Source organism: Malaya genurostris, chromosome 3 (genome assembly GCF_030247185.1).
Source record: "Malaya genurostris strain Urasoe2022 chromosome 3, Malgen_1.1, whole genome shotgun sequence".
NCBI lineage: Eukaryota > Metazoa > Arthropoda > Insecta > Diptera > Culicidae > Malaya > Malaya genurostris.
Window position 1 is genome coordinate 268575226 of NC_080572.1, and position 144179 is coordinate 268719404.

Consider the following 144179-nt stretch of genomic DNA (forward strand, 5'->3'; position numbering starts at 1 on the left):
TACACCCTCGAATTTTGCGAAACTCGTAGATTGATTCAAAAAATTTGTAGCTGACGATTGGTCATGAAAATTTGATTTTCACCGTTCGTTCGTAAATATCTCAAAATTCAATGCGATGACTTATATATTTTTACATATCATTCGAATACTATACCTGATACCAGCTACAATTTTTACCCAACTACCTTTTTCGCACTATCAAAAGAAAACCTTGAAAAAAGATGAATAATTTTTTCGTCTTTTTACATGTTTGCAAGGAGAGCTTTTATCGTATCAAATAACGCTCACTAGCAACTCTTCACACGATTGAATCAGTGCCGTCAAAGAGAGACGGATATCATCGCAACAACAAAAACCCGGCATGGCTCATTTAACATAGAATCGACACCAGTGCGAGAGCGATTTTCTCTCGATGACATTTCTGAGAATCAAAGGTTAGCACGCTGCTGGGGGGATCCTCTCTGAAGCAACAAACGGTCGCTTATTCTCGTTTCGCGATCCGATTCTGCATGGGCAGTTGATAATTACGATAGAATCATATTACTATTGCCGTTTATTCTAACTATGTGCGTATAACCTTTGTATAAGTTGTGTCTATGAAAATGACTGTGAATGTTCCACACAAGTTGAATCATCGATTCGATTTTCTGCGATAATTGTCAACTTGCGATTCGCTCTTGGGAAATTCCACACAGCAACGATCATTATCAGACTGTAATTTTTTTTAAGGACGTGAAATACTCAGAGTATGAAGTGGAGTGAAGAAATGTAGCAAAATTCTCTCACGGTTCATGCATTGAGAGATTCGAGTTCTTGTAGCATCTTCTACCGGATTGAAAGTGTTGTATACAATATAGCAGCTTCTGTCAAATTTTCGTCAATCACCAACACTGCATATTAGTATATAAATCAAAAAGTGGAACGAAGAAATGTACATTTTTCTGCTCCAAAATATATCAATCATTACCAGAAACAATATATTAATATCCGTTCAAAGAATCTCAAGAAATTTGGAACAAATACAGAGAATTTTTATTATTGGCAAAATTTTGCCAAACAAAACCAAGTCAAAACATTCAAATTTAAATTTAAATTTATGACATACTATTTTATTATTTTAGTTAGAAATCGAATTCAACCACAGTTTACAAAACAAAACTGTTACTTCGGTTTCACTGAAAATCTCAAGAAGTTTTGTAAATTAACAGAAAGAAATAATGAAACTTTTAAGACAAGTAAATCAATAGTAACAAGGAATTGACATGGCAGTGGCGTGTTTAAGGGGGCATTCGCCCTGGGCGCAACGCTTTTAGGAGGGCTGCAAACCATCTTTTCGAAGACAGAAATCAGCTTCAAAAAATCGTTCTGAAGATAGAAAAGTTTTAAAATTTCAGAAAAATACTACGTTCCAACGTTTCGAAGAATCAAAGTGAAAATATGTTGATTTAATTTATTTCAAAGAAACTTAGAATTTCAATTTTACTAATAAAATTGTAGTTTTGTGACAAAACGAACATTTTAAATAATTTCAATGGCTTACAATTGTACAATAAGAAATAGGAAGTAAAAATATAAGAACTTTATATACTAACTCATGACAAAAGAATCCAACAAGATTTTAGAAAAATATATTTCATGATTCTGTTTCAGAAAGATCTCAAGAAATTAAATGAAAATTCATAGATTTTCCTATTTCTTAGATATTTATTTTTTGTTTTACAAGCAATTAAGAGTAAAAACATATATCTTACATTTTCCGCTATCGTAAACGACATCAATTATAGTCGATAGAATACTAAAATTAAAATTTCACAAACTTAGAATTATTTCCGAACGTTAAAAAATCGAAAATTATTTGAATTATTAATTAGTGAATTCCACTCGGAAATCTATCATATACTTATACTCACTATAAACTTATTTTACAATTCAGGAAAAGTAGAATTCCGAATTAGGCAAAAAAAATCACGAGATTCAGTAAAAACTGGTTTAATCCACCTAGTGGTGCTATGATGCCTTTCTCATATCTCTCACATTCTCATATATAAATGTATGGTATTCTTTAAACAATACTCTTTGTTTGGCCATTTTCCACATTGAAGTGAGTTACACTATTGCAGGTACTTCTAAATCCGAAATCCGGGAACCGGTAACATGAAGTTTCCGAAATCGAAAATTTTTTTTCAATGCCAAAATGCCAATGCCTGAAACATCGAGATCTAGTGCCGTCTTAAAAACATTTTTTTTAATACGATTACGCACGGAAAAGCCAGTGATCGCAAAACAAATAAAATATAATTTGTTTGGTTAAAATTCGGTACAACTAATCGTTAATTGTTTTAACTAAACTGTCATTTTTAATTTATCGTGCTGGAAGTTTAGAAATGACACCCAGCAAAAACCTGCACTACAAACGAGTAATGAAACGTTACAGCTAAGCAATGACATACACCCTAAGCGGAAAACGAAACATTTCAATGAGGTGTGCAACTGAGCAATGCACAATCCCAGCAGAGTTTTTTGCATAAAAACAAAAAATGTCTGTTTTTTTAACCAATTATTCAGTAATTTGAACTTATGACGCCTATTGCAATAAATATTTTTGGTCTTACTCTTCACTATACGTGACCGGGAGTCAATTACAAATTAGAAAACTAGCCGCGACAGATTTTTTGTCATAATTTTGAACTCTAATAACTCAGTGATCTGTGGACGGATTTATATAATTTAACAACCAATCGATTCGAAAACATTTAACTTAAACATGTATGGCAACGTCGTTTTTATATATCAATAGCATACTATCGAAAAGTTGGTTAGAATCGACCTATGTTTTCACTAACCAATCACAGCGGGGCAAATGATTTTTCGAGCACGGCAGACGATTTTGATCGGCTTGTCGCTCGTTGGATGCTTGCTTTTTGTGGTGTGTGCATGTCACACTGTGTTCGCTTGAGTATATTGAATATTTTGATTCTATGGGAACTAGCAGGACAATTCAGAACTTTCGGTGATTGATTTTTTGGGCCTAATTAGAAGTACTTGTATCACAGTAATTTGTTTATGGATTTGCCACATTTAACATGTGTGCCAAATATGTGCTCGTTTGTGTGGGTGTTCAATGCATTGCAATTCGCTATTAACTTTGATTCACCGGTGTGCAGTTCTGTTGCTGGGGTTACCACCATGTTTATCACTAAATTCACAGATGATATAGAAACGCAACAAAAAAATAAAATACCCAGGTAATTCACCAGCAAAATGTTCACAGGGCATTTAAAAAAATTATGCAAGTACTGGCTCTCTTAAAGAGCTCTTATGATTCCGAATTTTGGTGATAAGCGTGATGCTATCCCAAATAGCAAATGTAACTTATTGAACTTTCAAGATGTTTCACAATTAATTTAGAAATGTTATTTATGTTAGATATGTTTAGAAATATATATATATATATATATATATATATATATATATATATATATATATATATATATATATATATATATATATATATATATATATATATATATATATATATATATATATATATATATATATATATATATTTATATATGAAAATTGGTTGTGCAACTTATCACTGTTAAGTTTCACAATACTACCGAAAAAATCACTGTAGAACAACTTTAAGTACATCTAAAACAACTGTGCAGTAAATCACCAACTTTTTTATGTTCCACTAGAAGCTCTACAAAAAATTTTACATCGTCATGTAAAACGGGAGTAACTATAACAATTGTGCAACTTATCAAAAACTTTCCAAACGGCTGTTATAATTGTACCGGACACAATATACGTCGAAATTGCTATAAATCTCTTGTGGAAGAGCAAATTAGTGAAATGATTGATGCTCTCCGCAAGACAAAAAAGGCTTAGCCGAATTGATAACGTTGCTGTAAAAAATATATTTCCGCATTGTTTTTGCTGCCTCATGAATTTTTAGAACAGTGTGTGCAGTTTTCTTCAGTTTTAGAAAAACATTGATACAAAATTCAAAACTTGCAAAATAGTTGTGCAAAATTTATCTGTTTGAATTGAACGCAAAACTTACAGCCATGAGATTATTATCATAAAAGTTGCAGGAATACAGCGTTATATGCGCAATGAAAACAAAAATCAATCAGATAATTTGTATTCGGTTTTGATCTCGCGAAAAAACAAGCAGACCTGACATCACTTTTTAAAGATATTGAACGAAAAGTTAATTTCATCATAGTTACTCCCATAGTTATATATTACCGCTTGTGCAACTTGTTTTTGCAACTCCAGCACACGGACTTACCAAAATAATACCTACAGTGCGTATCACAAAAGTCGGGTCCGCTAAGATTAATGACTGTACTGTACTAGAAGATTGAAACTAATAAAATGAAACAAAACGTGGATCATTTCTTTTCGAAATATTAACATGTTAATGTTTCCTGTTATTTAGATAATATATGTCATTACGTTGGGTGAACCATTTTCTATTCAACTAACTGTTACCATCGATGCCATATTGGAAAATATTCAAGAAAAAATCATTACGAGATTTTTCAGGTTTAATTACACATTAGTTTGATCAAAATCGTCTGAGAATTTTCAAGAATGTTTGAATACACGTGTTTTAAATACCATTCCGATGATTCTCATTGAAAATAATAGACTATTATTTTCACAGAAATTGGTTTTGAATCATCAAAACACGTCAATTCGAAGGCGCTTGAAAATTTCGGGCGTACGAATACATGTTTCACCATAAAAATACAGTTCGTTGTCGATTTTTCATTAACAAAAACACAAAAGATTAATTCTAAAATATATTGCATTATCATTTTTCATGAACAGATTATTTAACAAGATCCATGTTTGTGTTAAGAGCCGTTGTATTGAAAGTCAAATGTGAAACTTATTCATTAGGAATTAGATTTGCATGTTTTTGTAAACGTCATTCCATTTCTTGTTTACATTACGTAGTAGTTCTTACGAGTTTCACAATTGTTTTTTCACTGATTTTATTACTGCCTTTGTGATGGGATCGACGCATGAGTTTTTGTATCAGTTGAACAATCGTTGTGAATAAATGTTCGTAGTAACGGATGGACTTAAAAATATGTTGCACAACACAGAAAAATTGCGCTTTTTCCATAACACAACAGTTACTAGAGTAGTGATATAAACTAACTTGATAAATTGCACAATCAGTAGAAAAATACAGCACAGCAACTTAACATGCTGCTTGGGTACAGATGCACTTTCAATCAAATACAAATAGTACTACTTCACTTTAGCAACAAATTTGTAAGCGTTAAGCGTTTTTATTTACATTTACATAAACTGTCCGACATAATACAACTTCTATTGTAGGAATATTTATCTAATACATGGAAAACTTGTATATATATTCTTCTGCATACATTCACCTAAGTGAAACAGCTGACATAAATGACGTTCATTTGTCATTGAAAATTTTCAATATGAAACGTTTCTGGTGGGATGAAGAGAAGATTTTCTGCGTTTTGCTGTTTTCGTTTTCCGCCAAGTGACAGTATTTGAATACAGCAATTTTGTTTTCCTGAAAAATTACAAAAATGGCATATGACAAAATCGACAAATATGTTAATGAAATCAACAACATTTTAGTGTAGACAACCAGGGCGAGAAACAACAATTGCAATATTGTAATTGATCTGCGATCTGCGATCTGATGATCTGCGAGTTCTCCGTGACAAAAATTGAAATATTTATGTATATTTATAAGTTATTATTTATTAAGGTTTTCTTTTGATCGTGCAAAAATGATAGTTGGGCAGAAATTGTAGCTGGTATCACTAGGAATTGAATGATGTGTAACAATTAATTGGTCATCGCATTGAATTTCAAGATATTTACGATCATTATGAAAAGTCTCATATTTTCTGAGGTCATCTATCTACAGTTTTCATTATAACTTTTAATAGACAACCTTATTTTTCGATTGTTTCAGTGCATTTTATTTCTGGACGTAATACCATTCCAATGGTAAACAAATTTCGAAAATCGGTTATGACTCGATAAAGTTGAAGTTTTCAATATTCTATTCACAATGCTGGCGCCGCATGAGTATAAATAGGGCATATATAGATAGAGCTTGAAGAAAAAAACTTGCAACGGTGTTTGGAATTGGTGTTTCCAAAACGATCGTTACTAGTGATATACATAAAATAATCTACAAACTTTACAAAATCCGAGAGTGTGAAATTTATCGAAAATGGTCAAGCAGTACCTATATGCTATGACAGCACAAAGTCACCGTTCCAACTTATTTTAGGCTTGGTATTAGGAGTGTTAAAAGCTCCCAAAGGGTACTTACTTAGATTTATAGGAAACGATTCGACCGATTCTAACAAACTTCGATTCAAATAGAAGCTCTTCGGGTTCCACAGATTGCTGTGAAATTTGATCAGAATCCGGTATCTGGTTATGAAATTATAAGGTGAACAAAATAAACCTATAAGACGATTCATAGAATGTACAAGCTCTGCAAAAAAGAGAAAACAAAGAACGTATAAGCACTGTAAAACTTTGCAAAAACTGGTTCCAAAATGTCGATCTTGTTAACTTGATGGTTGAACGAATCGACCTTGGACATACCGTTCAAATATGTTGCAATTGAACTCTATTAGGATTCGACCTCCGGATCCGGCATTACATGTCATTCAGTTAGTTAGGCATCATTACACCAATAGATATATAAAAATAGGGGTTTCGTTTTCTTATTCAAAAATTACCAAATTACATTTTTTATTTGGACTGATCTGAGCATTCAATAATTTCATGTATGATAGTATGACTAGGGTTACTATTCCATTGACGACCAACCTCTCAAACCGGGGCACGAAATTTCGTTAACCAGTTTTGTTCTCTCAATCATCGATCGAATCATGAGCATCTGAAATACAGAAATAAACTCATCGTTAGCAGCTCAATCAACGTTAACACCTAATAATAAAATCTCCATCAGCTCCCGTTCCAAACAAACGACCGAAAAATCATAATCAACCATTAGTGTGACAATCTCGAACCTCATATCAATAAGTCATTAGTGCAAAGGCTGCCGAAAAGTGTCACATTTAATCTCTAACAGCTCAAGCCGCTTCTCAAACGGAACGGTTACGGTGGACCACGCGAAACCACCCACATTTCCACCGGACTGAGTTACTGCAGGCATTGTCATCGACGCCGTCATCATCGGCTCTCCATCACTAAGCTGCCTGAGTAACTGCGATATGCCTAGTATGTATGATACAATGCGAAGAGGGAATCAAAACAAAACGTGAAACCACACTCCGGCAGCCGGCCGATCTGCTAGTCATCACTCGCCCTCCCCCCCCTGACGGAACCGGCAAAAAAAACAACCACAGTAACTGCTCGGTTTTCAACCCCTTCACTGGTGAGTGGGCTGAAACCCGCTCTGATTTGCCATTTGTTTTCTTGGATCTCTCGCGGAACTTGCGCCTGAGTTGGCTGAGCGCGCGCGTTTTGCACTGAAATGAAAATTTGCGCCAGTCGGTTCAGTGGCACTTTGGCCAGCATTCGATTCGGGTGCATTTTCCTCTCGGAGTTGAAAGTCGGGAACGGCAAGTGAAGTCCTAGCAGTTGATCCGTGTGTTACCACGAAATGCATAACTATCGGAAATAAGTGGAATCCAATCAATCACTGATCGTAGTTTTGTGCAGGGAAACGGCTGGAAAATTCAACAGAGATCGTGGAGTGGTGGCTTAGAAAAAAAATCTGTCTCACTAGAAGTGCTCCAATTATTTGCTCGCTCGAGTACTAATTAATCGATAGCAAATGATGTAACCGGCGACGGTAGGCCATTAGTTTCAAGCCAGACGCAGTGCGGCGAATTATGCGCCTATGAATAATTATTCGAAACAAAAAAAAAGTGATCGTGAGTGTAACGAACCCCTTGTGCTTGGATCAAGCCGACTGTGAACCAATTCCGTCAGTTTTTGTCCGACGTTCCTTCGAGTGCAAATTGCCACAATCGCCAGTCGACTGCTAGCCAATTTCGTTTGGTCTTCCTGCCTGCCAAAACGGACTGCAGCGAGTAGAAGAAACACTTTTCCGACTTTTCTTCGCACCTAAACTGCCCAACGGTAGCTCCACGATATCATTTGTGATATCAAATCGACACACCGAAAATGGGAAACATTTTCCTGCTGCTCTGTGGGCTCTATCTGGTGAGTATAGACAACCGCCGAGCTGGAACACAAGTACATCTGCGGCCGTATGGCGTCCCCACCGCAGGATTAATGTAGTGTAAAATTGCTGATTACTGGGCGGTGGAAAATAAAATTTATATGGCATACTGATGCGGATTTTTTCGCCTACCGGACAGGCGATACGGATCGTTTCTGGGACGACGAACTTGATTGATGGGTGCCCTTGATTGTCAATTTTGGATTTCATTCATCAGTCCACTGGTTTTTAATTGATTGATTAACAAAGATTAACCTAAAAGTGTAACTTCAAATTTTAATTTATGGAACAATATTTTATTTTTTTTATCGCAATAGAATCGTGTCTTTTTTTAGTGTGCAATTTCCGTATACTTTGCTGTTGTTGTTGTTGCTGTTATCTTTGTTTATATTATCTTTTATGGATATATGTTTTAATTGCTCAAATTGAGATCTTGATTGGGATTTTATTAATAACTATTCGGCTTGTTGTGTTTTGGAAGTTCTGCTAAAACGTAGACGTGAACAACTAAATGCAAGGTTTAATAAAAATTAATCAATTTAAAACATGTGTGCAATCATCGTAAAAAAATGTTAATGTCGAAGCAATACTTTCAATGTTTATTAAATTTTCAACCAAAATTTCCTAAGCGCAAGTTTTAATTTGTTCATCCAATTGTGATATTCAAATTGGAATTGTTTTAATACAGTAGAACGGCACTCCATTTACGATAACTCATTTTAGTTTCTGGTCTTGAATGCTAGCATGAAATAAATATTTACGCATTCCTAGTGACCTGAATCTCACATGCAGTTTTACTATCTTCTTTTTAAACGTGACATTTTGCGTAAAAATCAAGAAAATACAGTGCATCGATGTTGAAAAAACGATATATTTTGCAGCACGCATTTTGTCTAACAATTGTGAATAAAAAATAAAGGCAAATGATTATCTCAGTACTTTTCATTTCACTTTTTAAGGTATTTTTTGTGCAATAACACTACAAAAAATTCATGAACGAATAATGAAAAAAACAAGATGAAATGGAAAGAACGAGTCCACTCTATTTATTGTTTGCATGTATTTATATTCGTTACGATTTATCACTGTTTTTCTGACTCTTTTATTCGTCAAATCGAAATTCTATGAATTTATACTATGTATTTATTTTTTAATAGTACAAATACAGCCCATTTCAATGGGAAAATACAGTACAAATTGAAATACAGTAAATTTTAGGGTAAAAAACAGTACGCATTATTTGGGTCGAAATTACAGTACCATACTATAATATACAATACGGATGCTAGCGTTACTTATACAAAATGCATCCTGTTTAGGTCGTTTAGGTGCTGGTGTTGACTGTCGTGAAGTAAGTTTATAGCAATCTCTTTTACTAGATGGATACTGTATCTTTTCAAGCAGAGATTTTCACGATTTTGTTTGGTATCTAACGAACTTTTCAGCATAGAATCGGTGATAAACGATTTTTGTTGTTTCGACAGCCGAGATACTTTAAGGCGGGGGCGGGGGTTTTAGTTGGGGTTTAGGCTAACGGATGAAAACACACACCATTTTTGTGATTTTTGCCTTTCTCTATAGAAAGGTATTAGAATTGCTGGAAAAACCGACTTTCGAACGGAGCCTCGGAGACCCATAGTGTTATATACCATTCGACTCAGTTCGACGAGATCGGAAAATGTCTGTGTGTGTGTATGTGTGTGTGTGCACTTCTCGAAGATATTTGAACGCGCTCAATTTTCTCAGAGATGGCTGAACCGATTTTAACAAACTTGGGCTCGTTTGAAGGCTACTGTCGAGCCATTGATCAAGATCGAAGATCAAATGGCTGACACTTTTGGTTCCGGAGATATGATTGTATAAGTGACGCAACCGACAAAACACGTTGATTTTTACCGCTCTTATATATATATGTATATATATATATATATATATATATATATATATATATATATATATATATATATATATATATATATATATATATATATATATATATATATATATATATATATATATATATATATATATATATATATATATATATATATATATATATATATATATATATATATATATACATATATATATATATATATATATATATATATATATATATATATATATATATATATATATATATATATAGAAGTGCCAAAATTTTGGGATCACTCTATTTCCGTTAAGCTCTAGTGCTCAAAAGTTTGAGCACCTCGAAAAAAGCCTTCATGCTAAATTTGAGCTAAATCGGACATGCGTAAGGGGTGCTGCCCGGTGGTAAAGGTTTGACAATTTTCGATCTTGAAAAAGCACCATGAAATTTCCAAAATCAAAAATTTTTTTTGATGAGAAAACTCTTAAAACTGCATAAAACATCAAAATTTAGTGCCATCTCAAAAAAAAATTTTTTTGAAAAAATCAACTTTCCGGAACTGGGAATTTTGATATTTATTGAAGTCCACAAAAAGTCGATTTCAAAAAAAAAAAATTTCGAGATGACACTAAATCTCGACGTTTCATGCAATTCTAAGCCTTTTGGCATTAAAATTTTTTTTTCGATTTCGAAAATTTCATGTACTCGTTGGGTATTTTAAATGTAGAAAACGCGTGCAAAATTTTAAATTCAAAACAACGATGGACACGGACTTTTAAAACATGCTTTCGAAAAAAACGTGTTTTAAGTGTATTACCTATAAAATCGAAGGAAACAATTTATTTCTCTAGGGGGAACGTAGAGTCCAACACTTTCGAAAAATCATATTTTTACTTTGTATTTAGTTATAATAAAACATTTTAAGAATGTTTGTCCCTTTTGCAAACGAAAGTTTGTCTAACGAAGCAAAACTCTTGGGTCTGTGTGCCGAGTTTTTGCCGCTTCACAGTATGATATAAAAAGAGATTAAAATCCATATGTAAGCTTCCAGAGTTTTATTCCGATAGGCTTGAAAATTTGACAATATATTATTGAAATGTCTTACTATAAGAAAGTACAAACAAAAAGTAAACGATTTATCAAAAATGCTAGACCCTATCCGCTTCTTAACGGTGCCATGATTGTATGTCGTTTTGAGCAACATTTGTTCCGATTTCTCCGGTCAGCTCATCAGTTGAACTTTATTTAGAACAAATTTACTTCATTTAATATATTCCAATTGCAATTTGCAATCGATATAAAGATAGCTCGCCCAAGAAGATCATTGGCACCGTGGTGAGGTCGCTGATTTTACAGACCAAAAATTACACTTCGGATTGGATTGAAGCGTTAAAAATATCCCTAGAATAATTGTATTAAGCGGAAATAGAGTCCTTCGTCAAACATAAACTTTCGACTTTCGTCAAACATAAATTTGTTCCCTTCCAAGGGGGATATTTTTATCGCAATTAGTATTTCATAGAAATCGTATTTGATCTACTAGTAAGTAAGTCGACAGTTTGAGTAACCAAATCCGGCCATATAACACAAATTGTGGAACTTAAATATCCATGTCTGACCTTATCTGCGTAAAAACTATGGATCGAAAATTTGAAGAAACAACAGGAACAGGAACGATGTTTCTGCTACTTATAGGTTCGAAGATTCAAACGTTCTTTAGCACGAAGAACATTTGACTTCGAAGTGCCCACTTTTTTGCCACTTCCCGAACTGAAACCTCCTTCTTTTGCTCGAACTGAAGGTTAGCAGGACCTTTTTTCGACCCGTTTTCGGTTTATCCTCAAAGGTGTCATCCTCACCGAGCTTCCTGATTGCATTTCGCACGGCTCTTTCACTTACTCCTTCCATTTTTGCTATCTTTCTCAGTGACAGTCCGCGTTCTGTGCACCATTTGTACACACTTTTTCGACGTTGTTCTGCTGAAAGTCTACGCATTTCAGAACAAACTAATGAAAACGAATGATAGGGGACGGGTATAGCGTGATGGGTAAGTCGATGCCTTTCACGCAGCCCGCCTGGGTTCGGTTCCCAACCCCGCACATAGGGTCAGAAAGTTTTTCTGTCCCGAAGAGGTGAATGACATTAATGTTAAAGCCTCTATAATAGAAACAAAAAAAAACGAATGATCCAGTTTTGGGAACAACTGCAAATCCGAGGGAGCTAAATCAGGCGAATAAGCTGAATGGGAAAGCAAACGGATTCCTCAATCCGACCTTAATGGTTCCGTTACTCTTGTGCGCCCGTCTTGTACCCATACATTTATTATCGTTTCATGTAACCCGTTCAGAATTCGATTACGCTTTTCATTCCCTATAAAAATGCGCAGCAACACTCGTTCCTGAAAACTGAGGACATCACCTTTCGGACCCATTGAACCTCCAAAAACAGCATTGCCTAACACAATGTATGCATTGTATGTGTGTATGTGTGTATGTGTGTATGTGTGTATGTGTGTATGTGTATGTGTGTATGTTTGTCCTCAAAACAAATAACTTTATCGAGCTGAAATTTAGCATATCTGTTTAAATATGAATGGACCCTACACTTTTTAACATTTGCAACGCCTTTTCACTGTCTTTTTGCTTTGAAAACTGATATATTTTCGGAAGTTATACTCTACCTGAGTAAACCATATACTTCAGCCTCCGTGAATAGCTTTTCAATGTCAAGATATATGCTCAACAATTGCAGAAATTGAGAACAGAATAGGTCAAACATGGCTCTATATACGCAGGATTAGTTATTCAAAAAGAGATAATTAATTATCAATTAAATGATTATCTGTGGAATCTTATTAGAATATTTCAATGACTATTTTCGTCAAATTGTTTAAGCAAATATCAAATATAAATCTTATATGTAGATTTCTTTGAATCAATTCATAGTTCGCTTCCAAAACATAAACTCTGAACCAATTAATGTAACATCTGGTGTACCTCAGGGCTCTCACCTAGGGCCTCTTCTTTTCATTTTAAATATAAACGACATTTCCTACATACTCAAAAATCTAAAAGTGCTTATACAATCAGACAACATGAAACCATTCCATGAAAATTTAAAAAATATCATCGACGCTGTAATATTCCAGAACGAAATCAATCTATTTCACATTTGGTATTGCAAAAGTCTACTTCAACTCAATATAAAAAAAATGCAACTCAATAACTTTCAGTAGGAAAAACGAAACCCATTCTGTAGACATATTTTTAGGAAATCTAATAGTAGAAAAAAGTAAAATTGTACGAGATTTAGGTGTAATCTTGGATTCCAAACTAACATTTGTGGAACATTACAACACAATAATCAATAAAACAAACAGTATGCTGGGCTTTATCAAACGCTGCAGTCATAATTTCACAGACCCATATACTATAAAATTGCTATATAGTACATATGTCAGACCCATTTTGGAATATTGCAGCCTAGTATGGAATCCATATAACATTATTCACAAAGAACGTATTGAATCGATACAAAAACAATTTTTTTATATGCACTTCGTAAATTAAACTGGACAGCCTTTCCTCTACCATCATATGAAGCACGCTGCATGTTCATCAATACACAAACACTTAAAGAACGCCCCGACTTTGCAATGCTCTATTTTATCAGCGACATTATTTCTCAACGCATTCAATCAGCTCCATTACTATCGCAATTAAATTTTTATATACCTAGCCGTCAACTACGTTTCAGGAAATTATTTTTAGAAAAACAAAATACAGTCCAGTCAATCGAATAATGCGCAATTACAATCAATACAGCGTACATCTTGACCTTACTATGTCAAAAAATCGAATAAAATCTCAGCTTTGCCGAAGAAATAATGCGTAGTATATAAGTGAACATTGTAATCAATTTATATGTAGTCTACATTTGCTTGACGAAGTAAATAAATAAATAAATTGATCACAGCTATGACTGAATGCAGTCTCAAAAACCTTCACTAAATTTCATTTTCAGTTCAATTAATGCTTACTGTTGTGGAAAGTGCCAAAACGATTCATTTTCATTTTTTCTATGCATGTAGACATCTTAGAAATGCGTTAAGCATCGAGGTCAGGTGTCATACCGAAAAAATTAGATTAAACCACTCTCCAGGCTCATTTAGGAGCTTGTGCATCACTTGGTTACAGGTTTGTGCTAAGTATATGTGACTGTTTTCTTATTTTAACGCTTCGTCTTCAACGCACCAGTGCAACTGCAGGTTATGTTGCACTGCAGACGAAAAGTTAAGTGATGCAGAATGAAGTGACCGTAGGCCTGAACACTCATATTTCAAACTTGTTTCCCGTCAATTTTTGTGAATGGCACTGTTTAGTGTGCATGAACCCAGAAATGTTAGATGGCTATTTTTTCTAACAATTCAATCATATTTATCTGCGTACCGAAAATGAATTTATAAATCTTTAAAAAAAATTCGTTTCGGTGGATTTCATGGCAATCAGAGCTGTTCAACAAATCTATTGAAAATGAATTGTAATCGTTGGGCTCAATAAACGGTACCCAAACAATGAACTCACTGATCCAGGGTACAAATCACATTCACGTCGTTGTTTTTGCTCACGCCGTCAATCCAAATCTAAATTTATCTAACGCAAACCACCTTGTCTTGATTTCACATAGCTTCACCACCCCAATGGAAAATAGTTTATGTTGCGAAACTCCCAGTAATCGCTATTGAAGGAAACATGATCGCAGCCATCATATTCAGGTCAGTGCGCTGAACTGAGCTGTCCATATAAGAAAAAGACCCCAGCAGCAGCAACAGCACCACTGTTCTGTGCACAGCCCGTGATAGACAGGTCTTCGATCGCACGTGATCAATTCAGCGAGCCAGCAAATTAACGGCATACAATCTGGGCAGAACCCGCACTCAGTCACGAGACTTCGGAACATGGCGGTACATATCTTTTGATTGATCTCAATTTATTGGAATGTGTCGCTTCGATTAGCGCGAATATCGACTACAATAGTCGATATACTTGTGTGTTTCAAATGTTCTAATGATTTCTTTATGTTTCAACCACCAAGGTTCCCCCGCTTCATACGGTTCAGCATTGCGTAAGCGATTTTGACCTTATTTTAGCAACATAATATCTGTTTTCAGAGCTCCGGCACAACAATGTGTTCGTTCCCTTGACGACGATAGACAATGACAATCTACGGGTCCACGGGATTTGAATGGCATTCAGCAAATGAAATGCAATTTTACGGAACAGCTTGTGCACTGTTATTAAACAAAACGTTTTATTTTGTATCACTTGAGTATGTGGCTTCGAACAAAATCTTTGCCTTGATAACTGCTGTTAAGTGTCCAGCTTTGAATATTGTTTCCCACACATTACCTTTTTATTCTTCGGATTGAAGACTCTGTACTAAGTACCAGGGCTTGTTGATCTCCGTCAACAGATATGATTCGTTTGTGCAGCAATTTGAATAGCTTGTCAGATGACAAATCTTTTCTCTATGTGACCCGTTTGACCCAGCACATATTAGTTTATATAATTGTACTAATTTAAAATTGTTTAAAACTCTAAATATCGTCGATTTGCAGAAGTCGAATCTGGATAAATTTCAACCTAATTTCGTGAAAACCAGTCCGATCTCTGAAAAAAGTGAATGAGTATACACCAATAAAATTTGAATAATACAGGTGACTTAATTCCTTACACGATTTAATTCATAAAGACCTAATTCTTTAAATGACGGAAAATTTCATTTGTATTGACTTAATGTTAGATTAGCTTGAATTTTACTGGTTTCGACTGTAACTTGCATTATGCCAGCAGGTGCGACTGTATGAATTTAAATGCACCTTTTACCAACCATGCAGATGTATGATTCTGTGGTTCAGTCGATTAACAGACGTACATGCGTTCCAATGATTCTCGGTTCATGTTGCGGCGGTTGCTATCAGTATTCTTTTTTTATTTCAACGAATTTCGTGTCATGGAGTTTTAGACACAATATTAAATGTTCTTCTACTTGAATTTGCGTGAACTGCGATGCTCCATTTATGTGCATCTAATAAGATGTAAAATCACAGGGATTTTTTGTCGTGAATACGACTTACTTTACTATGGGGTGCCTTTTCAAAATTTACCCTCTGAGAGAGTGATAAGTTTTTGATCGTGAATATCTCTTGTTGTATCTAACGAATCAACATAATTTATCCTACATGCCATTGGAAATATGATCACAATTTTATGATAAAATATTCAGTTGTGTGATATAATCTCAAATAATTCAAAATTAAACTTTTCATAAATGTTTGGTATAAACGAGTATCAAAGAGGATAATTCATGAGACGCGTTTGCCTTTCTCGTATTTTTAAAGCTCATAGCTCAGTGATCTGTGGAATAATTCATATAATTTAACTACCAATAGAATCGAAATTTTTCAACTTAAGCGTGTATAAAAACCTGTCTCATTTGACCCATGTCAACACCAGCCAATCAGAACGCGTTCTAGAGGAAGAGAACAAAATATCTGCTGCTGTACAACAAATCGTTCGAGAAAAATGTTCCGAACAGTGCTTAATATCGTAGTTCCACAATTTCGTCCTTCTGAAAGGCAGGAATGAATACCGTACAGCATCCTGATAGTTTCTTTCAATGAATTATGCAAATCCGAAAGTAAATAATCGACATTAAAATTCTGTATGCGGATATTTTTATAGTAGTTAGGACCGCCCATTAGTGAAAAAGCTACAAACGAAATCACGTAAAAAGAAACCTCTCAACAAAAATTGGATCAGTTTGGATTCTATCGCCACTGCAAGCAGATGTATTGTGTGTCGTTTGCAAAGCTAGTTTCGTTTTCGGCAAGAGCGATTACGTCACAGTTGCCAGTCATTTGCATTGGTGAAAAAAACAACGGTAGAGAGCGTTACACAAAATCAGCCATTCTAATGGCTCTAAAAGTTTTCTAAAGAACTATTAGGATTTGTTGTTCGCAAATCGAAGGTAAATATCCTCAGTTTAGTGCAAATCTAGAACAGTTTGGTTAGATTTGTGCACTTTTCGCTGTGTGAAAAATTGACAGTAATCGAGATGAAGTGATGCCTTCTTTTTTTTGCGAAAAATGTGGAAAAGGGGAATGCTTGCATAATTCATACAATTGATCAACTAATTGATATTCGGAAGTGTTAAGGAACATATCAGTTGTTTTTGTATTCACGACATCCAGTTATGTCTCTGACATTACCCACCCGCCTTTTTTAAGTGTGTACCATATATTTGTTTTCGCTATAAACCGAGATTTGACTTATCAATCCGTAAGTCGGATCCGAAAAAAATTTCAATTCAAATCAATTTAAAGAGTATGGTTTAAAAAGTAATAACTCGATTATTATTCGATTCAACGATTTGTGTTTGAGTCTTTGTTAACACGTAGAGCCATTTTGAGCTAGTTTTTAATATGATCAGTATCTAACGGAGAAAACAGATTGGAAAATTGACATGCGAACGCAATTATGTAATGAAAACCGCGAAAATGTCACCGCAGAGACGGGACTCGAAGCCAGTTCAACTACCCTGCATATGAAAACACGTGAAGAGATAGCCCTTTTGATTAGAATATTCGATTGTCTATAAGTCGAATATTTTATATTAGTAAATGTTTCGAATATTTTATAGCGAGTTGTAAATAATAAGATTATTCGATTATTCTGTATCGATTATTCAATTATTTTATCTCGATTATTTCTTTCATATCATATAATCATTACATCGAATATTCGATTATTTTTTTTTGATTAATTGATTACTTCACATCGAACGATTGAACATTTTATTTCGAGCTATCAGTTAATTTATAACGATTATTTCGTTTCAATTATATCAAATGTTTGATAATTTAATTTTTGTTAATCGACCGATTAAATAACAAACAATTGTTTAACAATCATTAATCAGTTAAATTGAATCGGTCAATCGATTATTTTATTTAGATTGATCGATAGTACTACATCAAGTAGGATCAGAATTCGTAAAATCGTCCAAAAATAATAATTATTTTTATTTTTTGTTCAAGTGTTGATAATTCATTTCTATTTGAACATTAAAATGATTTTCTGAAAAAAATAAAGCTTTTTTTTCTAAAAGTTATAGTAAAATGAAATTTTTTTGTCGAATTTTTCATGAAAACATGCCATTCTTTAACAAATAAACATATTAAAATGAAACTTTCACAGATCGTAGATAATAAAGTAAACTAAGACTTATTGTATAAAAATCACAAAAAAAAATTTTCTTCTTATTTTTTATACAATTTTTGAAAACAATTGATTTTCTATTTCGTATGAAAATATCATACTTTCCGTCACAAGTTTTGAATTAATTGCTGGCCTAAAAATTTTGCAACGGATTTGAATTCTACGAGGTTCTATAGCATTATGATAAATTTTTCTCGATTTTTGAAAAGTCCAGAACCTTGAAACAAATTGTTTTCAAATATTGTATATGAAAAAAAAATTTTTTTTGTAATTTATTTACAATAAATTTAACTTTACTGTTTTAACTACATTCCGCGAAAGTCTCATTCAAATATGTTTATTTGTTGAAGAGTTCCATGATTTTATAATAAAATTAACGAAAATTTTATTTTACTATAACTTTCTGAAATTTTGTTTTCAGAATCATTTTAATGATCAAATGGAACCAAATTGTCAACACTTGAACAAAAAATCATAATTCTTTTTGGGCATTTCTACGAACTCTGACTCTATTCAATGTGATTTTCTCGATCAATCGAAATGAAATAATCGATTAACCGATTCAATATCAATATCACTGATTAATGGTTGTAAAATAATCGTTTGTTAAAGAAAGAGTAGAAGAACGACATGACTATAGCAAAATTAACGAAACTTTTCATTTTACTATAACTTTTTTTTTTCAGAGTCATTTTCGGGCGATTCCACGAATTCTGACTCTAAAAATCTGTGAAAATTTCATTCAAATATGTTTATTTGTTAAAAAATGACTTTATTAAAATTTTGACGAAAAGTTTCATTTCATATTTTATATTCAGAAAAAAAATTTTATTTTCAGAAAGTCATTTTGATAATCAAAAAGAACTAAATTATCAAACAAAGCAAAGTCTTGGTATTACATTCCTTTTGTGGAATTTGGCCTTTCTGTTTCAACAGACTTCGCAGCCGATTCTTAGTGTACAGAATCAGTGCATGGCTAGTACTATGGATCCTACTGAAACTAAGAATCCTTCCAGGTAGGGGCTCGAACACACGACAACTCGTTTTGTAAGACCAGCGTCCTATGCATTGAACCGCCAACCCGGGACATTATAAAACACTTGAACAATGAATACAAATACTAATTTTTTTGGGCGATTTTTCAAATTCTGACCCAATATCCAATTATTTGGTATCTGTTATTGAATTATTTCATATCGATTGATGGATAATTTTACAACAATTGAATGGTTTTACTTCCATGAATGGATTTTTTTATGTTAAACAATCGAACATTTTGAGTCAAATGTTTTATATTCTCTTATCGATTATTTATATCGATTTATATATTTTTATTTAGATCGATCAGAAAACCAAAGCGAAAAAAAATGGCGATTATTCAACTTCGTAAATTTGACCATTTTCTCGCAACTATTCGCTAACTTCGAATCAATAATAAAGTCAAGCTAATCGAATAACCAATCTATAGGTTATTTTGTATCGAATAATTGATTATCCTGAACCTATTATTTAATATCAATAAATTAAATGTTGTCTTAGGAATCACCGATTCTTTCATTTGGATAAATTGATTCTATAGCCATAAATTGGTTATTTTTATCTAATCGTCCATACTTTATTTCTTATGAATATACAATTATTAAAAACAGAATTATTGAAAAATCAGTATCAATAATTTTGTATTATATGAATAAAAGTGATGAACTGATACAAACAAACCTAAATAGAACCTAAGATCATGTACAAAATAAATGTATTTTATTTAATGTAATTATAACAGCAAATCGCTTGATAGAAAAAGTGTTTATATTAACTAATGAATACCAACATACTAATTTCATATTCGAAGTGTATTAGGTTTAAAGTAGTATGTATTGTGGATGCCACGGCGAAGTAAAACTTATGTATATTTCCTATAAAATAAACGCATTTATGGAAAAAAGTATCAATAATTTTTATCAGGGCTAATAAAAGTCATTTTCATTCAATTAAAATAGGCGAAAATGATGAGAATTAAATGTCACTCTCAACTGCGATTGCAAAGCTTTGAGAATTGAAAATGACAGAAAAAGGTTTGACAATGACTTTTACCTGTTAGTGCTCGAATTTGTAGTAGATTTGGTTTTCAAAGAGCTTCTGGGATGTAATTATTTTAATTTATCATATTTTAGTCACTTTTTATAGCCACAGATTTTCATTATATCGATGAAAGAATGAGAACAGTAAAAAACGAATATGAGGCTGTTGGATTGGACTACTTCATTGATAATGCGTGACAATTTTAAGCTTTGATCTTTGTTCCATTGAGCATCTAGAGGTTTTAGATTACAAAGTAATCGGTTTGTGCGAAAAGTTCATATTCAATTTCCTTTTCCTTGTGTTTAGCCTATGGCTCATCAGTGCTTAAAGAAGTTCATACATTTTAGATAGATTATACAATTTGCTTTGCATGAATAATACGATTATCTTGTATCGATCAATTGAACTCGCTGATCACAAAACTAAAATTACTGATTTTAGAATCCAATCGATTGAAATAAAAAATCCGGAAAACGATGCTTACTCACTATGACCTCCCCATTGTTCAAACATGTATCGATTAATAGCTGACTCAATCTTTACTAAATAATCGAATCATCTTTTATTAAGAATCCATTATTGAATATCAAATTGACAATTTTCCAAATAGATAAGTCAAGTTTGCTATATCGGTCATTCGATTAGTTCATTTCGATAAATCGACTATGTGAAATCGACTAAACGATCGTTTAAGATTAATTAATCGATTAACGTTATGCAGGTTATCGGATGTAGATTATTTGATTGACTATAATCGATAAATCGTTTAGTCTGTTGTATGAAATCGATGATTCAATTTTACCGATAATTGTTCATCGAATATTTCATATCGATGCATCTATTAATTAATATCGACTCATCAATTATATAAAATCTATGAAACGATGTTTTCTTTTATCAATCGATTATTTTGTAACGATAAATAGATACCAACTTATCCTACAATCATTAGAAGACAAACACTAGAAAAGGTCCCATGTGCAAATGACAGCTTCTCTTTGTTTACTCTCTCTTTCCATTATTACGGCTCGAACGGCAATCCCTCTCTCTCTCTCTAACATTTTACTTAGAATAATGACTGAAACCACCAACTTTTGATCTGCCTACCTATCTTGAATATTCCGTAATATTTAAAAGAGAAGTCATTTGCACTTGGGACCTTTTCTTTTTTTTTCTTTTATCGAGAATTATTTGATATCGATTGAACAATTTATTATTTCATATCGATCAATCGATTGTTTTATAACGATTATTGATCACCGCTTGCTATATCTTTCCACCGAGAGTACTCTCAGAACCTCTTGTGAGAAAAGAGTATTTGATCGAAATACATAATAAAAAATTTCACATTCGATTAAAATATTGCAATTCGATCGAAATACCGAATAGTGGTGTATATTTGTACTCGCCAAGAATTATCAGTTCATACCTTAAGGGATCTTAATGACGAAAGTTATAGATTCTAACCTATTCCAACATATTACACCTAAGATTTCCCCGTCAGGAACACTTCATACGTCTAATGGGAATTGCATCAATTTGAGACAAAGAACCGGTCGGGATTGATATCGATTAAGTGAGATAGGATAAAAATTTCATTAATACACAGTCTACCTGCAAGTATTTCTAAAACTGTGTTCTGTGAAAAAGTGTATTCGATACCTTTACGTCGTTGAAGAGTTGAATGCATCTCTAATGGCACAAGTTAGTAGCTCGTAACTTGCTTCATGTTACTATTCATTTCATTACTCACTGTTTACCGAGAGCTACTTAGTCTCAGTTGATCCCTCAAGGGAATCGATAAAGATGAATCAAAACAAAACAGCCAACGGAACACTGGATTGGTCTCATTGAACTTTCGTTTTCTTTTACCATCGGTCCCTCCGTCGTTGAATGCACCACTCGCAGAGTCGCGCCAGTTGCTGTTAGCTTCGTGAAACCGGTTCTGTGCGATTTTTTATTACGAAATAAACAACTTGATACGTACACTGGGCCGGATGAAATCAAATTCTTATCTTTGAGCAACAGCAATCCGAAAGAGGCGCACTTCCCAAACGTCCAATCATTCGGGGTGCACTTTTTTCCGGTAACTCTATCTGCTGGCATATTTATTGCCCTCAACTTCGAACCATTCATTATTATGAAGCGGTACCGGAGTTCCAACTGGTCTTCTGTCCTTACCGGAAATTGCAGCTATACTTTCCATATGTTAGCTATTGCCGATGTTGATGGCAAGGCAATGGTCACAGATTGATATTGCATGTCGCCTTCGTGCAACTGATTTTGCATTCCGCATTCCGGTTTTACAAAAGTCACGTAACTTTCAACTATGATTGGGAAGAATATTAATCGAACATTATGCTTTAGATGAAATACGTTGGTGCCTTTGTGTGACCTTATTCTTGGTCATATGAAAACATATTTCAGTTGCCGGATAATTGATTCTCATTGAATCCCTTGTTCATTCGAAAATTATTTAAAATATTTCTTTGAAAGAAATTCGCATTGACCGAATAAAAATACTACTGATTTCATTTAACTCGTAATCAAAGCATCACGAGCAAAATGAAATACTTTTTATTCTGTTATGTAGTAGTTTTCTGTCCTGAAACTCAATGGTTTATTATAGAAAAACTGGTGACACATTTTAAATGTATTGTCAACAACAAATAAAGCATTTTTCCTGTGTTTGTGTTTCTTCCTAACTGACACTGTGAAAAGAAGCGTATTCCTAAGATTTATCCAATTTGCAGATAGTTGATGATAAAAAACTCTCTTCTATCGAATTCAGAGAATTTTCTTCTGTCAATTTCTGGAATTGCTCTCATTCTAACAATTCCAAGAGAAATTTTGCATTGAACTTGTTTTGTCGTGATCTTCTAATAATCACACAGTAAACACCCAACTGTTTTACGATTCATTTGAGGAGTCGCCGGTCGTCGAAATTTCTGTTTGAACTGTACTAAGATATCTGAATCAGAAAGAATTCCTAAAGCAAAGCCTTAGCATTACATTTCTTTCGTGGAATTTGGCTTTTTTGTCTCAACAGACTTTGCAGCCGATTCTTAGCGTACATAAGCGGCTAGTACTACGATCCTACTGACACTAAGAATCCCTCCAGGTCGGGGCTCGAACATACGACAACTGACTTGGAAAACCAGCGTCCTATGCATTGAACCGCTAACCCGGAACAAAGCATTCCAAGTAATGTTTATTATTTGTGTCATGAATTCGACTTGATTTACTATGGGGCACCTTTTCACAATCTACCTATTCTATTTTTTCCATAGCATCGGAAATATGGTCAACAATTTATGATAAAATTTTCAGTAGTATGAGATAATAACCACAAATAACTCAAAATTTAAGTTTTTTTAAATGTTTGGTATGAACAAGCATCAAGGGGAAATTCAGCACCAAAGTAAGGCGCACAAAATTACAACCGCATGCATTGAACGAATCATCGCACAAAGCATATCATGCAAAAGCAACACATAGAAATACGGAATATTTTCGGTGGTTGAGTGCAGCTTTCTTACGATATGCTTCGTTCAGTAGTAAAACAGATACTAACTATGATCGATTTATAACCAAATTGCACTAATAACATAATTGACATCACTAATTGCTAAATTGTTCGTTGTTTGTTACAGACAACACTTCATCTAACCGATTCCAACTGACTTGTAAGATGTTCCCTAAAAATGTCTAGTTTGTGAAGTACATATCATATCGCTATATAAGTGAATAATATTTTACCATTTTTCATGAGTTTTTGAAAGAATTATAGATACTTTTTGATAACGATTGATGAGTTAGTATCAAAAATGTATATCTTAGAATTCTTAAATTCGGTTTTCGATATTCTTTCAAATCACTATACAATCTGTATTTTCTAGACGGGTTTGACAAGTAAGTGATTGGAATTGATGTCATATTAATTTCAACTTAAATATAGACATGTTAGATGGCTAAACACGATTTGTTGTGAATTTTTCAATCTATGAATGAATTTGATCATTGCAGTTTTGATTTAATCGGCCTTGTCCTCCACACGATCCCGCAATTTTTAAGTGTTGAATTCAACATTCAATCAACTAGTACGTGTGATTATCGATATTCGGAAGTGTGGAAAAAAATGTGTCAGTTTTATTCGTATTCTCGTCATCTAGTTATGTCTCTGACATTACCTCCCACCTTTTTTGGCATTAAAAATGCCTTACTCTTCACTCGGGTCGGGTGTCAAATAAAGGTTTCAAAAAGAGATTGATATAATTTAACAACGTGGCAACGTCGTTTCAGTATTTCAATAGCGTACTAATGAAAAATGGGTAGAATCGACTTATGTTTTCATCCATCAATACCAGTTGTCCAAAATGTTGTCATTTTCTTGTTCGGCATAGGAGGCTTTGCGTCATGCATAAAAACACCGCATCGTTCTGCGTAGAATGAAGAGGAATCTATAAATATATGCTGCATAATATTTCTTTGCCTAGTTGATGCTTGCCTGTGAATGAAACAAGTATCTCGTCCAGTGCATTGTGTGTTGGTGCAATTTCCTGCTAGAATCGCCCTATGTTTTCGTTAACCATTCACAGAAGAGCATATGATGTCATCTTGTTGATTTTTCGGGCACGATCGACGGTATCGATCGTTGGTCTGCATCGTTCTTTTCTGCATCGCATGAACGTTCACATAAAAAGGAAATCTATAAATAAATGTCATATTACATTTTTAACTTCAATCGGCAGCCAGTGGCTAACGGAGCAGCTAGCTTGTTGCTCGCTGGATGGTTGGTTTTTGTGGCGCGTCGTCGTGTTCGCTTGAGTATATTGAATGTACTATTAGCTGTTGATTCTACGGGAACTAGCAGGGTAAGTCTGAACTTTCGGCAATTGACTTTTTGGACCTAATTTAGAATCCAAACTGATCCAATTTTTGTTAAGACGTTTCTTTTTACGTGATTTCGTTTGTAGCTTTTTCACTGATGGGCGGTCCTAACGGCTATAAAAATAGCCGCATACAGAATTTTAATGTCAATAATTTCATTTCGGATTTGCATAATTCATTGAAAGAAACTATCAAAATGCTGTAGGGATTCGTTTCTAGCTTTAGGAAGGGTCAAATTGCGTAATTTTCTGCGACATTAAACTCTGGAACATTTTTCGCAAAAACAAAGAAGGCTTCACTTGATTTCGATCACTGTGAATTATACACAGTGAAAAGAGCACAAATCTAATCAAACTGTTCTAGATTTGCACTAGAGATGGGCAATTCGCTACTGAGCTTTTCCAATGAATCGAATCATAAAAGTGAGCTGACAGCACGGCTACCCTGTTCGCCGCATTGTGAAAAGGGGAAATGATACGAGCTGAACGGATCTTCGACTCTTGAAGAATGAGAGAAAATGTTTGCACCAAGTTTCGTTATTTCTAACATGCCTGCATCTATCCTTTAACGGATTGAATGAGACATTAAGAAATCTTACCTCTCATGGCGCAAGAAAAACGGGCAACAAAATTAATTATCAGTTCAATCTAAATGAGGTGGTGAGCTGATACATCGAATCGATTCATTTTGGTGAGCTGATCGGCTTGGAGCTGCTCACCAATATGAGCTGTTTCGCACACCTCTAATTTGCACTAAACTGAAGATATTTACCTCCGATTTGCGAGCAAGAAATCCTAATAATTCTTTAGAAAACTTTTAGAGCCATTAGAACGGCTGATTTTGTGTTATACTCCCCACCGTTGTCCTCTTTTCGTTGTTTTTTCACCAATGCAAACAACTGGCAGCTGTGACGTAATCGCTATTGTCGGAAGCGAAACTAGCTTTGCAAACGACTCACAATACCTCTGCTCGCAGTGGCGATAGAATCCAAACTGATCCAAATTTTGTTAAGAGGTTTTCTTTACGTGATTTCGTTTGTAGCTCTTTCACTAATGGGCGGTCCTAACGGCCTAAAAATAGCAGCATATAGAATTTTAATGTCGATTCTTTCATTTTGGATTTGCATTTCATTGAAAGAAACTATCAGGATGCTGTACGGGATTCATTCCTGCCTTTCAGAAGGACCAAATTGTGGAGCTCACTACGACATTAAGCACTGTTCGGAACATTTTTCTCGAACGATTTGTTGTACAGCAGCAACTATTTCATTCTATTCCTCAGAACGCGTTCTGATTGGCTGGTGTTGACATGGGTCAAATTGGACAGGTTTTTCAAATACTTCAATGATGTTGCTATACACGTTTAAGTTGAAAAATTTTGATTCTATTTGTAGTTAGATTATATAAATCCTTTCACAGATCACTGATCTATGAGCTTTCAAAACATATCAGAAAAGTTTAATTTTGAATTGTTTGAGATAATGTCACACAACTGAAAATTTTATCATAAAATTTTGATCATATTTCCGATGGCATGTAGCAAAAATTATGTTGATTCGTTAGATACAACAAGAGATATTCACGATCAAAAACTTATCACCTTCTCAGAGGGTAAATTTTGAAATGGCGCCCCATATTAAAATAAGTCGTAATCACAACAAAACAATTTGCACGTGAGCGGGGAAATTGTTGGATGAGTTGAGGAAAACTGAAACTGAACACCAATGAAACTGTTGACGATTAGAACATCTGAATGCTCAACACGGAAATTCGAATTGTGCTTGAATTACTTAATACATTTTGGATTGTCACTTGTCATTGCATGTTTAATGTCATTATGTTCGGTCGCGTCTCGCACAAAACCCTGTTATTTTTTATCATTGATTTACATATCATGTAAATTCAGTTAACTTTATTCTGTACATGACTATTAAAATCTATGTACGTTATTCTCAATATAATTCAATCTTCTTTCTCTAATGGAATACTGCATTTTGCAAACCTTTCGATCGGCAGTGTGGTACCTCATAGGCAAACCCGATAACCCACTGAATGGCAAACAAACCACCAACCACAGTGACCACACGTCGTCACATGCAAACCAAACCGATTTATTGTGACGCAACTGTTAAAACATCTGAATCTGGTCATTATCTGTTCGTTTTGTTTTTTTTTTTTTCATTTTTGACCGTCTGTTTGGCTTGGACCGGGCGAACACGTCAATTTTGATGTGAGCTCATCTACGAGTGCAGCACAATCGGCTAGCTACCGAAAACCAAGCCTCCGATAATCGGAGCAAATGCATGTCTGAGACAACGTCATTACCATGATGGGCAGCCATCGGAAGAGTTCAACGAATCATTAGCGACGAACCGAAAGCAAATTCTCCCGCGAATGCATCTCTTCGTGCCGGTTGAATTATGTAACTACAATGTGCAGAAATTCCGAACCTTCATGCTTTACCCGTTAGCGCTGTGCAGCACGCTACCGTAAAAATATGGAACTCAGTATATGCTAACTAGCACATACACCATTGGCATTGGCTGCTAGTGTATGATCATCGGAAACACGTGCATCTGGTGGAGCCGGTATACAAAACAATGCCCAATCAGACGCTGTGAAATCTTGGGTGGTTTGATCATTTCATCGGATAAAATTGCGGTGAACTCACTAATAAATTATGCTGACTTGGAAGACCTTTTTCCGTATGGTGTGAGAAAAATCGAAAGTAAATAAATCAAGTATGTCACAGCATTAGGATCTGGGGCGTCTTCGTGACAGCGTAAGAAAGCAAGATCAAATCTTGCATCCTTGAACATTGCTCTGCTTGGTGCTCACACCGTTTTTCTAGTAACAGTGAATTTATGATGTTTCCACAAAAATCGTGTCGACAATTGGTCTTTGTCCCTCCGGCATATGGTACAGTTTCAAATTGGACAGTTCTGGCTTACCGAAACGACATGAAAGTCTGCAACTAAGGTTGATTATGACTTTTATCCTTTCAAAAAGAAACCTAAACTTTACTATAAAATGTAATCAAAATCAGTTCCAAAGGTTTCACTAGTTTCTAGTTGAGAAACTTGCACACCAAAGCCATTGTCACGAATTGAGTACCATATGAACGAGCCCCCTTGTAAGACTCCCTACCGGGAAAGTGATTGGCATTGACAAAGGCGGGCTGTGTTGGAGTTTTCTAGAGCAGTAACGAGCAACGTATCATATGTCCCCTCGTTGGTGTTAATGAAATTCCACGGTCCTTATCGTTTATGGGGTCTCAAAGAAAAGATAAATTATGCAAGCGTGAAACTTATGGCTTAACCTTAGTTGAAAATCCATACTGACTGTTAATACCAGAATAATAAAAGGCGATTATCATTCGTAGCTTTGTAATTGAAAACCTCGAAACGATTAACCAACCATGCCAGGCAATCGAGTTATTAAGTTTTATTATTATTCTGCTCAAGGCAGAGAGCAAACCAAAGATTTCCAGTTCATCCTTACGAAAAATGAAAAATTTCATTCATCTACGAATTCCATTTCGCAACAAAAATAAAAATGCTATATAAGAATTTATTCACACTTCACAGTTCCGTACTCCAGTCTTATTTGCGAAATACCGAAACCCTCAATCGCTTTGTCCACGAAAACCACGGCTGCTGACTTACATGTCAAAAACTTACGTGTTTACCACTTCTGGGCAGTGCTACTTACAGGTTCGCCAGTGATCACTTTAACACCCATGATGACCACGTAGGTGAAATTCAATGCAAAGACTGTCATGGAAATGCCGTGCAGCTTGTAACGGAAAAAAAGTTAAAAAGAGCAGTTATGCAGCAGCGGGCTATTGGCGACTGACTATGCAACTGCAGTTGCAGTGCCTTCGGACGGCGCCTTCGATAGTTTCGATAGCAAACCGCGATGGTTCGTGTGAAAAGAACTGTCGTTACGCAACGAATAATCGATGGCCGAGTTCACGCGACCATTCTCCGGGCATCAATCTAAAAATTACGCGAAGGCGGCCAGGATCGGTGGTGAAAATTATGGTTTAAGAAATTGATCGATTTACTTGTAAATGATCTCAGTTTCGTGAGAATAACATTAGAGTCTAACGAGTATTATCACACAACAAACCAAACTAGTCAAAGTCAAAGTTTTGGCATTACATTCCATTTTGTGCAATTTTGACCTTCCTGTTTCGACAGACTTTGCAGCCGATTCTTAGCGTACAGATTCATTGGTTATGATCCTATAGAAACTAAGAATCCTTGGAGGTCGGGACTCGAACATGCAACAAATGGATTGTAAGACCAGCCACCAAACTAAGCATTGAACCGCCAACTTAGGGACAAATTTAGAAAAACTAATTAACTGTCAAATTTCGGCCTACACTACAAAAGTGAAAGATTACCGAATACTAGTTAGTTATAAATATCTTTCTCATTAATATACTTCCATTGTGCTGTGGATAATAGTGAAAATAAAATATTTATTTTCAATTACTCTTACGCTTTGACTACAGCAAATGCAACTCAAAATATATTGCAGGATATGTTTGTTCAGGATTTAAAGAACATCCTGTCAATTTGCTATCGTGTGTTGAAACACATCAGAACTACCGATACGATTCGTGGCAAATGACCACAACACATAGAAATTCCATTATAAATAGTTAGTCGAACTTTGACAGTTTTTACCTTTTTTTTATAAATATAAAATATAGGTATAGAATTCGCTCAAACTTTAGAAAAATTTTCCGAGGCCCGGAGGGCCGAATGTTATATACCAATCGATTCAGCTCAACGAACTGAGCAAATGTCCGTGTGTGTGTGTGTGTGTGTGTGTGTGTGTGTGTGTGTGTGTGTGTGTGTGTGTGTGTGTGTGTGTGTGTGTGTGTGTGTGTGTGTGTGTGTGTGTGTGTGTGTGTGTGTGTGTGTGTGGGTGTGTGTGTGGGTGTGGGTGTGGGTGTGTGTGTGTGTGTGTGTGTGTGTGTGTGTGTGTGTGTGTGTGTGTGTGTGTGTGTGTGTGTGTGTGTGTGTCTTATGTGTGTTGTCAACAAAGAGGTCGAGATCTCAGAGATGGCTGGACCGATTTTGATCAAACTAGTCGCAAATGAAAGGTCTCCTCGTCACCCTGAACGCTATTGAATGGTTTTGAGATCGGATGTTTACTTTTTGAGTTCTTCGAAGTTTTATGTTAAAATTTTCAGTTTTTTGACAGTATCTGTCACAGTTGACCTTGAAAACTGAATATATTTTTAGACTTAGATTCCGCACGGTAATACCTATCTAACAAGTCATTGATTGTTAAAATCCGTCCAATTTTAACGGAGATATCGAAATTTTTGTGTAAACGACTTTTTCCCCTAGTCCAGCAGTAGAAGATTTGAGCGCTGTCTGGCAAAGAAATGCTTGGGAGCAACATAGAACACGATTTTTTATACTGTCACATACATTTGTTTCTAATTACCCAAAAGACTGTGTACAGCATGATATTTTGCCTCGGACCGATTTTAGCACGGTTCGTTTTTGGCAACATAATTGTTCGAATATGACATAAATAAACTAGATGATGGCAGCATTTTCGAGTTGATAACAATTCCATAATTAAATTGATTTAAACTACTTACAGCAATAAATGCTGGAAGAACATAACAGCCATATACCATTCGAATCAGTTCGTCGAGATCAGCAAATGCGTGTGTGACAAATAATTTCACTCAATTTTTTTCGGAGATGACTCAACCGTTTTCTACAAACTCAGATTCATATGAAAAGTCGTATACTCCCAAACAAGGTTCCTGAATTATGTTTGGTTCCGACCTCTGGTTCCGGTACTACAGGATGATATGGGAAACGAAATTAAAACTGTGTAACTCATTTTTTTCGTAGATGGCTGAAGAATCATCTAAGATTCAAATGAAAAGTTTTAAGATTCTATAAAACATCTTGTTTTTCAGTGAGATCCAACTTCCTGTTTCGGAGATCCAGGGTGATTAGAATAAAAATGTTTATTTCACATGAATTAATCAGGTTTATCGGGTTAGCAGATTTAAATAGTCGTAAATCAAATAAACTTATTTCATTTTTGGTTGTATTCAGTTTTCGTTTCGGAAGGCACCCAAAAATTCAATTCCAACTACGATTCCTCAAAGATGTCTACATTGATTTTCAAACATTTTGAAACGAATGAAAAAAATACAGCTACTCAGGTGAATTTATCTGACTTCGGCTACACCGAATTTCGAATTTCGGTTCCAGTATCGAATTGTTTCTCTAAGCTTAATCGTTTTCTCAAAAAAAAAGGCCAAATCGAATTTCAGCGATATAGAAGACGACAATCTCGAAAAGCGTTAAAGTTGGACTCAAAAATATTGCAATTTATTCGTCATATGGTCATACAAATCGGTTTCGGTTGCTGGTTCCTGAATACAGGCTCTGGAAGTACCTAAAATTACCCTAAACTCTAAAGTGGAAATTACTTCGACATATCATGGAATGTTTAATCGATTGTTACACTTTTAGATTCAAATTCGGTCCGATTTGCAGTTTCGACATTACAGAGTAATGAGGGATTAAAATCTCAAATTGCCACTTAAAACGACAGACATTAGAATAATGTCATGAAAACTGATACACCGAAGAATATTTATGCAAAAAACACATGCGGATTGATAAAAAAGGTATCATCTCACTGCTAGGTGGATTGAGCACGTTTTCTAGACTATTTTTTATTGCTCTATTTGATTAGATTTGATACTTAGGGTTATCGTAATCAGACAAAAAGCGTAAACCTAAAAGTTACAGAACAATATTTTAAATTTTATTTTTCTATTAGATAATAACACATGTGCTAAAAAGTCCCGGGCCTAACAAAGAGAACACATTTTTTTTGGTTCTCCATCAATAGCAATGCAATCATTCCAGCGCCGCTCTAACATTTCAATACCACTTTTGTAGAACGATTCATCTTTTGCCTCAAAATAGGTTTCAACAATAATATCATCATTTGTGCGAAATTTCTTACCGGCGAGCATTTTTTTCAGGTCTGCGAATAGTCAGTAGTCGGGAGCCAAATCCGATGAATACGGTGGATGTGGGAGCAATTCGAAGTTCTATTCATGTAGCTTTGCCATTGTTTTGATTGACTTGTTACGCGGTACGTTGTCTTGATGAAACAAAATGTTTTTCTTTGCCATATGTGGTCGTTTCTTTGCAGTTTCAGCCTTCAAACGCTCCAATAACGCGCGTTTTGTATAATATTAACAGTTAATGATATTTCTGTGGTTGTCCAGTTATTGTCCATTTAGATGACGATCGGTTTGATTCCGGAGTGAAGTGATGAATCCATGTTTCATCCATTGTCACATATAGACTTAAAAATTCCAGTTTGTAACGTTTAAACATGGCCAAACAGTGCTCAAAATCATCAACACGTTCTGGTTTTTGGTCAGAGCTTTCTCATAGTCAAATGCTCATGTCTGATATAAGTCACGCAACTTCACTTTTGGGGATATTTTTTTATGTTTTATGGTATTACCGCCTCATTAGGACACCCACTGCGTTTTTGATTTTGATAAATTTTAGTTCCAAGATAGGTGGTTATGTTCCATACGTACCTTTCATACATTGCAAGATGGGCAATTTAGAGGAAAAAAAAGTTTTTCTAACAAAAAAGAATTTTTTGAACAAACTGAATTTTTTATCCAGTGCCTGTTTATCGAAAACTAAATTAAACTGAAAGTCATCATCATCCAAGATTCCAATGTGTGAGATACCCTATTGCTAGTTGCCCGATATTACCCGAAAGTATCAGTGTAAAATAAGAAAACGTTTTCGTTTGATAATCTTTTTCCCTTTGAAAGTGCCCCTCCCGCAAAAATTTTGATTTCGAAAATGATATTTTTTTGTAAATCGACTTTAAATTTGGAAAGGGTTTTTTTTTCAGTGTGGGATTCGAATAGACAAATTTCGTTCCAAATCTCATTCAGATTTGGAAGCGACTTCCGGTAGAGCTCTCAACGTGTAAGCTCGTTGATATGCGGATAGTGCGGTAGAAATTCGAGTAATTCGCGAGAAGGAAAGAAAGTTTTTTCGTGCTGAAGTGGCTCGGCAGTGCGACACCGCAAGATACCAAAAACAGTGAAGTCCATGTGACTATACACGGAACCGCTAGATGTATGATCTATGTAACCTTACCAATTAAACAAAGAAATAAGAAGATAATTTTGAAGCACCCTCTAAGATTTAAATAAAACTTTCTGGACATACAAACTTTATCACAATAAGCCACTTTGCATACTATTTTTCGAAAAATTAATCTAGACTGTCTTTTGAAAAGGGCTAAACTTCTTTTTTATTTATTTAGTCGAAATGTGACAAATCCTAAACAAAATTATTGTGCTAGTGATATTCATAAAATTAGTCTAATTTTCGAACGGAAAATCCAAAAAACATCGAACCCTACACTGAAAAAATCGATCTCAAAAATTTCAAGTCAAATTACAAAAAACACCATTCTTTATTTGAATGAAATTGGCCCGACATGGATCAATAGGTGATACTGGTCCCTACCAACCGTTTGTACACTTCAAGATGGGCATTTTTAAGGCAGAAAGTTTTTCTAACGAAAAAACTTGTTCTTATCCGGAACTGATACTTTTTACTACCATCGGGCAACCAGCAACAGGGTATTCGGTGTAATTTTTCCACAAATTGAGTTTCATTCGAATCTTGGATGATAATGTCTATCAGTTAGGTTTAGTTTTCGGTAAAAAAAACCTGGATTAAAGTTTGGACAAGAAATAGTTTTTGTTAGAAAAACTTTTATTTTCTTCAAAATGTCTATCTTGCAGTGTAAGGAGTGTATCGAAAATAAGCTATCCACCAATTTTTCTTTCAAATTATGATAAAAAATGATATTTTATTCAAACTAAAAATTGATCCTTTATTGTACGAGGTTAAACTTGAGCATAAAGAAAACCGGATGAAATTTAAGTTATTCCTTCACGAGTTTTCGAACTTTTGATCGAACACTCTTCATCAAGTTCCGGACAAGTGTTGCATCGCATTTTTTTGACGCTTGAGCCCAAATTTTTGTGAACTCCTGCATGCTCCCAACTGCCTAACCAGTCTTCTTGAAGATTCTCTTCACGATTGCCCAGTAATGTTCGATGGGTTGAAGCTGAGGCCAATTTGGTGGATTGATATTTTTCTCAACGAAATGTATACCCTATTCCGCAAGCCAATTGAGAGTGGTTTTGGCATAGTGAGCCGACGCTAAATCCAGCCAAAACAGTGGAGATGTACTATGCTTCTTATATAAAGGCAGCAATCTCTTCTGGAAACATTCAGATCGATAGATTTCTGCATTTATAATTCCGGTAGTGTAAAAAATGGTTAACTTCAAACCACAGGAACATATTGCTTGCCATACCAGTACCTTTCGACCGAGTTTCTCCACTTGAATCGACCTGCCCGCATCGCTCACATCCTCCCCAACGACGACAGTAAAGTATTGTGTGCCTGGAAAGGTTTTTGAGTCCTCATTCACATAAGTCCATCAAAACGCATGCATCCGGACCCTGCAAAAGACGCGAATACAATTTCCGGGGCTTTGTTGCTGCTTGCTTCTTCTGTTTTACACTTTGTTCCGGGTTTTTCTGCTTCTTGTAAGTCTTTAGGTGATTTCGCCCTTGATACGCTGGACCGTTCCGACACTCGTTTCTGCTGTTTCGGCAAAATCATGTATTGACATTGATTTGTTCTTCATGATTAGAGATACAACTTTCTGGTCCAGTTTCGGGTTGGAAGAACCCGGTTTTCTGTCTCTTCCTGGTAGCTCATCCTAAGAATAATGTTCCCCAAACTTATTAATTATGTTTTTAACACTGGCATGATGAATTCCAAACCGCTTCGTCAATTTTCGCATAGTGATACCCTTCTCACTTAGCCATGTGTCCAGAATCTTAATTTTCACTTCTTTTTCAATACGCGACATTTTGAAAACGCAGAATTTCAACCGCACAAACAAGTAAAGAATCGAAAGCTGACAGCCAAACGCACAGCATGCTGCGATCTGAGCATAAAAAACCATCACAAATACGTGCGTGCAACACAAATGTATGTGGATAGCTTATTTTCGATACACTCCTTATGAACGGTTGGTAAGGAACATAATCACCTATCTTGAAACAAAGTTTTTTCAAAACAATAAAAAGGGCTTCTTTTGTGAATCGATTTTAAATTTTTAATGTCAACAACAAGGATTTTTACAGTATTTTGACTGGAAAATTTGACTGATTTTGTGAAAATCTTTAGTACAACAATTGTTTGTAGTATTTGTCGTTTTTCAAAGTGTTTCTTGTGACAAATTCTACTTGTCCAGAAAGTTTCATTTAAATCCAAGAGGGTGCTTCCAACGTTTGTACGAGTTAAGCGAAGTTCGTCTATTGGAAAAACAAACGGTATCTTATCTCGGTTACAGCATTCATCTCACATATTCAAATCATGAGTTGTGACGTCTGTTTTTTTAGTTCAGTGCATTGGTTCAAATGATAAAACGAAGGCTGGTGCGTTCGTTTAGCATATTCGCCAATCTTTCATATGCTGTGTTATTAGTAGAATAATATGGTAACTCTACTAATGGAATTATATTGTGTGATATTTCAATATTTGCGTTTGGCGAAAATTTCTTTTTGGCCACCCAAAATGAACGGAGAATCATGTGAATTATTGAATGTTCAACATTCCATTAGTTAACAAAATTGGCGGTACGAAGTTCGACGGATCAGCTGTAATGGCGCCAATGTCATAAACTCGTGACTACGTAGTGGCAAGTACAGAATAAAAGTATATTTAAAAATTTTCCACAAAACAAATTACCTTGTTGAAATGCTTTCACCATACTGTTTCTCTTTAGAGTGGAACAACGTTACCTGTGCCTACAATTTCCTTGAATTTTGCACCAGCAAGTGTCTACTACAGTAACAATAGCACTAAATTTCAACAAAAAATGCGACAATGTTTTGACGGATATGCGCCTAATTAAAGGGCGATGAAATGTGCTTAAAGCACATATTTCAAATTCCCTTTCGCACCTTTCCAATGCGTAAGACCGTTTTGTATGGCAAACCCTTCTCCCAGACTATCGCTCTCGCGGGCTTCCTAACTCTTGTAGTAACAATTGGCTCAGCAGCACGCTACATGTGCTGTACACCGTTGTGTAACGAGTAGTTTACGTCGCGGACCAGATTGCCCGGTACAGCATTATTGTTACGAGCTAGAAACACTATGTCCTACGGTATAGTTACAAATAAACGTTCGACCCTAATGCTTGCAATGAACCAATGCAATTTGTGTACGCGTGGCCAAATCCGCCAACACACTTTTGTTTTTTTTTCGCAAACGATGATTGATTACATGTATTACACGGAGAAACAATTGTGTTGAGTGCAGTAATCACCGGTGTAGTGACGACGGCGTTTGCAACATTTGCACTAATTGAAAATTTCGATCAAAAGGTTGAAAATAGTGAACCTTTTATTAATTGCATTTTCTGTTTTTTTTTTCTCGACAAGGTCGCGTCAGTGATAGAGCAATAAATCTGAGCGGCCTTGATATTGATATCGCCGGTTCAGTGCTGAAGCTGTCAACGGACCAGCGGACCATGAAACAAAACGAATACTGTAGATCTCACCGGACGATGATTTGTGACGATGGGTGGATTCAGCTTGACTACTGTATTTCATTACACGGGAGGGGCAGTCTATATCATGTTTGTTTTGTACGGTTGTTAGACAGCTTTATTTGGATTAGTTTATAGGTTTCCTAGATAATTGCACGATTTAGTCATTTGTTACTGTCCATAAGTGTTTCTTTATCTTGCGCGTTCTGCCACCGTAAACATTCCCACGATTATTACGCAATTCGTTTTGATTTTTTCATTACTGTTTGAGTTGAATAATCCTAGAAACTTAGTGGTTATAATTTAATCATCGATTATTGAGAACATTTTTTCAGAATACTGCTGGTTAAAAGTTCAAAGCGAGTTAAAATAACCAAACTAGATGTCATTTGAATGATTTGTTAAGGTATAGCTCTTACAGAAACTCTCATTATTCATTTAAGTCTAGTTCCTCCGAATAATTAAAAAAAATTAAAAACGGTTTATCGATATTAACTTTTCTTGTATTTTTTTTTTCTTTATGTTTTCTAAAATTTCTTCTGATAAGGTTAAAAAACAGCCGGCTTGGTCATAATAACCCTGCACGCTATACGAAATTGAACAAAGCACGTTGTGCGCTTCGCACGTACCGATGCGTACCGGTTTTGCATCGTCATTTTGTATGACGGTTTGAAAGTTTTGACACTCATTGCCATATAATTACGGAGCCGGATGTTGGATCTGGATGAATTTGCGCAACGTCTTTTAAGACAATGAAAGCTTTCATTGTAATCATGAATTGTGAAAATCAGTTTGACCGTCGCTGAGAAACTGAAGTGAGTATTGTTTTTTTTTAGAATTTTTCTTCACTATTATCGGTGCTTTCGGAAGCGAAAACCGGAGACTAGTAGTCCCAGAGTAGGTGGATGCACAGAAAGAAAATGTGAATTTTACAAGTGACATAATTCTACAAACGATACAATTCATAACTACTTAACTTCTCAAAGGACGCAATATTCCATTCGTACAGAAATTTACTGGTTCCGAGAGTAATTAGCACTCGGCTAGCAAGTGAGACTGTATAAATTTATATGCACGATTTATCAGCCAAGCAGATATGTGCTTCTGTGGCTCAGTCGACTAACTGTGTGCTTTGTGATCTAATGTTTTTCGGTTCAAGTAGCGTTGTTACTGTCGATCTTTTGATTTTTGTTCCATTCGTTTTAAAGCCGTGTAATTTTCAAATCACACAATTTTTCATGTTCTTGAATATAAATTTGTGTAAAATATGTGGCTCCTTTTATGTGCATCTGATAAGATGTAAAATCACAAGAATTTTCGAACTGTGTATATAATCCACTAAATAACAAGATCTGCCAACTTGATGAATTTACCAGTAGGTTTTATAAAAATTTGCCCTCGTTTTACAATCGCTTAGGAAAAAATACTCATCGGTCCACCTATCGCGCTGTCTATCTAGAACCCGAAGTCAGATCTGGATAAACTTTTAAGGGAATTTTCAAAAAGTTTCAAGACCTTTTATTTGCGTCTTAGTTCCCGAAAATCGTTTGAGAAATTTCCGAGAAAATTGAATACGCATTTTCTCACAGATTTGCACATTATGCCTTGTAATTCCGGAACAAGAAGTCGGATAATGATGAAATAGCTAGCTATGAGACCAAAACACTTTTCGTTTGAATTTAAATTTGTGCATTTTGGTTCAGCCATTTTTGAGAAAAGGTAGTGACAATTTCTTTTCCATTTTTTGCTGCATATCACCCTGTAATTCGGGAAGTCGGAGCCAGAAATCGGGTCAAGATAAAATTTAAAAACAATATATGAGAAAATATGACCTTTCATTTGAATTTGAGTTCATCCAGATCCGACTTCCCGATCCGGAAATATAGGGTAAAGTGTGTTAAAAATTCTATACCATCACAGAAAAGGGCGAAAAACCGTAAAAAGTTCTATATGATAGTATAATTGATATGAAAAAGGCATCATTACACCACTAGGTGGATTAAAACAGGTTTTTTTCTTATAGTGAAACATTTCAGGAACGTTTTGTCAGTTTTTCAAGCATATCGGATCAAAACCTTGAATGATACATGCCTTTACCTCAGTTCGTGCTCGCATCTCACTCAACACAGTCGAAAATCGTTTGTGGTCGAAGCAGAAGAAACAAAGACAATACAGTGCAGTGAACAATAGAGTGTACGGAATGGTCAAATACGATTTAACAAAGCCTGAAACTTGACCAACAAGACCAAATTCAATTTGTATAGATTTCAAGCGTTGCAAAGTTAGACCAGCAGCAAATGAAATTGAAATCTTACTTAAAGAACGAATGCATCTAGATGCTAATAATGTAACTGAGATTCAATTCAACAAGGCGTCTAACTGTGTGTACATTATGTTTAAACGTGAAAGCGATGCAATTGCATTCGCTTCGGTTAACAACGAGGTGCACAGCGTTGAGTGTGACAACATTAAATAAGAAATTCCTGTGTACATGGTGGACAATGCCATAGAAGTACGCGTGCATGACCTTCCTCCGCAGACCAGCGATCAGTCCGTTCGGGAAATCATGTCGCAGTACGGTGAAGTTCTTTCCATCGAAAGAGAAGTATGGCGGAATTTTTTCCCCGGCATCCGGAATGGCGTGCGAGTGGTACATATGCAACTACGTAAGGCAATTCCATCTTACATCATTTGTGGTCAAGGTGGGACACATCCGTGTAAAACGCTGATTACCTATGAAAATCAGCTGGTTACATGTCGGTTTTGTGAACAACCTGCACACTACGGTAAACCTTGCACTGAAATTACGAAAAGAACATCTTCAACCAAAGACAAGGTCAACCGTTCAACAACGAAAACTAGTGAGCGTAGTACTCCTGTTTTACCATCAAACCAACCAACAACAGCAACCAATGTACAACAAGGCGCTTCTACAGCAACTAGCAACGAGCTCAAGACTGCGAACAACAAGGAAAACAAAACGAAGACGGAAATCAACAACAAAACCACCGATGCAGCAATGGAGGACGAGACGAGCCACGAACAAAGTGTCCCTCGACCCTCGCAGGAGGGAAATGGAAGCTCTTCTCCTCCTAGAAAAAGAGTGACAACGAGATCCACTTCAAATAATTCTTTATTTAAAAAATCGGCCAATTCGGCCACGTAAAGCTTGTACGCAAAAAGGGCTGAATAAAGATATCTTTTAAATAAAAAAAAGGCCTTTACCTTTGTAAACTGCGAAGAGACAAAAACTCGGCTCATAGGCCCAAGAGTTCTGCTTCGATTGACATGAAAATTTGACCAAACATTCTTGAAATGTTTTATAACAACAAAGTAAAATTTAAAAAATATGATTTTTCAGAAGTGCTAGACCCAACCCGACCCCTAAAAAATGAATTGTTTACTTCGATTTTTCTAGACAATGAAATTGTAATGCATTTTTCTCGAAAGCACGTTTTAAAAGTCCGTGTCCATCGTCGTTTAAAAACTACTTCATCAAATATTTTCAAATTTTGCATACACCTTGTACATATAAAATACCTGACCCCCCGTTTTTTTGTTACTCTGGGGAGGTTTTATAGCTACAAAATGGCGTATGGCAAATTTCTCTTTAAACAACCACCAAAAATTCCAAAAATCAAACAAAAACGTAGAGATCTAGAAAAACATCTACTAAAATTAAGTTATTTTGATTTTACGACTTCTGCTAATTCTGCGCTGCGATACATTGGATACGATACAAATCTGGATTTCTAAAACACGTCTTCGAAAATTCTACGCCCTTGCGAGCGGTCTTTCGGCAGCTAACCGGAACATTCGCCATGGCGCACGAAAACATGCGTTTGGGCATGTTTTTGAGTAATTACTTCGTTTTATTTATCAATTCCTCTTCAGTTTTCACGACAGAATTGTTGCAGTAGATCTTACGCTTCAGATTGACCCAGAAATTCTCGATGAGGCGCACTTGAGCATCACACCGATATTCAGCTATCCCATCTTCTCCAACGATCGCTTCGAGTAGTGGGCAAACGCCAGATCCGGCCAGAATACCGCGTCTTCGCTCTTATGGTATTTCTTGATGAACGACTAAACTATCATTTTACAGTCTGAACATTGTAAATTTTATCCTAGAAACAGCCATTCTCGATACTGTTAACGGCCCCCAATATTATTCTAATGGATGAAGCTCTGACCTATTGAACAAGTTCATGTACTTTGGCACCACTTAGGTTTTGTTGGTGGCACATCACAACAAAACCTTTCTCCGTAATAACAAGATGCCAAATCCGACTATAACAGTGCACATAAATTTACTGGTTGATTATCCCTGTCGCGATAAACTCGCGATCACTTTACAAGCCACAGAAACAGGCTTATAGACATTGAAAATCTTTGGTACCTTTACTCTTCCAGCAGCCATCACGCAATCAAACTTCGTCCGCATCTTCAAACACAACTGACCTTGGTGACTTGTTTTACTTATCGTCACAATTTAAAGCCATCACCTTTACGTCGACTGTCCGGTTTGTTTTTAATTCGATACACAGTTCTAGAGGACACTACCAATTTACATGCAACATCTCGAAAAAAGCTGACAACTCATTTTAATGTTTTCGCGACCCCCGGTTTTCGATTTTCTTGGCTTTCAACAATCGCTATGAACACTGGTGATAATAATTGATTTGGTTCCACTCAACAGTATCATCAGTTTGGCGTGCGAGTTTTTCGGATTTTCGTGATTCGCAAGCGAAATTTTGGCCTTTAGTTTCTCTCGCATTGATGTTATTTTCACAATTCGAAATTCAACAGTAAATATAACATTTTTTTAATGCGTCAAATTTAATTTAAATGCATCAAGTTGAAATTGAACGTACTTCACCTTGCATGAAACTATCGAAAATAATAAATATGATGATTTTAATTTAAGGATTTTTGTTATATCAGTATTGAAATCCTTTTACCTTTCTCATATAGAATGAAATCACTGTGAAAATCGAATTTTGAACCGAGACCAGGAGGGCCGAGCATGTATCATTCGACTCAGATCGTCAAGTACGCAAAATGTGTCTGTGTGTGTATGTGCGTATATATGTATGTAAAGTTTTTCTGGCACTAACTTTTCTCGGAGATGGCAAGACCGATTTTCACAAACTTAGATTCAAAAGAAGGGTCTTGTGGCCCCATGCAAAACTCCTGTATATTATTTGCACCTCCGGTTCCGGAAATGTGTGGTAAGATGTGCAAAAAAATCAAAATATGTGTACTAACATTTCTCAGAAATGGCGTGACCTATTTTTACAAACTTAGATTCAAATGAATAGTTCTATGGTCCTCTACCAGAGCTTAAAATTGTCACGCATTCTCAATGAAAGAATCCAATCCAACAGCCTCGTTTTCAATATTTTACTGTCTCATTCGTAAATGACCGACACCAGAACAAATGAAGAGACGGAGCATTCTCGTTTCTCATTGGAAAAATGAGAGAGAATAATTGCGAACGTCACTCTTTCCTCTATGACAAGACGAAACCAAACTAACGTCTTCAGGGAGCATCAGCAGAATTTCAATTCTCATTCTTTCATCGATGTATTGAAAATCTATGACGCTTGGCTATAAAACATGACTAAAATATGATCAATAGAAGTAATTACATCCCAGAACCTTTTTGGAAACCAAAACTACTACAAATTCGAGCACCAACAGGTAAAAGTTATTGTGAAACCTTTTTCTGTCGTTTTCGATTCTCACCGCTTCGGTTGAATATCGACACTGCATACTATGAGATTTTCACTGAAAACTGCAAATGACTGAAAGGGTAATTGAAAGAAAAAACACAATTTTGAAATTACTCTCCCGCTTATGTCGTTGACTGGACATGGATTTCGTTCTCATAGTTTGCAAGCGAAGCTGAGAGTGACAGAAATTTCTCGTCATTTTCGTCTATTTTGAATCAATGAAAATGACTTTTATTAGCTCTGCCCTCTACAATACTTTTGAATCTCATTTGGATTCGACTTCCGGTTCCGGAATTATAGACCGATTAGTGGAAAAATTCCCATTTCAAATTACTTATTCGCTTTTGTCAGAAATGGCGTGACAGATTTTCTCAAATTTAGATTCGGATTAGTGGTTTTATGGTCCTGTACAACACTTCTGAATTTCTTCTGGAGCTGACTTCCGGTTCTGGAATTATAGGGAAAAGTGTGTTGAAAATTTGTACACCACCACTTAGAGGGGCGAAATAAAATACGTAAAAAACTTCTAAGCTGACCTCAGAACAACTTCATTCCATAGTCATTATCAGTAGAGGGCCACACAAATTGATTTCGGCCTTCCTATTTTCTCAAATGGATCTCACTCACTTTTCTCAGTGATGGTTTGATCGATTTTCACAAATTTAGGCACAAATAGAAGGTCCTATAGTCTCATAGGTTACTGTTGAATTTAATACGGGTTCAGCTTCCGGAACTTTTTAATCTCAAAACTACAGAAGCGATTCAACAAAATAGTAGAAACTATACCTGAAATCTATAGCGGATTTCTCAATCACTTTGAAATTTCACTAAATCGTCTAAACTGTCGATAATAAATCATATTTTGAAACAAAAAATGATTTAGGAAAAAATATCGTGACACAAATAACATATATTAAATATTAAGGCCGAAACTATCTTCCCTTTTGTTTTCGTACTCTTCGCATAAGATATGCAACTTGAACTTTACGTGCATTAAGTAAACTCTTCATTTTAAAGATGTATGCTTAGCATCCTGCCTACTGTTTGTTTTTAACATTTGCTCATCAGTTGAGAGAATTTACATTGAGGCGATGCATGAAAATTTTGCTCTCGCATCACAAAAATCCGAGCTTCTTGCCCACCAAACTAACGAAATTGTAGAATGCGGCCAAACTGTGAAATTTGCGAATCTTCATATGATACAATTCATAAGAGCGTAATTCGCAAAGCAGGCGTGTGAACTTACAATGCGATTTGGGTTGAAGGTACTTAAAAATTTTCGTCTTCCTTACCGTTTGTCTTCGATTTATCAGTGCAAAGCAGCTCAAGTTAAGCTGTTACAAGTTCGTAGGTAAGTATTTTTTGTCATACTTGGTCATACATAAATTTAGTGTTATTTAAAAAAAATTATCACTTCCTCGAACATTGATTCAAACATGACTCGAACTCCATATCAATTCTAACGCGTCTTTTTTGAAACAAGAAAAAATAAGAATATATTATGACTAATTTATACGGTACGGCGCCAGCATTTAGGTTCCGCATTTAGTCTCTGTAGTGGACGTACCGTCGTACTTTGCTTATTAAGCTATAAAACATTTAGAACGGTTGCCAAACCAATCTGCAAACTGCATAATTTATGCCAAACGGTAATTCCACGCACTGCACTCGCACTGCAACAACTCTTTCACATACGCTATCCCGTTGAATATTCATAGATTATTCGTTTTGTTCTAGCAGTTTGAAAAGCTTTAGAAACTTTGATCATCTAGCAGTCTCGTCAGGTTGTGTTACTATAGCTCAAAAATTAGATGTCAATTAAAAATCAGTCAAAAAGTTTTCCAAATTTGAACAAACTTAAACGGCAGTGATTATCCAAGTATTCTGTGGAAATACTTTTAAAAGTTTAATACCTCATCTTCATCGAACCCAATCGGTGATTCTCGTTCGCGTTCGCACGCGCCCAAAAGCGGCAAAATAAGTACATGTTAATTTTACGCTGCATGCATCGTCGTCTTGGGGCGCTTGTAGTACATTGGCTATTTAGGTTCTGCTGGAAGCCGGGTGGCAAAAGGCAAAAGAGTCGTCAGTACTTCCCACCCATCATCCCGTAGATTACCGTTGCTAAATAAATGGTAGAACATCGGTAACCATTCCATTCACCGTTTGGTTTTACGGAGATCCGCGAGGGTGGCTTAAATAATTTGCCTATGCGCTAATGGTAGTTAGGTAGGTGGTAGATGGTAACTATCCGGTGTGTTCCATTCCGACCTTGCTGCGCTTGCCACCGGGTTTGTAAAATGAAGTTCAACCATTGTGACTAGTTATGGCAACGGGTATTGAAGTTCGCTGGTGGGTCGTTTCTATGGAGGAACGCAGTTCGGTGTCATGGTTACGTGGGTTGCTTGACGGCGGTATTTGTTTTGATCGATGCGAGCGCACAAAACAGTGCTGAGTTTCGCAGTTTCGGAAGGTAGAAAGTGTGAAAATGACTACGCCACCCGGAAAAGGTCCCAAGAAAAAACCGCTACCGTACTACATGCAGCGGTCAGAGGACACGGCACTTCCCTCGTTTCAAAATCGTCGCACGCTGGCTGACCACGTGAAGGACAATATGCTGTGTGCCGGTCGTAAATCGTATTTTCAGCGAATTGTTTATATCGGACGACATCCGAAGGTTTCGGCCATGACAATCCGCGATCAGTTCTTGAAGGTAATTAAGGAGATGCAGGAGAAAACAACCAACGAAGTCAAACTGTTTGGGCTAATGATCAATTTCGATGGGTACTCAATGCACATGATTGAAAGCGCAGAGGAAACCATTGGAGAGTACATGAAATATCTGGCTTCTAGTGATCTATTTGACAGCAGCCGAGTAGTGCTGGTGTATAACAACATCAATCAGGTTCGTGTTTCATTGGTTTTGGTCAGACGAATGATCTGAAGAACTACTTTCAATTTTTAGAGATTCTTTCGTAAGTTGGTATGGAGATTTGCCGACTATTTGAATGCTCTGGTGCCTACGGTTATTGATGACAAAGATCCGGATGTGATACAAAATACTATCAATGATTTCATGAGAAAAGTTTACACACTCTGCAAGATGGTTCGGACAGAAGAACTGGATGAAAGTACAGTATATAAATACCATCTTTTTTGTTACGAAACTAACAAAGCTTAATCGCAGGAACTGCTTTCAAATCTCTCTACTTGGATGAAAACTATGAGGAACACACTCCGGATGTTGTCCTGCTGGAATATTTGCTCAGTTTGAATTGTCTATTCACTATACAGGAGTACGGGCAGTTCTACGGAGTGCTTCCGGATGTTACTACTTTTCGAGATAAAGTTTGGCCCATTCCACAGGATTTCACACCCTATGATGTGTTTGATTCTGGAAAATATCAAATCAATCTTACTTTCGGCGATTCATAGCAGAAGCATGGTGAATTTTAGAATGTGTGCAAATAAAAGTTTAAGATTTTAATCGATTATATGTTGTTTTATTTTGTTAAGACCTTAGTACCTCCTTGGAAGCCAGTTAAGAAAAAAGATCACCTCGTACCAGCCAGTAATGACTGTCGTAATTACAATAAATTACGGAACAATTTCTATGATAAGCATGCGTTTCTGTACAAAGACTTCAATAATCGCCATCAAGAGCAACGCAATGATTCCAGCACTGCTCTAACATTGCAATACCACTCTTGTAGAACGATTTATCTTTTACCTCTTCATTCGTGCAAAATTTCTTACCCGCGAGCATTTTTTCCAGGTCTGCGAACAGCCAATAGTCGCTGTGTGCCAAATCTGGCGAAGCAATTTGAAGTTCAATTCATGTAATTTTACCATTGTTTTGATTGACTTGTGACACGGTGCGTTGTCTTGATGAAACAATTTTTTTTTGTTTTCCATTGTTTCTATACAATTTCAGTCTTAAAACGCTCCAATAACACTATGAAATATTCACTGGGTACGGTATTTCCTTTCATAAAAATAGTCGTTAAATATTACACCACGCTCATCGCAAAATATCGAGGCTATAACCTTTCCAGCCGATTGTTGTGCTTTCGGGCGCTTTCGACGAGGTTCACCAGTTGCTGTCCACTGAGATGACGATCGTTTTGATTCCGGAGTGAAGTGATGAATCCATGTTTCATCCATTGTCACATATCGACGAAAAAATTCCGGTTTGTTACGTTTAAACATGGCCAAACACTGCTCAGAATCATCAAAACGTTCTCGTTTTTGGTCAACAGTGAGCAAACGCGGTACCCACTTTGAACAGAGCTTTCTCATAGTCAAATGCTGATGCAATATAAAACAGACACGTCCTTTTGATATCTTTACGATGTCAGCTAATTTACGCAACTTCACTTTTCGATCATTCGAAATGATTTTGTGGATTTTTTTATGTTTCCTAATGTTACCGCCTCGTTTGGACGTCCACTGAGCGCTGCGTCATCGGTGTCTCTACGACCTTGTTTCAAGTCAGAAAACCAAGGTTTTATTTTTGTTTCTAATGGAGCGGAGTTTCTATTACACTGTTCAAGCCATTGCTTTGCTTGAACGGTATTTTTTCCTTCAAGAAGCAGCGTAAAATTAAAACCACGAAATTGTTTTTGATGCATTGTTTTGAAAATAACAAAAGTAGCGTCACTCTTAGCACAATAACTCACAAACTAATGAATTGAATATCATGAGATTTTATCAACGGTCTTCCAAAAGTTAGTATTAACTGAAAAACCTGTTATAATCCACCTAGTGGTGTAATCATGCCTTACTCATATTACATCAAAAATATTACTGTGGAATTCGCAAAAACAACTGTTCATTGAACTCTACAAATCCTGTTTACTCTGGAGTTCCGGAACCGGAAGTAATATTTACAACATATTTAGGAATTCCGTATGAAACTGTAAGATTTTTCCTTTGAACCTATAAGTTTGTGAAAATCGATTTGACCATCTTGAAGGAAAGCGAGTGAGATCCTTTTTGCAGTTTTTAATCACCATTTCCAATTCTTTCAAAACCGGATTCAGATGACCGGAATAGCCGAGGTTGGTTCGTTTTCCAGCAACAAGTATGACCTACAAATTGGAACAGTTTTGAACGTAGTTAAACATATACTTACTATCTCATGCTCTATTTCGATTAAACCAATTGAACGAAATCTAACAAACGAAGCGAACCTGCGTTTCTGTTACCTCTGTATATGTAAGTCAAGCTAAATAGCATGAATCAGCAGCATAAAACATGTAGCAGGATTATTATTATTATTGCTATTATTATTATTATTATTATTATTATTATTATTATTTTTTTTTTTTTTTTGTTCGATTATAGATTATATATTTTTAGGGACACTGCTTAAGCTCTTAGATGCCAAGGGTATTTTCTAATCTTAATTAACGACTAACTTAAAACTAGAATAATATCATTAGATTATGTCGTATCGGATTTTCGAAAATCGAGCTTTCAGCTGGCGATCGGCAGTGGTTGGTGAATTGAATGTTGCATGAGTCTTCCAGATGGCGTTGTTAAACATCTATGGCGGCTTCCTTCGGTTCGTGTGGGTCCGCGGGAAACACCCCCAGGCTACGAAGGTCCGGCGGGTGGCCCGCATGCTGGTCATCGACTGGAGCGGTCTTCCGTGGGCGGTGATGGGATGTTACGGAAGAGAATGAAAAAAAGTAAATATTGTGGAAAGCGAGGTAAAAAGGGGGTATGGAAACAAAATGTCTGAAAATTACAGAGATCTAATTAGTAGCCATCGAGATAATGAAGATACGGGGAAAGGGGGAAGTTTGTGACAGAAAAAAAACTTGTTAGTTCCAATGAAGATGGTGGACAGGGATTTTATTATTATTATTGTTATTATTATTATTATTATTATTATTATTATTATTATTATTATTATTATTATTATTATTATTATTATTATTATTATTATTATTATTATTATTATTATTATTATTATTATTGATATCACTACACAACTGGAACGCTATTACTGCACTACTGGCTGTGAAAATTGCATATTTTTTCAAATAAATTTTTCATTATAGTGTGTACGAAATATTACAAAGCACGCATCGTTTGTTTTGTGTTTTCTTCTTCTTTCGGTGTGGTACATATTGTCAATCTTAATGGCAATTTGAAAACTTTGACACTCATCGCTAAGTAACTGCGGAACCGAAAGTCGTATCCGGGTGAAATTTCCCAGTAGCTTTGAAGATAATATGAGCTTTAATTCAAATCAAGATATGTGAAAATCGGTTCAAGCATAGCAGATAAATCGAAGTGAGTTATATTTTTTAAGTTTTTCTGTGCCACTTTCGGTGCTTCCGGAACAGGAAAAGGGGGACCAGTAGTGCCAAATTTATGCCCATAAACTAACAAGCTCTGCAAACTAGAAGAGTTTATCAGACAGTTTTATGGTATTTGTACCTGTTTTTGACCATCGTTTGTGAAAAAATACTAATGAAATTGGTAATTTTTCATTTATGACGCTTTAGTTCTGGAACCGGAAGTCGGATCTAGATAAAATGTTCTAGAATTCTAGAATTCCAAATGAAATTCAATAGCAGGCTATGGGACTATAAGACATTTTATTTGAATCTTATGTCGTTTTCGTTTTTAAATTGCACTACACCGGTGTAGCGAAAGCTGCACCTAAACCGTTCGTTTTTACCAATTGCACTACACCAGTGCTACACTTTTTCTGCACCGATACCACTGGTGTAGCACTCATCAAAAGTTTGGTGTAGCTCTGTGCAATGGAATCGTTAATTGTAGTCAATGGTTACTGTTTATGTTTTCGTCATTTTTGTTCGTTTATTCATGCCTCAGTGTAGCACTGCACCGGTGTAGTGCAAATTAAAAACGAAAACGCCATTAGTTTGTGAAAATCGGTTCAGACATCTCCGAGAAAAGTGAGTGCATATTTTTGTTACATACATACACACATACACACACAGACATTTGCTCAGTTCGTCGAGCTGAGTCGAATGGTATATGAGATTTGGTCCTCCGGGCCTCGGTTAAAAAGTCGGTGTTCACAGTGATTGCATAGCCTTTCTATATGAGAAAGGCAAAAGGTGACTGCAATAAAACTAGCGCCATCTATGTGTTAGGCCCGGGACTGTGTTACAAACCTGTGACCGCCTCATTGATCCGATCTTCTAAAAACAGGGCTTCAATAAGGTCCAAACCAATGGTAGCGAGCGCAGCCAGCACACAAATTAAAGCGATAGAGTAAAGTCACAATAGCAAACGCTTGCTTCGAGTTAACGGAAAAGTGCTACAAACCACTGCACAGTGGGAAAAAATGGACCAAAAATGTGACGATTTCTTTTGAAAGCATGATTCAGCTTACCACTAAGCACTTTTTTGTTGTAAAATGGTCAAAATGGTAAATTGGTAAATCAATTCCACGTATTTAGAAGGACCGCACGAAACGCTATCATATTCAAAGTTCCCTTCTTGTACTTAATTGTTTTCAAGCTTAACTACCGAATAACTTGTAGAAGAACGGTAGTTAAGCTTGAATACAATACAGAGCTTAAAACCGAATTACTTGTAGAAGACCGAATAGAGTGTTTGTGATATAGAAAAATAATATAAAATGTCAGCAACAAAATCGTTGCACCGTTTTACCCCATTTCTTTTCTAATTATAATATTTAGTTGAAATATGATTTACAATCCAAAAGCAGGTCCACTACGATCTATCAATATTGGTTCGTATTACCTACAAAACTTCTGTGATCCAATTGATTACAATGGGAATTACAATACTAGCTAATTTAATCCGTTTTACCAAAATTTATTTCATAAATCGTATCATTGGTTGAATTTTCTTTGCATTCCGAAAGGAGGCTGATTGCGGTTGATGAAAATCGATTGATATTACGAAGACAGGGCTAAAAACAAGATGTCGAATAGATTCAATGACCGCACGAATCTTGTTATACCGCTTTACCGACGACACGACCTGCCACTCGCTATTCAAAACTGTATCGCAAATTTAACTACCCCTTAGTAACTCGAAATGTCAAAGTGAAATTGTTCAAAAAATGTTTGAAACTGGCAACGCACGCAGATAAATTGTTGTTTTAGAATGACAGTTACCGTAACCTTAGTTTCATATTTACTATTTTCGTAGAACAACAATGGTGCAAATATCCACAAAATGGAATATCTTCGTAGTGAAGTAGCACTCTCTAAAGAATCACGAGGATCATTTCGCTTGAGGATTTAGTGAAACACTATGTTAATGTAAAGGATTGTTATCGCGATATTCTCGACAACTTTTAGTTTTATTTATAATGATGTATTGCTCTTCCACCAGTACAAGCATGCGCCAAAGTTCTCCAGTATTTCAGTTACGAATCAACTGGATTTGAATGGCCCACCATCTCTTGAAAATCCGAACGACAACAATGCATCTTTGATTGGGGACTTTGAAAATCTGCCAAACTATAACTAGATTGTAGCAAAAGTAACTGAATATTCAATTCTTTCAGACTCAAAAATTTTGAAAAAGATTTTCCAGAGCACCTAACTTTACCATTTCTACGAAGTATCGAAAAATATCTCTTGAATAGATTCTCAAAATGGAGGCATGATACAACAATCGAACGAGTGCACAAACGAGTAGAAAAAATAATTCGTTCATGGATTACTTCGAAGTACATCTACATAGATATTACTAAATACGACAGTGAATACATTTTTAAAAGTTTTCATATAACCTAAATGTTTTCAAAAAATGGTCAAAGCGGATATAAACGTTGTGTGAGACACTTTCATATATCATTTTGACAAACCAATTTTTATGTCCAATTACTATTGCTAACCCTAGAGCAGACATCTGTCTCTATTTCAACACTATCGTAATTTTTCAAGAAGTCAGAGTATTCATGTATTTAAATCCGATTTAAAGTCCGAGTATTAGTGTATTTAAAACCAGAACAATTAGATAATTAAGCGCATTTTCCGTTTACAGAACACGTTGCGGGTGTATGAATGAAAAAAGGAATTTAGTAGAAATACGCAAAACACAGCGTTTTTATTATTTTCTATTATTTTGATTTTCATGATAGATCATGGTCCTGCTAATGTTATGTGTTTAATTTATATTTTATTCAAAACTGATGAAATAAACTTCACGATTCTCACTTTTTTCGTATCTTTAAAAAGTTTTATAGATTTTCCAGTCGGATCTGGATTTTTGATGCGCTACGGTAATAGATCGCATGTAAAATCCTTCGTTATTAAATTAAATCCTATTGAGCCAATGTTTGTGTAACTATTGGCAATGAAACGGAATGCTTTTTCAATGTGTTTGTTTATTTATAATATTGAATTTCCTTGGTGACTGACGCATAGTAACCAAAGCAGTGTTGCTGCAGATGATTATTTCTATGATTAACAAGGGGACCCTCAATATTGCGGTAACTGGTGGTGATTCGTTCACGGACACTTTTTATTTCGATTTTTCTTTAGAGTGCCTGGTCGTGTCGTCGGCTTTACCCTAATTCACCGAAAGGCTAATTGCGGTTAAGTTTTGTTTTATTCTTAGTAACATTCGAACCATTTTCCAAATCTGAAGCCAAAGTTACTCAATTTAAGAATAAAATGGGGTAAAACGGTACAACATGGAGTCATGGAATCTATTTGCAGTCTATTTTTTGAGGTTTTCTACGTAACATCAATCAATTTTCATCAACCGCTCTCAGTATCCTATCGGAATGCGAAAGAAAGTTCTCCCAGAGACACAACTAATAAAGTGAGATGAGGTGAAAAGGGGGTAAGCGGGCTGGTACTGTCATTCCCATTATGTGTATTTGGATCACTGAAGTTCACGTAATATGCACCAATATTGACAGGTCATATTGCACAGAAAAAAATTATGAATTTTACAGGTGACATAATTCTACAAATGATACAATTCATAAATACTTAACTTTTCAAATGACGCAATATTCCACTCGTACAGAATGCTACAGACTTCGAGTGTAATTTGCATTCGGATACCAATTGCCGCTGTATGGACTTATATATACCAATTATTCATCCAGAGCAGATTTGTGCTTCTGTGGTTTAGTCGATTAACTGACGTGCTTTGTGATCCAATGTTTCTCGGTTCAAGTCGCGTTGTTGCTATCGATCTATTCTTTTGGTTCATTCGATTTTAAGCCATACAATTTTCAAATCACACAATTTCACGTGTTCTAGAATATAAGATTTATTCGAACTGTTTGATGGCCCATGGCCCATGCACAAGGTCCAGTTTTGTTTTCGCATACTCTCTCGAACATGTCAGCCGGTATTTCACGAATGACCGGCCCATAATCCGCACCAAACAGTGACTTTTTTAGATGCATTGGTAGCTCTTGCAATGCTTTGGACTGGTCTTCACTCCAGATGCGGCAATTTTGCTTGTTGACGTATCCATTCAACCAGAAATTAGTTTCGTCACTGAACATATTTTTTCGATAGAAAAGTGGATCTTCTTCCAACTGTGACAGCGCCCATTCATAATTAAATTATGAACAAGTTTGATAATGACACGACACAAGACACGATTCACGAGTGATCTGTCAAAAACAGTGTTGCCAAAAAGATACCAGCAAAAAAATCATTCTTTACTGTTCGGCTTCTTCCTAATCTGGACACAGTAATAACATTTTGGTTGGCTTTTATGTAAATAAATTTAGCAAATTGCAAAATCCGATTAGTGTTAGAATTGGAATGTATCATCATTCTACAACGAACTTCGACATCTTAGGTAAATATAGCCTCAGCATATGCCCACAAAACTATGCCAATTTCTACATAAAATCATGACTCAAGAAGAGTGAAAGTTGTTTCAAGTAGGTTTGGGTTTGAAGGCCAATTAAATACTTAAAATTTACAGTCACCTGAGCAGACAATTCAACATCGGCGAAGTTGGTAAGCTGACTCCTTTCATGTTCACTTCACTGTTTAAAATATCATGCTAATGATTCACTCATCAATTGCCATCATAAAAGAACATCGACTGGGGACATTTTCTTGCTCGTTTGACAATTCTTTTGATGTGTATTTTGGCGAAAGCTGGATTGTACACAAGCGTACACTCCGATTCCAGTATTACTCAAGGCCAGTTGAGGTAGCAGTTGTAAGTTCAAAGTTCCCCGATGAATGCATTCAAATCTCCGGGCACAGTCACGGCCTAACAGTCATCTTTTCCACTAGTTTTGACAGTCACTGCGATCCATCGAACTCGATTTGTGCAGTTTTCTATCGCACCAATCACAAATTCAATGGCGCGTGAATTATTTTCTGTAGGAATTTATGACCCAATTAGAGGCCAATAAACGCACGGATTAATTGGCTTTCAGTAAAAATTTAAAAATTTAGAGTACCGTTCCCGTGATCGAATTCATTACCAGTTCGGGCTTTCGGTCCAGTTTTTATTGACAGACATTTCCGTCGCCAAACTCGTAGAGCAAAAATAAAGCTCACCGTAGCCAGTAAACAAACCGGCTTTTAAAAGCATTGAAAACTCCGATCATTGCTAGTTGTTGTTTCGATGCGATGAGATAACACTTGAACCTACCTGACTACCTGAACAAGTTGAAGCTGCACATGCTCTTTCGGAACGAGCATTTCTTCCGCAGTTGCATATTCGGTTTGTACCGTGACAGTGGCAGAGGTGAAGCAACAAACCCGCACCTTGACGAGAGTATGTTCACAACCGCTCCTCGGTTGCGTGTGGATTCTACTTTCACTGTCACCAAACAAGCGACTTTATCGGTAAATTGCAATTTCCCTCTCTTGCAAAAGCGAACCGACTTTGATAGGCCGTTAGCACCAGCTATCTAAGCAGTATGCAGCAGGGTCCGTCGCAAAGAGGATGTAGGCGGTGATTGGATACACCGCATCGCATCAACCACAAAACGGAATGGGAAACCGCACCGCATGCTGCAGCAGCTTCAAACACACTTAGATATTTTATTCGAATCTCGGTAAACTTTTACCGAGATTTGAACCGCCGGGTGCTCGTCAAACTGTTTAGCTACCGAAACTTTAATATTTTAATCTGACAGATAATTTTCAGATTTACCTAGATTTCGGTTTAAAATTTAAAATAAACATTAAAATTTTCAAATAATTTGATTAATTTCTCGAACTGGATGTGTAAATCAAAATTTAAATGAAAGAATTCATAAATGTCAATTTCGTACCGAATTGGTAAATTTTTACAATCCCGACGAACCCCAGCAATGTGTGTATTCGTTGAGCTTAGCGCCTCCGCCAGTGAAGCAGGGGAAGATGCTGCTTTGACAGACTGGCTTAAACTTGTTTTGTTTTAACTTCATTGCAATTGTTCGTACAACATGTCAATACCATTGCTCGTTTGGAATGCTGGAAACGTTTTCGATGGTGGAACCTATGAGCTATGGGCCGTAAAGTTCGATTTCACTTTCTTCCACAGTCGATTGTACCGAGAGAGTGACGTAAATCTTTAATTGATGGGATTTCATTCCTGTCAAATGAAATTCAGTATCACAATATCTCAAACTGCACTATTCGGTAATGTACAATGAATTGTTATTTCAAGCAATACTATGTTTTTTTGAAAATGCCCAAGGATTCGTATAGCTACCCAAGTAGCAATCCGCAACTAGTTCTGATACGACAAAGTCCAAACTATGTTGCAACAAGAGCACGAATATGTTTTTTATGTTATACTGGTTAAAACATGGTGATAGCAATGGTTCATCATAGTTATTTAGGTTTCCAATAATAACATCTTTGTGTCATATTGAATTAAATATAATTTATAAGCTATCGTTACTGAATCCAAACATATCTTTAATCACAACAATGCTTCTAGCTACTAGTTGAAAATAAGTTTATTTGACTTCAATAGTAGCAACCCGTAACTAGTTTTGATACCACTTAACCCAACTGTGGTGCAACAAGAGCAAGAACATGTTTTTTTTATGTTATACTGGTTAAAACAAGGTGACAGCAGTGTTTCCTTATAACGTAAACATTGAACTAACTATCATTTGTAAGTTATCGTTACTTGATTCTAACATATCTTTGATCACAGCTATGCTTTTAGCTACTAGTTGAAAAAAGGTTTATTTTCCGTTGCAAAACCATTATAAATACGTAAGCGTATATGTAAATCGTTACTGTGAATTGATGTAGTAATAACTTAGATATTATAAGATTATAACATATAATTTCTTCATTGATTCAGATAGTTATCGGTAGGTTTTCCCAACGTTATGATAACGAAAATGCAAACAAAACAACCTTTGTTGGCTTGAATATGGCGAACACAATATGGAGTCTCAAGAAGTGTATGAAACATAAATAAAACCAGGATATTACTTGTTTCAAAACTACTTTTTGCCGAAAATAGTGGAAGGCAGAATAGTCATTTTTGTTCTAAACGCGAAGAAAATAATATAGGGATTGAACATCGATTGTGATAATATTATAATTCTCATAATATATGAATTTAAAATGATGAGAAATCGCGCTACTTGGAATAATATTGAACATTTGGGTTATTTTGTTGTTTATTTTTTATATCTTTATAAACAGATTTTGATTGAAGGCGCGTGAAAAAACAGTTAAGTAAAATTTAATTCCGCTCGACATTTTCAAAATCGTTGTGAAATTTGTACCTTGTATCAAGTTTGTTATTTAAAGTACTCTTCTGCTTTTTTTTATGATAGAAAAGTGTTCTGTATTCATTCAATGTTTATTATGTCGATGGTGACTAAGTTTCAACTAGTTTACTTGAAAACAAGTTATTTTCAAGTTATGAAAAGATAAGTTCTTTCAGTATGACATTACAACGTAACGACAACTTATTTTTAGCCGACCTAACAACTAGTAGAAACTGCGCTTTTTGAGTCATGCAAGTGGTTAGATGTTAGTAACAATCACTCAAATATCTGGTTGCAAACTAGTCACAAACAAGCTAGCGTAACAAAAATTGTTACTTGGGTAATATGGTATTAAATTTTTATTTAAAACTAAAAACCAAGTAGTAAATAGCAAATAGCAGTTTCGTTTAATGGGCTAAAGTTAAGTAAACCGTATCAACCCGAAATTGAGTCAATACGACTCAACTGTAGAGTAAATATAACTCATCTTTAAGTATTTTTGCACGTGCCTTACGGAAACTACCTAGAGCCACTTTTCCTAAAATTAGGTTATTGAACGGAACCCCCAAATTGGGTGGAACGTACTTAAAATTAGGTTGTTTTCCGGTTCTGTGTAAGTTCACTTTTGTGCACATTTTCAGAGGTCAAAGAACTTTAGTTCACTCATTCTTCTAGAAGAACTAGATCTTTTGAACCTTTCGCGAACGGATTGCCCATACCCAAGTCAAAATAGCAACGTGAATCGAACTCTCTAACAAAACTTAACAGGCAAAAGCCTCTTCACCCTCTAGAAGTCCGATACGATGGAGATATGAATCAATTATTTTACATATTATTTTAGTTCTATTTTTTTAAGTCTGCTTATGAAATTAGGTTTCAGTTTATTGGTCAATCTCAACAGTGGCCAAGGAAATATGGACACACCCCAAGTAACATTTCTCATTGTAAAAAAAACTACTCTTTCCTCTATGCCAAGACGAAACCAAACTAACGTATTCAGGGAGCATCAGCAGAATTTCAATTCTCATTCTTTCATCGATGTATTGAAAATCAGTGACGCTTCGCTATAAATAGTGACTAAAATATGACAATTCGAAGTAATTACTTACCAGAAACTCTTTGGAAACCAAAACTGCTACAAATTCGAGCACCAACAGGTAAAAGTTATTGTGAAACCTTTTTCTGTCATTTTCGATTCTCACAGCTTCGGTTGAATGCAGTTACTATGGGATTTTCACTGAAAATTGCAAATGACTGAAAGGGCAAATGAAAGAAAAAACACAATTTTGAAACTACTGTCTCGCTTATGTCATTCACTGGGCATGGATTTCATTCTCATAGTACTGTGTAATGTCGAAACTGCAAATCGGATTGAATTTGAATTTAAAAGTGTGTCAATCGATTAAACATTCCATGAGATATCGAAATAAGTTCCACTTTAGAGTTTAGTGTTATTTACGGTACTACTAGAGCCGGTATTCAGGAACCAGCATAACCTTAAAGAATTCGTATAACCATAAATTAATATGACGAATGAATTGCAATAGTTTTGAGTCCAACTTTGAAGTTTTCTTGGGATGGTAGTCTTCAATATCGGTTTGAATTTTTAAAACTCATCATTCTGTAATTCCAGAATCGGAATTCAGAATTGGATTAAATTCATTAATTTTGTATGGGATCCTTTACATTGAATTTTTGTGTTTGAAATTCGATTTGGTCTATTTTGAGAAAACGATTGAGCTGTGAGAAACGATTCAATACTGGAAGCGGAATTCGAAAATCGTTGTAGCCGAAGTCAGTTAAATTCACCTGAGGAGCTGTATTGTTTACATTTGATTCAAAATGTTTGAATATCAGTGTAGTCATCTTAGAGGAATCGTAGTGCGAGTTGAATTTTTGGGTATCTTCCGAATCGAAAACTGAATATCACTAAAACTGAAATAATCCAAATCTGCAAACCTGATAAACCCGAATAATGTATGTGGAATGGACATTTTTTTAACGAACCACCATGTATCCCTCTAAACCGGAAGTTGGATCTGACTAAAAAGCAAAATGTTTTATAGAATCTTAAGACCTTTCATTTAAATCTTATGTGGTTCTTAGATCGGTTCAACATCTACGAGAAAAATGAGTTACATTATTTTAATTCCGGTTCACATATCATCCTATAGTTCCGGAACCAGAAGTCGGATCTAAATGTAATTCAGCAACCTTGTTTGGGAGCATACGACTTTTCATATGAATCTGAGTTTGTAGAACATCTCCGAGAACATTGAGTGAAATTATTTGTCACACACGCATTTGCTGATCTCGACGAACTGATTCGAATGGTATATGGGTGTTATGTTCTTCCAGCATTTATTGCTGTAAGTACTTTAAAACAATATAATTGCTTTCAACTCGAAAATGCTACCATCATCTTTTTTACAAATGTCATATTCGAACGATTATGTTGCCAAGAACAAACGAATGGATGTTGTACTCAGCCATTTTTTTATTTAGAGACAATTGTATGCAACAGTATAAATAATCGTGTTTCACATTACTCCCAAGCATTGCTTTTTCATACAGCGCTCAAAACTCCTACTACTGGAATAAGGCTTACACAAAAATATCGTCATCTCCGTTAAAAATGGACGGATTTTAACAATCTATGGCTTGTTGGATAGCTATTACCGTGCGAAATCTAAGTCTGATAACATATTTTGTTTTCAAGGTCAATTGTGACAGATATTGTCAAAAGATATTGTCTTTGACTCATCAGTGCAGAGCAGTTCAAATTGAACTGCTTTGTGCTAAACTCGGCAGTTCAATTTGAACCGTCTGCTTAGCGAAAAAGACGAAACGTAAAAATAATGAAAACGGTTATGTGCCGTAGCACAAAATTTGGCTAACCCCTAAATGACCATACCTGCATCGGCCAGAAATAGTCGAAAACTCCGTTGCAAAACAAAACGTGTTCTGTAAGTAGCAGACCCTTTACGTCTACTTAGCGGTTCAAATTGAACTGCCGAGTTTAGCACTAAGCAGTTCAATTTGAACTGCTCTGCACTGATGAGTCAAAGACGAAACGTAAAAATTATATATTTGAGATAGTTCGTGGTCGAAACTTTAATAAATAACCAACAATGTATAATTTTCCATGTTTACCACGCCATACTCCTAGCTTCTCCTGACAGAGATGACAATTTCGTTTAAATTAAATATCTTTGCATTTCGCATAGAATGGACACGACTATTTAAAGTGAGCCTCTTCTCACAATCAAAGTTAGTATTGAATCGACTTGCATTCTATGCGGTTCGTTTGTGCCGTGCGAAAAGGATTCTATGCTCATCAGCTTTCTGGGGATTTTGAAGCGTCGTTCATCTTGCATGAAAGGCAATGATTTTTGTCGGAGTTCTACTGATTTTCTTTCAAGTTCAAAATTCGAGAAAAAAATATCGAAAGTGCATTTCACCGTGGTACTAATAAAGATATGAGGAACACAGAAGATAAATGCTTCCAAAATGAAACTAACAGTGATTTTGACAATAGTTGTGTAGTCCTACGTCAACAGCTAAAACAACCCAAAGAACTATTTCTTTGTGGTGTTTCATACTATGCACATGCCAATATTAGGCACCAAAAAATCACCATAAGGGTTGAAAGTCAAAGCCAAAAAATCACCATAAGGGTTGAAGTTCGAAGCCAAATGTTTAGAATAGTCGATATTTCATGCAATTCTATTACATGTTGCCTTCTATAGTCGAGTTAAAAATTTTAAAAAAATTGAAATTTTAGATCTGTTTAGATTCTGTTTTTTTTCCTAAATTTTCTATTCCGAAGTTTCAAACTCTCGAACATTTGGCATCAAATAAAGGTTGTTTCAGAAATCTAAAAAAAATCTAAGTTGCATAGTCGATTTAAAAATATTTTTGAAATTTTTTATCTCTAAGTTTCAGGCATTGCTAAGACATTTTCCATCAAAACGAACAAAAGCTACCGTCGGTACGAAAGAATACAATTATTGTTGACTTCAGACAGTGCAAAATTCGACCTTCGATACGAGAACTTGAAGGTTTGCTTAAGGAGCAAATGCATCTTGACATAAAACGTGTGCATTTACTTCAATGCAATAAGACAAATAATGTTGTTTATATCCAGTTCTATAAAGAGTTGGATGCAATTCAATTCGCTAAAGACAATAATAATGTGCACTATGTGGAGCATGAAAATATCAAGTACAACATTCCAGTATATATGGAAGATAGTGCTATAGAAGTGCGTGTGCATGATCTTCCCTCAAGCATCATCGATCGCTATATTCGCAAAACTATGTCCCAATACGGAGAGATTCTCTCTATCGAAAAAGAAAAGTGGAAGAATTTTTTCCCCGGTATTCTAAATGGCGTACGTTTGTTACGCATGCGCTTGAGGAGGCCTATACCTTCTTATGTGACATTCGGTCAGGATACAAGAATACCGTGCAAATCACTTGTTACCTATGACAATCAGATGGCCACATGTCAATATTGCCAAAAAGCTGTTCACTACGGTAAGCCATGTGATAAACCGGACAAGGAGACAACTATACCAAAGGACAACGGTGCTTCCTTCACATCAACCCCAAGCAACCCCAGTACACCTGTGACAGTCACCAACAACAGTGAAGCATCCTCTTCAACGAAACCATCCAACGTATCCCCTATAGAACAAAGTACACCAGCTGCAGTTAACAGCTTACCATCCAACCAACCAGCAACTGCAAACAATGTACAACAAAGCGCATCTACAGCAACCAGCAACGAAATCAACAACAATACCACCGATGCGGCAATGGATGACGAGACGAACCACGAACGAAGTGCGCTTCAATCCTCGCAGGAGGAAAATGGAAGCTCCTCTCCCCCTAGAAAAAGGGTGACAACGAGATCCAATACAAAAAAAAATTATTTAAAAACTCAGCTAAATCGGCCACGTAAAACTTGTACGCAAACAGGCCTGAATAAAATATCTTTTAAATAAAAAAATTCCAGTAATATAGTAGCTTTTAGGTCGTTTTGAAGCTATCGTAAAACCTTTTGCATGGTCTAACAACTTACAAGAATAACTCACCGAAAACAAAATATCTAAATCGAGAATTTAACAATTAAACATTGTTAATGCAATTCCCTCACAAAACTACTTTCGTGTCAATGTGTGGTTTAATTTTGATGTTCTACCGTTGCATTTATTGACATCAAAGAAATTTCAAAACGCAAAAAAGAGGAAATACGTACACGATTGATTTTTATGTTTTACTTTCAGAACGCTTGCACTAGTTTTGACGCAACGTAGCTGATTGATATAAATGATGATTTTTCACAACAAAATAATTTTTATTAGTTAGATTTCTTATTTATACCAATGCATTCACGAAACTTTTGAAAAACTGTTCTTATGCGAGAATTATGATGTTACACTCAAGAGAGCTACAAGTATTTACTAAAATTGAAAAAGGTTACTTGAGATAACCTTACAGAAAAATGAAATAATGTGTGTTCGTCTTCATGATGTGTGTTGAAAAATTGACGGGGTCACTATTTTTGAGTTCGCCTCGGGCGCCAGATATGCTCACTATGGCTCTGCTCTCAAGACTGATTAACTGCCAATGATGGACATAATATACAGCTAATCATTGCGATAGTGCATCTTAATGGCAAATGGACATTCAAAATTCTGAATATGCTCGAATCTTGATTTCCAACACATAAATTTTCACATTCAGAGGTAGAATAATTTTCGGATTAAATATGAGGCTGTTTTACTACCTATAATAATGTTTATTGGTTGCTTGGGTTATTTAACCGGGTAACCAAACCATGGCGGAATAAGGAAGCTCTATGCGACCATTGAATCGCTGATGCTGAAAAAACTGTTACCATAAGTCAACTACTATTTCTGAATCAACCCAGTCTCTATAACACCTACTAGAAACATTTGACGGTGACGATGAATTGAAATCCATTCAAAAAAACGAAGCGATTGAAATGCGGATTTAACTTAAGTAATGCGTGCTTGACTCAGTACACTACTTCACCCCATCAGATTAAGAATTCGCATTTATTTAATCCGTCTCTCAGCGAATGATCTAAAAGGCACGGTAATGAAATCGGCACGAACTCCCACCCGGCCACCACCAACAGCAACTTGCTTTGCACCAGAACTCGTCAGCATTCAATTGGCATTGCGCGTGTAGGGTACTGAAGCAGACTTGTTTCAATTTCTCACTCCCCTACGAGCACTGAAGTATTTTGTCGCCATCAGCTGTCGGTCGTTCGGGAAGAACAAGCTTCCATAAACGGTGGTGCACCACTAGCTTGCAAATGGATTTGTTCCATTCCATGGCAGTTGTAAATCATTTCTTTCCGTTTTGACTGGTTGGACCGCCGGTTCTGGCGGATCTGCAGCGTGATGGATTGAGGCTAGTCCTACGCAAACGGAGTCAAGAATTTTGCTAATCATTAGCAAATTTTCGTGGGTTTGAGGAAACCTCTTACTCTCCATGTGCCGCGGTCACTCCAAAAAACTCTAAACAGAAACCAGCTACCAAGATATGAACAAAAAAAAAAAGAATGAAACTTGTTTTGTAACGGTTTGCACCACCCACTCCCAAGAACGTGTGTAGTTTGACTCAATCGATGGAGATTCGAAAGTTTACTAATTCCTGCTCGTTCTACCTCATTACTTTCAGATATATCTGGATAAGGTCAATGCATCCTGGGGAACACCGGACAGTAATCAATACCACATTCAAACAGACGAGGGCCCCGAACGATATTTTAAGTATCAAACCGACAATGGTCAGTATCGGAAGGAGAAGCGTCTACAAGATGGAACAGTGATAGGTGAGAACCTTTTTAACGTTTCAAACACTCTTTTCATCAATCACTTACTGTTAGGAACCGATGCCTGGATAGATGCGTCGGGTTACCTCCGCCAGAAGGATTACATCGCTGATGACAAAGGCTATCGGATATTGAAATCCAAAACGGTGTATGTCGGAAGGGATCTTCCGATTCAGGTATGCCATTTCTGCGATGAATATCTGTCATACAAACTGATTTCGTTTCTTCCTAGGACGCCATGAAATCCGTCAAGAATCGGCCGGCTAACTCCGGTGTTTTGGTGCCACACGGTCCAGCTTATTCCCCACCGGTATCACCGCGACCGGTTGCCATTGCACCACAACCTCCCGCACCGGTAGCTCGACCCGTAACCCCAACTGGCATCAAAGCTGTCTTCATAAGGCCTCACTCACAGCCCGTTAATACAAACTATCTGCCAGCAGATATTGCAAACGATCAATATTTACCGCCTAGCAGACATTACCCAGCAAGCACGCCAAGACCTAATAGCTTTATACCGTCCAGCACGCCATACTCTCCGCTAGCAGGAAACGATATTTCCTCAACTCCGATCGCCGTATATGCTCCAGGTTCAACGCCTTCGCCTTTAGCCGATAGTTCGCAAGCTCATCTACCACCGCTGGTTATCTACAACAGCGGAACGAGACAACCGAATGAATTCGAAAACCTAACACCTCGACCGGAAGACTCTTACAGCTATCAGCTCAGCAATGATCTTCTACCTCCGAAACAGGCAATCTACCGTGTCATACCCTACTCTACACCCTTCCCGCACAGGAGACGACTTCAGCAAGAAAGGAGACGTCCCTACGTAACGCCGATCACAATCACTTCAGCGGCTCCTTTCATCGAGCGAGCTACCCCAGCTCCCAAGCCGTTGGTTCTTCCAATCTCCGATAACAACCTGGAACCCTTCACCCGAGATTTTCTAGAACCTCCGCCGAACTACCAGGGCTACCAACCCCTTCGACGGGACGATCACACCTACGACGGAGTGTCGGTAACAAACGACGGTTTCCGTTATTATCTACCGCGACATTACCACGAAGAATCCAACTCCGGCGGCTCAACCCGAGAAGGTAGTTTCGGTTATATCGACCCCTTTGGTATTCGCAGGGTTGTATATTATAATACCGCACCCGGTAAGGGATTCGTCCACCGGAAAAACAACCGTTTCGTGGGCTTCAATGCAACTCCGTACGATCCGCGGCCGGTTTAAAATCGTTGCAGAAAGATGCCCACACAAATCATCCCCCGCCACCCCTTTAATCAGCCAAGTTCTTACGCTTTCATTAAATTATTTATTAGCACTAGTTCGACCTACGGTAGTAGGTTTTACTTGAACGATTTCAATCACGAGATCGGGTTCCTCCGGTTGCTTGTCAGTTGGTGGTCAACAGATGTGCGGAGGCGATGTCAATTCTGGCGGTGATTACCACCGCGCTGCCACGAGCGACACTGACAAAGTGGAGCAAACAGTGGAATTCAATTTTGCAGCGATCGTTTGGACCGTAAGTATGCAGGCCAAATGGACTGACCCTCCCCCCATGTGCAAGTTGACACTGTTGACCTCCACGCGCAGACCAACGGTGCCCACTCGTTTCGATGGTTTCGAGGGCTGTTGACAATCCTGCCAATCAGAACGAAGCACGCACAGACAGAGAGCACGGTGTTCCGAGAGGATGTTATTTTTTTGGTAAGGGTCTTTACAATCTAAATATTGATTCCATTCAATCTTTAAACTGGAAACCGTCACAAAATCAAAACATTAAATGCAAGCACCACCGCTTGCTACGACGAGCATTACTCATGCTTTGTCGGTTGGCGCCTCTTTTCAACACGACGTAGACTGCTCAAGGTTACAGGGCCTGTTGGTTCCATAAATTTTTGGCTGTTGCTGATTTCCATGCGATATAATTCAGTGACGATACGCGCGGTTCAGTTTTTGTAGTCGTCACTCACGAAACAGTACAGTAGCTCAATTTAACTATGGAAACGAAACCAAAACCAGCTGCAAATCATGAACTTAATGTGCAACTGAGAATGATTTCTGACTTTTTATTCAACACTGTGATCGGTTCCTGGAAAACGGTGGGGCGATATAATTAACAATTGAATTAAATAAACAGACGTGAGTCATTTTTAGTACCGCTGACCTCGTCGCAGATATGAAATAAATGTAAACTGCGCTGAGTATTTCTCGGCGTTCGTTGTCTGTTATTAATTTTTTACCCTAAAGGCTAGTCAAGGAGTGCTATTGAACTTGATTTTAATGTTGATTGGAATCATTATTGTCGAATGATGTTACATATTTGTTAGATGCATTAACAGAACCTGTTCCAGTGATCCGTGATCGACCCCAGGTCGAACACTTAATCACGTAATCTGTATTAATGCAACGCCAGCTTGGGAGAAACAGAGCAGATGTAAAAACACTTTTATTTTAATGATGTATATATTTTAGTTGGTTCGGCTTAAATTTGCTACAACTAAGTTCTGAGCGAAAAACAGATTAAAAAGTCCAATGCACGGGCGGAGTACATAAGAGCGCAGGTTCGAGTCCTGCTACTGGTCGTATCTTTTCTCCAAAAAACTCATATTTTCTATGAGTTTTCATTTGACTTTACTACATATCAAAATATTTGTGAAAACAGTCTTGACTATTTCTTTTGTATAATACGACTAAGTTTACATACTAAATTTTTATTTAAGCTAGTAAAAGTCGTTTCAATGATTTATGAGAAAATAAAGTGAGCTCCATTTTAAAGATTTTGACCACTATTTCTGATATCGAAAACTGCATACCAATGTGATAAAATTTAGTCCATTCAACCATCAACTAATATGAGCTACAAATTTAAACAACATTTAAATTCTCTGCACCTTCGATTTCTATTAAGTTTTGCAATAAATGACGAATGCAGTATAATTAAAAACAGTTCGTATGGCCATAAACTAACACGACTTTTAAATTGGAACGGTTTGGAGCCCAACTTAGAAGATTTTTTACGAATGCTTATATTTTAAAGCATCCTTGTAATTCTAGCACCGGAAGTCGGATTTGGATCAAATTCAACAATTTTTTATGGAACTTTTAGTCCTTTTATTCGAATTTGAATTTATGAAAATCTGATAGTTTATTTGGTCATGATCTGCGAGCTTGAGAAATTTACTAGCGAATTTAAAGAAATCGCTACTTACCACATGGTTATTTATGAAAAATACTTGAAATTGACATTTTCACACTACGCACCCTATATCTCCGGAACCGGGAGCTCAATCTGAATTAAAATCGGAATTTTCTTATGGCATATTAACACCTTTCAGGTGTACCTGAGATGGTGTAAATCTATTAGGCAATCTTAGAGAACAGCGGGAAAAAGAGAAAATTAAGTGAATTAGATTTTGTTTAGATTATAGAGGTTTTACCCTAAAAGTCATTCACCTCTTGGGCACAGAAAAACTTTCTGACCCTATGTGTGGAGTTGAGAATCGAACCCAGGCGAGCTGCATGAAAGGAATCGACTTACCCATCCCGCTATACTCGTCTCCAGGGAGTGAATTTATTTTAACTGTTTTGGTGCATCTCACCCTGTTTTTCCGCAACCGGAAGTCAGACTCAGATAAAATTCAGATACTTTGTAGAGGACCATGAGATCTTTAATTTACGTTTGTAAAAATCAGTTCAGCCATCTCTGAGAAGATTAGGTCAAATCATTTCAACTATGTTGGTGCATATCAATCTGTACTTCCCAAAACCAGAAGTTGGATCCAAATGTAATTCAGGAAGTTTGGCCTTTAATTTATGTTTGTAAAAATCAGTTCAGTCATCTCTGTCGTTCCGGAGCATCTTCTATTTGGGACTTTTGTTTTGTAAGAATCGGTTTAGCCAACTCAGAGAAAAGTGTGTGAGTTTCGTTTTGAAGATCTTTAAACTACTATTTCTGGTACTTTCGGAAGTCCGGAAACGGTATACCCAATGAGTGTCTGTGTGGTTGTCAGCTTGCCAGACCTAAACAATAGAGAGGTTTATTTACTTTTTTTGAGAAACCAGTTCATCTTTACACTTTCTTCTATACAAGCAAACTATTGAATTTGAAGTTTTTTTAACTCGCCACCCTGTAATTCCAGGACCGGAAATCAGATGCATATGAAATTCAAAAATTTTCTATGGAGCAAGTGTGACTTTCATTTGTTAAAATAGGCTTAGCCATCTCGAAGAAGAGTGCATATATTTTTCGTATATACTTCACTGTAATTCCGAAACCGAAATTCAAATCCATACCAAATTTACAACAAAAAATCTATAAGCCAATAGTACCTTTCATTTGAGCCTAAGTTTGTGTCATTCGGTTTAGTCATCTCCGTGAAAAATAATGCATAATTTTGTCATTTACAATCAATTTACGCAGTCATTTACAATCTTGATGAACTGATTCGAATGGTCTACGACACTCGGCCCTCCAGTCATTGCATAGCCTATCTTTATGAGAAAAGCGAAACTGTATATTGAACGAATCTACAGTGAGCGCTAATTTTATATACCAGTCGATTCAACTCAACGAGATCGGAAAATGCCTTTTTATCAATTTTGGATTCGTTTAAAAGTTCCTATCGATAAAGTTCGGAGAGCAGATAGATCTGGTTATACCCGTAAAAGTGACGTAACCGACAGGTCGCACTTTTTATATCCACTATGTTCAAGGAAATGCATAAATCGAAGTTCTTAGACTCATTTGGAAGCTTCTCTTGGATAAAAAGTAAAGTACTAAGTAAAACGGTTCACTACGGATCCTTTCGCTTCTGGAGATATAATTGTATTAGTGACGGTGACTCTTTCGGCTCTGGAGATATCATCATTCATTCAATGAACTCGATGATCGAGTTCAAATGTTTTATAGCTGATACTTTTGGTACAAATTTGTGAATAATCTCATAAATCGGTGTATTATTGGGTTTTCCCAAATTTGTATTAAAATATTATCTCTAAAAAATAATATTATTATGAGACTACTTCACTGGCAAGAGAGAGGCATATATTTTTTTTAATTTTCGATTATAGAGGTTTCAACCTCAGGATCACTCACCTCTTTGGGTCAGAAAAACTTTCTGAAACCTATGTGCGGGGTTGGGAATCAAACCCAGGTTGGCTGCGTGAAATACATCGACTTACCCATCACGCTAAACCCTTCCCTAGGAAAACATTATCTCATCACTAGGTTGATTAAAGAACGGGTTTTTGTGATTTATTTTTCTCCAGATTTAACCTTCCTCGAGAGCAATATTTTTCTTAAATCAAATTACTATTTCATTAATAGAAAATAAATAAAAATTTTAATTGCCGTTTTGAAAAGTGCGTTCGAGCTTGCATACAACGGTAACTCACGCGTGCAAAATTCCACGCCACTATGATTTTTGACGAATTGTCACTTGTATGCTCTTATTTTGAAGATAGCTTGCTCTAGAGCGGATGTCTTTTCTATGTGATATTACTTTTGACCTTCAATTTTTATGGTCCCATACGTAGCTCCTAAATTTTAACCGGATCCTACTCTCGGTTCCGAAGTTACATGGCGATTAACGCAAAAAATATGAATATATATGAACTAAAAAACTTTCTGAAACCTATGTGCGGGGTTGGGAATCAAACCCAGGTTGGCTGCGTGAAATACATCGACTTACCCATCACGCTAAACCCGTCCCTAGGAAAACATTATCTCATTACTGGGTTGATTAAGGAACGGGTTTTTGTGATTTATTTTTCTTCAGATTTAACCTTCCTCGAGAGCAATATTTTTCTTAAATCAAATTACTTTTTCATTAATTTATTTACCATACAGAACAACCCATGTGATGTTTTCAAAGTGTGTAAACATTTCAATTGCCATTTTGAAAAGTGCGTTCGAGCTTAAACGGTAACTCACGCATGCAAAATTCCACGCCACTATGATTTTTGACACATTTTCACTTGTATGCTTTTATTTTGTAGACAGCTTGCTCTAGATCGGATGTCTTTTTTTTGTTACATTACTTTTGACCTTCAATTTTTATGGTCCCATACGTAGCTCCTAAATTTTAACCGGATCCTACTCCCGCTTCCGAAATTACATGGCAATTAGTGCGAAAAATTTGAAAATATATGCACCAACTTTTCTCAGAGATTGCTGAACCGAACACAAAATTCGTTTCGAAGAAAGGGATTTAAGATGCCTTAAGTAATTCTGAATTTTATTTAGATCCGGAATCCGGATTCACAGGGTGACAAGAGCAAAATATTCAATTTAAAGGTGTTTTATTGCAGAAGAGTTTTTTTCAAAACTGATTAGCAAAATTTTACAGTTTGCAAATCATGTTACTTCATGACCACACAAACTCTGTCCGGCCTTTTCGGTTCCCGGTTGCCGGATCCGGAAATACTGGAAATAGTGACTAAAAACCTCAAATTTGAGATTTTTTTGGAGATAGTTCGACTAATTTTCACTTATTTCAAATGAAAGTGAAAATTTCGTAGATAGAGTAACATTAAATTTTATGCGGATCCGACTTTCGCCTACGGAATTATATGATAAAAAATATTAAAAATTCCCATCCATTTACAGTGACTATGCCAAGAGAGCAAAAACTCTGCTAAAATGTTTTTAAAACTATTTCAAAATATGAGTCTTGTTAGTTGACGAAATTTGTTTGTCTTAGGTACTCTCGGCTTCCGGTTTCGGTCTCCGACTCCCGGTTTCCGGTTCCAGAGGTGTGATCAAAACTTTCATAATGAAGAAAAATTCCAAAAACGGAACTCACTTCAATTTCCTCACAACGGTAAGAACGATTTTCACAAATCATATTAAAACATACTGTGCAATTTCATCCTGATCTGACTTCCGGTTCCGAAATTATAGGGCGATTCGTGTCAAAACTTTCAAACCGTCGTACAAAATAAAAATGCAAAACCGGTACGCATCGGTATGAGCAGATATACAGAAGAAGAAAACACCACCGCCTTTACGAACGAAACACACAGCGTGCTTTGTTCAATTTCGTATAGCGTGTACGGGAGAACGAAAAGAGAACGAAAACATACAACGTTTTCTAAACACAACCGAATTCATCGGCTGTGATTACATTGATAATTGTTACAAAAATAAAAATCCAATCCCAAAGCATGCTTCATTATGCTGCTCGAAAAGTATACGTTTCCGTTTGGTATCATTTTCGTTTAGTTGACTCAATCTAAATAGTTCATGAGAGGTGAATCAATCAGATTTTATTCAAACAATCGTTTTTTCGCTGAGCTTATTGTATGTTAGTCGAAATGTCTAATCGTCATAAAATTTACGACATAACATAGATAAGAACGAAATTTTTAAAGCAGATTTTATTACTATTTAAACTTGTAACCCTGGCTATTTGTTAACTGCAAAAACTTTTTACGACTGTGACGGTCTCCGAGGTCCGGCCCTAGAAAAAGATTGTTGAAAATTCCGTTGGAACTTGCTTCGATTTCTAATGAAATGGCATGAAAAAGGCATCATTACACCACTTGGTGGATTAAAACAGTTTTTTTTTCATTTAAGTGTCCATGAAAAGTTATTTGATGTACCCCACTAGGTACTTTTAAACAGTTTTTTTGTTGCCAAATATTACTATTCAATTTTATCTGGATCCAAGTGTCGGTTTTGGAGTGACGAGTTGGTTCATCTACACGCATAGAATAAATCGTGTAAGTTTACGTTGCGAATCACATTTTTTTTTCAATTGTGTTATATGTAGATTAGCGTCATTTAAAAATTGCACATATTTTTGCTGTGTATGAACTTTCGAAGCATCCGATCTCAAGAAACGAAATATCAAGCTTCCCTATGCATGGAAATTACCCGTTTTGCGTCATACGATCATGAATATCGGAATTTGAAATGTACATAGAGAAATCTTGTACAATCTCTTCTGTTGTATTGTCGTCAACACAGATGAAAATATTTTCTTTATTTAGTTCTTTTTCATATACATAGAATTAGTCTCATGAAATGAAAAGCATTTCAGCTCATTTTCCATGAAGGGTGGATTTCAATCAAATGTTTATTTCAAGTGAAGTTTATGTCTCATTATCTTTGATTGACATGGGGTATAAATTTCATTATATTATTCTGTGGTAACGAATCGTTTTTTTTTCGTATTAAGGGTCAATTTAAAAAAACGGCCATTGTTGCAAAACGCAAAAGTAGTTTTCTTTGCTGCAGTTGAACGGAGTTTAACAGAGAAATATCTGTTTGTTTGACATATTTTTCTGAATAAAGTGATGATTTTTCTTGAAGATTTATCAAATCTTGAAGAAATCAAATCAAATCTAATTGAAAACATCATTTATTTGATGAACGTATTGACTGTTTTCGGAAGTAAAATAGTTAGTCGGCCTGACAGTAAAGTGCTAGAAGTCTATCACAATCCTGTTTTCATCCATGACGAGTTCTATTTGAAGTATTTACATCAAAACGTGCGTACGAACCTTCTTATCTTTATCTCCACATCTTTCAAAATTCAAGCACAAATTTGAAACACATTGGAGCATTTTTTTCAAAATTACACACATTCTGTTCAGTAATCCAGGATTAGTCAGCAGCCCTCGTGACGACATCTTCCCAACTTTTCATAGTTCAACAGAACGCTGCCGCTTCTTGAAAGAAATTGCCATAATGTTAAGATTTGTGAGCTCTCTCATTTCTGTGTGTAGTTTGTAAGTTTTGTAAACCAGTAGTAAATCCATCCGCTAAACTAATGTAAGCAGTAGAAAAAAGCTTAAAGTAACTCCCAAGTGATCATTAAAAACATAATACAAACTGATTGCCATATCTGTAGGAAACCATAATAAAACGAGAATAACATTCCGATTCGTTCGAGACTCTCAGGTTCTCCGATAATAGACGTTCATTTGGTACACAGGCGTACTCGACTCACAAATGGATCTCCGTTACGGAGAATTTTCGAACTGGAACCAAACTACTAATTCGAATGAATCGACGAGAATGCATCTTACGAAATCCTCACGCTAAGCGCTATTTATAACACTAGCCAGTAAGCTTCGGTAAGACAGCAAGACGATGTACATAGACGCAAGAATATAGATCAGTGATAAACACTTTATAGCAAGAAAACAATAAACATAGCGCCCTGATCGAACAACTTCAAAACTAGTTGGGCATCATTCTTCGAAAATCCAGTTCCGCACAACTATTAGATTCTATGCCCCTTGGGAACAAAAGTTGATTTCGGTTTTTCCGAGTATCGCACTTATATTTAAGGTTCTAAAGATGTTCTTATCACATTACTCCGATGTCGTTCATCGGCGAATCACCATCATGGTAAGCATCAATTATACACTTGAGAATAATTTGAATAATAGTTCATTTTTGCAGAAACCTCTTGGATTACTTTTTACATTAGCGGCTCTGTCTCTTTCGGAGGGAGCACTTCTGCATCTGCTAAAGTCTGGTTTGGCTTTAAAAACGCACATTATTTCTGCGAAAAGTTCGAAGGTAGTTCAACCGGTGGCGTTGAAATTGTATGTGGCATCTAAACCTTACCCACCAGCGAAACAACCATCCAGCCACTACGGAGAAATTGATGTAATTTCGCAAACAACAGTTCGACCAACAATTCACTACCCGTTACCGCATGAGCTACCAAATCGTTTCGGAGATATATCAACGTTACCACCAACAACCACACCGGTAGTACCACCAACTACAACACAAATTTCATATCCTTACCCACCGGCAAATGAAGTGTCTAGTCACTATGGCGAAATAGCCTCGATTTCAACGTTACCACCTACCACTACTACTCAACCACCACCAACAACTACCACTGCACAGCCTCCGCCAGAAACTACCCTACCGCCGTATGTTCCACATGATATCTATGGCATTCCTGCGATCCAACCAGTAATCGAGCCTCATGAAACGTATGGACCTCCAACCGAGGAACCTCCACACAATCCCGAAGATTGCCCACTCACCGTTCTACAGTCTAATCTTTACAATCTGGAGAATACTTTCGGCGATAATCCATCCAGCCACGTTATAGTGTACCCCGCTGTTCCGGCCAACCCGTCGTCTCCGGGGCAGGAAAGCTATTGGCAAACTGTGATTAGCTCGTCACCTTCAACCATAGAAGTGGAGGATCCCAGTCCGCAAATAATCGGTCAAAACTGGGAACAACCGGCTCCGAATCCCGACAATTTAAATGCGCCTTCACTTTCTAACAACCAGATTCCAGCTGGTGCTGAAGGCCCAGCTGCAATCTGGTCTCCTTCAAATATTCGGGGTCCATCGGATCAGCCTGCTGTCAGTCCCTCGATTTGGAGCGGATCTCCTTTTGAAAGACCAGCATCTCTCTGGGCACCTTCTAGTAATCAGATTCTACCAGAACAATCATCTCAGAACGCCGAGGCAGTCTGGTCTTCTTCAAACATTCAGAGCTCATCAGAACAATCAGCTCAGAACCCTTCGATTTTGGGACTGTTCGAAGTTGAAAATCCATCAGCTCCACAATCTTCTTCACAACAACCTGCACAGGATCCCTCAATTTGGAGCGGGCCCTTTATGGATGATCCTTCCGTAAGCTGGTCTCTTCCAAACGATCGAACACCACCTGAACAGCCAGCTCCGTACCTTCCGGCCTTGACCGTTCCTGCAGTCGAAGACCCAACACTACACGGCGATTTCAATCAGATTGGAGCTGCCTGGTACCCTCCAAATCAAGAGATCGTTCCTGCCCCTCAGTATGGAGCACCCTATTGATAGACTAGTGAATTAAATAGTTGATAGTGATGTAAAATATGAAAATCCTCTTAGAAAATTGTTTTCTTTATTCTTTATCAATCCATGTGTACAAAGAGAAACTGAGGGCACTTATTCTTGACGAGCATGATGAAAAAAAAATTGTTCAAAAATCGTTCAACATTGATTCTGTAAATTTTCTTGTCATAATTTTGAACGCTTCCAACTCAGTCATTTGTTGAAGGATTTATACTAACAACTGATTCGGAAACATTTAACTCAAACATGTATTGCAGCGTCGTTCTACTATTTCAATAGTACACCATTGAAAAATCGATTTAAATTGACCTATGTTTTTACGAGCCAATCACAGCATGTCACAATGATGTCATCTTCTTGATTCCTCTAACGTGACCGATGATTTTGATCGTTGTTTCACACCTGGTATTTCATTCAGTAGCAGCTTCGCTCAGTGTGGTAAACTTCGCGCCATACATGAAAGAAGATCTCACCGTTCTGCACATTACAATCTTTCGCACAAAGCGGAATCTATGAATATATGCTCTATCCAAGGGGAGGACGCTTAGAACAATGTGCTAATCACACATTAACACAATGCGTTGGTGCATTTATCAATATTGGCACTTTCGTGTTCATACAGTTGCACAGTTGCGGTACACAAAGGGCTCAGTTTTGACAAGTAGCAGTTTCATAGGGCACAGCATGGCACACTTAGACTCACAGTATATCACGTTTTTTTAGAGGCACTATATAGTTTGTGTTAAGTGACTCTCCCTTGACTCTAGCACATTTTTTAGCTCAGTCGGTGGCTGTCTTTGTACAAAGCAGGTAATTTTGAACAGGCCCGTACCCAGGATTTCGTTTCGGAAGGGGCTCTCAGATAAAAAAATAATGTTACTGAAGATTACCTGTGTGCTTATTACCGGCGTTTTTAAAGACACTTTAAACTTTTCCACTGGAACTGTCACTATGGAGTATTCAAATAAAATTTGTGACTGCGCCCGAAGTTATTGTAATACATTTTTTAACGTTTACTGTGATGTTATTTCTGACATTCCTGTAACTCTATAACTAACTGTAACTGTAACGCTCCGTAATACCTATAACTTACAAAAAAACGCATGTAACGCTTCGTAACGCCTATAACTTACAAAAAAGTAACGCTTCGTAAAGCCTATAACTTACAAAAAAAACGCATATAACGATTCGTAACGCCTATAACTTACAAAAAAGCAACGCATGTAACTAAAAAAGGAACGCATGTAACGCTTCGTAACGCATGTAACTTACAAAAAAGCAACACATGTAAAGCTTCCTAACGCCTGTAACTTACAAAAAAGAAACACATGTAACGCTTTGAAATGCATGTAACCTACAAAAAAGTAACGCTCCGTAACACCTATAACTTACAAAAAAGTAACGCATGTAACGCTTCGTAAGGCATGTAACTTACAAAAAAGTAACGCTTGTAACACTTCGTAACGCCTTTAATTTAATAAATATAAATGCATGTAACTTACAAAAAAGTAACGCATATAACTTACAAAAAAGTAACGCATGTAACGCTTCGTAACGCTTGTAACTTACAAAAAAGTAACGGATGTAACGATTTGTAACGCCTATAACTTTCAAAAAAGCAACGCATGTAACTTACAGAAAAGTAGCGCATGTAATGCTTCGTAAAGGCTATAACTTACAAAAAAGTAACGCATGTAACGCTTCGTAACGCCTACAACTTACTAAAAAGTAACGCATTTAACACTTTGTAACGCCTGTAGTTTACAAAAAAGTAACGCATGTAACACTTCGTAACGCCTGTAATCTAGAAAAAATAACATATGTAACGCTTCATAACGCATGTAACGTTTCGTAACGCATGTAACGCTTCGTAACGTCTATAAATTTCAAAAGTTTAACGCATATAACGCTTCGTAATTTATTTATTTATTTTTTTAGGTAACAATGCTCATCTGATAATAAGTCTTAATGAACTACTAAATGCTACCTAACAAGTTATCTTAACGTAATGCATGTACAAAAAAGTAACGCATGTAACGCCTCGTAACGCCTATACTTTACAAAAAAATAACTCATGTAACACTTCGTAACACCTGTAATCTAAAAAAAAGTAACATATGTAACTGTTCATAACGCATGTAACTTACACAAAAGTAACGCATGTAACGCTTCGTAACGTCTATAACTTTCAAAAGAGTAACGCATATAACGCTTCGTAATTTATTTATTTATTTATTTTTGTAACAATGCTCATCTGGTAATAAGTCTTAATGAACTACTAAATGTTACCTAACAAGTTATCTTAACGTAATGCATGTACAAACGCATCGTAACGTTTACAACTTACTAAAAGTAACACATCGTAAATCGGTTACGACAAAAATCTAACCCTTAGACGGTGTGTAAGTTTAAAAAACATTTTAAATTAAAGTAGATAATGCCGGTCTCTTCGCGTAATACTGTGAATTTTGTGGGTGAAATTATTCGTAAAAAATAGTTTCTGTAACCAAAATAAAACCTCCGGGCCACGTTCGGACTGTCCGGACACCAGAGAATGTTGAACGAGTCATATCTGCTATTATGTCCCGCGCGTTCTCTTTGAATTTCCTGTCATTCTCTTCATCGAATGATCAAGAAAGATTTATCGTTTCATCCATATAAGTTCGTCATCACCCAGCAGTTGAAACCGGCGGATTAAGGAGCTCGTTTATCGTTCGCAAACAAGATGGTGAGATTTTTCTCAGCGACATAATAATGAGCAACGAAGCCTACTTCCACCTGGACGGCGCGGTAAACAAGAATAATTGTCGCTATTATGCCGGGACGAATCCGTTACAGGTAATGAAGAAAGATTATTTTTTAATCTCACTGACTGATTCTTCAAAAACGAGTTATACATAAAAACGCGATGAGCGACACATTAGTGCTCCATGATGGAAAACAACTAGACAAAAATTAACCTTCATTCTCCTTTTTTCCGCTGCCGTTATCGGTTTTTCCCTCCCTTGTTTGGTTCTAATGTAACCTAGAGTGACTATAATCAGAGTGGCGACAGCTGTTCGTTTGGAATGACAGCTACCAGTTTCAAACGAGCAAACGACCTGTCACTTCAATGTAAAGCTAATGGAATGTTTTGAATTGTTGCCAACATTACGGATGAGATGTCGTCACTCTGGTTATAGGCACTCTAATGTAACCGAAGAACAAAATATGTCCGGTTGCTTTGCGCAACTCTCTACATTCATTCTCAAGCGGCATTTCCTTGTAGATCAACAATTTGACGGGTGGAAATAGTTTGCAGGTTCGACTTTAACCTCTTGGGTGTATTTTTGGCAAATGTTTACTGTCGCAATTCCAATCCTTTCGATTTTTTAAATCTGTTTTTCGTTGGATGAATCTACACTGATAACGGCTTCACGCCAGAACAAAAATATGAATTTGATCGTAGCAGAATACATAGGGTAAGAGCTCCCTATTTCATCTCATTTGTAAGGACGTCGCCTTCAAACCCTGATTCAGCCACTAAAATCACTATAACTATTTCATATAACTGCCTCATTCACCTTGCTCCACATTGAGAACTGATTCACATTTCTTGAAAATTTAACAAATATTCAGAAAACAGCTAAAAACACTTATGATGTGTTCAATACTCTGCTCCTAATTCCATCTCAATGGATTTTTATCCATCCTATCGTTGATCCTTTATTCATCCTATAAATTAGCAATGGCGACAGCCAGGCGCGTATACAGGGGGGTGTTTTAGGGGTTCAAACCCCCTCCAAAACTGAAAAAAATATTATATTATGAAAACTCTTCTCTTTAAATAATCAAGGCAATTATACAATGAATATTTTTCAGCAAAAGACTTCATAACCAAAAATTATACAGTCATATACATATTTCCATACATATAGAAATCGATTAATATATTATGAAACACCCTCCAAAATTTTTTTCTGGGTACGCGCCTGGCGACAGCAATCAAAACAATATATTCCACTATTACACTCTCAGGTTCAAAATGTCAGAGTTCTTCTTAAAAACGGCCTAATGCCAACTATGAGACAACAAGAGATATTTTTAGAACCAGTTTGAAATCATTTCAACGTTTAAAAATTTCTCAATCGTTTCCGTTTCCTTTCGCTTTAAATTTAAAATTTTACTGTAAAGTTAATTTGGTGAACTTTAAATAAAAACAAAACTGTGATTGTTACTATTTATTCATTAGCCCTTCTTAAAACAAAGTGTAGAGCCAGAGATGCCATTTATACAGATTAATATGTATTGTATAGATTTTTGCGTTCGCATACTGATTTAAATCAAAGTACAGATTTTATACAGATTTCCTTAATTTAATACAGATTCATAGAAAGTGAGAAGTAAAAAATTAGACTTTTCTCTCTGAGTATCTATTAGTATTTGATTGCAGTGATTTTTTAAAAGTTTATTAATCAACGGACAAATCACATGTTAAAGTGGAAATCTTTTATGCAGATAATTGATTATGATTAACATCATTTTATTAGTGAAAGCAGATAGAGCAGATATAGACTTTCTATGCAACGTAATACATATTATCTATGAAAATATCTGGCATCTCTGTGCACAGCCGATGAAACACACACACTTCACAGCGTTATGTTGGCGTATAGCGGAATGAAACCAGTGCTACTAGATTTGCCACAATGGTTATTTCATTAGTATTTAACACGCTCTTTCTGGTAATATTCGAAGCCTAAACAGTTTTATTCAAATATTAATATCAATAATATAATTAAACTAATATCACGGATACCAAAAACAAACTTTTTGATAATAATTTGAAGAAGAAATTTTGTAGTGTAATTTTGCGAAATAGTGATCATGTTTTGAGACGAATCGTTTAGTAGATATTCAGAAACATGACGAATTGTAAATCTTGAGACGAAAATGTATCCTAAATTGGAAAGTGAGTTTATTTTAAATGAAAAAAACGATAACCGAAGAACTTAAATCCATTTCTTTCAATAGGAAAGTGTGACAATAGCTTCTATAATCATTTTAAAACATTTCACAGTTTGGTTCAGGTAGGTTGTAAAATATGATTCATGTTCAAAGTAATGAGGTGAAGGGATGAGATGGAAATAGGAGCTCAGATGAAATAGGGAGCCGTTACCTTATTACTTATAAATGGATATGTAACATCGAAAAATAAAACTGCCCCGGAATCAGACTTTCTGGCGAATCGGTGTTTTGATAATTATTTCCATTTTTTCTAGGCTAAAGACCTAACTGTTTAAAATCGAGGTGAAATAAATTTTAAATTCAATACAATACCATTTATATTTTTTATTCGTTATGAGTTATACCTGGTTATAAGGTTATAAGTCAACAGGGTTTTGAATAAATCCCCCTCCCCCGACTTGTGTTAAAATGAGAACGAAGTTGAAGTGAAGAATTTTGTATTGTATTCTATTATATTACATACTAAAACTTCCAGTTTCTACTTCTCACGAAACAAGAAAATCTGAAGCATACATACATGAAATCCAATTTGCCTAGCCTAAAGCTCGAATGCTAAACTTAAATCTGGCGTCACATGTGCTTATTTTTTGTGGGTATTCATGAATCATTTGGAACCTTCCGCACGTACACATCTGTTAGATGAAATATTAGACTACTTCTTCTGTTTAGATTACATATTATTCAACACTCACAAGCTTGTTGTTTACTCGATCTCGTTCTTAGCTTAGCGCAGCATAAAGAACCAATGCGCATAAATGGAGAAGGTGACGGCGAAATGTGAAACACGGCCAAATGGACAATCAATTCCTTAGGAATTCCATCACCCTAACGTAGATCAAGCAAATGTGAGTGAATATAGATAGCATCATATTATTCGAATGGTTCTACCGATTGATAAAGCCACGCAGTTGCGAGAACATTTCTGTTTCTTTTGGGTTCATGATCATCAGCAAAATAGCAGAGCGCTCTACGGGCAGAAGTTTGTTGTCTTTGTGGATTCTCGATCGGCCGCCAGTAGAAAGCTAGTGATCTTCTAAGTAACATTTTTTTGTGATATGTAGCTAGTGAATGTCAGTTTTAATATGTTGAAGCTTTACAATCCAGCTGTTCGTTTAAATATTACCAGAAAGTGTTCGAGTAATGTGATGTTAGTATGTTTAACTTGTGCGATAATATTTGGATAAAACTCGTGGTGTTTTATGTGTTGGTGAAAGTGAACTATTCAATTGATGCTCCGGGGAAACGGGATCGATCAGTTGCTAGAATATTTTTTTGTTGCCTTAGCAGAATTATTAGATATCATTTATGTGGTGTGCAGATAATTTTATTTTGATATATTATTACAGGGGCAGTTTATTTCTATAAAAAAATACCTCAACTATTTTTTGGTGTTTTCCGTATTTTCGATATACTGTGAAATGTTTCTTATATTAAACTGATAATGCTCACTCCGCATAGATTATTTATATAATAATCCAATTACATTATCTATTATTATTATGTATTTGTATATTCCCGTTTTACAACCTTACGATCGTGCGCCGGTGAGGAATAAAACCATTGATTTCAGAAAATAAATCATTTTCCTATTCTCGTATTCGCAGCAAAGCCTACAAAAAGGTTTAAACACCGAAAAAAAAAATTCAAGTCATGTTTCTATCACTTAAAATATGTTTTTATCTTGGCAATAACTTAAAATATGATTTTATCTTGGCAATATAGATACTGAACAAAAATTAACGAAAACAAATTTCGTTAAACGTTGTTCTCTGTGATATTCGTTTAAAATCTCGGTGCACAGCTTTCCGACAACCGAAATTCGGCAAATCATTAAAAGAGCCATTTTGCTTGAATTCAAAAACAAACGACGTTTTAAATACAATTTTTAAAAAGAAGCGATTGGCTTCTATTAATATGAAAATTCGTGACCTCCTCAGCAAGCTTTTTTTAATCATCAGGAATCAGAACTAATTGACACAAGTGGCACGTTCCCCAAATTATTTGGAGATTTGTGCCTTGCCGTGGCATCTCCTTATTTTCCTGATGGGATTTCTAATTTTCGCCTACATCAACTCCGTAAAAAATCAACAAAACGCATATTTAGACCTTCTTTTCACAAATTGCACAGAAGACTTTTGTGTGAATGCATCAAACCTGCCATTGTGGAAAAATGAAGCATTTGACACCGCAATTGAATATTCATTATTTACACACAAAGCATCCGTTGCCTACGACTCGGAATATAGACTAAGTATAATAAATTGGCGGAACATACTGAGTACAGAAGGAAATGTCGACGTCGAAGTAAACAAATTCTATCACATTATAAACAAAATATTAGCCGAAACTTTGCCCATGAAAAGAAGAAGAAAAAGTCATAACAGCAAATTACCTGTATGGCGGCAATTCACAACTAAAACATTTGACACCGCAAATAGAAAACAAAAAGTACACAAAACTTACAAACAAGAAAATGTGACACTCATCTTCAAAATTACTTAAATCTATGCAATCAACTCAAAATAGCCATTACCACAGCACACGAAGAATACAACCGCAAAATTGGAAACGAAATAAAGACTTGCCCTAAGAACTTTTTTAACTACACAAAAACTTAACTAAAAAGCAACAATTTTCCATCTCAAATGCACCTCGACGAACATGTAGGGAAAAATAGTACAGAAATCTGCAATCAATTTGCAAATTTTTTCCAAGAAGTATATACATCTTATTCAGAAACTGACCGTGACCGTGAATACTTCTCTTTCATACCTGCATTTTCCGACTCCATCTCTGTAAACTATCTATCAGAACATAACATTTCGACAGCACTGAAAAACTTAGACGCCAAAAGAGAGCCTGGACCTGACAGTATACCACCAATATTCTTAAAAAATCTTGCGGAAGAACTTACACTACCACAACAACTACTTTTTAACTTATCACTTAATAAATGTACTTTTCCTAAAGCATGGAAATCTTCTTTTCTTGTACCAATATTTAAATCAGATGCAAAATCTAACATTCGGAACTACCGTGGAATAGCCATTATCTCATGCATTCCAAAATTATTTGAAAAAATTGTAAACGAAAAACTTTTTCATCAACTCAAAAATGTAATAACAAACAAACAACATGGCTTTTTTAAAGGCCGCTCAACTACAACAAATCTCTTAGAATTCATGACGTTCACTCTGAATTAGAGATGGTCGGGTATAGAAATTCTTATACCCGAACCCGACCCGTACCCGAGTGATCAGCACAAAAATTTATCCGTACCCGACCCGTACCCGATTAAAAATTAAAAAAATTACCCGTACCCGACCCGTACCCGATCTATAATAAAAAAAATTACCCGTACCCGAAAAAAAATAAAAAATTTTACCCGTACCCGACCCGTACCCGTTTAAAAATTACCTGTACCCGTACCCGACCCGAATGAGTAGTAAAAATTTTACCAAAATTCAGCATGGAAAAAATAAAGTGTTTTAGATATCGAGCCGTATCAGGCTCTAGTTGGTAAGAAAAATACATTAAAATGCTTGTTATAAATAAATACAATGTGAAGCATTAATAATGTAATGTAACTTTCTTTTAAACATGCAAACCATTTTCGTTCAGCGGAAGGATACAACTAAGTTTCTGTCAAATCAGAAGTGGCATTGAGGTTACCAATGTCGAAATAACCGCTAGTTCAAAAATAAATGTTAGATGGCGGACCCTGCAGATTTTCAATGTCTTTGGTATTTTATACTCATTTACAAATGTCAACAAAAGGGAGTAATATCAACTCAAATTTTTCGAGAAGCATATTTACCCAAAATGTCGTAATACCCGTTGTATTCAATTTTGGGTAGGTATGGTTTTTACGAAACAGTGCGAATTTGATCCAATTCTTTAGAACCACAAGTAAGCGTGCTCATTATCTTGACACACAAATAAAAATTCACATTCGAATCACTTGAAAAATCACGTAAAATAGTTCCAAATGTCAAATTGAATATTATACGTGACGAAAATGAATGTTATGCGAACATCCCCTAAAATGAATAGTGTGTTATCAGTTCGTTTACGTGAATTGACCAAAGAATCAAACAATGTACGTGTGTGAAAAATTCAATTTTGAACATGGTGAACAGTGAGTCCTTCAAGTGTAAGTAGTTTGAACATTCGCAGGAAATTTTTTTGGTTACAATTTTTTACTACAAAGCAAAATTAATTATGATTTTGATATAAATTAATCTGTCAACTATGCCCTTTTTGTAAGCCTCACAAACCCACACCCACGATGTTATCGGTAGCTGGTGGTTTTTACAGCCATTGAACCGGTGGAACCCTCAACGAGTGAACACGGTGAAAATTTGAGTATTTCGCGAGAAAAGATTTTCACCCTTACTTTTGCAACTCCACGTTGTCATGCATCGAGATTTTCACTTGTAGTCCAGTGAAAAGAAACGAAAATTAACTAGCAATATAGCCCAACTTGCTGTGCCATCAATCGGTATCATTTAAAGTGAGGTGACACCACCCAGAAGTGCAGAATAAGAAGAACTTCTATGCAGACTTTCTGAAATAAATGTTTAAAATAACAGTTTTCTGGTATCTGAATGTGATATGAGTACTACACTACATTTTATATACTGCCCATACTTGCATATCAGTCCCATATGGGAAATCGGCATGTTGAGAAAAAGACGATCAAAAGTTTATTTCCGATTTTTTACAAGCCAGCTGTCGTATGTTCGAGCCCCGACCTGACTCTGTACGCTAAGAATCGGCTGCGAAGTCTGTTGAAACAGAAAGGAATTCAATTCAACAAATTCCACGAATGGAATGTAATGCCAAGACTTTGCTTTGCTCCCTAATGCTAAATCTTGGTATTATTACATGAAATATCGGTAATACACCTTTGCTGTTCCAATATTGCAACAAATGAAATTATTGAAATTTTGCACTGAATGGGACTGATATGCGGGTACTTTAGCATATGGGACACAGAAATGAGTTGATATTTTTTTTATTATTTACTGAACAAACCCTCAACTTTCATTGCAATTTCTGAGAGTATATTGAGGAAAGACTCCATTCCTCAAGCTAACTCAAAATTGGCGAAAATCGATATGAGACTGATATGCGAGTATGGGCAGTATATGAATCAAATAATTTTTACTGGATTGTGCAATAAACAGCTTTAAAATAGCAGTCCATTAAAACCTACGTGAAAAGTAGATTCCGACCGCAACATCATAGAGCTAAGGCAGTGTGTCTTATTAAATATGTTATAAACAAAGTAGGGCGGGAAATAACAGTTCGGCTGAAAAGTTCGTATCGTTTAATAGAAACACATTTTTTTGCCAAAATTCGTTTTTATTATTCAACATAATTGCCATCAGAGGCGATACAGCGATTATATATTATATATCGACGAAAAAAATCGGTTTTATTTCGATATAACAGCTCCAAACACTGCTCAGAATCATCAATTCGTTGTTGTTTTTGATCGATTGTGAGCTCACGCGGCACCCATTTTGCACAAAGCTTTCTCATATCCAAATATTCGTGAATAATATGTCCAACACGTTCCTTTGATATCTTTAGGGTATCAGCTATCTCGATCAATTTCACTTTACGGTCATTGAAAATCATTTTGTGGATTTTTTTTTTCACGTTTTCATCGGTAACAGCCTCTTTAGGACGTCCGCTGCGTTCATCGTCTTCGGTGCTCATATGACCAGTACGAAATTTTGCAAACCATTTACGAATTGTTGCTTCGCCCGGTGCAGAGTCTGGATAACACTCATCAAGCCATTTTTTGGTATCGGCGGCACTTTTTTTCATCAAAAAGTAGTGTTTCATCAACACACGAAATTCTTTTTTTTTCATTTTTATCACAATAACAAAAGTAGTTTCACTCAAAATGCAATATCTCACAAACTAATAATCAGACAGCTGTCAAATTTATACACGTATTTTTTGATGGTTGGTACTAACTGAAAATGGTATGGATTTAATTCTAGTGGCGCCCTCTCATAGAAACGATACGAACTTTTCAGCCGATCTGTTATTCACATAACTTTTCACGTAACTATGATTGATCTTTTTTTTAAATGAAGAAAAAAAATGTTTTTTTCTGGAAAAAGATGCCAGTTGACAGGTCTGGTCCTAGGCGCGAATCCCCCTTGAATCAAATTGATTATTTTTCGGAAGAACTGTTTTGCAATGAAAAAATCTCGTCAACGTGTAAACGTATTTCTGTGAAGTACAAATGGTCGGGTAATCGATCCGAAAAAAAAATTTACCCGTACCCGACCCGTACCCGAGTGAGCCGTAAATTTTTTTACCCGTACCCGACCCGTACCCGAGTGAGCAGTAAAATTTTTTACCCGTACCCGACCCGTAACCGATTGAAAATAAAAATTTTTACCCGTACCCGACCAGAAACCCGTCGGGTACGGGTACGGGTCGGGTTTCGGGTAAAATACCCGATACCCGACCATCTCTACTATGAATGCAATGGACGCCGGCAACTACGTAGAAACTCTTTACACTGACTTTAGCAAAGCCTTCGACCGTATTGACATACCTTTACTTCTACACAAACTACAAAAATATGGCATAAAACACTCTTCTGGAATGGCTCAAATCATACTTAACGAATCGTGTACAGGTAGTCCGCTTCCAAAACATACTGTCTGAACCAATTAATGTAACTTCTGGCATACCTCAGGGTTCTCACTTAGGGTCTCTCCTTTTCATTTTACATATAAACGACATTTCCTTCAATCTATTCCACATTTGGTGTTGCAAAAGTCTACTCCAACTCAATGTAAAAAAATGTAACTCAAATACTTTCAGTAGGAAAAATGAAACTATATCTATAAACATACATCTAGGAAATCAACTTGTAGAAAAATGTAAAATTGTAAGAGATTTAGGCGTAATCTTAGACTCCAAGCTCACTTTTGTGGAACACTACAATACCATAATCAATAAAGCTAATAGCATTCTAGGCTTTATTAAACGCTTCGGTCATAACTTTCAGGACCCATACACAATTAAAATATTATACAGTACATATGTCAGACCTATTTTGGAATATTGCAGCCTAGTATGGAATCCATACAATATTATTCACGAAGAACGCATTGAATCTATTCAAAAACAATTTCTTTTATATGCACTTCGTAAATTAAACTGGACAGCATTTCCTTTACCACCATATGAAGCACGCTGCAGGCTCATCAATATTCAAACACTCATCAATATTCAAAGAACGCCGCGACCTTGCAATGCTTTATTTTATCAGCGACATTATTTCTCAACGCATTCAATCACCTTCTTTATTATAGCAATTAAATTTTTATACACCTAGCCGTCAATTACGAACCAGGAAATTATTTTTAGAAAGAAACACTAGAACAAATTATGCAAAATATAGCCCAATCAATCGAATAATGCGCCACTACAATCAATATTGCGTACATTTGACCTTGGTATGTCCAAAAATGAAATGAAATTCCAGCTTAGTCGAAGAAATAATGCGTAGTATCTAAGTAAACATTGTAAACCATTCATATGTAGTCTACATTTGCTTGACGAAATAAATAAATAAATAAGATGGGAAGGATAAAAGAGACATGGAACTATGAAATGTGTGAAGTGGAAAAACAGCACAAAACAAAGAGTTAAATCTTTCTGCGTCCACGAAATGATGCTGATTTTTTCTGCAGGAGCCAGAATTCACAGTTAATAAAACCTCCAGCCCCAGAGAGGTAATAGAGATTTTACAGAAGCGACATCGTTCTGCATTCTCGGAAGAATGCAGAACGATTCGCAATATGTATGGGCAAACGTAAATTCGACACCCCATTAAGGATAATAAACAATCTGCCAAAGCCTTTGAGGATCAATACAGAAAGGATTCATTCACTCTAGGAGGAACAATGAAACCCTCTGACTATAACTCCTTACCACATTGGGTGAGATAAGATAGAATACCCTTCAATTTTAGCTCCCAATACGCAGATTTAAACAAGTATGAGGAACCAAAAACCCGGATACGTAGTTGCGTCAATGCGAGACAGTTACATATCAGATGCTATGAAGTACGCAATCGAACTTAAACGAATTACAAAAATAATACTCAGCACGCTGAGTACTAGCCATGCGATGGTTGAGTTTGCAATGTCCAGTCAGAGCTCTGACAAGAATCCTGCAATGCTGTTTGGAAAAATGCAACAGACATTTTGACATTTTCAGATTCATCTGAAAGTACCTGACAAGTTTGGATGCACCCCAAGAACGAATCCTGTGCTTTATCCAACTATTGGACAGTGAAAAAGCTCGATCTTTCATTTGTGATACCAGCTCTAGACAACTCATCCGAGATAAATGATGACTGACAATTTGCAGCATTCGAATTTTCAACGGCGGGTGAAATCCCAACTGCATCATTCATCTTATGAGGTCCTGTCTCGTAGGATGAAGATGCAATAGTGACATCATCCCGAAATTTAAAACTCATCTGAACCGACGTCAGTTTCTCTCTTGAAATAACAAACATCTCTTTCAAATGACTGAGAGACTGCCCATCAAATGAGCTTCTGGTGGATATTCAGTTGGTTCAAGATAATAATAAAATGGTAAACATGGTCAAACACAGAACGTACTTAAATTTATTTCTTTATGCTCCAATCTTTACTTCTAATACTTTGGAATACGTCTCAATGCATACCAAAAATTCGAAAATTATGCATTCACACTTCCTGGCGAAAAATGTAAACTCAAATGGAAACCGACACCTTATGTTTATTGTACCGGTCGGCATAATTTTCTGTCATCGAGCTAAAGTTCATGCCTATTCATTCGAACTTGTTCACTGGCGGCGACTGAGACAGCGAAATAGATGGATTCATTGGCACTTGAAACGAAGCAAGCGAAACTTCAAATGACTACTGGGCATGATTATTCAATTGATGATAAATCCAGTGGATCTCATTTGATTATGACCACAAAAGTCAATTGAATGAATTGGAATACACTGACGGTAATAGGCCAGAAATTTCATTTTCATCTAAATAATTTCATTTGAAAATGAAATTTTATCGCACTGTACGGATTTCTCGTGCAGATCCTCAAATCTCCTTTCACTTAAGTTGAATTGAGTTTCCTGTGTAGTGTGGATTGTGATGTTAAAATCTGTACTCCAGGTTGTTTCTGGGTGACCTAGCACATCTACAAAATGACTTTTAATTGCATGTTGTATCACGAACATTAACCGTATATAAGAATCCCGCTTTTGCCATCGGTAACGTCGGCAGATCTTAAGCCCTATAGTCCAAGTATTTTTTGGATGAACTAGCATATCCTCATAATTAATAACAATGGTTCCATAGATCGAATGTGAAACAACGAGAGGGGACCGCTAGTAAGAAATTCGTTAATTTCATCGGTTACGTTGGTAGATCTCAAGACCAACATTTTAGGAAGTTTTTGGATGAACAAGAACATCCATACATCTTATTAAAGTATTTCAATCTTTTGTCTAGTTCGAGTTCATACTGCACTCACGAATCATGCGCAGTTTGCCAAATCACGTTTAGATATTGATTTCATTTTTAAAGGGAGTTTTCGGACTCTCAAAATCTCAGCTATATTCTATAAAACTAAGAAGTTTTCTTTTAATATGATACACAATACTCCATGTACTGAAGTTTTCTACATGGTTTTGTGTATGTATCAATAGAAGTTTCTTTCTTTATACGAAAACATTTCTTAAAAATCCTTGGTTTTACATTCCTGTAGTGGAATTTGACCTTCTGTTTCAACAGACTTCGCAGCCGATTCAGAATGTACATAACCATTGCATGACTGATGCTACGATCCTACTGACACTACGAATCCTTCCAGGCTGGAACATACGACAACTGTTTTGTAAGACCAGTGCCCTATGCATTGAACCGCCAACCCTTAGTTATTTCAAATAAATCACGTAGAAACGTCACGTAAATTAGGAATCTAGAGAATCGAAACTTAATCATTTATAATGCAACACAAACTCACTTGAATATTCCGCCGGGAATTCATTTGATACTCATTTGAATATCAAAACTAACTAATTCAATAAAAATTTCATTCTTCCTAAAGATCACCGAAACCATTCGATAGCATACCGGGACCACGGGGACCTTTCGGTTTGGGGAATCTGTACCAATACATTCCAGGAATCGGTTCGTATAGCAGTCTAGTCCCGCTAAGTGATTAAATCCATCAACCTAAACCTGTTTCCACCAGGTAAATATAGCTTCGATGCCCTACACGAGTCGGGCAGGGAAAAATTCGAAAAGTATGGACCGATCGTCCGCGAAATCATGGTCCCCGGACAGAACATCGTTTGGCTGTATGATCCCGATGACATTGCCGTGGTGCTCAATGATAAAACACCCGGCATTTATCCCGCGCGTAGAAGTCACCTAGCGCTAGCGAAGTATCGACGAGATCGACCCAATGTGTACCGAACGGCGGGACTGTTGGCCTCGTAAGATGTAAATGATCCTAATTGGAATTTCAAAGTGACTGATTTCGGTTGGTTCGTTGTTTCAGCAACGGTATTGAGTGGTGGAAAATACGATCTGAATTGCAGAAAGGGCTCAGTTCTCCTCAAAGTGTGCGGAACTTTTTACCACTGACGGATCAGGTCACGAGGGAATTCGTTGCCAATATTAAGCCAACGGACAGTCGTGATCATGTCGCCGATTTCATGCCTGCCATTTCCAGACTAAATCTTGAGTGTTATTATATTTATTTTCAAGGTTGAAAATTAATGTTAACATATTGCTACCGTTCTAGTAACATGTCTTTTGGCGTTCGACGTTCGATTGGATAGTTTCTCTGATGAACAGATGCAACCTACTTCCGTTTCCTCACGTCTCATGGAAGCAGCCGAAGTAACCAACGAGAACATCTTGCCAACTGATCAAGGGCTTCAGTTGTGGAGAATAGTTGAAACTCCATCGTTTAGACAACTTCGGAAAGCGCAAGAATTTATGGAAAAAACTGCCGTCGAATTAGTATCCCAGAAATTACTGTATTTCGACGAAGACCGTCAAAAGTTGGCTTCTGGGCAGCATAGATCCAGATCGTTACTTGAAGAGTATCTCCGGAATCCAAACCTGGATCTCTACGACATAACCGGAATGGCGGCTGATTTACTGTTGGCAGGTGTGCACACCACTTCCTATACGATTGCATTCACTTTGTACTATCTGTGTCTCAACCCCGAGGTTCAGAACAGGTTGCTTGAAGAAGCAACTAAAATTCTTCCCAACCCTTGGAGTATGAGTATTGAAGCTAATGCGTTGAACTGTAAGAACCCCACCAAACTAAAGTGATTTGAAATAATACCGTATTCCGTATTCAGCAGAGGCACCCTACTGTCGTGCTGTTCTGAAGGAATCTCTCCGATTGAATCCTATTTCTATTGGAGTAGGCAGAGTTCTGAACAAAGATGCAATTCTCGGAGGGTACCGTGTGCCGAAGGGAACGGTTGTCGTAACGCAAAATTTAGTATCCTGCAGGCAGGAACAGTACTTCAAAAATGCTTCCAAATTTTTGCCCGAACGCTGGATGCGAGACAACAAGCAGTCAGTGCATCCTTACCTGGTGCTTCCGTTTGGGCATGGTATGAGGGCTTGCATCGCTAGAAGGATGGCGGAGCAGAACATGCTGGTGTTGCTGCTGCGGGTCAGTATTACCGTTGGTGCCTGTTTTGTAGTTGTATCCATTGTATAGGAAATTTTTCCTTTTCTAGTTAATTCGATCGTTTGAAATTGAATGGGCCGGAAGTGTTCCGATGGATATTCAGACTAAGCTCATTAATCAACCTGACCAACCGATTGCGATCAAATTTCATGCCCGGCCGTAGGATCACGTTGAAAGCAGCCTTTTCCATATATATTCTAGGATTATTTTGAGAAATAAATAGAGTATTTGTTTGAAACTTGTAATTTTAAGGTACGCTGCAATAAAAGCTTGCTTGAATCCACCTAGTGGTGAAATGATGCCTCTCTCATGACCGTTTAAATGAGAAATTAAGGCCAGGTTCCTCCAAACAATTTTCAATTGAAAAATGTCCGTAATTTCAGTTTCCGTAAATTGTTAGAAAACACTTTGCTTTTTGCTTTTTTTTTTTTTCTTCGTTTATCAGCTGCGTATCAGCCGATAAAATGTCAAAATGGCACAGCAGTGTTGCTATATTGCCAGCGATAACTGTTTAAAGTCTTTTAGACTTTGTTTTTTCATTATGATATTATATGCAAGGAACCTTTTAAATTTGTATTTCGATTTCCTCCAAAAATCTTACAACACTCCTTAGTATGGCGACGTCTTTTTTCCAAATAGTTCGTATATGTTTGAAAAACTATCCAACTTGTGTTTTTTTCGTTCTTGTACATATTTTAAACAGTAGAATAGTATATGTTCAGAATTTTCTATCGTGTCGCAAATATCACATATGCAGTCATTGCATATCTTCATTTTGTGTAGCCAGTATCGAGAGTAATCATGCCCCGCTAAAAGACGGTTCAACGTTCTTACTTCTCTGTTATTTAGTTTCAGATTATGGTACCACGCCGTTTGCGGTATTGCGTTTTGAATTTGGAAGAATTTCCGACCCTTTCCAAACACTGCTGAATATTCGAGATACCACTGTTGAGCCGTTTCTTCGCTGACGGATTTGAAGTAGTTCATTGCATCATGGAATAGAACTTTGTTGCTGCACATGACCGTTTGTGTGAGAGCGGCCTTCGCCAATTGGTCAGCTACATCATTGCCGGATATATTGACGTGGCCCGGAATCCATTGGATTGATGTTTGTGAATCTGCTGCTAATTTTAAAATCGTGTTTATTACGCCGTCTTTCTCTTTTTTTCCAATAAAGCTTTTGATGTATTTACATCCTGACTTTGAGTCTGTCATTATTACCGCGTTGGTAATGTTGTTGCGAGTGAGATACTGTAGGGCCACATAAATGGCTTCGATTTCTGCGGACATAATACATACGTGAGCCTCCAGCTTCATGCTCATTCTGGTGTTACAAGCTTCGTGAAAAATGCCTACTCCACATGATGAGATCAGATCGCTAGATGCATCTGTATATATGATTGGACGTCCTTTGTATTTACCGTGAATTAGAGATAAAGTCAGCTGTTTAAGCACTTTTTCATTCGTCGCTTTCTTTTTCCAATCTCCTTCGGTAAGTTCCGTCTCTATTACTACTTCTTTCCATAGATGTTCAGTTGTTTCTATTGTTGACATGCGTTGTAGAATATCACTATGTTGGTGAGCGGTTCTCTCAAGGATCGTGTATTGTTTATTATCATCCAGGTACTTTATGTTGATTTGCTCTTTCACCGGCGTGTTGTAGTAATGGTGTTTCACTATTTGTTTTCCCACTGTTTGTGTTCTTCGAAAATTTAATGGAAGTTGAGCAGCTATTGCATGGAGAGTGTTTTTTGGCGTTGTTTTCGTACAGCCCGTTATTCTTCTCAGACATTCGTTATTTATGACGTTGATTTTTTCAAGATTAGTTTTATTTGCAGAACCGTATACACTGCAGCCATATTCTACAAAACCTCTAAAGAATGCATTATATGCCATTCTTAGCGTCTGTGGATGGCTTCCATGTTGTGTTCCACTGATAACCTTCAGCATGTTAAGGCGATCTGCCAATTTTCGTGTAAGATTCCTGATATGTGCACCAAATTTTAGTGATCGGTCAAATAGAATTCCCAGATACGGATGAACGTTTACATTTTCTATTGGAATATTATCGACACGGATGTCCATGTGTTTTGAGCTATTTCGAAAAAGAATCGCCTTCGTTTTTTGTGTATTGATCGATAAATTTAGATTTTTCGCTGTTTCCTGAAAATTCTTCATGAAGATGTTTCCTCGTTCATTGATTTCGTCTATTGATTTTCCCTCTACGAGAACTGCGAAATCATCGGCGTATTGTATCAGTACCACTCCTTTGACCTGGATGCCGTGTAATTTTGTTGTGTACACGTTGAACAATGTCGGCGACAGTACATCCCCTTGGGGTAGTCCTTGACTAACTTGCCTTGTTACCTGCTGGTTTGCAACCTGTAGCTGAACTGTTCTATTGTTGAGGAATGCCATACACCAACTTATAAGTTCTGGGGATAAGTGTAGGTCTAACATGATCTGTTCTAGTATTTCTGGTTTAACTGCGTTAAATGCATTCGAGAGGTCGATGAAAATAACTGCTGCTACTCTGTCTTGCCGTTTTATCTGTGTTATTCTGTTTGTAACAAACTCTAAGCAAGAGACTGTCGATTTTTGTCTTTGAAATCCGAAGGAGAGGGGATATAAAACGTTTTTATTTCTAAGTTCTTGTTGCAGCTTGTCTAGAACAGCCGCATTGAGTAGTTTGAGTAAGGTATTTACCAATGATATCGGTCGAGTGCCATCTACGCTCTCAGGGTTACGTCCTGGTTTTGGGATCGCTATAACTTTTATTGTTTTCAAGCCATTGGGTATGTTGTTGGTTTTGCAGATCAAGTTTAGGTCACGAATTACAGTGTCTCTTACTTCTGGCTGTAGGAGTTTTAGCATATTGTATGTTATGCCATCAGGTCCGGGAGATGAGTTTTTGATCTTTTTGGATAAAAAGCTTTGCCATAGATCGACGGTTAGTACATCATAAGTCGGATGGTATCTGATACCATCTTCGCCTTGCCCATTTTGTGGAAAGTACTTATCCATAAATTTGTTTGCCATATTCAGATCGTCGTGAATTAGTATGTTTCCAATGGTAACATTCTTACCCATCAGTCTTGAAAGGCCTTTCCATATCATTTTAGACGGTGTTCGTGGGTCAAAACTAGTGACAAACTCTTTGAATCGTCGCTTCGCTGCTTCTTTTTTCTTCTTAATGAAATTCGCCTCTTTTTTCTTAAAATCTATTAGTTCGTGAATTCCTCCTATTCGGTTGAACTTTGCTCTTGCCGCCAATTTCTCTTGCCATGCTAGTTCTATTTCTTTCGACCACCAGAACTTTGGGGTATGTTTCACTTTCTGCTTTGCGTCTTTAAGTATTTTTCTGGCAGTGTTTTGCAGGTCCGCAACCGATGCTATGCAGCTGCTGTCGATTTTACTTGTGTGATTTGCTAATCGTGATTTGTTGATGAAGTATTTAGCTTTTTTCTGTTTTGCAAACTCGATTTTAACTTCAATTCCTAGGTGGCGACTACCAACCCCAAATTCTAATACGTGCATGCTTGTGTTATGGAAGAGCTGTGCTGACACAAGAACTAGATCTATTGCGGATGGTGTTTTGTTCATTTCAGCGGGTATGTACGTGGGACGTCCGTCATTCATTAATATAAGATTTTCTTCATTAATCAGATCAAATAGAGCCGCTCCTTTGTTGTCGGAATGCATTGGATCCCAGGCAATGTGGTGCGCATTAAAATCGCCACCAATAATATTTTTTCTAAATCCAGTCGTTTTAGTGAGTATGGCTTTTAAACTGCTTTTTAGTTCATAATGTGATATGTTTGGTGCTATATATAGGGAAACTACTATGATGTTTGCTAACACCATATGTCGAGCTATTGCTTAGATTTTATCGGTGCATGGTAATTCTATTGCTCGTGTTTTAATGTTTTTAGAGATTGTGATTCCTGCACCGCCATACCCGTCGGCCCTCGATGCCAGGAAAGTGAAGTATCCAGCTATTTTATATTTTGTATGTTCTAGATGTGGCTTACTCCAAGTTTCTGATACTAATGCTAGATCATATTTTTGTGTTATTAACACCTTAGAAAGTTCGTCTTTATGCTTTTCTAAGCTCTGTATGTTGTTTTGATATATCTTTATGTTGTGTTCTAGTAGCATATTTCCGTTATTTATAACTCCATTTCGCCGTCCATCATACGACGTTCTATCGGCGTTTGATTTGTTTTGTTGTACTCTTTTGGTGTTCGTGACTGTAACCCGTTTATTGAACCATTTCTCATTTTGTACATATTACCGGATCTCTTATTCAGTGCTCCAGTGTAAGAGAAACTGGGCTTTTTTCCAAACTCTTGTTGCAATTCCTCTGATCGTTGTTCTTCGACACGTTGTGCCCAGCGCTCGTAGTCTGATACTCTAAATTTATTAAAAAGTGCAACCCCATTTTCATCTTTCTCCGTTTTCTTTTTCTTATCCGCAAATACCACGAGGCGGTCAGCAATATTACTATCTTGTAGCCCTCGTTTGATTGTTTGTGTTTTATACTGATGATCATTTTTGACTGAAAATTTTCCGGCGGCCATGTTTGCATAGCTTTCCGGGAGTGTTGGAAATTCCGAGACCTGTTCGAGCATATCGTAGCGATTTTGGGTCAATATCGGATTTTGCTCTCGTGCTTCCATGTATGTTAGTGTCGTTTTGGCCATAATTGTTTTTAAATTCCGTTGTCTGATCCATTCTGGGCACATTGTATCCAATGTACGGTGCTCCGATTCAGACTTGCAATATAGACACTTGAGTTTATTTGGACATTCATAGTTTTCCGTTTCTTCGTGTTGTTGTGTGCAATTTAGGCAGCGTTTTTTTGACCGACAATTGTCAGCTCGGTGATTGTATCGAAGACAGTTTGAGCATAAAACTGGCTTATTGATGAACGGTCTTACTTTGTTTATACAGCAGAACAGCCGTACTTCTGGTGGAAGCTTACTGGAACGAAAAGTTATGCTGATTCGATGTGTCTCTAGTTTTTGATTGTTTTCGTATCGGTGTAGACGGGAAATGTTTAAGATTTTCAGTTCACTTGAGATGTTTTCCTCAATTTCGTCTATTGTCATATCTATTGGTACTCCTGTGATAACTCCCGTGACTGAGATAAAGTTCCGAGGGATGTATGCCTTGTAGTTGTTCGTTATTAGATTGTTGTAATTTTGCAGTTTATTGGCTGCTTGATGTGTTTTGAGAAATACCAAAATCTTATTCCTTCCAAAGGCACGCATATTCGTGATGTTTTGTGCAAAAAAAATGTCTTTTGAAAGTAGTTTGCCCAGGGACAATTTATTTATGCGTTCTTTGTCGTCTTTGTTGTTCTGCAGTTGTACGATGACACGATATGGAGCTGTATCCTGTTGATCATATTCATATATTTGATAGGTTCTTTGTCCTTTGTCAACCTTTGATTGTTCTTCTCCCGGATTTTCCGGGGGGTCCCCCATTTTTGAGGTTATGTTTGTACCGCGTGGTGTGCTTTCGATTCTTCTTGTTTAGGGTAATTTGCAAAAAAAATAAACCACTACAGTATAAAGTGTTGGAATAATACAGATATAGCTAACTTTTATGTCAGATAATAACCTTTTGATTATATTTCAGATTTGATTTTAAAGCAAAAAAGTGGATTATCTCTCCGTCTATCCTCTTCAGTCGAAGTTTCAATCCGCACTGGCTTTTTGCTTTCCGGTGATTGGTTACCAAGAAATGATGACACCCACCAACAAGTCGAACGAGTTTGAGCAGCTGTTTTCAGTGTCGCCATATTGAAAAAAAAAATTTAAAAAATCGAAGTTTAACAAAAAGTAAAAAGTATAATTTTGAAATGTTGCTCAAACAATAAGTGGAATTTAAAAAAAATACGTTTTACCTTTCTCATATAGAAAGGCTATAAAGTCACTCACTTTTCTCAGAGATGGCTGAACCGATTTCCACCATCTTGGATGCAACTGAAAGGTCTTGAGATGCTATAATAATGTTCCAATTTTCATTCGGATCAAACTGTTGGTTCCCAAGGTAGGGTAAATGTCAATTTGAAGAAATTTTTTCAAATAAAGAGATATATTGGCTTGTGAATTTCTCTTATTTGCAGACCATGAGAGTCTGTAACCAAATAAAGGATTTATAGTCCCATAAATGATTCGCTGAATATAATCCAAGTCAGACTACCGGTACATCTTTTCAAAACTTCAAATCGTAAAAAAAAATTGTTGGTCATTACGCCGATATCCAGCTTGCGTTTCCGGAAGTACCGACAATAATAATCGAATGTGATAAAATGGAGCTCACTTCACTTTCTCACATATGATTGAATAGTAAATTTGAATTTCACTAAGTGGATTAAAACTCATGGAAGCAGCCGAAGTAACCAACGAGAACATCTTGCCAACTGATCAAGGGCTTCAGGCTATACAATCACTTCAAAAACCGACTTTTGAACCGAGGCCCCAAGGGCCGAATGTCATATACCATTCGACTCAGCTCGACGAGATCTCAAACATTTTGCTTACTCGACGAACTGAGTCGAATGGTATATGACACTCGGCACTCCGGGCCTCGGTTCAAAAGTAGGTTTTCACATTGCATTGCATAGCCTTTCTATATGAGAAAGGCAAAAAATATCCAGATATGTTTTAACCAAGAACGAGATCTCTTCGAATAAATATAATCGGTCAGTTGCGTTAACCCTTCGTGAATATCTTGACAGTACTGAGCCCAACAACGAGACAATATGTTGTTTAGCCTTTTTTAGCACTAGTCTTGTAGCAGATCGAAAACAATAGTATCTTGTCCACGTTGTTTAAGGTCTGAGGACAGAGGGCCACCTGTTGAGTTTTAAATCGACCCCGTGGCTCGCTCAATTCCCTTTGCGTATCGTATTTCTCTTGTACTCTCTCGTATATGAGCAAACTGTACTGGGTTGCTAGCATACATTTTATTATTTTGATGAGAAGTTTTATCACATTAATCTACCGTATGGGTTGGACATTACATGGATTCCAATGAACAATGAAAAAATATTCAACTTTCACAAAGATTGAATGTCTGTCTGTTTGGCAGCCTTGTCGAGCCAATTTTGTTTCTCTCTCCTTTTTCAGAATGCTATCAGGAGACCAAAGCAAAAAAAAATGGCGGATGCATTGAAACTGACTTTGTTTCACAGAAGAATACAAGACTTTTATGTACTAATCGCATCTAAACTGAATTATCTAGACTTTGTCACGGTTGATTTATGATACAAGCCTTCAAAGCCGAGATATTCGATGAACAAGTAGAGGTATGCATGTCCGAGCGTTCCAATTTTCAGCAATTCTTTAGTCAGAAAAAAATACAACACGACCGCTAAACTCAATGAATCATTCTGAAAATTTCACAGAATATTCTCAACTAGATTTCGAAGACGTTGTCAGGTGGGTTTTTCTATATTCTGCACCGCTTCCAAGAAAAATTAAATTTGAAACGGGAAAATAGCAAAAAACCTACCACTTTACGGTACTGTCCTCGGTCCTTAAACGAAATGTTTCAGTTGGTGATTTACCCGGTGATTAATAAAATTTAATGTTTGTGCACTTGGGCTGTGAACCATTTCGCGAATGATTTCAACTTTTGGTTTTGACATAACTATCGTAGAGTGCCTATAACCAGAGTGACGACATCTCATCCGTAATGCTGGCAACAATTAAAAACATTCCATTAGCTTTACATTGAATTGACAGGTCGTTTGCTCGTTTGGAACTGGTAGCTGTCATTCCAAACGAACAGCTGTCGCCACTCTGATTATAGTCACTCTAAACTATCGAATTATTTTTTAATCACACACCACATTTCAAACAACACTTAATTTCTAACTTTATCAATTATTATTGATAGTTATCTGTTCAAACCAAAGAGAAGACGTTGGACAGAGAGAATTAAATACGCATGTTTGGAGATTCATGACGTGTGCTTTTGATGAGTTTGTCGCTATCCAGCGCTGTTAGAAAAATTCGCAATACTGTGAGTCACAATATGAAAATTACGCTCCTTTTAAATATATTGCTGGACGCATACACAGTGACCGTAAATAACGCAATGAAGTACTGGTTTCTCTTGTAATCTTTTTGTTTCGTAATTCATTGCATCCGTATTGTTTAGGTACACTAGTGCCGCCCTGAATTCAGTGGAACACATATGAAACAGGCTCATTTCTGTCAGCTTGTGTATGGGTTGCGTAAAACTAAACACACTTTCGAGTTTACACTAATTTAACAAATCTTTTTGGTTTTTCGTGAATTAAAGAAAAAGAAAAACGGCTTGATGCTGATTTTAATTACACAGTGCTGCCACTATAAACATTTATTACAAATAAGATTGAAAAAGTGAAACATTCTCTGAAAATTTTTATTTTCATTGGTGAGTGAAAATTATACAATTTAATAAACTTGTTTTCTGATTTTCTTTATACTTGGCATCATTGCTCACGTACCCTGCAAAAGTTTTTTCTTCTCACATCAACATCAGCCCATTGGTACATTGTCGCAAAGCTGATTCTACTATGATCTTTCAAATGAATTTACCCGTTTTGCCCCCCCATAAGAAATTGTTGAAAAGGTGGAGTAATTAGAAATTTTCCTACAGATTTGACAGCTCTTGCTGAAAGTATCATATCTAAGCAAGCAGCGCCTCTACATTTCAGTTTTGCGACAATATGCCAATCAGAAACTGGTCCATTTTGGAACAAAAGCAGCCTCCCCAGTTGTCCGGTCTTGTCTCACGATGTACACGCTGCCAAAAAAAACCCAACAGTTGACTTAAATTCACCTAACATGAAGTAATCAAGCATGTTTTTAATTGTTGGGTGAAAAGTACTGTATCGATTGAGTAGTTTTCACTCAACAGTGTAGTTTACTTCAATAAGTTGCTGTTGGGTGAAAAAATTTGGTGTGTTGCATCGCAGAAACTATCGGTCAGATTTGAAGTGAGTGAAATTATTTTGTAAAATTGCCGGTTTTGGGAGAATATTTCAATGATTGTCATCAATCGCAGTGTGAGTAGCTTTGTATAATTTCTTTTTAAAACAATAATTACACCGCAATATCATTTCAGGCGATGGAAGATATTGAGATGCGTTCGATCGCTCAACGGTGCAGTTCCAGCAGCTCAATAGAGCAGCCTTGGCAGTTCAATGATATAGTCTGTAGATTTAATACTGTTGCAGCTCCAATTGCAAAGTACAATGAATATGAATTCTCATACGTTTGCGAACAGATTTAATTTTATTACTCATTCTGAATTTTGTGAATGTAACGGTAACAAACCATCTGAACATAATTAAATTGTTGAAATATGTAAAAAGATAAATATAAAATAAATAAAGTAATCATAGTTGACTTTATTGTTTGCGTTTTATTTTTCAAACCATCGAACGAAAACTGAAATCAAATTACCCAAGTTGATTTTTATATCGCTTGCGTAGTTTCTACCTAATCAGTACTATTGATGCTTTTACTCGAAAATAAGTAAAACAGATTTTACCCAAAATTGACTTCCTGCACACAACCCCTCTATTGAGTGAAAAGTACTTAAAATTAGGTAATTTTTTGGCAGCGTGTATAATACACTGGTGGCGTAGTAAGACAGGTTTGGTTGTGTTCAGAGATGCCATTTATACAGATTTATCTGTATTATACAGATTTTATACAGATTTCCTCAATTTAATACAGATTTATACAGATCTCACAAAAAGTAAGAAAGAAAAAATTAAACTTTTCTGTTTAAGCTATGCTTTAGTATTTGATTCCAGTGATGAAATAAAAGTCTTTCAATCAACGGACAAATCACAAATTAATATGGAAATCTGTTGTGAAATCCATTTATATTATAATTTGAAACCAATTTGAACTTATATTCAAGGAAGTAATGGCATCATGAAATTTTACTGTCAAACTGAGAGTTGTATGACCCAACTTGACGTTGGGCGTTGGAATTCCATGTCAAATTATGAAGTCAACAATTTCATACTAGATAAATATATGGAATTACAATTCAATTGTTGTGGATAAAAAAATAAAAAAAAAACTATGAAATTTCGTCGTTGAATATTCTTGTGAGCGCAGCAATGACTGATTGCATCTACCTACCTACAACCACAATCTATTGGAATAACATCTTTTGGCATCATTTTGTTTTAAGAATTTCATTATATTAGTGAATACAGATTAATACAGATATTTTATACATAGCAATACAGATTTTCTATGAAAATATCTGGCATCTCTGGTTGTGTTGGTAATTTTCTCACGAAATTAAGTATGGCGCGCCGGAATTCAAGCATGTAAACATAAACAAATGACCATTTCAGATCGGGATTTCACTTCTAAGTTACTCCAGTTGTCGCGCAGCCTGGCGAATCTTTGGCACTAATTGAAAAGCTGGACATTTTTTCTTCAAGGGCTTGCAAGGTAACGTCGAAATATAGAAAATTTTACACACATCCGATTCTGTTCATTTCGTTGGAGGAAGGATTTGGCGGATCGCACTGTGGTATCTATTACAGTTATTATGGATAATGGAGTGATTGTGCTGTGGGTGGCATTTCAAATACAGGTGATGAAAACGATTGAAATATCCCGGAACAAAACACCGCATTTCACTGTCAATATTTTCGCTAACAGAACCAACTCTAGATATTTTCATAAAAGCAACTCCCGGAACGTCATTTGTTTATGTTTTTTCTTCTTCACGTCTCTCTGTTATTCCAAAATAAAATGACAACCGCACTAACACATAGAAAAACGTGATCACCAGGGTATTTTACATCGTGGTCTTGTCTTAGATCAAAAACATCCTGTCTGTCATCTAGACTGTGTTTATTTTTCATTTACCACCATAGTTGCCATTCATACATTACCTGTAATCAAAGACACCATATTAACAAGATAGCCAGCTCTCACATTTCCCGAACAAATCATTGGCAACATCCTTTTTTGCGAACATGGTGCCCTCAGGCGAGTCCGCATCGAATCTCGTACATAGAAGCAGGGAAGAGAAATGTCAAATTCGTGCGCGCCAAAATAGCAGCACTGTGCACCCATAGGATTGACATGATATGTTGAATGTGATGCCGTGCGATGGCGTTACTGAACTGAAGATTGATTTCGCTCCAAGCTGACAGGGTCTGCTGTAATGTATTGATTTGTATATGTTCTTGCGAATTTCATGCAGGACACAGATTTAACACATATTGCCAAAACTATATACAGAATTGTGTCTATTTCTCATCCTCCAACGCAATACAAAATCACTTGTTTCTTGTCTGCCGCCACTTAATTTGGATTAAAAAACACAAACAAAAATAGTCTAGATGAGCAACGTCCAGAAAAATAATGCCCCGTTTACACTTCTGCTGGCTGCCAGCATGCTGGTGCCAGTGTACTTCCCTCTTAGGAAAAAGCGCTCAACTGTGGTTCAATGATCCAACGTATTAGTCCAACGAAGGACCACCGTTGAACGTTTTTTTCCTAAGAGGGCAGTACACTGACACCAGCATGCTGGCAGCCAGCAGAAGTGTAAACGGGGTATAAATGGTTATTTTCCAACATCGCTAAAAAAGTTAAATATATTACCAACGTAATTCAATAATTTATTGTGACGATTCATTTTCAAATATTATGATGAATTCAGGCATACCTGCAAGTAGCTGATCGATGTTGACAAACGAGGGGGAACTAACTAGTAAAAAAAATTTACGTAACACAAGGGTTGTTCCAATAGTAAATAGTTCGCGCAATTGTACAATATAGGTGGAACTAGTGCATCACGAAAAAATATATTTATAAAAATTTATTCATTGTGTCATGTCTGTTAGTCTGTGATTTCGGTACATGAATTTTATTTTACAAAAATTAAGCCAGTCTGTACCGAACGATCAGTTATACGGTTTTATTACATAATTCTGTCAATAAATATAGAATTCATATGGTAATTCTGAATAGTCGCCGAGTACGGTAAAATTAAATTTTTCGCAAGTATCTTATAATTTACCAAACGATAAATTTAATTAGCTATTGAAAATATGGAAAAAAAAACTACAAGGATCAGCCCCATGGGGTTGTTCGAGCCGTTGATGTGGAACAAGGCAACCAAAATTTCCAATGTTTGACATTTTCAATCGTCACACTTTTGAATCCGCAAATGCACAAGAGTCTGCTTAGATCCTTATTAGGAATCAACACCGAACATGCGAACCCAGAATATAGACTCTATTTTTTTTTTTATTCAATAATATAATTATTTTTAAGGCACACTGCTTTAGCTCTAAGGTGCCAAGGACTTTTTCTAATTTTATTAACGACTAACTTAAAACTAGGATAGTATGATTGGATAATGTTGTATTGGGGTCGCAGTGGTCGACTTTGGCTGATCCAACCTTCAGCTGGCGATCGGCACCGGCCGGTGGATGGAATATGTCATGAGTCTTCCAGATGACGTTGGCCGCATCCCTCGGTCCGTGTGGGTCCGCGGGAAACACCCCCAGGCTACGAATACCCGGCGGGTGGCCCGCATGACTAGAGCGACCTTCCGTGGGCGATGATGGTGATGTAAATATAACGAAAAAATATAGAGAAGTAAATATTGCGGAAAACGAAGTAAAATGGGGATATGGGAACGAAATGACTAAGAACGACAGAGATCTAATTAGTTGACATCGAGATGGAGAAGAGACGGGGAGGGGGGAAGCGAAAAGGTTAGTGACAGCAAAAAGATCTTGTTAGTTCCGATGAAGATGGTGGACAGATGAGGAATCGGGATAATCGGCGGAAGTTAGTGTCGAACCTGCAGGTGAAAATAATTCTTAGCCACAGTTGAAATAACGTCGATAAATAGGAGGAACTTTCTAAGCAAGATGTAACAGATTACACTTGTATATTAATGTGTTTGAGGAACTGGTATATCAGAAGCATATATGAACTATCCCGACTCGCCAACACATCCCGAACCGGAACCTCAGTCGGTCTACCTCGGGCCCTGAGGGATTCCAATAGCTCCGATCTGGCGTCGCGATACTCTACGCACGACCACACGACATGCTCGATGTCCTGATAACCGTCGCCACAGGTGCAGAGCCCGTTCTCCACGATCCCGATACGCCGGAGATGTGCGTTGAATGTATAGTGATTTGACATGAGTCGTGACATAACGCGAATGAAATCACGACTCACGTTCATCCCCTTGAACCAAGGTTTCGTCGATACCTTAGGGATAATGGAGTGTAGCCATCGTCCCAGTTCGTCATTTGTCCATGAAGTTTGCCAACTTTCGAGAGTTTTCTGACGAGAAATACTGAAAAATTCATTGAAGCAGATTGGTCTTTCATAAATGTCACCTTGTAATGCGCCCACCTTAGCCAATGAGTCTGCCTTTTCATTGCCCGGAATGGAACAATGCGAAGGGACCCAGACTAACGATATTGAATAAGACCGTTCAGATAAAGTTCGCAAGTGTTCCCGTATTTTCCCCAGGAAATATGGGGGATACTTTCCTGGCTTCATTGCCCGGAGAGCTTCTATTGAGCTTAGACTGTCCGTGACAATGAAGTAATGGTCTTTGGGCAATGTTTCAATGATCTCGAGGGTGTACTGAATAGCAGCTAATTCTGCGACGTAAACTGAAGCCGGATCACTGAGTTTGTAAGAAGCGGTGATGTTTTGATTGAAGATGCCGAAGCCTGTGGACCTGTCGATGTTTGATCCATCAGTGTAAAACACCTTTTCACAGTTGACTGTTCTAAATTTATTATAAAATATATTAGGGGCCACTCGAGGGCGTACGTGTTCCGGAATTCCACGAATCTCTTCTCTCATGGATGTGTCGAAAAACACAGTAGAATCAGAAGTATCCAAGAAATGAGCACGGTTGGAAACAAACGAAGAAGGATTAATATTCTGAGCCATGTAATCAAAATACAAGGACATAAAACGGGTTTGAGAATTAAGCTCAACTAACCTTTCGAAGTTTTCAATCACCAGAGGATTCAAAATGTCGCATCGAATGAGCAAACGATATGAGAGATCCCAGAACCGGTTTTTCAACGGTAAGACGCCCGCCAACACTTCGAGGCTCATCGTATGAGTCGATTGCATGCAACCCAAGGCAATACGCAAACAACGATACTGAATTCTTTCCAGCTTAATGAAATGGGTGTTCGCGGCGGATCGGAAGCAGAAGCATCCATATTCCATAACGGACAATATCGTTGTTTGGTACAACCTGATCAGGTCTCCTGGGTGGGCACCCCACCAAGTTCCGGTTATTGTATGAAGAAAATTGATTCTCTGCTGGCATTTTTGTTTCAGATACCTAATGTGACATCCCCAGGTGCCTTTGGAGTCGAACCAGACCCCGAGATATTTGAATGTGAAGACCTGAGCTATGTTTCCACCCCCTAGTTGAAGCTGTAGTTGTGCTGGTTCTCGCTTCCTTGAAAATACAACCAGCTCAGTTTTCTCCGTAGAGAACTCGATACCCATTTGAAGAGCCCATGTGGATAAGTTGGCAAGAGTATCTTGTAACGGCCCTTGCAGATCGCCAGCTTTGGGTCCTATAATAGACACAACGCTGTCGTCGGCAAGTTGTCTTAGCGTGCAAGATGTGTTGATACATTCATCGATATTACTTACGTAAAAATTGTATAAAAGGGGGCTTAAGCATGAGCCCTGAGGAAGACCCATGTAACTGAATTGTATTGTCGACAAATCACCATGCGCGAAATACATGTGTTTCTCAGACAATAGATTATGTAAAAATTTGTTCAAAACTGGCGAAAGACCATGCTGATGCAGCTTCTCAGATAGGATATTTATAGAAACTGAGTCAAAAGCCCCCTTGATGTCTAGGAAAACTGACGCCATTTGTTCTTTACGAGCAAATGCCATTTGAATTTCTGTTGAGAGCAACGCAAGACAATCGTTCGTTCCTTTGCCCCTGCGGAAACCAAATTGTGTATCTGAAAGTAAGCCATTAGTCTCGACCCAATTGTCTAGACGAAACAGAATCATTTTTTCGAACAATTTCCGGATACAGGAAAGCATAGCAATCGGCCGATACGAATTGTGATCGGAGGCTGGTTTTCCTGGTTTTTGAATGGATATCACTTTCACTTGTCTCCAGTCATGTGGAACAATGTTGTCCTCAAGGAACTTATTGAATAAACTCAGCAAGCGCCTTTTGGCGGGGTCAGGCAGATTTTTCAACAAGTTGAATTTTATTCTGTCTAATCCCGGGGCTTTATTGTTACATGACAAGAGCGCAAGTGAGAGCTCTACCATCGAAAACGGTGTTTCGTTTGTATTTGGTGTCGCGGCGCGGGTGATCTTCTGTTCCGGAACAGAGTCTGGACATACTTTTTCAGCGAAATCGAATATCCAGCGGTTAGAATATTCCTCGCTTTCATTCGTTGTGTTATGATTGCGCATTCGTCGGGCTGTGTTCCAAAGAGTGCTCATAGATGTTTCTTTTGTTAGGCCGTCTACGAACCGACGCCAGTAACCGCGTTTCTTAGCTCTAATCAAGTTCTTAATTTTAACGTCTAACGCCGCGTAATTCCGGTAATTATCAGGTGTTCCATTTTTTCTGAATATTTTATACGCGGAGGCTCTCTCCGCGTTTAAATTTGTGCACTCTTTGTCCCACCACGGGTTGGGAGGACGGATGTTAGTTTTCGCGCCGGGTACACGTTTCGTCTGAGCTTGAGTCGCGGTGTCGAGAATCAAGCCAGCCAAAAACGTGTACTCTTCCTCCGGAGGAAGTTGTTGAGTTCTTTCAAGTTTCTCAGATATCGCGGTCGCATAGCTATTCCAATCAATATTTCGTGTGAGGTCATACGAAACATTGATTGTCTTCGATGGTTTTGAGCCGCTGGTGATTGATATTACGATCGGTAGATGATCGCTACCGTGGGGATCAGGAATTACCTCCCACGTGCAATCCAACCGTAGCGATGTCGAGCAAAGTGATAAATCCAGCGCACTTGGTCTTGCTGGTGGTGCAGGAATCCGTGTCATTTCTCCCGTATTCAAGATTGTCATATTGAAGTTGTCGCAGATATCATGGATCATAGCTGATCTGTTATCGTCGTGAAGACAGCCCCATCCCGTACCGTGTGAGTTAAAGTCCCCTAAAACCAACGTCGGTGCGGGAAGGAGCTCAATGATATCACTGAGCCACCGATGCCCAACCGAGGCTCTTGGGGGAATATAGATTGAAGCAATGCAAAGATCCTTGCCTTTGATTGTCCAGTCGATCCAGGCGAATAATGTTAAAATCGTGGAAGTTCAAGGATATTTCAGAAGTTAGCCAAGTTTCGCACAATGCAAATGCGTCACATTTCAGATTATTTACTAAAAATTTAAAAGAATCTATTTTTGGAATGATACTTCTGCAATTCCACTGTAAAACAGTGATTAGATCCGTGACCTCGATGGATGATTTAGCCATCGAAGGATACAATCGCTGAGAGGAGGGGCCAATTTGCAGTCAACTGCTTTAAATATGTTTTTACTGTTGGCATGAAAGCAATTAAAATGCTTTTAAGAGGGTCAGAAATATTAAAAGTTGTAAAAATCCAGTCCACAACATCAGAGAACTTGATAAGTCCAGCACCTAGTTGTTTCTCTGGTAGATTTTCAGGGACGTTTGGGGATTTTGTTGTCCCGGGAAGTGGTGGGAATTCCATCTCGGAACTGAGTTTTCCGAGACCAGGAGCCTTTTGCTTCGGTGGTTTGTCCCGATTCCCGTTAGCTGTAACTTTTCGAAGCCCTTCAGAAGACACCTTCGAACCCTTACTAGGTAGCTTATGAGAGGATTTATTCATTCTTTTCCTACAGCTATGAGGGACCGCCGATGATGGACCTTCCAAAGGGTCATCAGAATCGCTCTCGTCAGTTGACAAGCAGGCATATGGGTTCGTTGTCAGTTTAGGAGGGGTGGCACTCTTAAGCATCTCGGCAAAGGAACGCTTGGAGTGTGCCTTCAGGGAACGCTTCATCCGATCTCCTCGCAGCTTATACGCAGGACATGCCATTAGGTCATGCGGACCCTCCTTGCAGTAGAGACACTTTTCAGCATCCTTACCGCAAGAGCCATCCGCATGAGCCTCCCCACAGTTAGCACACCGGGGCTTATTGCAGCAATGAGAAGCTGTATGCCCCAATTGTTTGCAATTGGTACAATTCATTACTCGAGGTACAAAAAGACGAACAGGCAGACGAACCCGGTCCAAGAGGATGTAGTTGGGCAAAGCAGAGCCGGCGAAGGTCACACGATAAGAGTCAGATTGGGGATAGGACTTTGTTCCATCCCCGGCGATCGATACTGAATGCAATCGCTTGCAGTCCAGTATCTTGACGTTCCTAAGTGAGGGGTCCTTAAAACAGCCCTCTCCGTACTTAAGAACGTCCTCGCAAGTCAAACTCGAATCGGTGACCACACCGTCGATTTCTACTTCGCGAGCTGGCACGTAGACGCGGTACTCCCGCGTAAAATGATCATTTTGAACGAGCTCATTAGCCTGCTTTGAGCTGGTGAGCAGAACCCTGAGCTTATCTGGGCGTATTTTATCAATACTTTTTATAGTATTGTATCGCGAGGACAGATCCCGCGATATTTTCAAAACATTCAATTTTTTTTCTTTAGCCTTGGTCCGGAAATAAACCGAGTAAGGCCCGGCCGAGAGTGCAAGCCCATCGGGATAACTCTTTATGCGAGACTTATTGCTGCCAACAGAAGTCTCCATCTGATCATCGATAACGGAGGGGTCGGGATTCAAATTTAACATGTCGCGGAGCTACCTCCGCGCAGAAATAAATGATTCGGGGGGGTAATGAACGGTCGAATGAAGAAGAAAAAAAAAATATACAAAATAATAGTACTTAACTTTTAATCCAACGGGGGCCACCAAGGCCAAGCCCTCGTCGATCGGCGTATCGCCGCTTCGAGGGTGTGCAAAAAACCTCCGAGAGGAAAAAGCACACTCACTTATAATCCGCACAGTATAATCACAATGGCCACTGAAATCTGGCCTTGATCGATCAAACAATCACCGGCTAACGGTACTGTTTCGATCGTCCGCTCACAACAATGCACTGCTTCAGTGTATAATGTACAAAAAACCTCTCACAGAAAAAAGCACTATTGTCTATTACACAATAGCGATATAATCTAGTTTTGATCGTCCGGTCACGTTATCACACACGGCACTGGTTTTTTTCGCAGTAAACACAAAGCACGTCCGTTCGCTCGGAAGGTTGAAACGGCAATGATATAGACTCTATTTATCGTGATTTGTATTTGTTTCGTAGCCGACGAAATTACATCAATAGCCCAAATGTATACAATTAAATGTTAAATGCTTGCGATACGGATGTCGATATTTAAGCTTCTCTTCACCAAGTTTGTGTTCAAGTTTTGTATGCAAGCAGTTATTTTTATAGTGTGTTTCTACCATTACTACCATTTTGCGATTTCGGTTGAAGCGATAAAATATTTCTCATTATCAATCGAGTTCATCTTATATAAATTAGAAATTGGTCTTATGCACTCAAAATTTACCCTGGGGTAGTTGTCAATTTCTCAGGCGAAACGACATAACATGGGATTTCATCCAATATTGCATGACACAAGATCAGAGCATACCAATAAAAGCTTCAAATCGTTTATGGCACTTTTTATCTTGCTGTGTAGCAACAACCTACCTCTAGCAAGCTACGCATAAGACTGAAACGTTAGCTGTGTGTAAAGTGTGTAAAGTATTATTTATTCATTATTTGTTGTGTGTTTTATACAATGTTTGTTTTACATTTTAAGTGATTTGGCCCTTTAGCCCTGCATCTTTAATGAAATTAAGTACATGGTGTTTGTAGTTTAGTTTGTTCATGGAAATTGAAGTTTGTGTTTTAACACATTGTTAATGGATAATTATTTAAATTGAAATTTCCTACCTACTTATATCTAACCTAATCTAACCTAAGCCTAAAACATTCAATCTTTGAATGATTGGTATTTCTGAGGTTGAGCACCTCTCTCCAAATTTCACAGTTTGATGTTCGAAATGTTGTTCTAGGGTATCCAGGGAAGCCAACTCATGCACTTCACTGGTTCTCGTCCAAGGGGGCAGATTTAGGATCATTTTTAGAATTTTATTTTGAACTCGCTGGAGCTTTAGCTTGTGTGTTCGAGCACAACCCCGCCAAACGGGGACTGCGTATTCGATTGCGGGGTAGATGATTTGTTTGTAGACAGCCATCCGATTCTTCAGGCACAGTTTTGATGTTCTACATATCAACGGGTACAGAGACCTGATGAGTATGTTACATTTGATGATAATTTTTTCAACATGTGACCTGAAGATCAGATGTCTGTCATAAGTTAGTCCTAGATAGACCACTTCATCGGACCATTGCACGTCAGCGCCACCGAACCGAATTCTGCATTCGTCAGACGGAACAAGTCTAGTCGATCTCGAATGCGGAAACAGGATGACCTGAGTTTTCGCCGCATTGATTACAATTTTCCAGTTGGTGAAATATTCATTTAGAGCATCCAGACCCCTCTGCAATTTGTTCTTCAGAGTACTGACGACTCGCCCATCATAAAGGATGGCCGTATCGTCAGCAAACTGTGACAAGACACCACCCCCCGGAAGAGGTGGGATGTCTGATGTGAAAATGTTATACAGGATGGGACCCAGGATACTTCCTTGGGGCACACCTGCAGGGATGGAAAATTCGTTCGATTGAACATTTTGCAGAGAAACCTGGAAAGCTCTATTTGAGAGATAACTTTTGATGATCTTAATGAGATACATCGGAAAATTGTATCGATGAAGCTTGAACAACAGGCCATCGTGCCACACATTGTCGAACGCTTTTTCGATGTCCAAGATCGCCATTGCTGTCGTCTTGGAAATCGACTTGTTCCGTCGAATGATGTTTGATACTCTAGTGAGCTGATGGATGGTGGATCTTCCTTTCCGGAATCCAAACTGTTCCTCCAGGAAGACACCATGTTGTTCTGCGAATGCTAGGATTCGGCTTTGGATCGATTTCTCAAACAGCTTAGACAGGGCAGAGAGTAAGCTGATGGGCCGATAGCTCTTAGAAAAAGAAGGATCTTTTCCCGGTTTCAGTACTGGGATAACTTTAGCTAACTTCCACATTGAAGGGAAGTAGCCAAGCTCCCAGCACCGGTTAAATATTTTAGCTAGAAAAGCAAATGTGCTAGTGCTCAAATGCTTTAGCTCGATGTTAAATGTATTGTCGAAACCGGGGGCCTTCATATTTTTTGATTTTTTCACATAGGCTATCAGCTCATCGGCTGTAACTCTACTTTCCTCTATTACAAAGCTGTTTGATCGATCTATTTCGGCCACGCTATCGGCAACGGCCGCTTCATGTGGGCTAACTATGTTGAGCCCCAGATTGTGTGAACACACAAACTGCCGCCCGAGCTCGTTCGCTTTCTCTAAAGGTGTTATTAAATGATTTCCGTCTTCTGCGCCCTCGGACGGAACCAGTGGAGGGACAGGTCTTGGTTTTTTCTTCAACACCTTTACCAAAGACCAGAAGGGCTTGGAAAGGGGAGTTATTTGTTGAAGAGTTCGTTGAAAGTTTTTGTTCCGTAGATCTTTCATCCTCTCCTGGATTACCCTATTTAGATGATTAAAGGTGATCTTCTTATTAGGATCACCTGTTCTTTGATATTGCCTCCGAAAGATATTTCGGAGACGGATGATATTTTTAGTCACACTGTCTATTTGGAGAGAGGTACTCACCCTACTTTCCAATGGAATCGTTCTGTCTCTGGCTACAGCAATCGCTTGTTGAATTGATGAAAGGGCTGATTCGATTTCCACCGGGGAACCCAGCGGCATATCGACGTCGATGTCCTCGTTGATGATGTGTTGGAACTGCTCCCAGTCGACCCGATGATAATTTCTGCGTTGAGATGTTGGTGCTGTCTCGGCTGAAGAGCCTATCGTCAACACCACCGGATAGTGGTCAGACGATAGCTCGCTATGGACGACCGGGGAGCTGTTGATGGCGATGTCGGAGATGAAGATGTCCAGTATGGAATGGACCCCTGAACGTGAGAGTCGTGTTGGGCAGTCCGGTGCGATGATGTTGTATTGACCGCCTTCAAAGTGTTCAGCAAGGACCATTCCATTCTGGTTTCGCCTCCTGTTTCCCCAGATCTCATGTCGAGCGTTCAAATCGCCTCCAATTATGAACTTGGACTGTCCTCGTATGAGTCTGGTCAAATCATGTTTTAACATTGCCGAACTACCATCCCGTCTGGTGGTTTGCTTGGGACAGTAGGCGACAATGACACTGATGTTACCAGATGATGTTTTCAATTCCACGCCTAGTGACTCGATGAGTTTTGTACCAAAACTAGGCAGAACAGCAAACTTCAGTCCTCGTCTGACAGCTACCGCAACGCCACCTCCCCTAGAGTGGGTTCGATCCAAACGAATAACAACGTAGTTCGGTAAACAGAATGATTTGTTGGGTGTCAAATGGGTTTCCGTGATCAGACATAAATCAGCACTCTGTGTTTTCAGGAAATCCAGAAGTTCCAGTTGTTTTGAATGCACTGAGCAGGCATTCCAGTTCACTATTTTTAGCCTCTCACACACCGTACTGGATGATGAAGGTACCGAGCACTTGAATTTGCTCACTTTTCGTCTTGCAACCACGGAGCGCAGAGCTCATGTCGACGAAAATTTTCATCAGCTCCACCGAAGTGAATAGTGGAGCGCAGTTTACACGAGGGCCAGCATCGGATTTGAAACCAGGTGGCGGGGGAAGTGGATCCGGTAGATTGGGGAAATTTACTGGGTCCAATGGCGGTACAGGAAGAACCTTCTTCTTCACCGGTTGTCGTTTTGAAACAGCTTGTTTTCTTATTTTAAGAAACTCGGCACGTTTCGGGCAAGCTCGTTCGGTTGCTTCGTGGGGCCCAGCACAGTTTGCACAGCGGGGGGTAGATTCATCTTCTACAGCGCACTCGTTGGTTGCATGATTTGATCCACATCGATTACAGCGGCTAACCATGTGACAATTTCGAGCACCGTGCCCGAAGTGTAAGCATTTCGTGCAGTGTGTTAAATCCCTGCGCTCGTTACGGTACGGTTCCCACTTCACGATAACGTGATCGATGGCCTTCAACTCTTTCAGCTGCTTCAACGTGGTAGTGCCTTTCTTGAAGTGGATCAGGTATAAAGCATCTCTGTATGTGTGTTTATCTTCCTCTCGGCGTTTCATCCGATGAATTGCGATAGCCGGTTGGCCAAGGTCAGACAAGATGTTCATCAGTGAATCTTCACTGACTAACGGGAGTCCTCTCAGCACCACTTTGTACGGTTTTTCACTCGGTTTGTCATGAGTGAAAAATTCGGCCTTTGTTTCCTGAAGAAATTTCGTGATTTTATCGTATTCATCCTGCGAGTGGCAAAGTAGCTTGGTCCCAAAACTGCAAAGTTTGAACGTTGGATTCACTTTTAACGAGTGCAACGCCTTTCTCAATGAGTGGTACTCCACATTAACAACCGTCAAAGGCGGAAGTTTAACTTTTATTTTCTTGGTCACTGTTTTCCAATTGGGATTATCCATATTATCCGGATCAGCATCTGGATTGTAGTCAATATCTAGCGACGCAAACGAGTTCATCGTAGCCACCGACACATGGCTGGTAATCGATTTGCTGGAATCCGTAGATTTCTTCCGTTTACGGTCGGGATGTCCGGAACGCTCCCTCCTATTCACTCTGTCACGATTGGTCGCTTTAAGCGACATTTTCTTCAAAGCGCTCGTCTATAGAATCGAATTTTAACTCTACCGAAATAAACACGTCCGAACTGCTCAAAAGCAAAACTTGGAATGAAACGTTAGCTATAATTTCGCTTCTATTTGTAGATTCGCGTGCTTCCAACAGCTTTGCTTTTGCTTTGATTGACCAATAAGAGCGATGCTTTCCCATTGATATATCGCTTACTCCTTCAAAACCGTCGACTATGGCAGAGAAATCCGGTATGCCAGAGATTTTTTGCAGTCAAAATAGGATACCGCTAGCTATTAATCAACATTTCAATGATATATAATTAAAAATACATGGCTATGAACATTCAAATCAATACGTAGAAATATTTCCAATCAAATGGTGATATAATATTAATCATTGATACAAAATTGACTGAGCTGTAATTGTTCAAAACCTGACCACATTTCTACGTGTATTTTTCTTGAGTTTCTAGTGTGCAGAAATGTGTTCCACATTAAAAATGACCGAATTCTGCGAAATTTTTTAAGTGTGAAGTTTGGAGAATTCGATTTAGTCACCTCCACCTGTATAACTATGTCTTAGGAATCGAAAGTGACAGCCAATTGTTCTTCGAACTTGATTTACAACCTAAAAGTAGTTTATAAACGAGCCTAAATTTGTTATGGATTCGATCACTCTTACTCTTTCTGTCGTAGACCACGCGGCTCTCTGCTGTATACAGGAGGCGTCTCCATTCAACTCGGTTCATGGCTGTTCTCCGCCAGCCTCGGTAGCTGCAAAGGGTCCGCAGGTCGTCCTCAATTTGATCGATCCATCTTGTCCGCTGCGAGCCTCTTCTTCTTATACCGGTCGGATCATTATCGAGAATCATTTTAACCGGGTTATTCTCCGACATTCTAACAACATGCCCGGCCCACCATAACCGCCCGACCTTGGCCGTTTGGACGAGGGTTGCTCCTCCCAGCAACTGGTGCAGTTCATGGTTCATTCGCCTTCTCCACGTACCGTCTTCCATCCGCACTCCGCCGAAGATGATTCGCAACACCTTCCGTTCAAAAACAACTTACCGCCAACTTACTGTAAACAACTTACCGCCATTGTTGTGTGCCAACTTTTGTAAACAACTTACCGCCATTGTTGTGTGTTTGTTCGCTCTGGTAGTTTTTCTGATTATTTCGGAGTTTTTTGAGCGTTTTTCCCACTGCGTTATTGACGATTTCGACGAGATCCGGATTGTGTTTCGTGTCGTGTCGAGGCGAAGGACTTCGAAGTGTTTTTTCGATCCGTTTGGTCGCTGTTTGTGATTTGTTTGGAACGATAGTGCCGGCTACCGAAGATTTCGTTTTATATAGAAATCCAACTACTCACTCTATTTTTCCCGTTCGAGGCGCCATCTGAACCTCAGTGTCAGCATTGTGAGTTTTGTGCACGATGGCTAGTGCTTGTGATCGGTGTGCTAAAACCGTTAAATCAGATGATGATTTCATAGGGTGTTCGGGTTTTTGCAATCATGTAGTCCACATGAAGTGCGCAAAACTAAACAAGCCGTTTTTGAAAGTAATTGACGAGAACCCCAATTTGCTCTGGATTTGTGACGAATGTTGTAAATTGATAAAACTTGCTCGTTTTCGCGAGACAGTTTCCTCCATTGGGTGTGCTGTCTCAGCTATTGCTGAAAAAACTGAGTCAATATGTGCTGAGCTGAAAGCCGAAATAACAAAAAATAGCCAGCAAATATCTCGCCTGTCTCGCATCGTTTCTACTTCGTCATCGGTGCCAGCGAATCCAGTTTCTCGTCCGGCTGCTAAACGTCGTCGCGAAGAGGTATTTGAGACAAGCAGTTCATTGATGGGTGGGCGGAAACCAGCCGAAAACTGCAATATTGCAACGGTTCCGCTAGCTTCCCCTCTTGCATGGATCTACCTCTCTCGCTTTCATCCCAGCGTTAGTAAAGAGATGGTCGAAAAACTAACGAAAGATGGACTGAATTGCAATGACGGAATTTCGGTCATCCCGCTGGTGAAAAAAGGAATGGACGTCAACACCCTGAACTTTATCTCCTTCAAAGTTGGAATTCCTGCTAAGTATCGTGATGTTGCACTTAATCCTGACACATGGCCTCAAGGTGTCCTCTTTCGCGAGTTTGAGGACAACCGGAAGCAGGATGTCTGGTGTCCGCCTATCGATGTTTCTCCGCCTACTCCAGATAAGAATGACCGTAGTACGCCTGTGAGTATGGAACAGCAAGGTACACCTGGATCGCCTTTTTCCCTCTTGACAACACCAATGACGTTATGAGATTGCATGGAAATATACCGGGACGCACTGTTATAGGCATTTTGGAAGCTCCTGAACCCCTCACCACAGTCGAGCCGTTGCAGCCAGCGTCCTCCAGCCGTCCTGGTCCTGTGTGTGGGTGTGATGAAGGAGTCTTCCAAACATTTCTCCACGGCAAGTATTGTCTTTTTTATTTGCATCCAAGTCCTGATCTTGCTCGCGCTTGTAGATGTCTACCCCTCGTTGGAAACCTCTTGCTGCCCAGCACCATTGATGCGCGTGATTTATCGTTTGAGGTTGGACTGGGACGCAACATAGTTAGCATCATGGAAGCCCCCGATACGTTCCCCACAGTCGAGCCACTGCCGCCAGCGATCGTCAGCCGTCCCGGTCCTGTGTGCGGAAACGAAAAGGGGGTCTTCCAAACCACCACAAATGGCAAGTACTCATCTGCATTGAACGGTTCTAGCACTGATCCGATCCCAGTTTCCAGCCTTCCATCGCAAGTCCGATCAAGTAACTCCAATCTGCAGATTTACTACCAAAACGTCGGTGGTATGAACTCATGTGTCGACGAGTATTTGTTAGCAAGTTCAGACGATTGTTTTGACATTATCGCTCTTACCGAAACTTGGCTCCGAGAAAACACGCTGTCTGTCCAGGGGTTTGGTGCCAGTTACGAAGTTTTTCGAACCGATCGCAGTACTCTTAACAGTCCCAAATCTACCGGAGGCGGGGTGCTCGTTGCGGTACATAGACGTTTCGAAGCGCAGTTGATCGAATCAACGCCTGGTAGTCGTGTCGAGCAATTGTGGATCAGTGTCAAGCTAGCCGAGTTCACACTCTTCCTCTGCGTGGTCTATCTTCCACCTGATCGATGTCGCGATCTTGCTCTAATCAATGCTCACTTAGAGTCCCTTCATGAAATTTTTTCAACTCACGCGCGTCCAATCGACGAAATTTTAATTGTTGGAGACTTCAATTTTCCCGGAATCAAATGGCAAGGAACTTCCGGTGGATTCTTTTTCGCTGATCCGACGCTTTCAACATTCCATGTTGGCATTACGACCTTGCTCGACGGTTATAGTGTGAACTTACTTCGCCAATCGAATCCTGTTGCCAACGAAAACGACCGAATGCTGGATCTATGCTTCTCGAGCAGAGCAGATGTTGCACCTATAATTAGTGCCTCACCGTTTCCTTTGGTCAAATCTGTTCGACATCACCCGCCACTTCATATTGTGCTCAACTCTAATCTTCCACCAGATGGCTACAACACGACCGACATCATCAGCTAAAATTTTAATAAAGCTGACTACACTAAAATGACCGACTTTCTAATACATATTGACTGGGAGGAAATTCTCGACAATGATGATGTCAACGCTGCTGTACAAACGTTCTCTAACGTCATGAGCTACGCGATTGACTTCTTTGTACCAAAACGATCCAAACGGCTGTCCCTGCATCCACCATGGCAGACCACCGTAGTGAGACAACTGAAAACGACTAAAAGAGCCGTCCTAAAACGGTATTCAAAACATGGCGGATACACACTGCGTAATCAATATGTCCAGATCAATCAATTATATAAGAAAACTGTCAAGCGTTGTCATGTCAGCTACTTGAAAAATGTACAACGGAAATTGAAATCCAATCCGAAGTCTTTTTGGAAACACGTGAACGAGCAAAGGAAGGAGTCTGAGTTACCTTCTATAATGAAGTTTGGAGAGTTTACTGGTTCGTGTAAGCGGGAAATCTGCCAGCTTTTTTCGGAAAAATTATCTCGTGTCTTTACAAACGAAACTTTAAGCCCGCAACAAATTACACTCGCCGCGCTCAACGTTCCAGAATCTAATAATTCTTTAAATCTCATTCATATTGACGAGGATTCGATTCGGACGGCAATCGCTTGCATGAAGTCGTCTACCTCCTCTGGCCCTGACGGTTTACCGGCAGTTATATTGAAAAATTGCTCGACTGGTGTAATTGCTCCCCTTTGTCGACTATTTCGGATGTCACTCTCTAAAGAAGTTTTTCCCAACTTATGGAAATCTTCTTTTATGTTCCCAGTGTATAAGAAAGGTGACAAAAAAGACGTGAACAATTACCGTGGCATCACATCGCTTAGTGCAGTTCCTAAACTGTTTGAAAAGGTTATTCTGGCACCGATTTTCAACCACTGCAAGCAATATATTGTTGACACTCAACATGGTTTTATGCCCAAGCGCTCCACAACCACCAACCTATTGTCATTCATGTGCTACGTGACTGATGGTATGTCAAAAGGCTTACAAACAGACGCTATTTACACCGATCTCTCTGCTGCCTTTGATATAATAAATCACAATATAACAATTGCTAAATTGGAAAGACTTGGATTCGGCTCTAGCATCCTTCGGTGGCTGCAGTCATATCTTGTAGATCGTCGTTTAGCAGTGAAAATCGGCGATCACGTTTCCAATGAGTTTATCGCTTCGTCCGGAATTCCGCAGGGTAGTCATCTCGGGCCTTTAATATTTTTACTGTATTTCAACGACGTCAACTTTACTCTAGAGGGCCCTCGTCTATCGTTTGCCGATGACGTTAAGATCTACTATTACATTCGAAGCCCAGAAGATGCAGGTTTTCTTCAACGACAGTTGTTGAGCTTCGCCGAGTGGTGTAAAGTAAACCGTATGAAATTGAATCCTGACAAATGCTCGACCATGACATTCTCGAAGAAGAAAGAGCCATTTCATTTTGATTACTTTCTGGAAGGATCCCCGATAGTCAGAACGACGTGTGTTAAAGACCTTGGTGTCTTTCTCGATGAGCAACTGACATTCAAGCAACACATCAGCTATATCGTTTCTAAAGCTTCTCGCAACCTAGGATTTGTTATGAGGATGGCTAAACATTTTACAGACGTGCACTGTTTAAAATCTCTGTTTTGCTCGCTTGTTCGTTCATCCTTGGAGTACTGTTCTGTCGTTTGGAACCCTCACTACATAAACGGAGCTCATAGAATCGAATCGATACAACGCAGATTCATTCGCTTCGCCCTACGGCGCTTACCGTGGAACAATCCTCACCAACTACCAAGCTACGAAAGTCGCGGGTTATTAATCGGTCTCGATACACTACAAGTTCGTCGAGATGTGGCACGTGCTTCACTGATAGCGGATGTTTTGACCGATAGGATTGACTGCCCTGCTTTGCTCCGCGAAATTAATATCAACGTCCGACCCCGGGCTCTTCGCAACAGTGCATTTCTTCGACTTCCTTTACGACGAACTAACTACGGTGCTAACAATGCTATTATTGTCTTGCAGAGATCATTCAACCGCGTTTCATCAGGATTTGACTTCAATCTATCACGCAGTAGGATACTTGGAAATTTTTTATATATTACTAGAAATTATCATTAGGACCATATTGTGTCTGTTGATTATACCTAAATAAATAAATAAAAAACACCTAGTGCGCGTTGATCCTCCGCATGCATTGTCCAGGACTCGTGCCCGTAGAGGATAACCGGTCTAATCAGCGTTTTGTAGATAGTTAACTTCGTATGACGGCGAATTTTGCTCGATCGAAGCGTCCTGCGCAGTCCAAAGTAAGCACGATTTCCTGACAATATGCGTCTCTGAATTTCTCTGCTGGTGTCATTATCGGCAGTCACCAGTGAGCCCAAGTACACGAACTCGTCGACCATTTCGATTTCATCACCACCAATCAGAACTCGTAATGAGTGGCTGACGTTATCTTCTCTCGAGCCCCTGCCTTTCATGTACTTTGTCTTTGGCACATTGATATCTAGTCCGATCCGCTTGGCCTCAGCTTTTAGTCCGATGTACGTATCTTACATCTTCTCAAAGTTGCGTGCTATAATGTCAATATCATCAGCGAAACTCCAAAGCAATGTTGAATAGCAGACACGAAAGGCCATCACCTTGCCGTAGCCCTCTGCAAGTTTCGAAGGGACTCGAGTTTATCCCCGATACTCAAACAACGCACATCACTCGATCCATCGTAGCCTTGACCAATCGTATCAGTTTGTCCGGGAATCCGTAGTCGTGCATGATTTTCCATAGCTGTTCTCGATCGATTTTCCATAGCTGGATTCGATCAACTTCGAGTAAAAAGCGTCACTTATACCATCATATTTCCGAAACCAAAAATGACAGCAAATACATATTCGAGCTTTATTCGAAACCAAGATATGTTTTTTTTTCAAGTAATTCTATTATTTTTTTATAAAGAAAGGCATAAGGTTCATTGAACAAAAACTAACCCATCCCAATTTTACATATTTGTAAAGTTATTCGATGTTAAATTGTAGCTTGCACTAGTAGCAGTAATCCACTTTCAAAACATTTTTCTTGCCTTCTGACCCCCTTTTTTAATTCAAGTTCGTTTTTATATTTTTGAATAAGCTGCTGATACGAGAAGTTCTGAGGCATCATTTTTTTCTTAGTTTCAAACATAGATCTCGCTACCAACAATCGTGTTTTGCGGTTTTATGCAAGAACAAGGCATTTTCCTTGCACCCAAATCTCACCGGAAGTACTATAAAATATAAGCGCACTCATACTGAGTCAAGACATTTGACATGAATCAGTTACTACAAAACTACAATATTCACGTACTTTTTCACACCAAATTCTACATGCTAGACAGGACTTGGACTTTCGAATACCTGCGAGTAGTTACAAAAACAACATAAAAAATAGACGTTCAATTATTATATTTACTCCTTTCTTCAGTGTACAGTGAATCTTTCAGGAAAAATCAAACACGAAGAGCTTCACTTCTTTGCGGGGGTCTTCTTGTTTTTCCTGACGCGCTTCTTCTTGCCTTCCTTCTTCGGAATCGGGTTTCGTCGCTTGGGCAGCGGTTTTGTACCCTTGATTGGCTTTCCGAACAGCATACCATTGTTGACGACTTCCTTCTTCAGTTTCTTGTACTGAGCGCTGACAATGCGGTTACGTTCGGCACGGGCCAGTCGCAGCTTGAAGCGGTCAAAATCCGTCAAGTTACAGCGCTGTTGGAGAAAAAGATTAACATTTAAATACGCTTAACCAATCATAGGCAAATCACACAAGATTCGCAATAGAACTCAGAATTTAGTGGCTTCATGTTTGAATCAGTCGGCCTTTCCTATCAATGAAATTATAATAAAAGGCTCATCACAAGAAGTGTTCATTCCCATTGCTTTTACGATAGCATTTGCTTACCTTGGCTTTAGCGACGGCACGTTCCTGCCATCTGGTACTAGAGAACTTCTCCTTTAGATTAAAAGCTTCCAGAGCCTTACGGACCACTTTAGATTTGGCGGTGTACGGAAACTTTACCCGGAACTTGGTCAGGTGGAGGTGATTAACTGGATACTGCTGTCGAGGAACACCGGTGGTCGGGCCATCAATAAGTACCTACAAGAAACAAGAATCATTAGTATTGCGTATTAAATGTACCTTGATGGGATTTTATCGCCGAATTGTATTCAGAACTGGAAGACATGGCTTCATATATGGTTCAGGCGGCCCTTCCTAATCTTCAAGTTTTCCTCGATGGGAGAACGTCATCACGAATATTGATAGGGGAGAAACCTAATTCATGAGTCGAACTTACCCGATTTTGATCAATCACATTGACGATAGCTACAAGGCGTCCCTTATATCTTCCACTGGCGCATTTGGCCACGCGGCCAGTCTCCACAAATCGCGTAAAGGTCTGAAATAAGAACCAAAACAAGCATTATTTTCGAGTTGAATTAATGAAAAAAAAATAATTAACTGGTCCGCTCATCAATTTCAGTAGAGCTAGCGTTTTGAAAAAGTGAAATCCGAAAATTTTCTTGGAACATCCAAATCAGTGAAAGCAGATAGCAACCCTAGAGCTATTTTGACGGATAAACATGCGGATACAATACGGACTGCTCAACTCCAAATCTTCGGCATTTCAAAATTAACACAAGTAATCTTTTAGTACTAACAAAATTCCATCTTCCTTTGACTGAAGATTCTCAATATCGACATGTTTTATGCCGGGAGCAATGAATTTTGGTTAATTTCAATATAAAACCGAGATGAGCGAACCACTAACAAAACCGAACCACATACCATTTTGGACCGGAAAGAAAGATGTTGACAGCAGACGTTGCCAACTTTGAACGTGAAAAATTATTCGATGACATCTGACAGTAGCTCAAAAGGCTTTTTGTTGGCGATTCAAGGGGTAAGAAAAAAACAACGGTACAAAATTTATTAACGTTAACGAAAAGAAAATTAAAACTACTGAATATGGTAGATGCTAAAATTCGAACAGTCAAGGTAACAAAGGTATTTTGGCTCACTTTAGGATTGATTTTAGTTTGGCCCACTTTGTAGAAATATACACCCAATGTTGTAATATCTTTGAAAAACTCTTCCGCAATAGATAGTTTATTGTGATTAGCTTCAAATTGATGCCACATGGGTTACTTAACATCTCAACATCCAGAGTAAGGATTGAAGTTGACTCAACCGGTTGTTTTTCAAAATCTTTTCTTGTCATGTAAACATACTGTTTCAAGATTAATATTGCCTGATACCAGACCCTGTCAGCTTGGAGCGAAATCAATCTTCAGTTCAGCAACGCCATCGCACGGCATCACATTCAACATATCATGTCAATTGTATGGGTGCGCAGTGCTGCTTCTCTCCACTTCTTCTATGTACGAGATTGGACGCGGACTCGCCTGAAGGCACCATGCTCACAAAAAATGATGTTGCAATGATTTGATCGGGAAATGTGAAAGCTGGATATCTTGTTAATGCGATGTCTTTGCCAGCGTTGAGCAGTTGCAAAAAGAAAAAAAAACAGAAAGGAAACAAATACTACCTTGGCAGCTTCTAATGTCTAAATAATGCTTTTCCAGATCTCGGTTAAACTTTTCTAATCCCATTCAAATCCAGCGAGATCCCTGCTAAACTTTTTTATTACAGGTTAAACTTGTTTGAGTTCAGACAAAGTTTAGAGTGCTTTTCCCTTGCATTTCTCTTAGTACTTATATTTTAAAAAAAATATCACTAAAAGATTCTGTGAAGAATCTTTTATTTAATTTTGAATAAAATAAGAAACTTTCTTTGGGTATAAACTAACATAAACTATTCTGGGTATAAAATAACATAGACGTTCTGGTTACGGTGACGGAAGAAGACGGACCGTCTGAATTGTGCATAAAGCATAGCCTGTTTGAAACAACGTGTGAAGTTCTAAGACAGACATGACATCGGGGGGGGCTGCTTTTGTTCCAAAATGGACCAGTTTCTGATTGGCTGATATTGATGTTGCTACCTGCACATTGTGAATAGAAAAAACTTTTGCAGGGTACGCAATAAATGATGCCAAGTATAAAGAAAATAAGAAAACAAGTTTATTAAAATGTATAATATTAGCTCACCAATGAAAATGAAAATTTTCGGAGAATGATTCACTTTTTTTCAATCTCATTGGTAATAAATGTATATAGTGGCAGCACAGTGTAATTAAAATAGACATCAAGCCGATTTTCTTTTTTAGTGAATTAAAGTGTAACCAAAAAAGATTTGTTAAATTAGTGTAAACTCGAAAGTGTGTTCAGTTTTACGAGAAGAATGAACTGTTGTGTTCCACACTGTGGTCGCACTAAGCATTTCTATCCAAACCTGACTTTTTGCGGTTTCCAAAAGATCCGGTAATACGCCAACAATGGATTCGATTTTGCGTTCAACATGAGATATTTCGTGTTTTGTCATCAAAACTAAATTAATTGTTTTTAAGCATTAATATATAATAAAGAAATGCATTCACCAAAACATTTTTCATGTTCATTTTAAATCAAAAACCTAAAATCTAAAAGTTTGAATGTAATATTTTTCCTATCATAGTAGCCGATACGTTGGTATTTATTCCACAGGGCGAAAATGACGAGAAGGATGATTCGGAAGGAAGAATAAGAAGCCAGTTGTCAGGTCTTGTCTTAGGTGAAGTTTAATAGCAACAAATTTCATACACTTTTCTGGTTCCGTGTGTTCCTGTTTTTTTTCTTTGGGCAAAACACCTTTTGCTTATACCCCGTTTGTTCTTTCACGGGTTTGCCACATGGGTTGTCGTTAATGAAAATTGACATTCGTTTGTAAGGGGTTTAACGATGAAGATTCGGGTTTTACTTCTTTTGAAATAATAGTCCTCAAATTGGTGTTCAGATGAATATGTTTTCTTTAAAGAGTTTAGTTTAAATTGTTCCTAATACGTGAATTTTAAAAAAAAGTTCTTGCTGCATATTTAATAAAATTTTTAGCTGTATATTATTTAACGCCACACTGTGATGTTGCTAGCGCACCCCTCGCTTCATTCTAACATCTGCCACGGTCATGATTCGGTCGGTTTCATGAATGATGCAAGCAACGATCAATCACCGTTTGTTCTTTGAATCAACTGGCTTGGCTTGGGAGGCGACGAAGTGTGCATCAAATAGTGCATTTTCTTGTAAAAGTTCCAGCAAATTGCATTTCCAGATAATATAGTTTAATAAAGCTTCTTCAGTACATAGTTGATTCATTAGACAGTGATAATAATATTATAAGTTAAAAGTTTGGTATTTGTGCAAACTAAATTTTTGTCTGGAGTGCTGACGAAAAAACAAAATGGCCAGTGAAAAGTTCGACCTGCGAAAAGTGCATCAAAGTTTTCAGCAATCTCTAGCGGAGGAGGATGATGTGTTTATCGACGGCTATTTGGAAGCATTTCGAGAACTTTACAAGTAATTTCATTGATTGCTCTGCCCCGTCAAGTTGGCAGTTTTAATGCAATCCGACCGAATGTCCTTGCAGATTTTTCGCCCTAATGGGAACGGTTTTTGGATTCGTCAGCAGCGACGTGAAAGAAAAAGTGGAAATTCTGCAAAAGCTTCGAATACAGAAGGAAAACGGCGACAAGTTTGAAAGCATTCGGAAAATGATGGAGTATGAGCGGTCTGCTAATCTATTGGATAAGAAAGATTACGTATCGGGTTGTCGGACACTTTTGAGACTTCATCGCGGTTTAGGTGAGCGAGGATTTCTTTTCTGCTTCACCCTGCTGGTGGACTAATGGACTTTGCTGCAGAGTTTGATTTGTAATCGTTGTTCGCTTATCGTATCGTACCGAAGCAAAAGTGTGATGGCTGCGTGAGATAGTAACAGCACAAGACGCTTCTTGATGTGAGTGTTCGAAAGTAAGATTGAATTACATAACGCAAATGTAATGAATGTGTGAAAAGAATGTCTGAAAAACTTTTCCTATACCCGAAGCTACTGTACCTTTACTACAGCACATGTGTGCTGCATGCTATGTTCAAAACATCTGTCCATATTAAACATGCTCAATCCATTCGTGTCTTAGTAGTACTCATACAATTATATAGAATAATTTTTTCTTCGTGATCACATGTTTTGACAATTTTAGTTAATATAATTTGTTTAAAAACTAATGTGGCATTGTTTCGTGCAGATTTCATCTATGTCTTCCTGAAGCGGTTGGGCGAACTCAGCGAGGGTGACGCCAAAACGAATGCCATCTGCCAGACGGCATACAATGAAACGCTGGCCCAGTATCACCCGTGGCTCATCCGGAAAGGTGCGGTCGTGGCGATGTACGCACTACCGACGCGTGATCAACTGCTGGAAAAGGTATGTCTGGATGCGAGTGTTGCTATTTCGCTTCTACCGGAGATGTTAGCCGTCGGTCGGCAGGTTTACGACCGGACCCAGGAACTGTACACACAGTTCGATATGCATGGGCTGCCGTAGAAGGTGCAGAGGCGGGAAAAAGCATCGTCGTTGGGACCATCGATTCCTGGGGTTTTGGGTTATATGTTTTCGTTAGGAATATTGTGATAGCAAAAGTATTTTTTGTCCGTTTTTTTAGATGAATTATTTAAACTTCAAGTTTATTAGGTAGCAAACCAAAAAGAAAAAGAAAAAAATGAATCATGGTTGCCATTGCTGGAAGCTCAATTGTTAAGTTTTTTTGTTTTAGTTTTCCTCTTGGCCCAATGTGATAAATAATTGAAAGTATTGCTCAAGCTGTAAATCAAGCGCTCATAACGACGATGTGCTACAATTTACAATCCTGGTGAGTAACATTGCACTAGATATAATTCATATAGCGTTATAAGGAGTTCGTAAAAGTGCCTTGAAAGCATAAAATTTGGATGAAAATCTAAGTTTCGTTTATTTCCTGATGGCTTTATGAGTTATTCGTATTATTTTTTTCACATCAACTCGGCTTGTATTTTTTCCGATACGCAACAGTGAAAATGAAATTCGATTGTTCTATAGTTGAACTATGGTATTTGTAACACAAAATACTGGCTCCAGCACGCTACCAGTATAATGTAAACGCTTGCCAGCTGCTGGTTGTTGCCAGCATGAAAATTTCTGAATGTTTTAAATTTCATGCTGGCAAGCGATGCTGGAGAAGAAATTCAAGATGGCGACGGAATGAAAATATTGTACTTTCGGTACGTATTTCATGTTTTTTTCTCAGTTAACAGAATTCGTTCGCGTGAAGTTGATCGATATAAAAAATGAGAATGCATACTAAATCGTTAATAGCTAAATGTTTTTATTATTGTCGTGACTTGATGGTTTATTTTGTCCTCCCATTGTTCCGAATACACTTTTCTTTAAATAAATTGAAATAATTTACTTCAAGCGAAAACTTGTTATATTTTTGTTGACCGCTCTTCTTCTAAACTGACTGATATTTTTTCATTAAGCAGTAACTAATAAAACCGTAGAAACACGATCTTCTCTCGTTATTATCGTTGTTAAGTTAATATGTAACTTCTTAACAGACTACTAGCTTTGACATAATAATTTATATTCATTTATCAATTCTCTACAATTATAACATTTTTTCGTATTATCATAAACATGATTAATACAAAAGAAGCAAATTGTATTACTTCGCAATACTTTGAACCTTTGCTTAACGTTCATATTTTTTAGCTTATGACGGTCCGGGGTTTTTTGGTTCCTTCGCAAACAAGGCAATTTGCTAACTTGTTTTTTTTTTTTTATGTTCTTCATCATCACACTTTTCTGTTGCTTCAGCAAGCAACATTCTGGCTAAGTCCTCTTGCGGTTTTATCCAGGTGTTGAAATCATCAAGTGTTAGAATTTGATGATTTTGATCTACAACTGTTTTCTCCAGCTTGTATCGTATCTAGTTTTGATTCAATGTTGGCGCTCAAGTTTAGCTGCCAATTCTTTTATCAATCATTTGAATTTTGTCATTTAAATGCTCATTATGACACAGCATTTTCATATTCGTTACCAGGCTGTCTAGTGCCGTGATGAAATCAATTATTGATTTATTAGGTGATTCGATCCTTGGATTTCGAAACGCAGTTAAGTTTTTCATGATCGCACCTACATTGCGCTGATCGATTAGAAGAATAACTGATTTCAATGCTTCTCCTTTTAAGTATTTTTGAAGCCTATTGAGATCCTTTAGGTCGGAAAATTTTTCCGCATTCGTGGTTTCGAGGTAAATACTTTTGGAACGTGACCACACTTTGCGTGAACCGTCAAAATATGGCAAGTCCATTTATGACTACCTTACAAGGAATTTTGATATTCCTTGCTCCGGTTCGTACACTCAGAAAAATAAAATGGTAAGAGCTACCATATGGGAGGTTAGTTCAACCATACGAGTATAGTGGTTTTCAGCACACAATAAAATCAGATGATGTTAACAATATGCAAACTCACTTTTACTATGAATGGTTTTGGCTCTAGAATAGTAATATTGAACTGTATATCATAGGAATAACTACTACAATTGAAATGTTTAGCATAACCATGATAGTATCTTATTTTTACATAGTACTTATTATTTTAACTAGTGCCATGGTATTTTTTACATTTCACTTCTGGATTTTTCGAAACACGGAAGTATGGTTAATTTGACAATGGTGAAGACCATTCGAACATGCGAAAAGGTTGAAAAGTTATATTTATAGTATATATAGGATTTCTTCAGCCTTCAGTATTTATAGTATTTCTCCAGCCAATTTTTTCAGCAAAAACGAAACGTTACTTCCAACTATTCTATGACGATAAATTTACCTCCACTTGTTAGCGCTAGAGCTTGTTTTTGATCGCTTGTAGGCATTCAAAATCACCAGCTCGTTGCTCTCTTTAACGTTTTAATGTTTCCTTTTTATTTCTGTTATGAAATCGATCATATAATACACCAGAAGGGTTTTTTACCAGCGAATTTCTTGGGGAATAATACAGTTCCTATAAAAGTGTAGAAAAAACGTTAAATATGACATCGGCCGCTGTAATGAAGCAGACGCATTGATTGACAATTTGTATAGTTGCACTGAGGAAATACATAGTCGGTAGAAAAACACCATACGACGATGATCTTTCTACATATATTGTGGCTGACAGTTTCACCAGCGTGCCTAGAATTAACTTCCATTTTAGTGTAAACTGTTTAAAGTTTTAATTATCATTAAGATTAAGATTGCTTTATTTCTATCAGTTCCTTAACTTATATATCCTATGCTCTCCTAGCCTAGCTAATTAGTTTTTACAATTGGGATTACTGAGAATCTGGGAGGAGGAGCTAGAACGCGCAGTGTAAATCGGGTTTAACCAATGGGATATTTTAGTTGCCTTCATGTAGGTAATGTATTTATTTCATGTAGGTTTCTAGGTTTTCGTGGAATGGTGCTTTTACGGGATTTTGTCAAGTGCGTGTGTTCTGGTGAACAGGGTAGACATAAATTCTGTACCTCTATCTGTCAGAATTTGCTTGGGTACACCATAATTCAATATGACATTCTCAACAAATGTCTGTAAGCACTCCGCAATTAATTTCTTTAATGCGTTGTATCGAGTTACTAAATAAGTTTGATTGCTAATTGATTGCGCGTTAACACTGATCAATTTAGTTTTATTTTGTAAATAGAGCAATTTTTCTCTTTTTATTTGTCTTGTTTCTAGCCTGAATTGACTCCTCACTTGCAGGCTTTTATAGAATTTGTCGACCTCCTGTTCAATTTTTTGGAATTGGAAATTGTCCATTCCATTCTATGTGATATGTTGTTATCAAACTTATTGTTGTTGCATTATATTCATTTAGTAAAAATAAAAAAATGAAAAGAATTTTTCAATCAGTTTAGTGCAACTTTTTTTTGAATTTTATTCAATGTAATCTTTTTCAAGAATTAAGATTTCATTTCTCCATTTTTAATCAATATATATATATATATACTTATGTTCTTTATTTCATAGGAAGGTTTTTAAAAAAATGTTTTACACTGATTTCTTTGTTAAGACTAACACCGAACTGGTTCACTTCTTAAATCGAACTGACTAACTTGTCCTGCCTGAATGTTCGTTAGACCTGACTACCTAGCCCTAAACTATTGATTCAGCGGTTATCCTGTCCGAACATGTCGAATCGTCGATGCGGCGTGGTGGTTTCGGCTGATGCAATTACTAATGGTTCCTGGCTAATGCAACCACGGTGGCCGGATGTCTGCTGCGATGTCAGCGGTTCAATAATTGGTAACAGGGTGGTTGACATCTCTACGCGTTGGATACACGTACTGGCGTCTTACTGCTGGCGCGTACTTTGCTGAGGTCTGTGCGTACGGGCCAAGTGCTATTCGGGTTCGTCCATAACTTCCCCCTTCTTAGATTGAACCGTCTCGGTTCAATCCTGATTGTGAGCTGTCTGCAACTTTGTCTATTGGAATTCGAATGATTAGTTTCAGCTTAAGTTTGCAGACTTCTCTTATGATGAGTGTAACGAAGGTTATGACGAGACATGTGATTAAAACTATGGCTCCAATGTTGAATACTCTGGTCCTTTTTGTAATGGTTTCTAGATGCTCTAGCTTATGACGGTTATGTACGTGTAACAGTTCCAAATTGGTGATGGGCTCAGATATTAATTCTGATTCATTTACGTTCACTAAATGGAGTAAAAGGATAGTGGGTTTGGTTTTTCCTTTGAAAATCTTGTTGTTGAACTGCGTTCCATTGAGTTTTATGGAGCAATTTTCGAATGACACAAGGTATGTTCCTGTCAGATTTCTTGATCCAAAACCACAACTGTTCTGCATAAGTGTTGGTTCAATGGAGTTTTTTATCAGTACTCCAAGGTTTTCGATTGATTTGAACTTCGAGAGCGTTGATGGCTTTGTAAAAGTACAAGTACCAGGATTTCCTCGTAATATTGGATGGAGACATTTGTCGTTGGATATGTTGAAGAGATTTTGTATGTCACAAATACTGTTTTTCTCAATGTTATTGCATGGATGTTCTACCAGATACGATTCGTTGTTGCCAACAATAGCGTTGGTAGCGTTTATTGCGATGATTTTGCCGTTTATGGGAATGGTTTCTATATGAAGTTGTACATATTCTCCTCGTCTAAGCTTGGGAATTTTGATGAGGACTATTATGTCTGAATCGTTATGAAAAGCTACGGGTTCCAGAAACTCATAAGTTTGATCGTAGCTTTCAATTGATATGCCTTTTGATTCCAACAGTTGCGTTGTAAATTCCAGTTCTGGAGGTTGTAAGAACGTTTTTGATATTATACCAAGTTTCGATAGTTGTATTGATTCGAAGATTGGCATCAGCTGGTGGTGGATCATATCGATGTTGAAGATGATGCTGTGTACGTGTAGAATGTGTTTCCAGTCGATTGGCTTGTCTAAACTCAACCTAGCTTGTTTTATGATGCTATCAATTTCTATAGATTGTCTTTAAGCTTCTTTTGTTAAATTGTTAATCCTGCTTCCAAATAACTTTTACTGTGACCTGTTCATTGTTTTCTGTAATTAAAGCATTGTTTGAATATTTCAAAGATTCCAATTGATTTTCAATTTTGAGTAAATCTTCATTATCAAGGTTTCCCGTTATCATTTTTATAGTAGATCCAAGAAAATTGAGAGATCTTTTTGCTTTCCTTCGTTTTATAGTTAGATTTTCTAGTACAAAATAAGCTTGGCTATGTTTTTGTTTTAAAATGTTGACTATTTCGATAATATTTGAATTTTCTTCTAGTTTGTTGATAATTGTTTTATATTGTTTTAAGATAATTCTAAATGGATACAGATTGAATTTGAGAATTAGCATGTGGGAACCTTCTTTTAAAAAAACGGGTTTGGTTTTGAAAGCAACATTGCCTGGATAGTTCGATTATTTCTATGTCAGAAGGACTGATGAAATCACACCACAGAAGTATGATGCAACAATAAATTATAGTAACTCTGGGTGTCATCTTCCAGGGTTCCTCGTTCTTGAAGGATTCAAATTCACCGCTCTAGTTGCGATCCTCCAATTGATTGACGCGAATCGCCTACGGGGTGAGGGATGGCTTGCGATGCTTCTCGATGAAACTTCTCCGCCGGTCAGTCAACGTTGCGGGTTGAACACTAGTTTGTTAGTTAGACTTAATAGTAAACTTTCACTTCACCAGTTAGAGTCTCTTCACTAAGTCGTAGAACGAGCCGTACGACTGCGCCACTTATGTAATTTGTTGCATGAATATATTTTAAAAAACGTAGCACTTTAATTTACATGAGGTTTTTCACGACTGAACTGTTTCACTTCTCAAATCGAACTGACTATCTTGTCCTGCCTGAATGTTCGTTAGACCTGACTACCTAGCCCTAAACTATTGATTCAGCGGTTATCCTGTCCGAACATGTCGAATCGTCGATACGACGTGGTGGTTTCGGCTGATGCAATTACTAATGGTTCCTGGCTGATGCAACCACGGTGGCCGGATTTCTGCTGCGATGTTAGCGGTTCAATAATTGGTAACAGGGTGGTTGACATCTCTACGCGTTGGATACACTGGCGTCTTACTGCTGGCGCGTACTTTGCTGAGGTCTGTGCGTACGGGCCATATGCTATTCGGGTTCGTCCATAACTATAGATCTGCATTAATATTTCTCAAATCCTGGGCGTCTAAATTTCCGGTGATTAGTTTGATTGTGCTTCCTAACACTTCTATTGATCTTTTTACCTTTCTATTTCTTGGGAGAAGGCTCATGAAGGTATCATTTATCATTGAAAGCTTTAATTCGATTAAATTTGAAAAATCTCCTGTTTTATTGTCGATTCGATTCAACACATTTTTAATTGTAGTAATTGAATTCTGGAACTGATTTAATTCTATAATGTGCAAAACCTTATCATAGCCTAAACTAATTCTTCCTTCTCCAACTTTCATAATTAACGCACCCGGATTATTCGAAATGTCATGTATTCGAATGAATTGAGGATAGGAAAAGGGAATGAGAGAAATGAGTGCGATGATCCGAAAGTCCATCCTGAAAGAAGGACAAATATTAATTTCAAAGTCTTTTTATGTTTTCTTTGTGAATTTCCCGGCTGGACCTATCGAGGATCGTTCTTTGTTTGTGCTCCATAGCTTCAGTCGGTGAAAATCTTTCTTTAGTTTTCTTTTTGATTCCTTGAATCCTTTTGAAAACTATTTCTTCGTCTGTTATGTGAGGTGCTTCTTCTCTTCCTTTATTGTGGAAGGATAAATTTTTTGATCGTGTCTTATCGTTTGCCAAAATTACCTCATCATAGAAGTTGTCTCTTTCTTCTATCATTTTCTGAATGTCTAGAGGCCGTTCGTGTTCGTCCTTTAGCCCAAAGAAAATCTCTCTCGGTTTAAAGCCGGTTGCTGAATGAATGGTGTTGTTGTACTAAGTACAAGCAATTAAGAAAATTTCTTTGTGCGTAAGGTCATTGTACTGGGGCTTTATACATAGAAAGATTTCTGCAATTGTTCAATGAAATCTTTCGACCAAACCATTGCTTTCACTGTGATTAGCTGGCACGAAATGCATCTGTACATTCAAATTATTAACCATACCTCTTATGTCGGCTGATCGAAATGCAGGTTCGTTATCACTTACGATAAGCTCCGGTGTACCATAGGTTGAGAAAAGTTTCAGCAGGCCTCTTCTAACATCGACTATATTCCTGGATTTTATTGAGATCAATACTCCGAATCTAGAGAACTTATCTAGGTTAGGTTGCGATATTCTCTCGCTGATAACTAGGTGGGTCCGGTGCAGCTTCCTCTGGATCTCTTCACTAATCACCGATGTACATTCGGGGATGGCTCTTCATGCCGAAAGAAATCACTTCAAAAAACCGCACTACAATCCGAACGACTGCGCCATTTAAAATACCTACCCTCGCAAAGGGGTTTTTAAAAAGAGAGAACACTTTTCACTTCTAAGGTTAAACTGAAACTAAACTTTATTTTCGTTCTAACTTTACTCTAAGCCTAACCTAGCTAGCTGCCGATCGTGAGAACCCTGTCGATTTGCTATTCCCTAGCGCCGGTAACGCGATACAAGATTTGTTTACCGTGTACGTGACTGATGCTGGGGCGGCGATTGTTGTTGATGCTGCGGTCTTCATTCTGTGGGAATCTCGATCGTCTGCTATTGGTGACGTTCTTGGGAAACGCTGGCTGTTAACTTATATATATATATATATATATATATATATATATATATATATATATATATATATATATATATATATATATATATATATATATATATATATATATATATATATATATATATATATATATATATATATATATATATATATATATATATATATATATATATATATATATATATATATATATACATATATTTTATTGCAATTTTATCAGTCCTTTCAGTAGCAGATACCCTATTGCTATTCCTACTAATGCGCAGAGCGCGATGCCCTCCGTTTCCCTCGACGGGGAGGCTATCGTGTTATTGATGGTTTCGTCTGACGAAAACCAACCCATAATCTCTATCCTCTAATTGTTATTATCTCCTGTAGTGAATATTTGCCTAACTTCTTTGTGTCCCTATTTCTTAGCTTAAACACAGTACCTTTAGTTTACTTCCATTTCCATCTGTCGTCCTCTCGTCGTAGATATTCATGTGTGAGCGTTGTCGTTGCGCGGACTTAGAAAAAAAATTTTTTGACACTGTTCTGGTTTCGGTTTACCAGGGAACCTGCATTTGAGCCTTTTTTTGACACTATTCTGGTTTCGGTTTACCAGGGAACCTCCATTTGAGCCTTTTCTTTTTTTTTTTGACACTATTCTGGTTTCGGTTTACCAGGGAACCTCCATTTGAGCCTTGAATATTCATATTACATGGTCTGAAATGTGTGAGGAGATTTAGTGTTGAATATTCATATTACATGGTCTGAAATGTGTGAGGAGATTTAGCGTTAAATGCTCATATTACAGAGTCACTTCACTAATTGTTAGGCAGAATTTACTTTTTCGTTTCGGCTAGCATCACGGTCGCCTTGTAAACTGTTTAAAGTTGTGATTAGGATTGCTTTATTTCTATCATTTCGTTAACTTATGTAGCCTAAGCTCTCCTAGTCTAGCTAATTAGTTTTTACAATTGGGATTACTGAGAATCTGGGAGGAGATTTAGTGTTAAAGGCTCATATTACATGACTTTCTTCTTACGTTTTGTGGATTGTGACAGTGCTCGCTTCGATGGGGTTTGTGAAGGCGGGAACGCCTCCACAACTACTGACGAAGATCGGGATTTCTTCTGCTTATTGATGATTGCTGGTGCTGTTGTTGGTGAACTCGCTGTTGCTGTTACTACTGGAGGCAACCCTTTACTTATTATGTCTTCTAAAATAGAACTTAAACTTTTCATATAATTATATTGACGAAATGTTATGTAAATATGTAGCTTCGTAAATATCGGCGCTCGTTTGGATTTTGTAATTTATTAATAATCGGGACATATGTGTTACAGGTAGAATAATTTTGCCATTTCGTCCTGTTTTAATTATACCATCGTCATCTAAAATGGCTCTAGATTAGCCACAGAACTATTAGGGTCTACTGATTCTTGATTCTTTAAACTAGCTAACTCTTGTTCAAATGCTCTTTCTTGAGCTAATCGAAATATGAGCTCCTTAGCCCTATGCTCATCAACTATCGATGGGATATTTTTATTATATGGTTGTCTATCTATCTTCGCTTTCAAAGTATCGACGAATTGCACGACTATTATTGCGGCTCCTTTCACGGCCTGCCAAGCAGTGGCATATAAAAACAAGGAAGGTTTCTTTTTGTTCTGTTCAAGAGTATCGCAACTTTCACGTACATCCAGTAGTGCGATTTTTACTGCGGGTCGATTAAATATAGTTTTTACTTACGTTCGCAGTTTTTACTGTTGCGGACCTTACTTGTCCGTCTTTGGCCATTTGCACATTCTCAATAATGCCTTTCAGCCACTGTCCTCTGCCGGTAAGAGAACTATCTTCAGTTATAACGACAATGTCGCCAACCTGAATGGGCTTAACCTTGCCCTGCCATTTCCGCCTTTCTATTAAGGTCGGTAAATATTCATTGCGCCAACGTCTCCACAAGTGGAGCTGGCTATTTGCGATAGCTTTTACATTAGTTCGTGACAGATCTACCAGATCAGTAATGTAAGCTTCTTCTGGTTCGCTAATCCTCCCTGTTAGTAACTGATTGGGAGTTATAAAGTGAGAATCCGCATTATCTAAGGATATCTCTGTTAAAGGTCGATCATTGATCATGTCTGCGGCCTTTTACAAGCATGACCTTAGAGTCTCAACTCGAGGCCTGTTGACTCTAAAAGCTTTTAACATCTCCTTCAAAGATAGCTTAATGATTCGTATTAAACGCTCCCATGCTCCTCCAAAAAGTGGATTCAATTTCCACGAAAATTCCAGTAGCACTCCCCGTTTTTGCATTTCATTATTTAATTCTTTCAAAACTCTCCTGAGTTCTTTATTCGCACCAACAAAATTGGTACCATTATCACTACAAATTTGTCTTGCATGTTTCAAAGCCATAAAATTACTTAGACAACGTAAAAAGGAACAACCCTTCGGATAGTTCTATGTGAACTGCTCTTGACTTCATGCAAGTAAATATGACGCCCCAGCGCTTATGTACTTGTCTTCCAACCGCAACTTCTATAGGACCGAAATAATCGACACCGGTCTCTACAAACGCACGGAAAACTCCACCAATTCGACAATCTGATGAAGGAGCCATTTGAGGTGGTTCTGGTTTGGATGCGTCATTGCGACATTTTTGACACGCTAATTTGACGTTGCGCAAAACTGACCTTCCATTGGGAATCCAATATTTCTCCCATAACGTAGAAAATACTACATTATCATTATGATTTTAGTGAATACAGTTTAGTTTTAATAGAGCTTCTTTAAGTACCATAAGGATTTAATTTTCCAACTTAAATCCAAAGGACAAAACTTCAGTATTCTCAAGGTTTCTCCAATTAGTAAAGTACGAATTTTTTTCACAGTTAAACTTCAGGCAAAAAGAATACTTGCGTCTGCCAGCAGCTTTCAACTAGTAATGCAGTTTCGAACTGCCTATATTTTCTTTTTCTAATTCTGACCGCACAGTCGTGCGTTACGAAAATTCCATGATGATACACTGAGGGTGTACACATCAATGATGAAGGTTTTCCTCGTGATAATGTTTGACTATTAAAAAGGTTATCCGATGCTTCGGTCAAATAATAGGGGTCCTAGTGCTTAAAGGAATACTATTTGAGTTAGCGAGCCGACCCCGCGCCCTCAACAGGCCATCTTTATCCAAAAATACATGACATTTATTCAATTGGTTATCAGATCTCTTAACTCTTCTATTTGTCGGCTATAGACGTCACAAAGCGCCTTTTTTATTGCGTAATAATCCGCGTTCATTCTATATTATAGTCGTTGACATAGTCAAACGGTTTACTCAAGTTATGAAAACGTACCTTATTCAAGTGTACTTTATACATAAGTAATTTAATGTATAATAATTGATTTTTTTATTAATCTATCCCACGTCGACATATCAATCTCGCCGGAGCCTCCAATGTTCGAACTGAGGCGTGATCCTTCGATCCGGCAGGTATATCTTAGCGTGCTGCTCTTGCACGCCAAGTTCTACCTGTTGGTAGATCAGCTCAGTTCTGTATTTCTAACGACAGTTTAAGACTGACAGAAGTGGCCACTTCGAATCAGCTAGAGTAAAATCTTGACTCTTGTTACCAGCCTCTCGACTAATGCCAGCTTGTGACAAGAGATTCTAAGAGGGGCGCGTCGGAGCCGATTGTAGGCCGTATAAATCTGGTCTTCCGCGGTTTCTCGGCCAGAGTCCAGCTTGTGGAAAAGGGCTTGTAACAAAACTCAGCCTATTTCAGTGAGCAGAGAGTGAGAAAGGCGCTTCTAACAAAATCCATACATAATTTTTCTGCCTGGTTCTCTTAGCCGGCATTTGTTTACCCCCTACATTGAATAGTCTATACGGTCCTAGCGCTCAGCTCTGTAAAATCGATCCTGCCTGTGTGCATATGCTGATCCCTTTCTTAAGAGGCACGGAAAGGTATTATTACTATGGAAAATAAACATGAGACTTAAACTGGGGTAAACAATTCCAGTTTTCTTATCTGGTGGTTGAGCGTTTTTTCTGCTAAATTGAAATGTTCGATCGCGTTTTGAAATCCTGGATTTGAACTTGTTGAAATCAATGAAATCTGCCGGGTAACTTTGCTAATTTTAAGCCGTGCTGGAGCAGGTGACACTAAAAAAAGCAGGCGCATTGATTGACAATTTGTTTAGTTGCACTGAAGAAATACATAGTCGGTAGATAAACACCATACGACGATGTTCTTTCTACATATTTTATGTTGATATGAACAATACGTAAGTTAAATTGTTCCGGCGACGGATCTGGTTTTTAAAAAATTAAACTGTACTGTTCAACGGATAGACTAAAAGTGATTTATTACAATTTAGAAAAGGTTTACAGAGGCCTCCCTTGTCCCTAAATTTTCTGGAAAAGATACTTTATATAAAAATGGTAAACTGCTGAGCTGGTATCTGGAATCCGATGCTGTATGCTGCCGTTGCTGCTGGTGTACTTTATGTTTATGTTATGTTTATTGCCGGTTGGTGACACAGTTGAAATAAGCGAACGGTGAACGCATTTCGTTAACTTGTACAGTACTTTCAAAATTGACAATCTCTACCCAACTATATGTTTATTCATGGTAACATTATTATATTCTGAAGAAGAACTTACTTACATGGTAGTCATAACTATATCACTTCTCCACTTTATTATGACCGAAAACTCAATTTCACCTTACTTGTAATTGTCATTGGGACTTTTTTGTTCTTATTTTAATGATTGTCAAAATTACCACGCCAGAAAAGTCAGAAAGACAAAAGTCAAGTAGTAGATTTTTTGTTCTAGTGCTTACTACAATACAGATGGTAAATAATCTGATATCATGGTCGTTACTATTATTTGAGTGCCTAGTTGAAATGACCATGAGGAACAGGTTGCGGTTACTATATTTTTCTGAGTGCAGTTAAATGAACCTTTCGGCGACATTTTCTTATTTATTGTTTACGGCATCAATTAATTTTTCCATGATACGCTTTTGCAATTGCTTATTTTTGGTAATTTTGTACGTTACCGGCATTTTGAAGTTAGCTTCGCTGACTGCAACTGGTTGCTCTCGTTTTTCCTTCTTCTTGTATTCGCATTTACAGGAATTTTCGACCTCAGTGTGAACGTCCTTCCCTCTGGTTGGATCTGCAGCAGCTTATTTTCACCAACACTTTTGTAACAGCTTGATCTTTAAGGCACCAAGCCCACCAACTTGAACTCTAATTTTACTTACAAGTTCCTTTTTCTGGAGCCACCACTTTATATTGATTTGTCCTGGAGATTCCTTTCTTCTTAATGAAAGCACTTTTTTAGCCTTCTTAAAAACTCTAAACTTTAATTACAAATCTTTTAAGACTACGTACAATAGTGTACACTCGATTTTTAAATAAATTTATCTCACTTTTATTTACAATACATTTCTTATCTCGTAGCAGAAATTTCTGGTCTGGTGGACGGTCTTCTCATTCTTCTGCAAATAGGATTAAACACTACAAATGATTAAGATCCTGAAACATAACAAAGATTAGAACCTCCTCCTACTCTCAAGCCAACAGTATTGAATTTATTTTTACAGATTATCAAACTGTGGCCCGGCTTATTTCTGTTATTTATCTTACTGAACCGCTGTTCTAAACCGTGTTTTTCACGTTCTTTTCATCTGTTCCTCTTATGTGATAAGTGATCACAGACCGCAAAAAAATTAAAACACGAAATTGTTTTGAATCCTTTTTGGATCCCGCCATATTGTTTCAGTAGAAGTAAATTTGTCAAAATTGCGATAATAATTCACAATTTGAGCTGGTGACTCGCAGTAGACTGCTCAATATGTTCACTAATCTGAATATTAGTGTCACCGGATTGGTTAGTTTCTTCTTTTGATTGGCCTTTCCCCATAGTATTCAATATCTACAGTACCGAACTGAAATAGTATGGAAAGGAAAAACAGTAAAATGTCTCTGCGGCGCTAGCTGCGTCTTCGGTTGTTTATGACTCCCTGGAGGAAATCGTCGTTTAATTCCCACAACTCGATATTGTCCCTCTTCCATTTGTAATGAAGAAAATAATAATAGAAAAATTATCTACTTATTACTTCCTTACATTGACTTCTATTTGTTCTTTTTCTTCTACATAATTTACCCAGGTAAAAAAACGAAAACGGTCTGGCTGGACCCATCAGTCAGACGGAGGGACGAATGTTTTTGGATTTTTTAGTTAAAAAAGTGATATTTGGTTTCGTTGTTGAAATTGTTGGAACTGTTTGGTAGACAGCCATATCACATTACTGAACTGCTGTTCTGAACCGTGTTTTGTACGTTCTTTTCGTCTGTCCCTCTTATGTGATAAGTAATCACTCGTATTTCATCGGATATTGGTATTTATCGAAGGTGTTCGTATCATTCTGTCCGTATGGGTCCGCGAGAAGCGCCTTCGGTTTACAAAGACCAGGCCGGAGCATACAGCACCGGTTTACGGTACCACTCCAAACGTTCGATCACTATTCAAAGTCACTAGATTTTCAATACACTAGCACTTGAAAATGCCTAACGGTTTGTTTGTACTGTTCTGTGTTGGTCTGGTTCACTAGCTCACAGTAACAAAAGATTAATCTTTAAATGACCTTGAAGCGGATTAACGCGGATATTGCAATAATTACAACAACTACAATACGATAACTTCCCTAAAGCACATAAACTTTGTGCCTGACCTAGCAACTATCTGATATTATCTTCGTTTCACTGAGCTATGCTTTATGTCTTAATTTCTGCCTTTACACAAACGGTCGCGCAAGTTCGCGTGCTGATTTTCATTTTTCGTGATTAAGAACGTCGCTTCTTTAAAGTTTTTTTTAAATACTACATGTTAGTAAAGACTTACGTCTACACTTTGTTAGATATATCTTATTCACTCTGCGTTAGCGCATAAGCCAGATTTTCGTGTTTCTCTATTTCCTTGGCTTGTGCGCATGCGCAGTTATATTATAGGGAAGAAAGAGAGAGTGAGAGAGAACACAGGCGTTACAACATGATTCCCTATTTCCTTCTTTCTCTCATAATTTCCAGCTTGCGATCCCAACTGCGACAAGTTGTAGTACGTTATTTCTCCTTTCTTCGGGGTGGTCATTAACATGTCTCGAGGCATATGTTTTATGCTATTCCTTCCTTCTTCGAGGAGGTCATAACCCTGCTTTAGCCGTTTAAATGACGACACCGGTCGTTGCCCTTATTATCAAACTGAATTATAAATTTAGGCGGGGGTCCGGGTGGGTAAGGGAAGTTTTTTTAATGATACTTTTTTGAGTTTTTTCTGCTTGATTCGTGACAGTTGGTTTCGTTGTCAAAGTTGTTGGGACTGTTTGATAGATAGTAATATCACATACTGAACTGCAGTTCTGAACCGTGTTTTTTACGTTTGTCCCTCTTATGTGATAAGTGATCACTCGTATGCTCCTATCCTTCTGTCCGTATGGGTCCGCGAGAAGCGCCTTCGGTTTACAAAAACCAGACGGATGACCAATGGAATTTCAATTCAATGTTTTTTTTGTTTTATGTAAGCCTCCTTTCTCTTCCATGAGTATCATCAAATAAATAAATAAATAAATGAGTTGAACCAATAAAAAATTTCTTACTAACATGATAATTCTTAAATACAAAGATTAATCACGGTCTTACGGCTATGGTTAGTAACTATATTCATTCTATTCAACTGCTCAACATGTGAGTTTCTTAAGCTATGCTTTCTTTATGCGCTTATGCGAGTTAAATGTTCATTTATCTAAATTTCTTTGAAAAAAAAGACAACCACTCGTTTCACTCGCTAAAATCTAACTAACTTTATTCTTCAATTCAATTGTATCTACAGCTCATAATGCCAAATTGCACTTTTTAGTGGACGTGACTTTTCTCCGTTCCCATAGATCGATGTCTTCAGGTGCGAAATGTTCCGTCAGCGTTCTTGTCTGTCCCGTCAGGTTGGCGCCGATGCTAACTATACGGACTTCTAAACCGTCTATCAACGTTATTTTTGTCTGTCCTTCTTATGTGATACATCAGCATTAGTAAGTGAACCGTGTTTCAATATTATTTTTGTCTGTCCCTCTTATGTGATAAGTCATCATTAGCAAGTGGGTAGTGCTTGATGTCTTAATCTCTGTCTTTACACTGAAAAATTAATAAATCGTTGAACACAATTGCGGTTTGATTTTTCGTAACAATCTGCTTCTGGTGCGAAAACTCGAGCGGCGAGAGGGGTATTTCTTTCAATGAACAGATTTTACCTTTTTTCTGTTAAATCGACAGACCGCACTTTATTTTTTTTTTCTTTTATTCTTTTAACAGCTTTTACACTTCAACGCACTAACTACCCTACAGCACATAATTTTGTGCCTGACCTAACTGTTATACTAAACTTTGCCTTTTTCCTTAATTACTGCTTTTGCCACGAGTAATGGTGTCCAAGTTTGATTACGGTGTTACCCGGTCGCCCAAGGAGCATTACTCTTAACAGTAGAATTAAGAAGCCCCTCTAAAATCAAAAACCGTCCTTTTTATACTCAAAATATAAGTACCTAACCAAAAGCTATATTTATATATATATATATATATATATATATATATATATATATATATATATATATATATATATATATATATATATATATATATATATATATATATATTCCAGCTTTACATATATCTGGTTGACTAACTACCACCTATGGGTATACGTGAATTCAATGCGATCGCGTCGCTTGTGTACATTATCAATTAACTCGCTTGGTTTTTTTTCTGGCTGATGCAATATTTTTTTCTGGCTGATGCAATATGTTAAAATAGCCAGCCGTGAGCATTGCAATAACTTTACTGATCTACTATCTGTACTAGCTAAGATATAGATTTCGGCCTAATCTATGATAAAATTAGGGCTGTTGCATGCCCCCTTACTTACTGAGCTTGATGATAACATCAAGTTGATCGCGCGGATAGTAACTTAACAGGTTATGTTATCGGAATGTAAAACTTTTAGCCCTAAGATTGCCGTTACAAAAGATTAATAATTTTTGGTTCCTTTTTTTCTGTTCTGTTCTGTTCTGTTCGTTACATATTACTTTGTTCCATTTAAATATTTAAAGAAGTTAGCTTCCCTAACCTTACAATGCCGTAGCGTGTGCTTCCATTCCAGTCCCAGTGCCGCCTTGTAGTCGCTTTTGTCTGTACCTCCTCTGTGGGGTGGGGTGATCGAACGGTTGCTAGTCTCGGACTCTGGGTGCCGTGTCGTTTCCTCCATAGTAGCTCCTTCTTCTCGTCTGGGTTTTCATAATCAAACATCTCAGTTAGTACCCTCCGGTTTGTTGGCCATAGTTTAAGAATTAATCGCTGTTTCGTTTGCGTTTTAGGTGTCATCGAAACTACTGCATTATTCTGCCCGATGAGTTGAGGCTTCTAGCGTATCTCCAAAAACGTTTCTTTTGTTTTCGTGATCGCTTTCCCAATGATCATTGAATTTTTTTCCTATGCTTGTTTATGGCACTCAGTTGAGCTTTGACGATGCCCACTGAGTGAAACACGGGGTAGTACCTTGTATTGTTGTGGCACCCCCGCGCAGATCATTCTCGACGATGTCGACTGCGTTTACTTCCTTCTTGTCTTATTGCGTGTGAAACACGGGATAGCACTTTGGACTTTTGTGGTGCACCCGCGCATCGTCTTTAACTGCGTTGACTGCGTTTTACTTCAATTCGTTGCTATGGTCCCCAATACCGAATCTGCGCCTTCTTCCGGTTTACAGGCTCTTGTGTTCATATTTCCGACATCTTGATGGGTCCACGGTTCCCTTTGTCTTCGACTTGACACCGCATTCGACCACACCCTCTCGTTCTCTTAGGTAGCTTTGCTATGCTACCGACATCCTTCCTTCTTGCAAGACCGCGATGAATACGTTGGACGCACACGTTGGCCAGGGCTTTTATTTCTTCTAGAACTAATCTCTTAATTAGCAACTTCTTATTTACTTATTTACAAAATACACATATTTTCTTATTTACTATCGGTGACATTCGATCATCGATTTCGCTTATATCGACTACATCGAGTAGGAGTGATGTGAACACACTAAATACTTTATTGAAACTCATTTCACTTAGACGCTAGGTCCTGCTCAGGCGGTGGCTATGTGACCCTGTTATGGCTCTTCAGCATAAACCGCGCTCAGTCCGGGTGGCGTGATCGCGCTTTATGCTGCGTTGGATATATTATTGATTAAATGTATATTTTCACGCTTGCGGCGCGGGCCCGTATCCACCACAATGTGATAAGTCATCATTAGCAAGTGGGTATCAGAAATGACTGCAAATCAAGGTGTTCTCTATACGGACTTCTGAACCAAGTTTCAATGTTATTTCTGTGTGTCCCTCTTATGTGATAAATGATCACTCGTATTTGCGCAAGGATCATTACTCTCAACAGTTGAACTAAGAATAAGTATAAACTTTATTCACATTAAATATAACTTCGTTCACATTAAGGATAACTTCATTACGATAACTACACTCCTTCATTCATAATTAGGAACTGGCGCGTTGTCCGC

The 144179-nt window shown here is 37.5% G+C and overlaps 7 protein-coding genes across 7 annotated transcripts; 5 read left to right on the forward strand and 2 right to left on the reverse strand.

Moving 5' to 3' along the window:
• The first annotated feature begins 7565 nt into the window (after positions 1 to 7565).
• Positions 7566 to 72530, forward strand: LOC131439655 (uncharacterized). The gene is made up of 4 exons (XM_058610944.1): positions 7566 to 8223; positions 63177 to 63330; positions 63385 to 63506; positions 63563 to 72530. Exons 1-4 carry the CDS (start codon positions 8185 to 8187, stop codon positions 64568 to 64570), a joined length of 1323 nt encoding a protein of 440 aa, XP_058466927.1. The 5' UTR covers positions 7566 to 8184; the 3' UTR covers positions 64571 to 72530.
• Positions 44609 to 46273, forward strand: LOC131439656 (uncharacterized). Its single transcript, XM_058610945.1, has 3 exons — positions 44609 to 45684; positions 45745 to 45910; positions 45967 to 46273. Exons 1-3 carry the CDS (start codon positions 45268 to 45270, stop codon positions 46212 to 46214), a joined length of 831 nt encoding a protein of 276 aa, XP_058466928.1. The 5' UTR covers positions 44609 to 45267; the 3' UTR covers positions 46215 to 46273.
• A 120-nt stretch (positions 72531 to 72650) lies between the features above and the next one.
• LOC131434321 (uncharacterized) lies at positions 72651 to 74141 on the forward strand. Its single transcript, XM_058600989.1, has 2 exons — positions 72651 to 72701; positions 72756 to 74141. Exons 1-2 carry the CDS (start codon positions 72651 to 72653, stop codon positions 74139 to 74141), a joined length of 1437 nt encoding a protein of 478 aa, XP_058456972.1.
• A 5904-nt stretch (positions 74142 to 80045) lies between these two features.
• Positions 80046 to 91210, forward strand: LOC131437461 (cytochrome P450 302a1, mitochondrial). The gene is made up of 7 exons (XM_058606830.1): positions 80046 to 80313; positions 89313 to 89395; positions 89460 to 89703; positions 89769 to 89956; positions 90015 to 90530; positions 90586 to 90908; positions 90976 to 91210. Exons 1-7 carry the CDS (start codon positions 80249 to 80251, stop codon positions 91087 to 91089), a joined length of 1533 nt encoding a protein of 510 aa, XP_058462813.1. The 5' UTR covers positions 80046 to 80248; the 3' UTR covers positions 91090 to 91210.
• Positions 91211 to 120772: 29562 nt separating this feature from the next.
• Positions 120773 to 121799, reverse strand: LOC131437758 (large ribosomal subunit protein eL14; the record flags this gene model as incomplete). The annotated part of the gene is made up of 3 exons (XM_058607315.1): positions 120773 to 121086; positions 121280 to 121474; positions 121674 to 121799. Coding segments are annotated over 3 exons (558 nt in total), but the record flags the coding sequence as incomplete, so codon positions are not given.
• Positions 121800 to 124447: 2648 nt separating this feature from the next.
• LOC131436468 (ceramide-1-phosphate transfer protein) lies at positions 124448 to 129944 on the forward strand. The gene is made up of 3 exons (XM_058605197.1): positions 124448 to 124827; positions 124898 to 125112; positions 125556 to 129944. Exons 1-3 carry the CDS (start codon positions 124712 to 124714, stop codon positions 125852 to 125854), a joined length of 630 nt encoding a protein of 209 aa, XP_058461180.1. The 5' UTR covers positions 124448 to 124711; the 3' UTR covers positions 125855 to 129944.
• On the reverse strand, positions 129763 to 132677 carry LOC131434323 (uncharacterized). The gene is made up of 5 exons (XM_058600990.1): positions 132673 to 132677; positions 132250 to 132417; positions 131964 to 131974; positions 130875 to 131265; positions 129763 to 130750 (listed from the first exon to the last, which is right to left on the reverse strand). Exons 1-5 carry the CDS (start codon positions 132675 to 132677, stop codon positions 129763 to 129765), a joined length of 1563 nt encoding a protein of 520 aa, XP_058456973.1.
• Positions 132678 to 144179: the final 11502 nt, after the last annotated feature.

Bases quoted from the DNA above. Each gene is read 5' to 3' on its own strand.
- LOC131439655 (XM_058610944.1), top strand. From the start codon at position 8,185: ATGGGAAACATTTTCCTGCTGCTCTGTGGGCTCTATCTG. The intron at 63,331-63,384 runs GTGAGAACCTTT...ACTTACTGTTAG, and splicing joins ACAAGATGGAACAGTGATAG to GAACCGATGCCTGGATAGAT. The intron at 63,507-63,562 runs GTATGCCATTTC...GTTTCTTCCTAG, and splicing joins GAAGGGATCTTCCGATTCAG to GACGCCATGAAATCCGTCAA.
- LOC131434321 (XM_058600989.1), top strand. From the start codon at position 72,651: ATGTTCTTATCACATTACTCCGATGTCGTTCATCGGCGAATCACCATC. The intron at 72,702-72,755 runs GTAAGCATCAAT...TCATTTTTGCAG, and splicing joins ATCGGCGAATCACCATCATG to AAACCTCTTGGATTACTTTT.
- LOC131434323 (XM_058600990.1), bottom strand. The intron at 130,751-130,874 runs GCAGGATTAACA...ACACGTACACAG, and splicing joins ACAGTAAAAGTTATTTGGAA to CATCATCTTCAACATCGATA.
- LOC131436468 (XM_058605197.1), top strand. From the start codon at position 124,712: ATGGCCAGTGAAAAGTTCGACCTGCGAAAAGTGCATCAAAGTTTTCAG. The intron at 124,828-124,897 runs GTAATTTCATTG...ATGTCCTTGCAG, and splicing joins GCATTTCGAGAACTTTACAA to ATTTTTCGCCCTAATGGGAA. The intron at 125,113-125,555 runs GTGAGCGAGGAT...TGTTTCGTGCAG, and splicing joins GAGACTTCATCGCGGTTTAG to ATTTCATCTATGTCTTCCTG.
- LOC131437461 (XM_058606830.1), top strand. From the start codon at position 80,249: ATGTTGAAGCTTTACAATCCAGCTGTTCGTTTAAATATTACCAGAAAG. The intron at 89,704-89,768 runs GTAAGATGTAAA...TCGTTGTTTCAG, and splicing joins ACGGCGGGACTGTTGGCCTC to CAACGGTATTGAGTGGTGGA. The intron at 90,909-90,975 runs GTCAGTATTACC...TTCCTTTTCTAG, and splicing joins TGCTGGTGTTGCTGCTGCGG to TTAATTCGATCGTTTGAAAT.
- LOC131439656 (XM_058610945.1), top strand. From the start codon at position 45,268: ATGACTACGCCACCCGGAAAAGGTCCCAAGAAAAAACCGCTACCGTAC. The intron at 45,685-45,744 runs GTTCGTGTTTCA...TTCAATTTTTAG, and splicing joins TGTATAACAACATCAATCAG to AGATTCTTTCGTAAGTTGGT. The intron at 45,911-45,966 runs GTACAGTATATA...GCTTAATCGCAG, and splicing joins GACAGAAGAACTGGATGAAA to GAACTGCTTTCAAATCTCTC.